General features: G+C 27.4%; 11 pseudogenes; 3 read left to right on the top strand and 8 right to left on the bottom strand.

The window, feature by feature from the left end:
• Window positions 1–7,307: 7,307 nt before the first annotated feature.
• Window positions 7,308–8,260, bottom strand: LOC123685690 (annotated as a pseudogene).
• Window positions 8,261–12,603: 4,343 nt separating this feature from the next.
• LOC123685688 lies at window positions 12,604–17,023 on the bottom strand (annotated as a pseudogene).
• Window positions 17,024–27,153: 10,130 nt separating this feature from the next.
• Window positions 27,154–28,126, bottom strand: LOC123685739 (annotated as a pseudogene).
• A 2,367-nt stretch (window positions 28,127–30,493) lies between these two features.
• LOC123685944 lies at window positions 30,494–32,082 on the top strand (annotated as a pseudogene).
• A 367-nt stretch (window positions 32,083–32,449) lies between these two features.
• Window positions 32,450–36,868, bottom strand: LOC123685945 (annotated as a pseudogene).
• Window positions 36,869–46,908: 10,040 nt separating this feature from the next.
• Window positions 46,909–47,898, bottom strand: LOC123685943 (annotated as a pseudogene).
• Window positions 47,899–50,284: 2,386 nt separating this feature from the next.
• On the top strand, window positions 50,285–51,873 carry LOC123685942 (annotated as a pseudogene).
• A 2,425-nt stretch (window positions 51,874–54,298) lies between these two features.
• LOC123685941 lies at window positions 54,299–56,660 on the bottom strand (annotated as a pseudogene).
• Window positions 56,661–65,137: 8,477 nt separating this feature from the next.
• LOC123685967 lies at window positions 65,138–66,292 on the bottom strand (annotated as a pseudogene).
• A 2,388-nt stretch (window positions 66,293–68,680) lies between these two features.
• On the top strand, window positions 68,681–70,269 carry LOC123685964 (annotated as a pseudogene).
• Window positions 70,270–70,636: 367 nt separating this feature from the next.
• Window positions 70,637–73,453, bottom strand: LOC123685965 (annotated as a pseudogene).
• Window positions 73,454–124,397: the final 50,944 nt, after the last annotated feature.

The raw sequence follows: 124,397 nt of genomic DNA, 5'->3' as shown, positions 1-124,397 counted from the left end.
CATTCTAAACCAATCCTGAGGCTAAGTCCAACAATCAACACCAAATCCGATAAATTTGAGTTGATTTTGGTGCCCTACTTCAGGATCAATTTCAACATTCTAAACTAATCCTGAGGCTAAGTCCAACAATCAACACCAAACCCGATAAATTTGAGTTGATTTTGGTCGTCCTTCTTCAGGATCAATTTCAACATTCTAAATTAATCCTGAGGCTAAGTCCAACAATCAACACCAAACCCGATAAATTTGAGTTGATTTTGGTCGTCCTTCTTCAGGATCAATTTCGACATTCTAAACTAATCCTGAGGCTAAGTCCAACAATCAGCACCAAATCCGATAAATTTGAGTTGATTTTGGTCGTCCTACTTCAGGATCAATTTCAATATTCTAAACCAATCCTGAGGCTAAGCCCAACAATCAACACCAAACCCGATAAATTTGAGTTGATTTTGGTGCCCTCCTTCAGGATCAATTTCAACATTCTAAACCAATCCTGAGGCTAAGTCCAACAATCAACACCAAATCCGATAAATTTGAGTTGATTTTGGTCGTCCTACTTCAGGATCAATTTCAATATTCTAAACCAATCCTGAGGCTAAGTCCAACAATCAACGTTTAAGTTTTTAAAATTATTAGTTTTTGATTTTGAATAACTAAGAAACTGACTTTTAAATTTTTAAAATTTTTAAATATCACCTTATTAATAAATTTGTATAAGAATTCTATGGGGGGGGATCAATAGAATTCAATTTACAAAAATTTGAATAAATGGATTTATATTTAAAAATCAAAAAATTTTGTAATTAAAAATTATTCTTTCAATTTTATTTTCACAGAAAAGGTTTAAATTTTCTATAAAATAAATTTTCTGTTAGACTAGAAGAAGAATTTTTTCTAAAAGTTGATTTTTCTAACAAAATAGTTTGGAAAAAGAGATTTTATGATAAATCCTTTTTTCACATAAAAAATAATCAATCCCTGTAAAATTTTGTAATCCGAAGATTTTTTCCAAATTTCATCAAATTTCACGAAATTTGGCATTTTTTTCAAAAATTTCGGGGATGGAACTAGGGGTGGGTTGCACATGTTTCATCTCATCAAAATGACCCTTTCTTCAGGCGCCCTAATAGGAATTTCCTCATACATCGGTTTTTATATCCAAGTGTTATAATTGTTTTTTAGACAATAATGTCAATTTTAAAGATCAAATTTTTTGAAAAATTTCAAAAAAAAACGAAAAAAATGCAAAATTTTGCAATTTTTTGCATTTTTTGGGTCAAAATTTGGGCAAAAAAAAATGGCCTAAAATCGATACTTTATTAGCAGTATTAATTTAAATTTTGTCTTTTAATAGGGTTTTTCTCTTGGACCCTATGCCTTTTTAATTAAAGAATTTATTTATATATATCTATAATATTTAATAATTAATAATTACTTATTAATATATAATTATTTATATATAAGGGCGAAATATATCTTACATTGGATAGTACCATTAGTAATATTCTAGGTGCTAATTTTAATTAAATAGTTAAAATAAACATTTTTAAATATATAAAAACCGATTTAATATTGGTATCTTAAGGGATATATAATAGTACTCCCGAAAAAAAGAGAAAGAATATATAAAGTAAATCAGTATATAAAAACGACGGTGAATTTCGAGAATTTCTATATTAATAAATATTTTATATATTAATAATATTTATAATATATATATAAAGAGTATAAATTATTAATAATTAATTTAACATTAAAATATTAACATTTTATTTATATAAGAATTAAATTATAATTAATCTATAATTATTAATAATATATTAAAAATTATTAGTTATTAATAAAGTTAATTTTTAATGAAAAATTCAAAATTAATGAAAAAAAAAAAAAAAACCTAAGTATTAATGAATTAAATTATCATTAAGAAATATTATTTCTAAAGTATTATGGTATTTATCATGAAAATGAAGTTATTCTTATTTTAACTAAATCTATTAAAAATTACGTGAAAAATAGATTTAGAAAAATAAAATTAATAAAAATTTCATAAAAAATTTAAATTAAAATATCTAACAAAAAAATGTAATTTTTAAATATTTGGTTAAATTTGTCTATTTTTTAGTTGTCTCGAATAATTTTTAATTTATTGGATAAAAAGTGATCTTAAAGGGTAAAAAAATGATTTGTTAGTAAAGTAAAGTTATTATGTCAATATTTTGATTTAAATTATAATTATTTTAAGTTTAATTATTACATAGTTAAAAAAATTATGTATAAAAATTTAGGATTTTCATAAAATTCGAGTAATTTTTGAAAATTTTATATAAATGCTTAAAAGGAAATCGCTCATAAAAAAAAAATCTATATTTTTTTGTTAGAAATTTAAATTTAAATAATTTTTAAAAATTGTGATATGGAAATTATCTAATAATTTTTTTTGAAAAAATTATTTGTTAGTGTAATAAAGTTATTACGTTTAAAAATTTTGTGAAAAATTGTTAAAAATTTATCAAAATTTATGGATTTTTGAAAATTTTGATGATTAGGGGAGGAATTTTTTTTTTCATTTTTCATAAATTTGATTTTTATATAATTTTGAAAATTTTTAGAATAGGTTAATTTAAATATTTTAATAAAAATAGAAAATGTTTAGTTTCGGGGGGAACTAAATTAATAAATTTAAATTTAAATTTATTTTGAATTTTAAAAAATTTAATTTTTGATTATTTTATTTTATAATAAAATTATAATTTATTTTTTTAAAATTATTGTATTTATCAAGAATTTTTTAAATCCGATAATTTAAAATATTTTTGATATTTGGTAGGCTTCAGTTTATTACAAAATTTATTTTATTAAAATTAAATTTGAATAAAGCTATAACAGTCGGCAATAAGAATTGTTACAATTTATATTGTTTAGTATTGGATTTAGTGAGTAGGGTAGCACTAAATTTAAGGGTATAACTTGTAAATCCTTGGGGGAAAATTTTTTAATTTAGAGTTAAAAAGTTTAAGGTTTGGTTATTATCTAAGGGGACGTTTTTGACGGGAGGAAGTTACAAAGATTTGTTAACATAAAGTTTTTATAATTATAATTTATTTTTTAAAAATTATTGTATTTATTAAGAATTTTTTAAATCCGATAATTTAAAATATTTTTGATATTTGGTAGGCTTCAGTTTATTACAAAATTTATTTTATTAAAATTAAATTTGAATAAAGCTATAACAGTCGGCAATAAGAATTGTTACAATTTAAATTGTTTAGTATTGGATTTAGTGAGTAGGGTAGCACTAAATTTAAGGGTATAACTTTTAAATCCTTGGGGGAAAATTTTTTAATTTAGAGTTAAAAAGTTTAAGGTTTGGTTATTATCTAAGGGGACGCTTTTGACGGGAGGAAGTTACAAAGATTTGTTAACATAAAGTTTTTATAATTATAATTTATTTTTTAAAAATTATTGTATTTATTAAGAATTTTTTAAATCCGATAATTTAAAATATTTTTGATATTTGGTAGGTTTCAGTTTATTACAAAATTTATTTTATTAAAATTAAATTTGAATAAAGCTATAACAGTCGGCAATAAGAATTGTTACAATTTAAATTGTTTAGTATTGGATTTAGTGAGTAGGGTAGCACTAAATTTAAGGGTATAACTTTTAAATCCTTGGGGGAAAATTTTTTAATTTAGAGTTAAAAAGTTTAAGGTTTGGTTATTATCTAAGGGGACGCTTTTGACGGGAGGAAGTTACAAAGATTTGTTAACATAAAGTTTTTAAAATTATTAGTTTTAATAATTTAATTTTTTAAATTTAATTTAATTATTATTATTTCTAAATAAAGTTAATTTTTTTTTGTTTGAAATAAATTTTAACTAAATGTAGTCTTTTTTGGGTTTTAGTTAATTAGATATTTGATTATGGTATTAGATATATATATTCATTCAAGATTTATATGAATATTGTTTTAAATTTAATAAATTAGTAGTGTATATTTTTAATTATTAAAAAAATTTAGAATTAGTGATAAGATTTAGTATTTGCAATTTTTGTGCCAGCAGCAGCGGTTATACAAAAAATATAATATATATTTATTAGCTTTAATTAATAGAATTAAAAATTAAAAAAGAAATTTTAAGTTTTAAGGTGAAATTTTAATTTATTAATATTTTTAATTATGTTTTTATGAGGTTAAGAAATTATTATAATAAACTAGGATTAGATACCCTATTATTAATTAAGTAAATTATAAAGTTAAGTGATTAATAGTTAAGTTCTTTAAAGCTAAATGATTTGGCGGTATTTTTACTTTTCAGAGGAACCTGTTCTATAAACGATAATCCACGATTAAAATTACTTTAGTTAGAAACTTTTATATCGTCGTTGTTAAATATTTTTTTAGAAATTAATATTTAGATATTTTTTAAAAATTTAAATCAGATCAAGGTGAAGTTTATATTAAAGTAGAAATGGGTTACATTAAATTATATTTATGGATTTATATATTTTAAAAGTTTTATGAAATTGGATTTGATTGTAGTTAAATATTTTTATTTTTAATGATTTAGTACTAAAATATGCACATATTGCCCGTCGCTTTCATCTAATATGGAATAAGTCGTAACATAGTAGATTTACTGGAAAGTGATTCTAGAATGTCAGTTTAGAGCTTGAATAAGCATCTTATTTACATTAAGAAGATAATTAATAATTTAAATTGAATTTTAAAATTTATTTAATTAATATATATATATATATATATATATATAATTTTATTAAATAATTAGTATTTTTATTAGATTAAGAAAAATTTTATTTTATGATAGATTAATAGTACTGAAAAGGAAAATTATATAAATTTATAAAAGAAACAATATTGTGTACCTTGTGTATCAGGGTTTATTAAAAATTTAATATTTATATATTTATCTCGAATTTAAAAGAGCTATATAGTTATAAATATTATTGTTTAATAAATATTTATAATAATTATATAGTAATGAAACGTTATTCGTTTTTAAATATATCTAGTTTTTTAAGAAAAGAATTTAATTCATTATAAAAATTATAAAAATTTAATTTTTAATTTTTTGAATTTTTATTTTAATAGTTTTAGGGATAAGCTTAAAATTAAATTATTATAATTAAATATTATAAATTAATAATTTATAGAATTAGAAATTTTTACTATTTGAAGTTTGTTAAAATTTGTTATTTAATTAAAAATATTTATATATTAATTTAATTTTTTTATTAAAGTAAATTTAATAATAAAAATTATATTGAAATAATGATAAAATTAGTATTAATCATTTTGTAAAAATATAAGTAATTACGAAAGGTATAATTAAGTAATTAGGCAAAAATATCTTTCACCTGTTTAATAAAAACATCTCTTTTTGATTATAATTTAAAGTAGGACCTGCCCACTGAATAAAATTTGAAGGGCCGCAGTATTTTGACTGTGCAAAGGTAGCATAATCATTAGTTTTTTAATTGAAAGCTTGTATGAATGGTTTGATGAGAAGATAACTTTCTAAATTTTATTATTTAAAAATTTTATTTTTAAGTTAAAAAGCTTAAATTTTTTTAAAAGACGAGAAGACCCTATAGAGTTTAATTTATAAAAGATTTTTAATTTAAAGAATTATAAAATTTAAAATTTTTGTTAAATTTGATTGGGGTGATAAAAAAATTAGATTAACTTTTTTAATTTTAACCATTAATTTATGAAAAATTGATCCATTTTTATGATTAAAAGAATAAATTACCTTAGGGATAACAGCGTTATTTTTTTTTAGAGTTCAAATCGAAAGAAAAGATTGCGACCTCGATGTTGGATTAAAGTTAAATTTAGGTGTAGAAGCTTAAATATTTGGTCTGTTCGACCATTAAAACTTTACATGATCTGAGTTTAAACCGGTGTAAGCCAGGTTGGTTTCTATCTTTAATAATTTAATAAATTTTAGTACGAAAGGACCAAGTTTATGATTTAAAATTTTATAAATGGATAAAATTATTATTTTGGCAGATTAGTGCGTTAGATTTAGAATCTTTATAAGTATTTTATACAAATAATAATTGATATAATTTTAATTTTGATAATTTTTATTTTAATAATTATTTGTATTTTAGTTAGAGTAGCTTTTTTAACTTTATTAGAACGTAAGTTATTAGGGTATATTCAAATTCGAAAAGGCCCTAATAAAGTAGGTTTTTTAGGAATTTTACAGCCTTTTAGTGATGCAATTAAATTATTTAGAAAAGAAATAATTTTTCCTTATATGGCTAATATTTTAATTTATATTATATCACCAGTTTTTAATTTAATTTTAGCATTAATATTATGAATTAGAATACCTTTTTATTGTTATTTATTTAAGTTTAATTTTTCTGTATTGTTTTTTTTTGTAATTTCTAGTTTTAGTGTGTATACAATTATATTATCAGGTTGATCTTCAAATTCGATTTATTCTTTATTAGGAAGGCTTCGTTCTGTTGCTCAAGTAATTTCTTATGAAGTAAGAATATTTTTAATTTTATTATCATTTTTAGTGTTAATTATATCTTTAAATTTAATAGATTTTATTTTTTATCAAAAATATGTTTGATTTGTTATATTTAATTTTCCTCTAAGAATAATATGATTTATTTCAAGATTAGCTGAAACTAATCGAACTCCTTTTGATTTTTCTGAGGGTGAATCAGAGTTAGTTTCAGGATTTAACGTTGAATATAGAAGTTTTGGATTTGCTTTTATTTTTATGGCTGAATATTCTAATATTATTTTTATAAGAATAATAAGAAGGTTGATTTTTATAGGAGGAGATTTTTATTCTATTATATTTTTTTTAAAATTATTATTTTTTTCTTTTATATGAATTTGGGTTCGAGGGACTTTACCTCGTTATCGATATGATAAATTAATATATTTATCTTGAAAGGTTTTTTTGCCTGTTTCTTTGAATATACTTATATTAAATTTTAGATTAAGATTATTATTTATAGTATTAATTATATAGTTAATTAAATTTTGTATAAATCAATAGAAATTTAAATTCTTTCTTATATTTTCAAAATATATGCTTTTCAAGCTCATTGATTAATTAAATATTCATCAGTCTCAAATTTTGTAAATAATTGAGTTTAATATAAAGTATATGAAATAGATTAAGGTAAAAATTTGTCCTATGAAAATAAAAGGATTTTCAACTGGTTTAGCTCCGATTCATGTTAAAATTATAACTGTAACGATAAAATTTCAAAATATAATTTTATTAATATAATAAAAGCTGTTTCTTTTCATTATTTTGAAATTAATAAAAGGTATAAAATAAAGAATAGCAATTGATATTACTAAAGCAATTACACCTCCAAGTTTATTGGGAATAGAGCGAAGAATTGCATAAGCAAATAAAAAATATCATTCTGGTTGAATATGAGGAGGGGTGGAAAGAGGATTAGCTGGGATAAAATTATCAGGATCTCTTAATATATAAGGATATAGAATAATAATATTTAAAATAAAAAATATTATAATGAGAAAACCTAAAATATCTTTAAAGGAGAAATATGGATGAAAACTAATTTTATCTAGATTAGAATTAGATCCTAAAGGATTACTAGAGCCAGAGTTATGTAAAAATAGTAAATGAATTATAATTAAAGCTGAAATAATGAAAGGTAAAATAAAATGAAATGAATAAAATCGGTTTAATGTAGCATTGTCAACAGCAAAACCTCCTCATAGTCAAATAACGATAGAATTTCCTAGGTAAGGGATTGCAGAAACTAAATTTGTAATTACAGTTGCTCCTCAAAAAGATATTTGCCCTCAGGGAAGAACATAACCTAAAAAGGCTGTAGCTATAGATATAAATAAAATAGTAGTTCCTGTCATTCAAGTTTCTGTAAGTTTGTAAGAACCAAAATATAAGCCTCGCCTAATATGTAAATATAAACATATAAAAAATAAAGAGGCTCCATTTGCATGAATAGTTCGTATTAACCATCCTATATTTACGTCTCGACAAATATGAGTCACTCTATTAAAAGCTAAATCTACGTTTGCACAATAATGTATAGATAAAAATAATCCTGTAATAATTTGTATTATTAAACACAAGCCTAATAAAGATCCAAAATTTCATAAATATGAAATATTTCTTGGTGTAGGTAGATCGATTAAAGAGTTGTTAATAATTTTCGTTAAAGAATTAATTTTTCGTATTGGTATTTTCATATTTAAATTGACGTAACGGTCCAAATTTTACTTTAGTAATTTTTACAACTGCAATTATTGAAATTAATAAATAAAAAATCAAAATTAAAAATATGTTAGAATTTGGGTAATTTAAAAATTTATTTAAATTTAAATAAAAATTTCTAATTAAATCTATTTTATGTAAAATTTCATTATTAATATTTTGATTTATTAAATATAGATTTATATTATTTATAAATATAGTAATTATAAATAAACTAATTATAATAAATATAATATATTTATTAAATTTAAATTTTTCATTAGAGGCAGTTCTTGTTATATAAATAAATAAAATTAGTAAACCTCCAATTATAATTAATATTAAAATATATGAAAATCAAAAGTTTGATCTTATTAATCCTATAATGATACAAGTTATAATTGTATAAGTTAAAATAAGTAGTCCTAAGGATAGGGGGTGGGTAAGAAAAATTGCCAAAAAATTTAAAAATGTTAAAATTAAGATTTCAGAGGGTAGTTTAATAAAAAATATTAATTTTGGAGATTAAAGATATATTTGTTTTCCTCTGATATTTTGAAAGATTAAATCTTAAAGCTGGTTTACAAGACCAGTATTTTTTTTAAATTATTAAAATATGGAAATAATTTTTTTAAGTATGTTTATTTTTAGAATTTTAAATTTTTTTTTTAATCGAAAACATTTATTAATAACATTACTTAGATTAGAATTAGTAATTTTAACTTTATTTATAATAATATATTTTTATTTATCTTATTTTAGTTATGAATTTTATTTTGTAGTAGTTTTTTTAACTATAAGTGTTTGTGAAAGAGTTTTGGGATTATCTTTATTAGTGTCAATAATTCGTTCTTATGGAAATGATTATTTTAATTCATTAAATATTTTATGATAATATTAATAATATTAGTATTTATGATTCCTTTATGTTTTATAAATAAATTTTGATTAATTAAAAATTATTTAATTTTAATAAGAATTTGATTTTTTTCAAAAATTTCTTTTTTATTTTTTAGTTCATTAAATTTTTTTATAGGTATAGATTTTTTATCATATTTTTTGTTATTATTAAGGTTTTGAATTTCTTTTTTAATATTTATAGCTAGAGAAAAACTTTTCAATTTAAAAGATTTCAGTGAGTTATTTAGTATTTTATTATTATTATTATTGCTTTTTTTATTATTAACTTTTTCTTCTATAAATATATTTTTATTTTATATATTTTTTGAGGCTAGGTTAATTCCAATTTTGATTTTGATTTTAGGTTGAGGATATCAGCCTGAACGTATTCAAGCTGGAATATATATATTTTTTTATACAATTATAGCTTCTTTACCAATAATATTGTTTATTTTTATTTATTATTCAAAGTTTAAAACATTAGATTTGACTTATATTAATGTAAATTTATTTAGTTTTATTTTATATTTTATAATAATAATAGTATTTTTAGTTAAAATGCCGATATTTTTATTTCATTTATGATTGCCTAAAGCACATGTAGAAGCTTCAGTTGCTGGGTCTATAATATTAGCAGGAGTGATATTAAAGTTAGGAAGATATGGACTTATTCGATTTTTAACTATATTTATATATCTAGGAGTTAAGGTTAATTTTTTTTTAATTAATTTATCTTTAATAGGAGGGATTTTAGTTTCTTTAAGTTGTTTACGTCAAAGAGATATAAAATCTTTAATTGCTTATTCTTCAGTTGTTCATATAGGACTTTTATTGTCAGGTTTATTAACATTTAATTCTTGAGGAATTACTGGATCTTTAATAATAATATTAGCTCATGGCTGTTGTTCTTCAGGATTATTTGTTTTAGTAAATATAAATTATGAACGTATTGTTAGTCGAAGTATTTTTATTAATAAAGGTTTAATTAATATTGTACCTTTTTTATCTTTATGGTGATTTTTGTTAGTAATTAGAAATATAGCTGCACCACCTTCTTTAAATTTGTTAAGAGAAATTTTGTTAATTAATAGTTTAATTAATTATTCTCATATTTGTATATTTATATTAATAATTATAACTTTTTTGAGAGCTTCTTATAGTTTGTATTTATATTCTTTTAGTCAACATGGAAAATTTTACAGAAGATTATATTTTTTTGAATTAATTTCTTATCGAGAATTAATTTTATTACTCATACATTGGGTTCCTTTAAATTTAATTTTATTAAAAAGAGATTTATTTTTCTTTTACTTAAATAGTTTATATAAAATATTGATTTGTGGAGTCAATGAAGTTACTTTAACTTTAAGTAATATCTTTTTGTGTAATTTTTTCTAGATTAATACTTAGGTTTTTTTTTTTTTTTTTTTGTTTTAGATTATTTTTACTTAATACAGGAAAGGTTTATTTTATTGAGTGAAGAATTTTTAATTTAAATTCAATAGAAGTAGAAATATTAATTCTTTTAGATTGAATATCTTTATTATTTGTTTCTTTTGTTTTATTTATTTCTACCATAGTAATTTTTTATAGAAAATCTTATATATCTAAGGATTTATCTATTAATCGTTTTATTATACTAGTTTTTATATTTGTTCTATCTATATTATTAATAATTTTAAGTCCAAATTTAATTTCAATTTTATTGGGTTGAGATGGGTTAGGATTAGTTTCTTATTGTTTAGTAATTTATTATCAAAATGTAAAATCTTATTCAGCTGGTATATTAACAGCTTTATCTAATCGAGTAGGAGATGCAATATTAATAATTTCTATTGCTTGGATAATAAATTTTGGAAGATGAAATTTTATATTATATATTGATTATTATTATAGAGATAAAAGAATAATAATTGTAGGTTTGTTAATTATTATTGCTGCTTTAACTAAAAGTGCACAAATTCCTTTTTCAGCTTGATTACCAGCAGCTATAGCTGCTCCTACTCCTGTTTCAGCATTAGTACATTCTTCAACTTTAGTAACAGCAGGGGTTTATTTATTAATTCGATTTCATTTATTATTGGAAAATTATTCTTTTGTGTTAATATTCATTGGATTGATAACAATATTAATCTCAGGTTTAGCAGCTAATTTTGAATATGATTTAAAAAAAATTATTGCTTTATCAACTTTAAGTCAGTTAGGTTTAATAGTTACTATTTTAAGATTAGGTTTATATGAATTAGCTTTTTTTCATTTATTAATTCATGCTTTATTTAAAGCCTTATTATTTATATGCGCAGGTAATTTTATTCATTTAATAGGAGAATGTCAAGATATTCGTTTTATAGGAGGTTTAGTTTATAAAACTCCTATAACTGTAATATATTTTAATGTAAGAAATTTATCATTATGTGGTATTCCCTTTTTTTCTGGATTTTACTCAAAAGATTTAATTATAGAGGTTTATTCTATGATAAGATTAAATATTGTAATTTATTTAATCATATTAATTTCTTTAACATTAACAGTTTCTTATACAGTGCGTTTATTAAATTATTTAATATTTACAGATTATTGTGGGTTTAGAATAAATAGAACTGAAGAATTAAGAGATGAAATAGTTTATAGAATAGGATTTATATTTATTATTGTATTATTTTCAGGAACGGTTCTTATATGATTTATATTTAAGGATATCAATTTAGTTGTATTACCTTTTTTTATGAAAATTTTAATTTTAATTATAGTAATAATTGGGGTAATTATAGGTTTTGAGATTTTTTTATTAAAATTAAATTATAATTTAATTTTTTCTAATTTAATAAAAATTTTAATTTTTTTAGTATTAATATGGAATTTGCCTTATATTTCAACTTTTGGAATAAATTATTTTTTTATTAATTTAGGAATACTAAATTATAAATTTTTAGATCAGGGTTGATCAGAGTTCTTAGGAAGTCAGGGTTTATTTAAATTTTTTAAAAAAATTTCTGTTTTATTTCAGTATATTTTTAAAAATAGTTTAAAGATTTATATAATCATATTTTTAATTTGAATTATTTTGTTATTGATTTATATATTCTACTTAAATAGCTTAATAGAGCGCAATATTGAAGATATTGAGGTAAATTAAAATATTTTTTAAGTATTTATAAGAATTAATCTTTTTTTATAATGAAAATATAATGTTTTAGATAAACTATATAAATAGAAATATTAACAAATTGCTATATATTAAGTTAGAAGCTTAAATTTTTATATTTCTTTAATTGGAGAGTTTCTCATTGGAATCATTAACAGTGACTTACCTCTAGTTTGGTTTCAATTAAATAAGGAATTTAAATTCAAATTTTTAGGTCGAAACTAAAAGCAATATTTTGCTTCTTATTTAAGATAAACTGAAAAACAGTATTTTTTAAATGCAAATTAAATGTTAATTTAACTATTATCCTATAAAGATCAGTTTAAGGCTCCTTGTTTTCATTCATGGTATAAACCTAAAATTAAGATTGCTATGAATATAAAAAATATAATGCTAATAATTATAATATTAGAATATTTTATTCTATAAATAAAAGGGATAATAAGGGTAATTTCTACATCAAAAATTAAAAAAATTAAAGCGATTAAAAAAAAGTGAATTGAGAATGGTAGGCGTGCAGAATTTTTAGGGTCAAATCCGCATTCAAAGGGAGAACTTTTTTCTCGATCTTTAAATGTTTTTATTGAGATATAATTTGCAGTAATTATTAAAATTATTATAATTCTAAGAATTATTAAAATTAAAGATGAAATTAAGAATATTATCTATACTTTTAAAAGATTTTTTGATTGGAAATCAAATGTAATATTTATACTATATAGATATCTACCTCATCAATAAATAGATATATATAGGAATAGTCATACTACGTCTACAAAATGTCAATATCATGCTGCTGCTTCAAATCCAAAATGGTGATTGTTTCTAAAATGATTAAAGTTTAATCGAGTTAAACAAACTAAAAGAAAAATAGAACCAATAATAACATGTAAACCGTGGAATCCTGTAGCTATAAAGAATGTTCTTCCATAAACTGAATCGGCTATAGAAAATGGGGCTTCTAAATATTCAATTCCTTGTAGTAAAGAAAAATATATTCCTAGAAAAACAGTAATAATTAATCTTTGAAATGTTTGATTAAAATTATTTTCTATTAATCTATGGTGGGCTCAAGTTACTCTTAGGCCTGATCTTAATAGAATAATAGTGTTTAATAATGGGATTTCATTAGGATTAAAGGTATTAATTCCTTTTGGAGGTCAAGCTATTCCTAGTTCGATAGAAGGAGATAATCTTATATGATAAAATCTTCAAAAAAAACTAACAAAGAAAAAAATCTCTGAGGTAATAAATAAAATTATTCCTCATCGTAAACCAAAAGATACTAAAAGAGTGTGGTTTCCTTGAAAGGTTCTTTCTCGAATTACATCTCGTCATCATTGAAATATAATTAGTAAAAGAATTATATTTCTTAAAATAAATAAATTAGAGTTAAAAAGATGGAATCATTTAATTATTCCTATTATTGCAGTTATAGCTCTAAAAGCTCCTAAAATTGGTCAAGGACTATAATCTACTAAATGAAATGGGTGATTTTTTATCATAATTATTTTCTCTAGAATAAAGAGTTCTAAGGATAGCAAAAACATAAGATTGAATTAAAGCTACTGCTGATTCTAATAAAATTAGTATAAATTGAATTATAATAATTAATAAAATAAGCAAATTTACTATAGGACCAGTGTTTCCTAAAAGAGTTAATAAAAGGTGTCCTGCAATTATATTAGCTGATAAACGAATAGCGAGAGTTCCAGGACGAATAATATTTCTAATTGTTTCAATACATACTATAAAAGGTATTAAAATAGAAGGAGTTCCTTGAGGCATTAGATGGGCAAATGAGTGATAAGTGTGACTAATTCAACTATTTAATATAAATCTTAACCATAAAGGTAAAGCTAGGGATAGAGTAAAAATTATATGACTTGAGGCTGTAAAAATGTAAGGAAATAACCCTATTAAGTTATTAATTATAATGAAGTAAAATAATACAATAAATATTAAAGTATTATTTTTTTTTGTAATGATTTTGAATTCTTTATGTAGAGTAATTAATATATTTTGAATTAAAAAGTTAAATCGATTAGGAATTAGTCAGAATATAGAAGGAATAAATAAAAAACTAATAATTATTCTTAGTCAATTTAAAGGTAATATAAAATAAGATGAAGGATCAAAAGAAGAAAAAAGATTTATTATCATTTTCAAGAAAGTTTTTTATTTAATAATTTAAAATTTTTTAAAGGAGATTTTTTATGAGAATAAAATATTTTAATGTTTAAAATAATAAATAAAAGTGTTATAAAAATATATAAGGAAAACCAATCCATAGGTATAGTTTGAGGAATTAAAAATTATTCTGAGAATGATTTTAGTTTGACAAACTAATGTTATAGGTTAACTAAATTTTTCATTAGAAGTAGTCGTTAATTACTATAAAGTGGTTTAAGAGACCAATACTTATCTTTCAGTCATCTAATGAAAAATTTTCTACCCATTTAATGAAATTTTGGGGAGAAATTCTTTCAATAGAAATAGGTATAAATCTATGGTTTGCTCCACAAATTTCTGAACATTGACCAAAAAAAATTCCAGTTCGATTTAAATTAAATCTAAGTTGATTTAATCGCCCTGGGGAGGCATCGACTTTTACTCCTGTTGAAGGAACTGTTCAAGAATGAATTACGTCAGAAGATGAAGTTAGAATTCGAATATGAGAAAGATATGGTAAAATAGTTCGATTATCAACTTCTAGTAATCGAAAATTAAAAAGTTGATTATTATTAATTAAATATGAATCAAATTCAAGATTTTTAAAATCTGTATATTCATAGGTTCAATATCATTGATGACCAATAGTTTTAATAGTAACTAAAGGGTTACGGATTTCATCAATTAAGTAAATTAATTTTAAAGAAGGAAAAGCAATAAAAATTAAAGTTAATGCTGGTATGATAGTTCAAATTGTTTCAATATTGTGTCCTTCTAATATAAAACGATGGTTATAATTATTTAATGTTAGTCTCATTATGGTATATGTTACAATACAAGTGATTATTATTAAGATCAAAAGGGCGTGATCATGAAAAAATCTTAATTGTTCCAGTAAATATGAAGCTCTGTCTAAAAATATATATGATTTTCAAGTCGCTATTTCTAAAAAAAGGTAAATCTTTATAATTGGGGTTTAAATCCAATGCACTAATCTGCCATATTAGAATTTTTGAGCTAAGATTGGTACTTCTGAATAAGAATGTTCATTAGGGGGAGAAAGTTGGAGTCATTCAATTAAAGAGGGTACATTAGAATTAAACTTTCTTAAACGTATTGAATAAAATCTTTCTCAAATAATTAAGATTATAAAGATTATTCTAAGAGAGGAAATTATAGATCCAATAGAAGAAATTTTATTTCATTTGTAATAAGCATCAGGATAATCAGAGTATCGTCGAGGTATTCCTCTTAGTCCTAAGAAGTGTTGAGGAAAAAATGTTAAGTTTACCCCAATAAATATAATTAAAAATTGGATTTGTAATAATTTATTGTTAAGATTGAATCCTGTAATTAAAGGGAATCAATGGATAAATCCTGCTATAATGGCAAATACAGCTCCTATAGATAAAACGTAATGGAAATGAGCTACAACATAATAGGTATCATGTAAAATAATATCTATGGAAGAGTTAGCTAAAATTACTCCTGTTAATCCACCAATTGTAAATAAAAATAAAAATCCCAGGGTTCATAAAATTGAAGGTGTATAGTAAAATTGTATTCCATGTAAAGTTGCTAATCAAGAAAAAATTTTAATTCCAGTGGGTACTGCAATAATTATAGTAGCTGAAGTAAAATAAGCTCGAGTATCAACATCTATTCCCACTGTAAATATGTGATGAGCTCATACTACAAATCCTAGAAGTCCAATAGCTAATATAGCATAAATTATTCCTAAAGAACCAAAGGCAATTTTTTTCCCTCTTTCTTGTGTAATAATATGGGAAATTATACCAAATCCTGGGAGAATTAAAATATAAACTTCAGGATGGCCAAAAAATCAAAATAAATGTTGGTATAAAATTGGGTCTCCTCCACCGGTTGGATCAAAAAAAGAAGAATTTAAGTTTCGGTCAGTTAATAGTATAGTAATTGCTCCTGCAAGAACTGGTAGTGATAGTAATAAAAGAATTGCTGTAATAAGAACAGATCATACAAATAAAGGAGTTTTATCAAGTATTATACCAAATGGACGTATATTTATAATAGTTGAAATGAAATTTACTGCACCTAAAATTGAGGAAATTCCTGCTAAATGTAAACTAAAAATCACTAAATCTACTGAAGGCCCGTTATGTGTTAAATTAGAAGAAAGAGGAGGGTAAACAGTTCATCCTGTTCCTGCCCCTATTTCTACGATTGTTCTTAAAATTAAAAGAGTTAAAGCAGGGGGTAAAAGTCAAAATCTTATGTTATTTAATCGTGGAAATGCTATATCAGGAGCTCCAATTATTAAAGGAACTAATCAATTTCCAAAACCCCCAATTATAATAGGTATTACTATAAAGAAAATTATAATGAAAGCATGAGCTGTAACAATTATATTATAAATTTGGTCGTTTCCAATTAATCTTCCTCTAGTTCCTAATTCTAACCGAATTAAAATACTTAACGATGTTCCTACTATTCCTGCCCATATTCCAAATAAAAAGTATAATGTTCCAATATCTTTATGATTAGTAGAAAATAATCATTTATTCGATAAAGTGGCTGAATTAAAGCGTTAAATTGTAAATTTAATTATGAGTTTTCTCCTTTATTAAGCCTTATATTCAATTATGATTATAAATTGCAAATTTATAGGTGAATATTATTCTAAGGCTTAGAATAATTCTATTTTTAACTTTGAAGGTTACTAGTTTATTTAACTTAAATCCTTAATAAATTCTAAAAATTACAGTAAAAATGATTAATCCGTAAATATTCACTCAATTTAAAAAAATTACATAGTAAGAGTTAATATAATTAAATTTTTTATTTTCATTTAATTTTATTATTAAAGATTGAAGTATTAAGCGTATATAAATATATATACAAATTAAAGTAATAAAAATTATTATAAAAGATAGAAAATAAAAGTGATTTTCAATTAAAGTTTTTAGAATTAGTCACTTAGGAAAAAATCCTAAAAAGGGGGGGATTCCTCCTAGAGAAAAGAAATTTAAAAAAAAATAGAATTTTAAAGTTTTATTGTAATTCATATTATTTATAAGATCTTTAATGTTAAAGATTTTATATTTATTAAAAATTAAGATTATATTTAAAGAAATAAAAGTATAAATTAAAAAGTATAATATTCATAAGGATTGATTTAATATTATTATTCTTAATATTCAACCAATATGGTTAATGGAAGATAAGGCAAGAATTTTTTTTAATCTGGTTTGGTTCCATGTTTTTACACTCCCTAAGGTTATACATATCAAAATAATCAAAATAAAGAATAGGTTTAATTTAAAATTATATATAATTAAAATTATTGGGGCAATTTTTTGTCAAGTTATTAATAATAATGCATTAGCTCATCTTAGTCCTTCTAGGACTTCTGGGTATCAAAAGTGAAAAGGGGCTGCTCCTATTTTTATAAGGATAGCTCTGTTAAACAAAAATATAGAAGTAGGTATTAATTGCTCGATAGAATTGATTAAAATAAATGAATTTAAAAAAGAAAATAAAACTAGAATTGATGCAGAAACTTGAACTAAAAAATATTTCAAGGAGGATTCAGAAGAATACTTAAAATTATCTAAATTTATAATAGGAATAAAAGCTAAGAGGTTTAATTCTAAACCAATCCAGATATTAATTCATGAATAAGCAGAAATAGAAATAAGAGTTCCTCTTATTATTAAAATTAAAAATATTAATTTTATAGTTTTAATTATAAAGAAAAGGGGTATACCTTTATAAATGGGGTATGAACCCATCAGCTTCTTTAGCTTATCTTTATATTCTAGTATAAGATGTACAAGAGTTTTTGAAACTCTAAGAAATAATTTAATTTTATTGAATATAATTACAAAAAAAAATTAACAATTAAAAATTTAACTTATTAAGTTAAATTTAAAATTTAATATTTTAACCTTAAATAAAAACTATTAAATTTTCATTAATTTAAGTGTACAAAAATTAATTCACAAAGTAAAAAATCCTATAAAATAGGATTATTTATATAAATATATTCGATAAATTTGAGTTGATTTTGGTCGTCCTACTTCAGGATCAATTTCAACATTCTAAACCAATCCTGAGGCTAAGTCCAACAATCAACACCAAATCCGATAAATTTGAGTTGATTTTGGTCGTCCTACTTCAGGATCAATTCCAATATTCTAAACCAATCCTGAGACTAAGCCCAACAATCAATACCAAATCCGATAAATTTGAGTTGATTTTGGTCGTCCTACTTCAGGATCAATTTCAATATTCTAAACTAATCCTGAGGCTAAGTCCAACAAACACCAAACCCGATAAATTTGAGTTGATTTTGGTGCCCTACTTCAGGATCAATTTCAACATTCTAAACTAATCCTGAGGCTAAGTCCAACAATCAGCACCAAATCCGATAAATTTGAGTTGATTTTGGTCGTCCTACTTCAGGATCAATTTCAACATTCTAAACCAATCCTGAGACTAAGTCCAACAATCAACACCAAACCCGATAAATTTGAGTTGATTTTGGTGCCCTACTTCAGGGTCAATTTCAACATTCTAAACCAATCCTGAGGCTAAGTCCAACAATCAACACCAAATCCGATAAATTTGAGTTGATTTTGGTCGTCCTACTTCAGGATCAATTTCAATATTCTAAACCAATCCTGAGACTAAGTCCAACAATCAACACCAAATCCGATAAATTTGAGTTGATTTTGGTCGTCCTACTTCAGGATCAATTTCAATATTCTAAACCAATCCTGAGGCTAAGTCCAACAATCAGCACCAAATCCGATAAATTTGAGTTGATTTTGGTCGTCCTACTTCAGGATCAATTTCAACATTCTAAACTAATCCTGAGGCTAAGTCCAACAATCAGCACCAAATCCGATAAATTTGAGTTGATTTTGGTCGTCCTTCTTCAGGATCAATTTCAACATTCTAAACTAACCCTGAGGCTAAGTCCAACAATCAGCACCAAATCCGATAAATTTGAGTTGATTTTGGTGCCCTACTTCAGGATCAATTTCAACATTCTAAACCAATCCTGAGACTAAGTCCAACAATCAATACCAAATCCGATAAATTTGAGTTGATTTTGGTGCCCTACTTCAGGATCAATTTCAACATTCTAAACCAATCCTGAGACTAAGTCCAACAATCAACACCAAACCCGATAAATTTGAGTTGATTTTGGTCGTCCTACTTCAGGATCAATTTCAACATTCTAAACTAATCCTGAGGCTAAGTCCAACAATCAACACCAAATCCGATAAATTTGAATTGATTTTGGTGCCCTACTTCAGGATCAATTTCAACATTCTAAACCAATCCTGAGGCTAAGCCCAACAATCAACACCAAACCCGATAAATTTGAGTTGATTTTGGTCGTCCTACTTCAGGATCAATTTCAACATTCTAAACCAATCCTGAGACTAAGTCCAACAATCAACACCAAATCCGATAAATTTGAATTGATTTTGGTCGTCCTACTTCAGGATCAATTTCAACATTCTAAACCAATCCTGAGACTAAGTCCAACAATCAACACCAAATCCGATAAATTTGAGTTGATTTTGGTGCCCTACTTCAGGATCAATTTCAACATTCTAAACTAATCCTGAGGCTAAGTCCAACAATCAACACCAAACCCGATAAATTTGAGTTGATTTTGGTCGTCCTTCTTCAGGATCAATTTCAACATTCTAAACTAATCCTGAGGCTAAGTCCAACAATCAACACCAAACCCGATAAATTTGAGTTGATTTTGGTCGTCCTTCTTCAGGATCAATTTCGACATTCTAAACTAATCCTGAGGCTAAGTCCAACAATCAGCACCAAATCCGATAAATTTGAATTGATTTTGGTCGTCCTACTTCAGGATCAATTTCAACATTCTAAACCAATCCTGAGACTAAGTCCAACAATCAACACCAAATCCGATAAATTTGAGTTGATTTTGGTCGTCCTACTTCAGGATCAATTTCAATATTCTAAACCAATCCTGAGGCTAAGTCCAACAATCAACACCAAATCCGATAAATTTGAGTTGATTTTGGTCGTCCTACTTCAGGATCAATTTCAATATTCTAAACCAATCCTGAGGCTAAGTCCAACAATCAACGTTTAAGTTTTTAAAATTATTAGTTTTTGATTTTGAATAACTAAGAAACTGACTTTTAAATTTTTAAAATTTTTAAATATCACCTTATTAATAAATTTGTATAAGAATTCTATGGGGGGGGATCAATAGAATTCAATTTACAAAAATTTGAATAAATGGATTTATATTTAAAAATCAAAAAATTTTGTAATTAAAAATTATTCTTTCAATTTTATTTTCACAGAAAAGGTTTAAATTTTCTATAAAATAAATTTTCTGTTAGACTAGAAGAAGAATTTTTTCTAAAAGTTGATTTTTCTAACAAAATAGTTTGGAAAAAGAGATTTTATGATAAATCCTTTTTTCACATAAAAAATAATCAATCCCTGTAAAATTTTGTAATCCGAAGATTTTTTCCAAATTTCATCAAATTTCACGAAATTTGGCATTTTTTTCAAAAATTTCGGGGATGGAACTAGGGGTGGGTTGCACATGTTTCATCTCATCAAAATGACCCTTTCTTCAGGCGCCCTAATAGGAATTTCCTCATACATCGGTTTTTATATCCAAGTGTTATAATTGTTTTTTAGACAATAATGTCAATTTTAAAGATCAAATTTTTTGAAAAATTTCAAAAAAAAACGAAAAAAATGCAAAATTTTGCAATTTTTTGCATTTTTTGGGTCAAAATTTGGGCAAAAAAAAATGGCCTAAAATCGATACTTTATTAGCAGTATTAATTTAAATTTTGTCTTTTAATAAGGTTTTTCTCTTGGACCCTATGCCTTTTTAATTAAAGAATTTATTTATATATATCTATAATATTTAATAATTAATAATTACTTATTAATATATAATTATTTATATATTAAAATATATCTTACATTGGATAGTACCATTAGTAATATTCTAGGTGCTAATTTTAATTAAATAGTTAAAATAAACATTTTTAAATATATAAAAACCGATTTAATATTGGTATCTTAAGGGATATATAATAGTACTCCCGAAAAAAAGAGAAAGAATATATAAAGTAAATCAGTATATAAAAACGACGGTGAATTTCGAGAATTTCTATATTAATAAATATTTTATATATTAATAATATTTATAATATATATATAAAGAGTATAAATTATTAATAATTAATTTAACATTAAAATATTAACATTTTATTTATATAAGAATTAAATTATAATTAATCTATAATTATTAATAATATATTAAAAATTATTAGTTATTAATAAAGTTAATTTTTAATGAAAAATTCAAAATTAATGAAAAAAAAAAAAAAAACCTAAGTATTAATGAATTAAATTATCATTAAGAAATATTATTTCTAAAGTATTATGGTATTTATCATGAAAATGAAGTTATTCTTATTTTAACTAAATCTATTAAAAATTACGTGAAAAATAGATTTAGAAAAATAAAATTAATAAAAATTTCATAAAAAATTTAAATTAAAATATCTAACAAAAAAATGTAATTTTTAAATATTTGGTTAAATTTGTCTATTTTTTAGTTGTCTTGAATAATTTTTAATTTATTGGATAAAAAGTGATCTTAAAGGGTAAAAAAATGATTTGTTAGTAAAGTAAAGTTATTATGTCAATATTTTGATTTAAATTATAATTATTTTAAGTTTAATTATTACATAGTTAAAAAAATTATGTATAAAAATTTAGGATTTTCATAAAATTCGAGTAATTTTTGAAAATTTTATATAAATGCTTAAAAGGAAATCGCTCATAAAAAAAAAATCTATATTTTTTTGTTAGAAATTTAAATTTAAATAATTTTTAAAAATTGTGATATGGAAATTATCTAATAATTTTTTTTGAAAAAATTATTTGTTAGTGTAATAAAGTTATTACGTTTAAAAATTTTGTGAAAAATTGTTAAAAATTTATCAAAATTTATGGATTTTTGAAAATTTTGATGATTAGGGGAGGAATTTTTTTTTTCATTTTTCATAAATTTGATTTTTATATAATTTTGAAAATTTTTAGAATAGGTTAATTTAAATATTTTAATAAAAATAGAAAATGTTTAGTTTCGGGGGGAACTAAATTAATAAATTTAAATTTAAATTTATTTTGAATTTTAAAAAATTTAATTTTTGATTATTTTATTTTATAATAAAATTATAATTTATTTTTTTAAAATTATTGTATTTATCAAGAATTTTTTAAATCCGATAATTTAAAATATTTTTGATATTTGGTAGGCTTCAGTTTATTACAAAATTTATTTTATTAAAATTAAATTTGAATAAAGCTATAACAGTCGGCAATAAGAATTGTTACAATTTATATTGTTTAGTATTGGATTTAGTGAGTAGGGTAGCACTAAATTTAAGGGTATAACTTGTAAATCCTTGGGGGAAAATTTTTTAATTTAGAGTTAAAAAGTTTAAGGTTTGGTTATTATCTAAGGGGACGTTTTTGACGGGAGGAAGTTACAAAGATTTGTTAACATAAAGTTTTTATAATTATAATTTATTTTTTAAAAATTATTGTATTTATTAAGAATTTTTTAAATCCGATAATTTAAAATATTTTTGATATTTGGTAGGCTTCAGTTTATTACAAAATTTATTTTATTAAAATTAAATTTGAATAAAGCTATAACAGTCGGCAATAAGAATTGTTACAATTTAAATTGTTTAGTATTGGATTTAGTGAGTAGGGTAGCACTAAATTTAAGGGTATAACTTTTAAATCCTTGGGGGAAAATTTTTTAATTTAGAGTTAAAAAGTTTAAGGTTTGGTTATTATCTAAGGGGACGCTTTTGACGGGAGGAAGTTACAAAGATTTGTTAACATAAAGTTTTTATAATTATAATTTATTTTTTAAAAATTATTGTATTTATTAAGAATTTTTTAAATCCGATAATTTAAAATATCTAAATTTAAGGGTATAACTTGTAAATCCTTGGGGGAAAATTTTTTAATTTAGAGTTAAAAAGTTTAAGGTTTGGTTATTATCTAAGGGGACGCTTTTGACGGGAGGAAGTTACAAAGATTTGTTAACATAAAGTTTTTAAAATTATTAGTTTTAATAATTTAATTTTTTAAATTTAATTTAATTATTATTATTTCTAAATAAAGTTAATTTTTTTTTGTTTGAAATAAATTTTAACTAAATGTAGTCTTTTTTGGGTTTTAGTTAATTAGATATTTGATTATGGTATTAGATATATATATTCATTCAAGATTTATATGAATATTGTTTTAAATTTAATAAATTAGTAGTGTATATTTTTAATTATTAAAAAAATTTAGAATTAGTGATAAGATTTAGTATTTGCAATTTTTGTGCCAGCAGCAGCGGTTATACAAAAAATATAATATATATTTATTAGCTTTAATTAATAGAATTAAAAATTAAAAAAGAAATTTTAAGTTTTAAGGTGAAATTTTAATTTATTAATATTTTTAATTATGTTTTTATGAGGTTAAGAAATTATTATAATAAACTAGGATTAGATACCCTATTATTAATTAAGTAAATTATAAAGTTAAGTGATTAATAGTTAAGTTCTTTAAAGCTAAATGATTTGGCGGTATTTTTACTTTTCAGAGGAACCTGTTCTATAAACGATAATCCACGATTAAAATTACTTTAGTTAGAAACTTTTATATCGTCGTTGTTAAATATTTTTTTAGAAATTAATATTTAGATATTTTTTAAAAATTTAAATCAGATCAAGGTGAAGTTTATATTAAAGTAGAAATGGGTTACATTAAATTATATTTATGGATTTATATATTTTAAAAGTTTTATGAAATTGGATTTGATTGTAATTAAATATTTTTATTTTTAATGATTTAGTACTAAAATATGCACATATTGCCCGTCGCTTTCATCTAATATGGAATAAGTCGTAACATAGTAGATTTACTGGAAAGTGATTCTAGAATGTCAGTTTAGAGCTTGAATAAGCATCTTATTTACATTAAGAAGATAATTAATAATTTAAATTGAATTTTAAAATTTATTTAATTAATATATATATATATATATATATATATATATATATATATATAATTTTATTAAATAATTAGTATTTTTATTAGATTAAGAAAAATTTTATTTTATGATAGATTAATAGTACTGAAAAGGAAAATTATATAAATTTATAAAAGAAACAATATTGTGTACCTTGTGTATCAGGGTTTATTAAAAATTTAATATTTATATATTTATCTCGAATTTAAAAGAGCTATATAGTTATAAATATTATTGTTTAATAAATATTTATAATAATTATATAGTAATGAAACGTTATTCGTTTTTAAATATATCTAGTTTTTTAAGAAAAGAATTTAATTCATTATAAAAATTATAAAAATTTAATTTTTAATTTTTTGAATTTTTATTTTAATAGTTTTAGGGATAAGCTTAAAATTAAATTATTATAATTAAATATTATAAATTAATAATTTATAGAATTAGAAATTTTTACTATTTGAAGTTTGTTAAAATTTGTTATTTAATTAAAAATATTTATATATTAATTTAATTTTTTTATTAAAGTAAATTTAATAATAAAAATTATATTGAAATAATGATAAAATTAGTATTAATTATTTTGTAAAAATATAAGTAATTACGAAAGGTATAATTAAGTAATTAGGCAAAAATATCTTTCACCTGTTTAATAAAAACATCTCTTTTTGATTATAATTTAAAGTAGGACCTGCCCACTGAATAAAATTTGAAGGGCCGCAGTATTTTGACTGTGCAAAGGTAGCATAATCATTAGTTTTTTAATTGAAAGCTTGTATGAATGGTTTGATGAGAAGATAACTTTCTAAATTTTATTATTTAAAAATTTTATTTTTAAGTTAAAAAGCTTAAATTTTTTTAAAAGACGAGAAGACCCTATAGAGTTTAATTTATAAAAGATTTTTAATTTAAAGAATTATAAAATTTAAAATTTTTGTTAAATTTGATTGGGGTGATAAAAAAATTAGATTAACTTTTTTAATTTTAACCATTAATTTATGAAAAATTGATCCATTTTTATGATTAAAAGAATAAATTACCTTAGGGATAACAGCGTTATTTTTTTTTAGAGTTCAAATCGAAAGAAAAGATTGCGACCTCGATGTTGGATTAAAGTTAAATTTAGGTGTAGAAGCTTAAATATTTGGTCTGTTCGACCATTAAAACTTTACATGATCTGAGTTTAAACCGGTGTAAGCCAGGTTGGTTTCTATCTTTAATAATTTAATAAATTTTAGTACGAAAGGACCAAGTTTATGATTTAAAATTTTATAAATGAATAAAATTATTATTTTGGCAGATTAGTGCGTTAGATTTAGAATCTTTATAAGTATTTTATACAAATAATAATTGATATAATTTTAATTTTGATAATTTTTATTTTAATAATTATTTGTATTTTAGTTAGAGTAGCTTTTTTAACTTTATTAGAACGTAAGTTATTAGGGTATATTCAAATTCGAAAAGGCCCTAATAAAGTAGGTTTTTTAGGAATTTTACAGCCTTTTAGTGATGCAATTAAATTATTTAGAAAAGAAATAATTTTTCCTTATATGGCTAATATTTTAATTTATATTATATCACCAGTTTTTAATTTAATTTTAGCATTAATATTATGAATTAGAATACCTTTTTATTGTTATTTATTTAAGTTTAATTTTTCTGTATTGTTTTTTTTTGTAATTTCTAGTTTTAGTGTGTATACAATTATATTATCAGGTTGATCTTCAAATTCGATTTATTCTTTATTAGGAAGGCTTCGTTCTGTTGCTCAAGTAATTTCTTATGAAGTAAGAATATTTTTAATTTTATTATCATTTTTAGTGTTAATTATATCTTTAAATTTAATAGATTTTATTTTTGATAAAAAATATGTTTGATTTGTTATATTTAATTTTCCTCTAAGAATAATATGATTTATTTCAAGATTAGCTGAAACTAATCGAACTCCTTTTGATTTTTCTGAGGGTGAATCAGAGTTAGTTTCAGGATTTAACGTTGAATATAGAAGTTTTGGATTTGCTTTTATTTTTATGGCTGAATATTCTAATATTATTTTTATAAGAATAATAAGAAGGTTGATTTTTATAGGAGGAGATTTTTATTCTATTATATTTTTTTTAAAATTATTATTTTTTTCTTTTATATGAATTTGGGTTCGAGGGACTTTACCTCGTTATCGATATGATAAATTAATATATTTATCTTGAAAGGTTTTTTTGCCTGTTTCTTTGAATATACTTATATTAAATTTTAGATTAAGATTATTATTTATAGTATTAATTATATAGTTAATTAAATTTTGTATAAATCAATAGAAATTTAAATTCTTTCTTATATTTTCAAAATATATGCTTTTCAAGCTCATTGATTAATTAAATATTCATCAGTCTCAAATTTTGTAAATAATTGAGTTTAATATAAAGTATATGAAATAGATTAAGGTAAAAATTTGTCCTATGAAAATAAAAGGATTTTCAACTGGTTTAGCTCCGATTCATGTTAAAATTATAACTGTAACGATAAAATTTCAAAATATAATTTTATTAATATAATAAAAGCTGTTTCTTTTCATTATTTTGAAATTAATAAAAGGTATAAAATAAAGAATAGCAATTGATATTACTAAAGCAATTACACCTCCAAGTTTATTGGGAATAGAGCGAAGAATTGCATAAGCAAATAAAAAATATCATTCTGGTTGAATATGAGGAGGGGTGGAAAGAGGATTAGCTGGGATAAAATTATCAGGATCTCTTAATATATAAGGATATAGAATAATAATATTTAAAATAAAAAATATTATAATGAGAAAACCTAAAATATCTTTAAAGGAGAAATATGGATGAAAACTAATTTTATCTAGATTAGAATTAGATCCTAAAGGATTACTAGAGCCAGAGTTATGTAAAAATAGTAAATGAATTATAATTAAAGCTGAAATAATGAAAGGTAAAATAAAATGAAATGAATAAAATCGGTTTAATGTAGCATTGTCAACAGCAAAACCTCCTCATAGTCAAATAACGATAGAATTTCCTAGGTAAGGGATTGCAGAAACTAAATTTGTAATTACAGTTGCTCCTCAAAAAGATATTTGCCCTCAGGGAAGAACATAACCTAAAAAGGCTGTAGCTATAGATATAAATAAAATAGTAGTTCCTGTCATTCAAGTTTCTGTAAGTTTGTAAGAACCAAAATATAAGCCTCGCCTAATATGTAAATATAAACATATAAAAAATAAAGAGGCTCCATTTGCATGAATAGTTCGTATTAACCATCCTATATTTACGTCTCGACAAATATGAGTCACTCTATTAAAAGCTAAATCTACGTTTGCACAATAATGTATGGATAAAAATAATCCTGTAATAATTTGTATTATTAAACACAAGCCTAATAAAGATCCAAAATTTCATAAATATGAAATATTTCTTGGTGTAGGTAGATCGATTAAAGAGTTGTTAATAATTTTCGTTAAAGAATTAATTTTTCGTATTGGTATTTTCATATTTAAATTGACGTAACGGTCCAAATTTTACTTTAGTAATTTTTACAACTGCAATTATTGAAATTGATAAATAAAAAATCAAAATTAAAAATATGTTAGAATTTGGGTAATTTAAAAATTTATTTAAATTTAAATAAAAATTTCTAATTAAATCTATTTTATGTAAAATTTCATTATTAATATTTTGATTTATTAAATATAGATTTATATTATTTATAAATATAGTAATTATAAATAAACTAATTATAATAAATATAATATATTTATTAAATTTAAATTTTTCATTAGAGGCAGTTCTTGTTATATAAATAAATAAAATTAGTAAACCTCCAATTATAATTAATATTAAAATATATGAAAATCAAAAGTTTGATCTTATTAATCCTATAATGATACAAGTTATAATTGTATAAGTTAAAATAAGTAGTCCTAAGGATAGGGGGTGGGTAAGAAAAATTGCCAAAAAATTTAAAAATGTTAAAATTAAGATTTCAGAGGGTAGTTTAATAAAAAATATTAATTTTGGAGATTAAAGATATATTTGTTTTCCTCTGATATTTTAAAAGATTAAATCTTAAAGCTGGTTTACAAGACCAGTATTTTTTTTAAATTATTAAAATATGGAAATAATTTTTTTAAGTATGTTTATTTTTAGAATTTTAAATTTTTTTATTAATCGAAAACATTTATTAATAACATTACTTAGATTAGAATTAGTAATTTTAACTTTATTTATAATAATATATTTTTATTTATCTTATTTTAGTTATGAATTTTATTTTGTAGTAGTTTTTTTAACTATAAGTGTTTGTGAAAGAGTTTTGGGGTTATCTTTATTAGTGTCAATAATTCGTTCTTATGGAAATGATTATTTTAATTCATTAAATATTTTATGATAATATTAATAATATTAGTATTTATGATTCCTTTATGTTTTATAAATAAATTTTGATTAATTAAAAATTATTTAATTTTAATAAGAATTTGATTTTTTTCAAAAATTTCTTTTTTATTTTTTAGTTCATTAAATTTTTTTATAGGTATAGATTTTTTATCATATTTTTTGTTATTATTAAGGTTTTGAATTTCTTTTTTAATATTTATAGCTAGAGAAAAACTTTTCAATTTAAAAGATTTCAGTGAGTTATTTAGTATTTTATTATTATTATTATTGCTTTTTTTATTATTAACTTTTTCTTCTATAAATATATTTTTATTTTATATATTTTTTGAGGCTAGGTTAATTCCAATTTTGATTTTGATTTTAGGTTGAGGATATCAGCCTGAACGTATTCAAGCTGGAATATATATATTTTTTTATACAATTATAGCTTCTTTACCAATAATATTGTTTATTTTTATTTATTTTTCAAAGTTTAAAACATTAGATTTGACTTATATTAATGTAAATTTATTTAGTTTTATTTTATATTTTATAATAATAATAGTATTTTTAGTTAAAATGCCGATATTTTTATTTCATTTATGATTGCCTAAAGCACATGTAGAAGCTTCAGTTGCTGGGTCTATAATATTAGCAGGAGTGATATTAAAGTTAGGAAGATATGGACTTATTCGATTTTTAACTATATTTATATATCTAGGAGTTAAGGTTAATTTTTTTTTAATTAATTTATCTTTAATAGGAGGGATTTTAGTTTCTTTAAGTTGTTTACGTCAAAGAGATATAAAATCTTTAATTGCTTATTCTTCAGTTGTTCATATAGGACTTTTATTGTCAGGTTTATTAACATTTAATTCTTGAGGAATTACTGGATCTTTAATAATAATATTAGCTCATGGCTGTTGTTCTTCAGGATTATTTGTTTTAGTAAATATAAATTATGAACGTATTGTTAGTCGAAGTATTTTTATTAATAAAGGTTTAATTAATATTGTACCTTTTTTATCTTTATGGTGATTTTTGTTAGTAATTAGAAATATAGCTGCACCACCTTCTTTAAATTTGTTAAGAGAAATTTTGTTAATTAATAGTTTAATTAATTATTCTCATATTTGTATATTTATATTAATAATTATAACTTTTTTGAGAGCTTCTTATAGTTTGTATTTATATTCTTTTAGTCAACATGGAAAATTTTACAGAAGATTATATTTTTTTGAATTAATTTCTTATCGAGAATTAATTTTATTACTCATACATTGGGTTCCTTTAAATTTAATTTTATTAAAAAGAGATTTATTTTTCTTTTACTTAAATAGTTTATATAAAATATTGATTTGTGGAGTCAATGAAGTTACTTTAACTTTAAGTAATATCTTTTTGTGTAATTTTTTCTAGATTAATACTTAGGTTTTTTTTTTTTTTTTTTTGTTTTAGATTATTTTTACTTAATACAGGAAAGGTTTATTTTATTGAGTGAAGAATTTTTAATTTAAATTCAATAGAAGTAGAAATATTAATTCTTTTAGATTGAATATCTTTATTATTTGTTTCTTTTGTTTTATTTATTTCTACCATAGTAATTTTTTATAGAAAATCTTATATATCTAAGGATTTATCTATTAATCGTTTTATTATACTAGTTTTTATATTTGTTCTATCTATATTATTAATAATTTTAAGTCCAAATTTAATTTCAATTTTATTGGGTTGAGATGGGTTAGGATTAGTTTCTTATTGTTTAGTAATTTATTATCAAAATGTAAAATCTTATTCAGCTGGTATATTAACAGCTTTATCTAATCGAGTAGGAGATGCAATATTAATAATTTCTATTGCTTGGATAATAAATTTTGGAAGATGAAATTTTATATTATATATTGATTATTATTATAGAGATAAAAGAATAATAATTGTAGGTTTGTTAATTATTATTGCTGCTTTAACTAAAAGTGCACAAATTCCTTTTTCAGCTTGATTACCAGCAGCTATAGCTGCTCCTACTCCTGTTTCAGCATTAGTACATTCTTCAACTTTAGTAACAGCAGGGGTTTATTTATTAATTCGATTTCATTTATTATTGGAAAATTATTCTTTTGTGTTAATATTCATTGGATTGATAACAATATTAATCTCAGGTTTAGCAGCTAATTTTGAATATGATTTAAAAAAAATTATTGCTTTATCAACTTTAAGTCAGTTAGGTTTAATAGTTACTATTTTAAGATTAGGTTTATATGAATTAGCTTTTTTTCATTTATTAATTCATGCTTTATTTAAAGCCTTATTATTTATATGCGCAGGTAATTTTATTCATTTAATAGGAGAATGTCAAGATATTCGTTTTATAGGAGGTTTAGTTTATAAAACTCCTATAACTGTAATATATTTTAATGTAAGAAATTTATCATTATGTGGTATTCCCTTTTTTTCTGGATTTTACTCAAAAGATTTAATTATAGAGGTTTATTCTATGATAAGATTAAATATTGTAAATTATTTAATTATATTAATTTCTTTAACATTAACAGTTTCTTATACAGTGCGTTTATTAAATTATTTAATATTTACAGATTATTGTGGGTTTAGAATAAATAGAACTGAAGAATTAAGAGATGAAATAGTTTATAGAATAGGATTTATATTTATTATTGTATTATTTTCAGGAACGGTTCTTATATGATTTATATTTAAGGATATCAATTTAGTTGTATTACCTTTTTTTATGAAAATTTTAATTTTAATTATAGTAATAATTGGGGTAATTATAGGTTTTGAGATTTCTTTATTAAAATTAAATTATAATTTAATTTTTTCTAATTTAATAAAAATTTTAATTTTTTTAGTATTAATATGGAATTTGCCTTATATTTCAACTTTTGGAATAAATTATTTTTTTATTAATTTAGGAATACTAAATTATAAATTTTTAGATCAGGGTTGATCAGAGTTCTTAGGAAGTCAGGGTTTATTTAAATTTTTTAAAAAAATTTCTGTTTTATTTCAGTATATTTTTAAAAATAGTTTAAAGATTTATATAATCATATTTTTAATTTGAATTATTTTGTTATTGATTTATATATTCTACTTAAATAGCTTAATAGAGCGCAATATTGAAGATATTGAGGTAAATTAAAATATTTTTTAAGTATTTATAAGAATTAATCTTTTTTTATAATGAAAATATAATGTTTTAGATAAACTATATAAATAGAAATATTAACAAATTGCTATATATTAAGTTAGAAGCTTAAATTTTTATATTTCTTTAATTGGAGAGTTTCTCATTGGAATCATTAACAGTGACTTACCTCTAGTTTGGTTTCAATTAAATAAGGAATTTAAATTCAAATTTTTAGGTCGAAACTAAAAGCAATATTTTGCTTCTTATTTAAGATAAACTGAAAAACAGTATTTTTTAAATGCAAATTAAATGTTAATTTAACTATTATCCTATAAAGATCAGTTTAAGGCTCCTTGTTTTCATTCATGGTATAAACCTAAAATTAAGATTGCTATGAATATAAAAAATATAATGCTAATAATTATAATATTAGAATATTTTATTCTATAAATAAAAGGGATAATAAGGGTAATTTCTACATCAAAAATTAAAAAAATTAAAGCGATTAAAAAAAAGTGAATTGAGAATGGTAGGCGTGCAGAATTTTTAGGGTCAAATCCGCATTCAAAGGGAGAACTTTTTTCTCGATCTTTAAATGTTTTTATTGAGATATAATTTGCAGTAATTATTAAAATTATTATAATTCTAAGAATTATTAAAATTAAAGATGAAATTAAGAATATTATCTATACTTTTAAAAGATTTTTTGATTGGAAATCAAATGTAATATTTATACTATATAGATATCTACCTCATCAATAAATAGATATATATAGGAATAGTCATACTACGTCTACAAAATGTCAATATCATGCTGCTGCTTCAAATCCAAAATGGTGATTGTTTCTAAAATGATTAAAGTTTAATCGAGTTAAACAAACTAAAAGAAAAATAGAACCAATAATAACATGTAAACCGTGGAATCCTGTAGCTATAAAGAATGTTCTTCCATAAACTGAATCGGCTATAGAAAATGGGGCTTCTAAATATTCAATTCCTTGTAGTAAAGAAAAATATATTCCTAGAAAAACAGTAATAATTAATCTTTGAAATGTTTGATTAAAATTATTTTCTATTAATCTATGGTGGGCTCAAGTTACTCTTAGGCCTGATCTTAATAGAATAATAGTGTTTAATAATGGGATTTCATTAGGATTAAAGGTATTAATTCCTTTTGGAGGTCAAGCTATTCCTAGTTCGATAGAAGGAGATAATCTTATATGATAAAATCTTCAAAAAAAACTAACAAAGAAAAAATCTCTGAGGTAATAAATAAAATTATTCCTCATCGTAAACCAAAAGATACTAAAAGAGTGTGGTTTCCTTGAAAGGTTCTTTCTCGAATTACATCTCGTCATCATTGAAATATAATTAGTAAAAGAATTATATTTCTTAAAATAAATAAATTAGAGTTAAAAAGATGGAATCATTTAATTATTCCTATTATTGCAGTTATAGCTCTAAAAGCTCCTAAAATTGGTCAAGGACTATAATCTACTAAATGAAATGGGTGATTTTTTATCATAATTATTTTCTCTAGAATAAAGAGTTCTAAGGATAGCAAAAACATAAGATTGAATTAAAGCTACTGCTGATTCTAATAAAATTAGTATAAATTGAATTATAATAATTAATAAAATAAGCAAATTTACTATAGGACCAGTGTTTCCTAAAAGAGTTAATAAAAGGTGTCCTGCAATTATATTAGCTGATAAACGAATAGCGAGAGTTCCAGGACGAATAATATTTCTAATTGTTTCAATACATACTATAAAAGGTATTAAAATAGAAGGAGTTCCTTGAGGCATTAGATGGGCAAATGAGTGATAAGTGTGACTAATTCAACTATTTAATATAAATCTTAACCATAAAGGTAAAGCTAGGGATAGAGTAAAAATTATATGACTTGAGGCTGTAAAAATGTAAGGAAATAACCCTATTAAGTTATTAATTATAATGAAGTAAAATAATACAATAAATATTAAAGTATTATTTTTTTTTGTAATGATTTTGAATTCTTTATGTAGAGTAATTAATATATTTTGAATTAAAAAGTTAAATCGATTAGGAATTAGTCAGAATATAGAAGGAATAAATAAAAAACTAATAATTATTCTTAGTCAATTTAAAGGTAATATAAAATAAGATGAAGGATCAAAAGAAGAAAAAAGATTTATTATCATTTTCAAGAAAGTTTTTTATTTAATAATTTAAAATTTTTTAAAGGAGATTTTTTATGAGAATAAAATATTTTAATGTTTAAAATAATAAATAAAAGTGTTATAAAAATATATAAGGAAAACCAATCCATAGGTATAGTTTGAGGAATTAAAAATTATTCTGAGAATGATTTTAGTTTGACAAACTAATGTTATAGGTTAACTAAATTTTTCATTAGAAGTAGTCGTTAATTACTATAAAGTGGTTTAAGAGACCAATACTTATCTTTCAGTCATCTAATGAAAAATTTTCTACCCATTTAATGAAATTTTGGGGAGAAATTCTTTCAATAGAAATAGGTATAAATCTATGGTTTGCTCCACAAATTTCTGAACATTGACCAAAAAAAATTCCAGTTCGATTTAAATTAAATCTAAGTTGATTTAATCGCCCTGGGGAGGCATCGACTTTTACTCCTGTTGAAGGAACTGTTCAAGAATGAATTACGTCAGAAGATGAAGTTAGAATTCGAATATGAGAAAGATATGGTAAAATAGTTCGATTATCAACTTCTAGTAATCGAAAATTAAAAAGTTGATTATTATTAATTAAATATGAATCAAATTCAAGATTTTTAAAATCTGTATATTCATAGGTTCAATATCATTGATGACCAATAGTTTTAATAGTAACTAAAGGGTTACGGATTTCATCAATTAAGTAAATTAATTTTAAAGAAGGAAAAGCAATAAAAATTAAAGTTAATGCTGGTATGATAGTTCAAATTGTTTCAATATTGTGTCCTTCTAATATAAAACGATGGTTATAATTATTTAATGTTAGTCTCATTATGGTATATGTTACAATACAAGTGATTATTATTAAGATCAAAAGGGCGTGATCATGAAAAAATCTTAATTGTTCCAGTAAATATGAAGCTCTGTCTAAAAATATATATGATTTTCAAGTCGCTATTTCTAAAAAAAGGTAAATCTTTATAATTGGGGTTTAAATCCAATGCACTAATCTGCCATATTAGAATTTTTGAGCTAAGATTGGTACTTCTGAATAAGAATGTTCATTAGGGGGAGAAAGTTGGAGTCATTCAATTAAAGAGGGTACATTAGAATTAAACTTTCTTAAACGTATTGAATAAAATCTTTCTCAAATAATTAAGATTATAAAGATTATTCTAAGAGAGGAAATTATAGATCCAATAGAAGAAATTTTATTTCATTTGTAATAAGCATCAGGATAATCAGAGTATCGTCGAGGTATTCCTCTTAGTCCTAAGAAGTGTTGAGGAAAAAATGTTAAGTTTACCCCAATAAATATAATTAAAAATTGGATTTGTAATAATTTATTGTTAAGATTGAATCCTGTAATTAAAGGGAATCAATGGATAAATCCTGCTATAATGGCAAATACAGCTCCTATAGATAAAACGTAATGGAAATGAGCTACAACATAATAGGTATCATGTAAAATAATATCTATGGAAGAGTTAGCTAAAATTACTCCTGTTAATCCACCAATTGTAAATAAAAATAAAAATCCCAGGGTTCATAAAATTGAAGGTGTATAGTAAAATTGTATTCCATGTAAAGTTGCTAATCAAGAAAAAATTTTAATTCCAGTGGGTACTGCAATAATTATAGTAGCTGAAGTAAAATAAGCTCGAGTATCAACATCTATTCCCACTGTAAATATGTGATGAGCTCATACTACAAATCCTAGAAGTCCAATAGCTAATATAGCATAAATTATTCCTAAAGAACCAAAGGCAATTTTTTTCCCTCTTTCTTGTGTAATAATATGGGAAATTATACCAAATCCTGGGAGAATTAAAATATAAACTTCAGGATGGCCAAAAAATCAAAATAAATGTTGGTATAAAATTGGGTCTCCCCCACCGGTTGGATCAAAAAAAGAAGAATTTAAGTTTCGGTCAGTTAATAGTATAGTAATTGCTCCTGCAAGAACTGGTAGTGATAGTAATAAAAGAATTGCTGTAATAAGAACAGATCATACAAATAAAGGAGTTTTATCAAGTATTATACCAAATGGACGTATATTTATAATAGTTGAAATGAAATTTACTGCACCTAAAATTGAGGAAATTCCTGCTAAATGTAAACTAAAAATCACTAAATCTACTGAAGGCCCGTTATGTGTTAAATTAGAAGAAAGAGGAGGGTAAACAGTTCATCCTGTTCCTGCCCCTATTTCTACGATTGTTCTTAAAATTAAAAGAGTTAAAGCAGGGGGTAAAAGTCAAAATCTTATGTTATTTAATCGTGGAAATGCTATATCAGGAGCTCCAATTATTAAAGGAACTAATCAATTTCCAAAACCCCCAATTATAATAGGTATTACTATAAAGAAAATTATAATGAAAGCATGAGCTGTAACAATTATATTATAAATTTGGTCGTTTCCAATTAATCTTCCTCTAGTTCCTAATTCTAACCGAATTAAAATACTTAACGATGTTCCTACTATTCCTGCCCATATTCCAAATAAAAAGTATAATGTTCCAATATCTTTATGATTAGTAGAAAATAATCATTTATTCGATAAAGTGGCTGAATTAAAGCGTTAAATTGTAAATTTAATTATGAGTTTTCTCCTTTATTAAGCCTTATATTCAATTATGATTATAAATTGCAAATTTATAGGTGAATATTATTCTAAGGCTTAGAATAATTCTATTTTTAACTTTGAAGGTTACTAGTTTATTTAACTTAAATCCTTAATAAATTCTAAAAATTACAGTAAAAAAGATTAATCCGTAAATATTCACTCAATTTAAAAAAATTACATAGTAAGAGTTAATATAATTAAATTTTTTATTTTCATTTAATTTTATTATTAAAGATTGAAGTATTAAGCGTATATAAATATATATACAAATTAAAGTAATAAAAATTATTATAAAAGATAGAAAATAAAAGTGATTTTCAATTAAAGTTTTTAGAATTAGTCACTTAGGAAAAAATCCTAAAAAAGGGGGGATTCCTCCTAGAGAAAAGAAATTTAAAAAAAAATAGAATTTTAAAGTTTTATTGTAATTCATATTATTTATAAGATCTTTAATGTTAAAGATTTTATATTTATTAAAAATTAAGATTATATTTAAAGAAATAAAAGTATAAATTAAAAAGTATAATATTCATAAGGATTGATTTAATATTATTATTCTTAATATTCAACCAATATGGTTAATGGAAGATAAGGCAAGAATTTTTTTTAATCTGGTTTGGTTCCATGTTTTTACACTCCCTAAGGTTATACATATCAAAATAATCAAAATAAAGAATAGGTTTAATTTAAAATTATATATAATTAAAATTATTGGGGCAATTTTTTGTCAAGTTATTAATAATAATGCATTAGCTCATCTTAGTCCTTCTAGGACTTCTGGGTATCAAAAGTGAAAAGGGGCTGCTCCTATTTTTATAAGGATAGCTCTGTTAAACAAAAATATAGAAGTAGGTATTAATTGCTCGATAGAATTGATTAAAATAAATGAATTTAAAAAAGAAAATAAAACTAGAATTGATGCAGAAACTTGAACTAAAAAATATTTCAAGGAGGATTCAGAAGAATACTTAAAATTATCTAAATTTATAATAGGAATAAAAGCTAAGAGGTTTAATTCTAAACCAATCCAGATATTAATTCATGAATAAGCAGAAATAGAAATAAGAGTTCCTCTTATTATTAAAATTAAAAATATTAATTTTATAGTTTTAATTATAAAGAAAAGGGGTATACCTTTATAAATGGGGTATGAACCCATCAGCTTCTTTAGCTTATCTTTATATTCTAGTATAAGATGTACAAGAGTTTTTGAAACTCTAAGAAATAATTTAATTTTATTGAATATAATTACAAAAAAAAATTAACAATTAAAAATTTAACTTATTAAGTTAAATTTAAAATTTAATATTTTAACCTTAAATAAAAACTATTAAATTTTCATTAATTTAAGTGTACAAAAATTAATTCACAAAGTAAAAAATCCTATAAAATAGGATTATTTATATAAATATATTCGATAAATTTGAGTTGATTTTGGTCGTCCTACTTCAGGATCAATTTCAACATTCTAAACTAATCCTGAGGCTAAGTCCAACAATCAACACCAAATCCGATAAATTTGAGTTGATTTTGGTCGTCCTACTTCAGGATCAATTCCAATATTCTAAACCAATCCTGAGACTAAGCCCAACAATCAATACCAAATCCGATAAATTTGAGTTGATTTTGGTCGTCCTACTTCAGGATCAATTTCAATATTCTAAACTAATCCTGAGGCTAAGTCCAACAATCAATACCAAACCCGATAAATTTGAGTTGATTTTGGTCGTCCTACTTCAGGATCAATTTCAATATTCTAAACTAATCCTGAGGCTAAGCCCAACAATCAGCACCAAATCCGATAAATTTGAGTTGATTTTGGTCGTCCTTCTTCAGGATCAATTTCAACATTCTAAACCAATCCTGAGGCTAAGCCCAACAATCAACACCAAACCCGATAAATTTGAGTTGATTTTGGTCGTCCTACTTCAGGATCAATTTCAACATTCTAAACCAATCCTGAGACTAAGTCCAACAATCAACACCAAATCCGATAAATTTGAGTTGATTTTGGTCGTCCTACTTCAGGATCAATTTCAACATTCTAAACTAACCCTGAGGCTAAGTCCAACAATTAGCACCAAATCCGATAAATTTGAGTTGATTTTGGTGCCCTACTTCAGGATCAATTTCAACATTCTAAACCAATCCTGAGGCTAAGTCCAACAATCAATATCAAATCCGATAAATTTGAGTTGATTTTGGTGCCCTACTTCAGGATCAATTTCAACATTCTAAACCAATCCTGAGGCTAAGTCCAACAATCAACACCAAACCCGATAAATTTGAGTTGATTTTGGTCGTCCTACTTCAGGATCAATTTCAACATTCTAAACCAATCCTGAGACTAAGTCCAACAATCAACACCAAATCCGATAAATTTGAGTTGATTTTGGTGCCCTACTTCAGGATCAATTTCAACATTCTAAACCAATCCTGAGGCTAAGCCCAACAATCAACACCAAACCCGATAAATTTGAGTTGATTTTGGTCGTCCTACTTCAGGATCAATTTCAACATTCTAAACCAATCCTGAGACTAAGTCCAACAATCAACACCAAATCCGATAAATTTGAGTTGATTTTGGTCGTCCTACTTCAGGATCAATTTCAACATTCTAAACCAATCCTGAGGCTAAGTCCAACAATCAACACCAAATCCGATAAATTTGAGTTGATTTTGGTCGTCCTACTTCAGGATCAATTTCAACATTCTAAACCAATCCTGAGGCTAAGTCCAACAATCAACACCAAATCCGATAAATTTGAGTTGATTTTGGTGCCCTACTTCAGGATCAATTTCAACATTCTAAACTAATCCTGAGGCTAAGTCCAACAATCAACACCAAATCCGATAAATTTGAGTTGATTTTGGTCGTCCTTCTTCAGGATCAATTTCAACATTCTAAATTAATCCTGAGGCTAAGTCCAACAATCAACACCAAACCCGATAAATTTGAGTTGATTTTGGTCGTCCTTCTTCAGGATCAATTTCGACATTCTAAACTAATCCTGAGGCTAAGTCCAACAATCAGCACCAAATCCGATAAATTTGAGTTGATTTTGGTCGTCCTACTTCAGGATCAATTTCAATATTCTAAACCAATCCTGAGGCTAAGTCCAACAATCAACACCAAACCCGATAAATTTGAGTTGATTTTGGTGCCCTCCTTCAGGATCAATTTCAACATTCTAAACCAATCCTGAGGCTAAGTCCAACAATCAACACCAAATCCGATAAATTTGAGTTGATTTTGGTCGTCCTACTTCAGGATCAATTTCAATATTCTAAACCAATCCTGAGGCTAAGTCCAACAATCAACGTTTAAGTTTTTAAAATTATTAGTTTTTGATTTTGAATAACTAAGAAACTGACTTTTAAATTTTTAAAATTTTTAAATATCACCTTATTAATAAATTTGTATAAGAATTCTATGGGGGGGGATCAATAGAATTCAATTTACAAAAATTTGAATAAATGGATTTATATTTAAAAATCAAAAAATTTTGTAATTAAAAATTATTCTTTCAATTTTATTTTCACAGAAAAGGTTTAAATTTTCTATAAAATAAATTTTCTGTTAGACTAGAAGAAGAATTTTTTCTAAAAGTTGATTTTTCTAACAAAATAGTTTGGAAAAAGAGATTTTATGATAAATCCTTTTTTCACATAAAAAATAATCAATCCCTGTAAAATTTTGTAATCCGAAGATTTTTTCCAAATTTCATCAAATTTCACGAAATTTGGCATTTTTTTCAAAAATTTCGGGGATGGAACTAGGGGTGGGTTGCACATGTTTCATCTCATCAAAATGACCCTTTCTTCAGGCGCCCTAATAGGAATTTCCTCATACATCGGTTTTTATATCCAAGTGTTATAATTGTTTTTTAGACAATAATGTCAATTTTAAAGATCAAATTTTTTGAAAAATTTCAAAAAAAAACGAAAAAAATGCAAAATTTTGCAATTTTTTGCATTTTTTGGGTCAAAATTTGGGCAAAAAAAAATGGCCTAAAATCGATACTTTATTAGCAGTATTAATTTAAATTTTGTCTTTTAATAGGGTTTTTCTCTTGGACCCTATGCCTTTTTAATTAAAGAATTTATTTATATATATCTATAATATTTAATAATTAATAATTACTTATTAATATATAATTATTTATATATAAGGGCGAAATATATCTTACATTGGATAGTACCATTAGTAATATTCTAGGTGCTAATTTTAATTAAATAGTTAAAATAAACATTTTTAAATATATAAAAACCGATTTAATATTGGTATCTTAAGGGATATATAATAGTACTCCCGAAAAAAAGAGAAAGAATATATAAAGTAAATCAGTATATAAAAACGACGGTGAATTTCGAGAATTTCTATATTAATAAATATTTTATATATTAATAATATTTATAATATATATACAAAGAGTATAAATTATTAATAATTAATTTAACATTAAAATATTAACATTTTATTTATATAAGAATTAAATTATAATTAATCTATAATTATTAATAATATATTAAAAATTATTAGTTATTAATAAAGTTAATTTTTAATGAAAAATTCAAAATTAATGAAAAAAAAAAAAAAAAACCTAAGTATTAATGAATTAAATTATCATTAAGAAATATTATTTCTAAAGTATTATGGTATTTATCATGAAAATGAAGTTATTCTTATTTTAACTAAATCTATTAAAAATTACGTGAAAAATAGATTTAGAAAAATAAAATTAATAAAAATTTCATAAAAAATTTAAATTAAAATATCTAACAAAAAAATGTAATTTTTAAAATTTGGTTAAATTTGTCTATTTTTTAGTTGTCTCGAATAATTTTTAATTTATTGGATAAAAAGTGATCTTAAAGGGTAAAAAAATGATTTGTTAGTAAAGTAAAGTTATTATGTCAATATTTTGATTTAAATTATAATTATTTTAAGTTTAATTATTACATAGTTAAAAAAATTATGTATAAAAATTTAGGATTTTCATAAAATTCGAGTAATTTTTGAAAATTTTATATAAATGCTTAAAAGGAAATCGCTCATAAAAAAAAAATCTATATTTTTTTGTTAGAAATTTAAATTTAAATAATTTTTAAAAATTGTGATATGGAAATTATCTAATAATTTTTTTTGAAAAAATTATTTGTTAGTGTAATAAAGTTATTACGTTTAAAAATTTTGTGAAAAATTGTTAAAAATTTATCAAAATTTATGGATTTTTGAAAATTTTGATGATTAGGGGAGGAATTTTTTTTTCATTTTTCATAAATTTGATTTTTATATAATTTTGAAAATTTTTAGAATAGGTTAATTTAAATATTTTAATAAAAATAGAAAATGTTTAGTTTCGGGGGGAACTAAATTAATAAATTTAAATTTAAATTTATTTTGAATTTTAAAAAATTTAATTTTTGATTATTTTATTTTATAATAAAATTATAATTTATTTTTTTAAAATTATTGTATTTATCAAGAATTTTTTAAATCCGATAATTTAAAATATTTTTGATATTTGGTAGGCTTCAGTTTATTACAAAATTTATTTTATTAAAATTAAATTTGAATAAAGCTATAACAGTCGGCAATAAGAATTGTTACAATTTATATTGTTTAGTATTGGATTTAGTGAGTAGGGTAGCACTAAATTTAAGGGTATAACTTGTAAATCCTTGGGGGAAAATTTTTTAATTTAGAGTTAAAAAGTTTAAGGTTTGGTTATTATCTAAGGGGACGTTTTTGACGGGAGGAAGTTACAAAGATTTGTTAACATAAAGTTTTTATAATTATAATTTATTTTTTAAAAATTATTGTATTTATTAAGAATTTTTTAAATCCGATAATTTAAAATATTTTTGATATTTGGTAGGCTTCAGTTTATTACAAAATTTATTTTATTAAAATTAAATTTGAATAAAGCTATAACAGTCGGCAATAAGAATTGTTACAATTTAAATTGTTTAGTATTGGATTTAGTGAGTAGGGTAGCACTAAATTTAAGGGTATAACTTTTAAATCCTTGGGGGAAAATTTTTTAATTTAGAGTTAAAAAGTTTAAGGTTTGGTTATTATCTAAGGGGACGCTTTTGACGGGAGGAAGTTACAAAGATTTGTTAACATAAAGTTTTTATAATTATAATTTATTTTTTAAAAATTATTGTATTTATTAAGAATTTTTTAAATCCGATAATTTAAAATATTTTTGATATTTGGTAGGTTTCAGTTTATTACAAAATTTATTTTATTAAAATTAAATTTGAATAAAGCTATAACAGTCGGCAATAAGAATTGTTACAATTTAAATTGTTTAGTATTGGATTTAGTGAGTAGGGTAGCACTAAATTTAAGGGTATAACTTTTAAATCCTTGGGGGAAAATTTTTTAATTTAGAGTTAAAAAGTTTAAGGTTTGGTTATTATCTAAGGGGACGCTTTTGACGGGAGGAAGTTACAAAGATTTGTTAACATAAAGTTTTTAAAATTATTAGTTTTAATAATTTAATTTTTTAAATTTAATTTAATTATTATTATTTCTAAATAAAGTTAATTTTTTTTTGTTTGAAATAAATTTTAACTAAATGTAGTCTTTTTTGGGTTTTAGTTAATTAGATATTTGATTATGGTATTAGATATATATATTCATTCAAGATTTATATGAATATTGTTTTAAATTTAATAAATTAGTAGTGTATATTTTTAATTATTAAAAAAATTTAGAATTAGTGATAAGATTTAGTATTTGCAATTTTTGTGCCAGCAGCAGCGGTTATACAAAAAATATAATATATATTTATTAGCTTTAATTAATAGAATTAAAAATTAAAAAAGAAATTTTAAGTTTTAAGGTGAAATTTTAATTTATTAATATTTTTAATTATGTTTTTATGAGGTTAAGAAATTATTATAATAAACTAGGATTAGATACCCTATTATTAATTAAGTAAATTATAAAGTTAAGTGATTAATAGTTAAGTTCTTTAAAGCTAAATGATTTGGCGGTATTTTTACTTTTCAGAGGAACCTGTTCTATAAACGATAATCCACGATTAAAATTACTTTAGTTAGAAACTTTTATATCGTCGTTGTTAAATATTTTTTTAGAAATTAATATTTAGATATTTTTTAAAAATTTAAATCAGATCAAGGTGAAGTTTATATTAAAGTAGAAATGGGTTACATTAAATTATATTTATGGATTTATATATTTTAAAAGTTTTATGAAATTGGATTTGATTGTAATTAAATATTTTTATTTTTAATGATTTAGTACTAAAATATGCACATATTGCCCGTCGCTTTCATCTAATATGGAATAAGTCGTAACATAGTAGATTTACTGGAAAGTGATTCTAGAATGTCAGTTTAGAGCTTGAATAAGCATCTTATTTACATTAAGAAGATAATTAATAATTTAAATTGAATTTTAAAATTTATTTAATTAATATATATATATATATATATATATATATATATATAATTTTATTAAATAATTAGTATTTTTATTAGATTAAGAAAAATTTTATTTTATGATAGATTAATAGTACTGAAAAGGAAAATTATATAAATTTATAAAAGAAACAATATTGTGTACCTTGTGTATCAGGGTTTATTAAAAATTTAATATTTATATATTTATCTCGAATTTAAAAGAGCTATATAGTTATAAATATTATTGTTTAATAAATATTTATAATAATTATATAGTAATGAAACGTTATTCGTTTTTAAATATATCTAGTTTTTTAAGAAAAGAATTTAATTCATTATAAAAATTATAAAAATTTAATTTTTAATTTTTTGAATTTTTATTTTAATAGTTTTAGGGATAAGCTTGAAATTAAATTATTATAATTAAATATTATAAATTAATAATTTATAGAATTAGAAATTTTTACTATTTGAAGTTTGTTAAAATTTGTTATTTAATTAAAAATATTTATATATTAATTTAATTTTTTTATTAAAGTAAATTTAATAATAAAAATTATATTGAAATAATGATAAAATTAGTATTAATTATTTTGTAAAAATATAAGTAATTACGAAAGGTATAATTAAGTAATTAGGCAAAAATATCTTTCACCTGTTTAATAAAAACATCTCTTTTTGATTATAATTTAAAGTAGGACCTGCCCACTGAATAAAATTTGAAGGGCCGCAGTATTTTGACTGTGCAAAGGTAGCATAATCATTAGTTTTTTAATTGAAAGCTTGTATGAATGGTTTGATGAGAAGATAACTTTCTAAATTTTATTATTTAAAAATTTTATTTTTAAGTTAAAAAGCTTAAATTTTTTTAAAAGACGAGAAGACCCTATAGAGTTTAATTTATAAAAGATTTTTAATTTAAAGAATTATAAAATTTAAAATTTTTATTAAATTTGATTGGGGTAATAAAAAAATTAGATTAACTTTTTTAACTTTAACCATTAATTTATGAAAAATTGATCCATTTTTATGATTAAAAGAATAAATTACCTTAGGGATAACAGCGTTATTTTTTTTTAGAGTTCAAATCGAAAGAAAAGATTGCGACCTCGATGTTGGATTAAAGTTAAATTTAGGTGTAGAAGCTTAAATATTTGGTCTGTTCGACCATTAAAACTTTACATGATCTGAGTTTAAACCGGTGTAAGCCAGGTTGGTTTCTATCTTTAATAATTTAATAAATTTTAGTACGAAAGGACCAAGTTTATGATTTAAAATTTTATAAATGAATAAAATTATTATTTTGGCAGATTAGTGCGTTAGATTTAGAATCTTTATAAGTATTTTATACAAATAATAATTGATATAATTTTAATTTTGATAATTTTTATTTTAATAATTATTTGTATTTTAGTTAGAGTAGCTTTTTTAACTTTGTTAGAACGTAAGTTATTAGGGTATATTCAAATTCGAAAAGGTCCTAATAAAGTAGGTTTTTTAGGAATTTTACAGCCTTTTAGTGATGCAATTAAATTATTTAGAAAAGAAATAATTTTTCCTTATATGGCTAATATTTTAATTTATACTATATCACCAGTTTTTAATCTAATTTTAGCATTAATATTATGAATTAGAATACCTTTTTATTGTTATTTATTTAAGTTTAATTTTTCTGTATTGTTTTTTTTTGTAATTTCTAGTTTTAGTGTGTATACAATTATATTATCAGGTTGATCTTCAAATTCGATTTATTCTTTATTAGGAAGGCTTCGTTCTGTTGCTCAAGTAATTTCTTATGAAGTAAGAATATTTTTAATTTTATTATCATTTTTAGTGTTAATTATATCTTTAAATTTAATAGATTTTATTTTTTATCAAAAATATGTTTGATTTGTTATATTTAATTTTCCTCTAAGAATAATATGATTTATTTCAAGATTAGCTGAAACTAATCGAACTCCTTTTGATTTTTCTGAGGGTGAATCAGAGTTAGTTTCAGGATTTAACGTTGAATATAGAAGTTTTGGATTTGCTTTTATTTTTATGGCTGAATATTCTAATATTATTTTTATAAGAATAATAAGAAGGTTGATTTTTATAGGAGGAGATTTTTATTCTATTATATTTTTTTTAAAATTATTATTTTTTTCTTTTATATGAATTTGGGTTCGAGGGACTTTACCTCGTTATCGATATGATAAATTAATATATTTATCTTGAAAGGTTTTTTTGCCTGTTTCTTTGAATATACTTATATTAAATTTTAGATTAAGATTATTATTTATAGTATTAATTATATAGTTAATTAAATTTTGTATAAATCAATAGAAATTTAAATTCTTTCTTATATTTTCAAAATATATGCTTTTCAAGCTCATTGATTAATTAAATATTCATCAGTCTCAAATTTTGTAAATAATTGAGTTTAATATAAAGTATATGAAATAGATTAAGGTAAAAATTTGTCCTATGAAAATAAAAGGATCTTCAACTGGTTTAGCTCCGATTCATGTTAAAATTATAACTGTAACGATAAAATTTCAAAATATAATTTTATTAATATAATAAAAGCTGTTTCTTTTTATTATTTTGAAATTAATAAAAGGTATAAAATAAAGAATAGCAATTGATATTACTAAAGCAATTACACCTCCAAGTTTATTGGGAATAGAGCGAAGAATTGCATAAGCAAATAAAAAATATCATTCTGGTTGAATATGAGGAGGGGTGGAAAGAGGATTAGCTGGGATAAAATTATCAGGATCTCTTAATATATAAGGATATAGAATAATAATATTTAAAATAAAAAATATTATAATGAGAAAACCTAAAATATCTTTAAAGGAGAAATATGGATGAAAACTAATTTTATCTAGATTAGAATTAGATCCTAAAGGATTACTAGAGCCAGAGTTATGTAAAAATAGTAAATGAATTATAATTAAAGCTGAAATAATGAAAGGTAAAATAAAATGAAATGAATAAAATCGGTTTAATGTAGCATTGTCAACAGCAAAACCTCCTCATAGTCAAATAACGATAGAATTTCCTAGGTAAGGGATTGCAGAAACTAAATTTGTAATTACAGTTGCTCCTCAAAAAGATATTTGCCCTCAGGGAAGAACATAACCTAAAAAGGCTGTAGCTATAGATATAAATAAAATAGTAGTTCCTGTCATTCAAGTTTCTGTAAGTTTGTAAGAACCAAAATATAAGCCTCGCCTAATATGTAAATATAAACATATAAAAAATAAAGAGGCTCCATTTGCATGAATAGTTCGTATTAACCATCCTATATTTACGTCTCGACAAATATGAGTCACTCTATTAAAAGCTAAATCTACGTTTGCACAATAATGTATAGATAAAAATAATCCTGTAATAATTTGTATTATTAAACACAAGCCTAATAAAGATCCAAAATTTCATAAATATGAAATATTTCTTGGTGTAGGTAGATCGATTAAAGAGTTGTTAATAATTTTCGTTAAAGAATTAATTTTTCGTATTGGTATTTTCATATTTAAATTGACGTAACGGTCCAAATTTTACTTTAGTAATTTTTACAACTGCAATTATTGAAATTAATAAATAAAAAATCAAAATTAAAAATATGTTAGAATTTGGGTAATTTAAAAATTTATTTAAATTTAAATAAAAATTTCTAATTAAATCTATTTTATGTAAAATTTCATTATTAATATTTTGATTTATTAAATATAGATTTATATTATTTATAAATATAGTAATTATAAATAAACTAATTATAATAAATATAATATATTTATTAAATTTAAATTTTTCATTAGAGGCAGTTCTTGTTATATAAATAAATAAAATTAGTAAACCTCCAATTATAATTAATATTAAAATATATGAAAATCAAAAGTTTGATCTTATTAATCCTATAATGATACAAGTTATAATTGTATAAGTTAAAATAAGTAGTCCTAAGGATAGGGGGTGGGTAAGAAAAATTGCCAAAAAATTTAAAAATGTTAAAATTAAGATTTCAGAGGGTAGTTTAATAAAAAATATTAATTTTGGAGATTAAAGATATATTTGTTTTCCTCTGATATTTTAAAAGATTAAATCTTAAAGCTGGTTTACAAGACCAGTATTTTTTTTAAATTATTAAAATATGGAAATAATTTTTTTAAGTATGTTTATTTTTAGAATTTTAAATTTTTTTATTAATCGAAAACATTTATTAATAACATTACTTAGATTAGAATTAGTAATTTTAACTTTATTTATAATAATATATTTTTATTTATCTTATTTTAGTTATGAATTTTATTTTGTAGTAGTTTTTTTAACTATAAGTGTTTGTGAAAGAGTTTTGGGATTATCTTTATTAGTGTCAATAATTCGTTCTTATGGAAATGATTATTTTAATTCATTAAATATTTTATGATAATATTAATAATATTAGTATTTATGATTCCTTTATGTTTTATAAATAAATTTTGATTAATTAAAAATTATTTAATTTTAATAAGAATTTGATTTTTTTCAAAAATTTCTTTTTTATTTTTTAGTTCATTAAATTTTTTTATAGGTATAGATTTTTTATCATATTTTTTGTTATTATTAAGGTTTTGAATTTCTTTTTTAATATTTATAGCTAGAGAAAAACTTTTCAATTTAAAAGATTTCAGTGAGTTATTTAGTATTTTATTATTATTATTATTGCTTTTTTTATTATTAACTTTTTCTTCTATAAATATATTTTTATTTTATATATTTTTTGAGGCTAGGTTAATTCCAATTTTGATTTTGATTTTAGGTTGAGGATATCAGCCTGAACGTATTCAAGCTGGAATATATATATTTTTTTATACAATTATAGCTTCTTTACCAATAATATTGTTTATTTTTATTTATTATTCAAAGTTTAAAACATTAGATTTGACTTATATTAATGTAAATTTATTTAGTTTTATTTTATATTTTATAATAATAATAGTATTTTTAGTTAAAATGCCGATATTTTTATTTCATTTATGATTGCCTAAAGCACATGTAGAAGCTTCAGTTGCTGGGTCTATAATATTAGCAGGAGTGATATTAAAGTTAGGAAGATATGGACTTATTCGATTTTTAACTATATTTTTATATTTAGGAGTTAAGGTTAATTTTTTTTTAATTAATTTATCTTTAATAGGAGGGATTTTAGTTTCTTTAAGTTGTTTACGTCAAAGAGATATAAAATCTTTAATTGCTTATTCTTCAGTTGTTCATATAGGACTTTTATTGTCAGGTTTATTAACATTTAATTCTTGAGGAATTACTGGATCTTTAATAATAATATTAGCTCATGGCTGTTGTTCTTCAGGATTATTTGTTTTAGTAAATATAAATTATGAACGTATTGTTAGTCGAAGTATTTTTATTAATAAAGGTTTAATTAATATTGTACCTTTTTTATCTTTATGGTGATTTTTGTTAGTAATTAGAAATATAGCTGCACCACCTTCTTTAAATTTGTTAAGAGAAATTTTGTTAATTAATAGTTTAATTAATTATTCTCATATTTGTATATTTATATTAATAATTATAACTTTTTTGAGAGCTTCTTATAGTTTGTATTTATATTCTTTTAGTCAACATGGAAAATTTTACAGAAGATTATATTTTTTTGAATTAATTTCTTATCGAGAATTAATTTTATTACTCATACATTGGGTTCCTTTAAATTTAATTTTATTGAAAAGAGATTTATTTTTCTTTTACTTAAATAGTTTATATAAAATATTGATTTGTGGAGTCAATGAAGTTACTTTAACTTTAAGTAATATCTTTTTGTGTAATTTTTTCTAGATTAATACTTAGGTTTTTTTTTTTTTTTTTTGTTTTAGATTATTTTTACTTAATACAGGAAAGGTTTATTTTATTGAGTGAAGAATTTTTAATTTAAATTCAATAGAAGTAGAAATATTAATTCTTTTAGATTGAATATCTTTATTATTTGTTTCTTTTGTTTTATTTATTTCTACCATAGTAATTTTTTATAGAAAATCTTATATATCTAAGGATTTATCTATTAATCGTTTTATTATACTAGTTTTTATATTTGTTCTATCTATATTATTAATAATTTTAAGTCCAAATTTAATTTCAATTTTATTGGGTTGAGATGGGTTAGGATTAGTTTCTTATTGTTTAGTAATTTATTATCAAAATGTAAAATCTTATTCAGCTGGTATATTAACAGCTTTATCTAATCGAGTAGGAGATGCAATATTAATAATTTCTATTGCTTGGATAATAAATTTTGGAAGATGAAATTTTATATTATATATTGATTATTATTATAGAGATAAAAGAATAATAATTGTAGGTTTGTTAATTATTATTGCTGCTTTAACTAAAAGTGCACAAATTCCTTTTTCAGCTTGATTACCAGCAGCTATAGCTGCTCCTACTCCTGTTTCAGCATTAGTACATTCTTCAACTTTAGTAACAGCAGGGGTTTATTTATTAATTCGATTTCATTTATTATTGGAAAATTATTCTTTTGTGTTAATATTCATTGGATTGATAACAATATTAATCTCAGGTTTAGCAGCTAATTTTGAATATGATTTAAAAAAAATTATTGCTTTATCAACTTTAAGTCAGTTAGGTTTAATAGTTACTATTTTAAGATTAGGTTTATATGAATTAGCTTTTTTTCATTTATTAATTCATGCTTTATTTAAAGCCTTATTATTTATATGCGCAGGTAATTTTATTCATTTAATAGGAGAATGTCAAGATATTCGTTTTATAGGAGGTTTAGTTTATAAAACTCCTATAACTGTAATATATTTTAATGTAAGAAATTTATCATTATGTGGTATTCCCTTTTTTTCTGGATTTTACTCAAAAGATTTAATTATAGAGGTTTATTCTATGATAAGATTAAATATTGTAATTTATTTAATTATATTAATTTCTTTAACATCAACAGTTTCTTATACAGTGCGTTTATTAAATTATTTAATATTTACAGATTATTGTGGGTTTAGAATAAATAGAACTGAAGAATTAAGAGATGAAATAGTTTATAGAATAGGATTTATATTTATTATTGTATTATTTTCAGGAACGGTTCTTATATGATTTATATTTAAGGATATCAATTTAGTTGTATTACCTTTTTTTATGAAAATTTTAATTTTAATTATAGTAATAATTGGGGTAATTATAGGTTTTGAGATTTCTTTATTAAAATTAAATTATAATTTAATTTTTTCTAATTTAATAAAAATTTTAATTTTTTTAGTATTAATATGGAATTTGCCTTATATTTCAACTTTTGGAATAAATTATTTTTTTATTAATTTAGGAATACTAAATTATAAATTTTTAGATCAGGGTTGATCAGAGTTCTTAGGAAGTCAGGGTTTATTTAAATTTTTTAAAAAAATTTCTGTTTTATTTCAGTATATTTTTAAAAATAGTTTAAAGATTTATATAATCATATTTTTAATTTGAATTATTTTGTTATTGATTTATATATTCTACTTAAATAGCTTAATAGAGCGCAATATTGAAGATATTGAGGTAAATTAAAATATTTTTTAAGTATTTATAAGAATTAATCTTTTTTTATAATGAAAATATAATGTTTTAGATAAACTATATAAATAGAAATATTAACAAATTGCTATATATTAAGTTAGAAGCTTAAATTTTTATATTTCTTTAATTGGAGAGTTTCTCATTGGAATCATTAACAGTGACTTACCTCTAGTTTGGTTTCAATTAAATAAGGAATTTAAATTCAAATTTTTAGGTCGAAACTAAAAGCAATATTTTGCTTCTTATGTAAGATAAACTGAAAAACAGTATTTTTTAAATGCAAATTAAATGTTAATTTAACTATTATCCTATAAAGATCAGTTTAAGGCTCCTTGTTTTCATTCATGGTATAAACCTAAAATTAAGATTGCTATGAATATAAAAAATATAATGCTAATAATTATAATATTAGAATATTTTATTCTATAAATAAAAGGGATAATAAGGGTAATTTCTACATCAAAAATTAAAAAAATTAAAGCGATTAAAAAAAAGTGAATTGAGAATGGTAGGCGTGCAGAATTTTTAGGGTCAAATCCGCATTCAAAGGGAGAACTTTTTTCTCGATCTTTAAATGTTTTTATTGAGATATAATTTGCAGTAATTATTAAAATTATTATAATTCTAAGAATTATTAAAATTAAAGATGAAATTAAGAATATTATCTATACTTTTAAAAGATTTTTTGATTGGAAATCAAATGTAATATTTATACTATATAGATATCTACCTCATCAATAAATAGATATATATAGGAATAGTCATACTACGTCTACAAAATGTCAATATCATGCTGCTGCTTCAAATCCAAAATGGTGATTGTTTCTAAAATGATTAAAGTTTAATCGAGTTAAACAAACTAAAAGAAAAATAGAACCAATAATAACATGTAAACCGTGGAATCCTGTAGCTATAAAGAATGTTCTTCCATAAACTGAATCGGCTATAGAAAATGGGGCTTCTAAATACTCAATTCCTTGCAGTAAAGAAAAATATATTCCTAGAAAAACAGTAATAATTAATCTTTGAAATGTTTGATTAAAATTATTTTCTATTAATCTATGGTGGGCTCAAGTTACTCTTAGGCCTGATCTTAATAGAATAATAGTGTTTAATAATGGGATTTCATTAGGATTAAAGGTATTAACTCCTTTTGGAGGTCAAGCTATTCCTAGTTCGATAGAAGGAGATAATCTTATATGATAAAATCTTCAAAAAAAACTAACAAAGAAAAAAATCTCTGATGTAATAAATAAAATTATTCCTCATCGCAAACCAAAAGATACTAAAAGAGTGTGGTTTCCTTGAAAGGTTCTTTCTCGAATTACATCTCGTCATCATTGAAATATAATTAGTAAAAGAATTATATTTCTTAAAATAAATAAATTAGAGTTAAAAAGATGGAATCATTTAATTATTCCTATTATTGCAGTTATAGCTCTAAAAGCTCCTAAAATTGGTCAAGGACTATAATCTACTAAATGAAATGGGTGATTTTTTATCATAATTATTTTCTCTAGAATAAAGAGTTCTAAGGATAGCAAAAACATAAGATTGAATTAAAGCTACTGCTGATTCTAATAAAATTAGTATAAATTGAATTATAATAATTAATAAAATAAGCAAATTTACTATAGGACCAGTGTTTCCTAAAAGAGTTAATAAAAGGTGTCCTGCAATTATATTAGCTGATAAACGAATAGCGAGAGTTCCAGGACGAATAATATTTCTAATTGTTTCAATACATACTATAAAAGGTATTAAAATAGAAGGAGTTCCTTGAGGCATTAGATGGGCAAATGAGTGATAAGTGTGACTAATTCAACTATTTAATATAAATCTTAACCATAAAGGTAAAGCTAGGGATAGAGTAAAAATTATATGACTTGAGGCTGTAAAAATGTAAGGAAATAACCCTATTGAGTTATTAATTATAATGAAGTAAAATAATACAATAAATATTAAAGTATTATTTTTTTTTGTAATGATTTTGAATTCTTTATGTAGAGTAATTAATATATTTTGAATTAAAAAGTTAAATCGATTAGGAATTAGTCAGAATATAGAAGGAATAAATAAAAAACTAATAATTATTCTTAGTCAATTTAAAGGTAATATAAAATAAGATGAAGGATCAAAAGAAGAAAAAAGATTTATTATCATTTTCAAGAAAGTTTTTTATTTAATAATTTAAAATTTTTTAAAGGAGATTTTTTATGAGAATAAAATATTTTAATGTTTAAAATAATAAATAAAAGTGTTATAAAAATATATAAGGAAAACCAATCCATAGGTATAGTTTGAGGAATTAAAAATTATTCTGAGAATGATTTTAGTTTGACAAACTAATGTTATAGGTTAACTAAATTTTTCATTAGAAGTAGTCGTTAATTACTATAAAGTGGTTTAAGAGACCAATACTTATCTTTCAGTCATCTAATGAAAAATTTTCTACCCATTTAATGAAATTTTGGGGAGAAATTCTTTCAATAGAAATAGGTATAAATCTATGGTTTGCTCCACAAATTTCTGAACATTGACCAAAAAAAATTCCAGTTCGATTTAAATTAAATCTAAGTTGATTTAATCGCCCTGGGGAGGCATCGACTTTTACTCCTGTTGAAGGAACTGTTCAAGAATGAATTACGTCAGAAGATGAAGTTAGAATTCGAATATGAGAAAGATATGGTAAAATAGTTCGATTATCAACTTCTAGTAATCGAAAATTAAAAAGTTGATTATTATTAATTAAATATGAATCAAATTCAAGATTTTTAAAATCTGTATATTCATAGGTTCAATATCATTGATGACCAATAGTTTTAATAGTAACTAAAGGGTTACGGATTTCATCAATTAAGTAAATTAATTTTAAAGAAGGAAAAGCAATAAAAATTAAAGTTAATGCTGGTATGATAGTTCAAATTGTTTCAATATTGTGTCCTTCTAATATAAAACGATGGTTATAATTATTTAATGTTAGTCTCATTATGGTATATGTTACAATACAAGTGATTATTATTAAGATCAAAAGGGCGTGATCATGAAAAAATCTTAATTGTTCCAGTAAATATGAAGCTCTGTCTAAAAATATATATGATTTTCAAGTCGCTATTTCTAAAAAAAGGTAAATCTTTATAATTGGGGTTTAAATCCAATGCACTAATCTGCCATATTAGAATTTTTGAGCTAAGATTGGTACTTCTGAATAAGAATGTTCATTAGGGGGAGAAAGTTGGAGTCATTCAATTAAAGAGGGTACATTAGAATTAAACTTTCTTAAACGTATTGAATAAAATCTTTCTCAAATAATTAAGATTATAAAGATTATTCTAAGAGAGGAAATTATAGATCCAATAGAAGAAATTTTATTTCATTTGTAATAAGCATCAGGATAATCAGAGTATCGTCGAGGTATTCCTCTTAGTCCTAAGAAGTGTTGAGGAAAAAATGTTAAGTTTACCCCAATAAATATAATTAAAAATTGGATTTGTAATAATTTATTGTTAAGATTGAATCCTGTAATTAAAGGGAATCAATGGATAAATCCTGCTATAATGGCAAATACAGCTCCTATAGATAAAACGTAATGGAAATGAGCTACAACATAATAGGTATCATGTAAAATAATATCTATGGAAGAGTTAGCTAAAATTACTCCTGTTAATCCACCAATTGTAAATAAAAATAAAAATCCCAGGGTTCATAAAATTGAAGGTGTATAGTAAAATTGTATTCCATGTAAAGTTGCTAATCAAGAAAAAATTTTAATTCCAGTGGGTACTGCAATAATTATAGTAGCTGAAGTAAAATAAGCTCGAGTATCAACATCTATTCCCACTGTAAATATGTGATGAGCTCATACTACAAATCCTAGAAGTCCAATAGCTAATATAGCATAAATTATTCCTAAAGAACCAAAGGCAATTTTTTTCCCTCTTTCTTGTGTAATAATATGGGAAATTATACCAAATCCTGGGAGAATTAAAATATAAACTTCAGGATGGCCAAAAAATCAAAATAAATGTTGGTATAAAATTGGGTCTCCCCCACCGGTTGGATCAAAAAAAGAAGAATTTAAGTTTCGGTCAGTTAATAGTATAGTAATTGCTCCTGCAAGAACTGGTAGTGATAGTAATAAAAGAATTGCTGTAATAAGAACAGATCATACAAATAAAGGAGTTTTATCAAGTATTATACCAAATGGACGTATATTTATAATAGTTGAAATGAAATTTACTGCACCTAAAATTGAGGAAATTCCTGCTAAATGTAAACTAAAAATCACTTAATCTACTGAAGGCCCGTTATGTGTTAAATTAGAAGAAAGAGGAGGGTAAACAGTTCATCCTGTTCCTGCCCCTATTTCTACGATTGTTCTTAAAATTAAAAGAGTTAAAGCAGGGGGTAAAAGTCAAAATCTTATGTTATTTAATCGTGGAAATGCTATATCAGGAGCTCCAATTATTAAAGGAACTAATCAATTTCCAAAACCCCCAATTATAATAGGTATTACTATAAAGAAAATTATAATGAAAGCATGAGCTGTAACAATTATATTATAAATTTGGTCGTTTCCAATTAATCTTCCTCTAGTTCCTAATTCTAACCGAATTAAAATACTTAACGATGTTCCTACTATTCCTGCCCATATTCCAAATAAAAAGTATAATGTTCCAATATCTTTATGATTAGTAGAAAATAATCATTTATTCGATAAAGTGGCTGAATTAAAGCGTTAAATTGTAAATTTAATTATGAGTTTTCTCCTTTATTAAGCCTTATATTCAATTATGATTATAAATTGCAAATTTATAGGTGAATATTATTCTAAGGCTTAGAATAATTCTATTTTTAACTTTGAAGGTTACTAGTTTATTTAACTTAAATCCTTAATAAATTCTAAAAATTACAGTAAAAATGATTAATCCGTAAATATTCACTCAATTTAAAAAAATTACATAGTAAGAGTTAATATAATTAAATTTTTTATTTTCATTTAATTTTATTATTAAAGATTGAAGTATTAAGCGTATATAAATATATATACAAATTAAAGTAATAAAAATTATTATAAAAGATAGAAAATAAAAGTGATTTTCAATTAAAGTTTTTAGAATTAGTCACTTAGGAAAAAATCCTAAAAAAGGGGGGATTCCTCCTAGAGAAAAGAAATTTAAAAAAAAATAGAATTTTAAAGTTTTATTGTAATTCATATTATTTATAAGATCTTTAATGTTAAAGATTTTATATTTATTAAAAATTAAGATTATATTTAAAGAAATAAAAGTATAAATTAAAAAGTATAATATTCATAAGGATTGATTTAATATTATTATTCTTAATATTCAACCAATATGGTTAATGGAAGATAAGGCAAGAATTTTATTTAATCTGGTTTGGTTCCATGTTTTTACACTCCCTAAGGTTATACATATCAAAATAATCAAAATAAAGAATAGGTTTAATTTAAAATTATATATAATTAAAATTATTGGGGCAATTTTTTGTCAAGTTATTAATAATAATGCATTAGCTCATCTTAGTCCTTCTAGGACTTCTGGGTATCAAAAGTGAAAAGGGGCTGCTCCTATTTTTATAAGGATAGCTCTGTTAAACAAAAATATAGAAGTAGGTATTAATTGCTCGATAGAATTGATTAAAATAAATGAATTTAAAAAAGAAAATAAAACTAGAATTGATGCAGAAACTTGAACTAAAAAATATTTCAAGGAGGATTCAGAAGAATACTTAAAATTATCTAAATTTATAATAGGAATAAAAGCTAAGAGGTTTAATTCTAAACCAATCCAGATATTAATTCATGAATAAGCAGAAATAGAAATAAGAGTTCCTCTTATTATTAAAATTAAAAATATTAATTTTATAGTTTTAATTATAAAGAAAAGGGGTATACCTTTATAAATGGGGTATGAACCCATCAGCTTCTTTAGCTTATCTTTATATTCTAGTATAAGATGTACAAGAGTTTTTGAAACTCTAAGAAATAATTTAATTTTATTGAATATAATTACAAAAAAAAATTAACAATTAAAAATTTAACTTATTAAGTTAAATTTAAAATTTAATATTTTAACCTTAAATAAAAACTATTAAATTTTCATTAATTTAAGTGTACAAAAATTAATTCACAAAGTAAAAAATCCTATAAAATAGGATTATTTATATAAATATATTCGATAAATTTGAGTTGATTTTGGTCGTCCTACTTCAGGATCAATTTCAACATTCTAAACTAATCCTGAGGCTAAGTCCAACAATCAACACCAAATCCGATAAATTTGAGTTGATTTTGGTCGTCCTACTTCAGGATCAATTCCAATATTCTAAACCAATCCTGAGACTAAGCCCAACAATCAATACCAAATCCGATAAATTTGAGTTGATTTTGGTGCCCTACTTCAGGATCAATTTCAACATTCTAAACCAATCCTGAGGCTAAGTCCAACAATCAACACCAAACCCGATAAATTTGAGTTGATTTTAGTCGTCCTACTTCAGGATCAATTTCAACATTCTAAACCAATCCTGAGACTAAGTCCAACAATCAACACCAAATCCGATAAATTTGAGTTGATTTTGGTGCCCTACTTCAGGATCAATTTCAACATTCTAAACCAATCCTGAGGCTAAGTCCAACAATCAACACCAAACCCGATAAATTTGAGTTGATTTTGGTCGTCCTACTTCAGGATCAATTCCAATATTCTAAACCAATCCTGAGGCTAAGTCCAACAATCAACACCAAATCCGATAAATTTGAGTTGATTTTGGTGTCCTACTTCAGGATCAATTTCAACATTCTAAACTAATCCTGAGGCTAAGTCCAACAATCAGCACCAAATCCGATAAATTTGAGTTGATTTTGGTCGTCCTACTTCAGGATCAATTTCAATATTCTAAACCAATCCTGAGGCTAAGTCCAACAATCAACACCAAACCCGATAAATTTGAGTTGATTTTGATCGTCCTACTTCAGGATCAATTTCAATATTCTAAACCAATCCTGAGGCTAAGTCCAACAATCAACGTTTAAGTTTTTAAAATTATTAGTTTTTGATTTTGAATAACTAAGAAACTGACTTTTAAATTTTTAAAATTTTTAAATATCACCTTATTAATAAATTTGTATAAGAATTCTATGGGGGGGGATCAATAGAATTCAATTTACAAAAATTTGAATAAATGGATTTATATTTAAAAATCAAAAAATTTTGTAATTAAAAATTATTCTTTCAATTTTATTTTCACAGAAAAGGTTTAAATTTTCTATAAAATAAATTTTCTGTTAGACTAGAAGAAGAATTTTTTCTAAAAGTTGATTTTTCTAACAAAATAGTTTGGAAAAAGAGATTTTATGATAAATCCTTTTTTCACATAAAAAATAATCGATCCCTGTAAAATTTTGTAATCCGAAGATTTTTTCCAAATTTCATCAAATTTCACGAAATTTGGCATTTTTTTCAAAAATTTCGGGGATGGAACTAGGGGTGGGTTGCACATGTTTCATCTCATCAAAATGATCCTTTCTTCAGGCGCCCTAATAGGAATTTCCTCATACATCGGCTTTTATATCCAAGTGTTATAATTGTTTTTTAGACAATAATGTCAATTTTAAAGATCAAATTTTTCGAAAAATTTCAAAAAAAAACGAAAAAAATGCAAAATTTTGCAATTTTTTGCATTTTTTGGGTCAAAATTTGGGCAAAAAAAAATGGCCTAAAATCGATACTTTATTAGCAGTATTAATTTAAATTTTGTCTTTTAATAGGGTTTTTCTCTTGGACCCTATGCCTTTTTAATTAAAGAATTTATTTATATATATCTATAATATTTAATAATTAATAATTACTTATTAATATATAATTATTTATATATAAGGGCGAAATATATCTTACATTGGATAGTACCATTAGTAATATTCTAGGTGCTAATTTTAATTAAATAGTTAAAATAAACATTTTTAAATATATAAAAACCGATTTAATATTGGTATCTTAAGGGATATATAATAGTACTCCCGAAAAAAAGAGAAAGAATATATAAAGTAAATCAGTATATAAAAACGACGGTGAATTTCGAGAATTTCTATATTAATAAATATTTTATATATTAATAATATTTATAATATATATATAAAGAGTATAAATTATTTATAATTAATTTAACATCAAAATATTAACATTTTATTTATATAAGAATTAAATTATAATTAATCTATAATTATTAATAATATATTAAAAATTATTAGTTATTAATAAAGTTAATTTTTAATGAAAAATTCAAAATTAATGAAAAAAAAAAAAAAAACCTAAGTATTAATGAATTAAATTATCATTAAGAAATATTATTTCTAAAGTATTATGGTATTTATCATGAAAATGAAGTTATTCTTATTTTAACTAAATCTATTAAAAATTACGTGAAAAATAGATTTAGAAAAATAAAATTAATAAAGATTTCATAAAAAATTTAAATTAAAATATCTAACAAAAAAATGTAATTTTTAAATATTTGGTTAAATTTGTCTATTTTTTGGTTGTCTCGAATAATTTTTAATTTATTGGATAAAAAGTGATCTTAAAGGGTAAAAAAAAGATTTGTTAGTAAAGTAAAGTTATTATGTCAATATTTTGATTTAAATTATAATTATTTTAAGTTTAATTATTACATAGTTAAAAAAATTATGTATAAAAATTTAGGATTTTCATAAAATTCGAGTAATTTTTGAAAATTTTATATAAATGCTTAAAAGGAAATCGCTCATAAAAAAAAAATCTATATTTTTTTGTTAGAAATTTAAATTTAAATAATTTTTAAAAATTGTGATATGGAAATTATCTAATAATTTTTTTTGAAAAAATTATTTGTTAGTGTAATAAAGTTATTTCGTTTAAAAATTTTGTGAAAAATTGTTAAAAATTTATCAAAATTTATGGATTTTTGAAAATTTTGATGATTAGGGGAGGAATTTTTTTTTTCATTTTTCATAAATTTGATTTTTATATAATTTTGAAAATTTTTATAATAGGTTAATTTAAATATTTTAATAAAAATAGAAAATGTTTAGTTTCGGGGGGAACTAAATTAATAAATTTAAAATTAAATTTATTTTGAATTTTAAAAAATTTAATTTTTGATTATTTTATTTTATAATAAAACTATAATTTATTTTTTAAAAATTATTGTATTTATTAAGAATTTTTTAAATCCGATAATTTAAAATATTTTTGATATTTGGTAGGCTTCAGTTTATTACAAAATTTATTTTATTAAAATTAAATTTGAATAAAGCTATAACAGTCGGCAATAAGAATTGTTACAATTTAAATTGTTTAGTATTGGATTTAGTGAGTAGGGTAGCACTAAATTTAAGGGTATAACTTGTAAATCCTTGGGGGAAAATTTTTTAATTTAGAGTTAAAAAGTTTAAGGTTTGGTTATTATCTAAGGGGACGTTTTTGACGGGAGGAAGTTACAAAGATTTGTTAACATAAAGTTTTTATAATTATAATTTATTTTTTAAAAATTATTGTATTTATTAAGAATTTTTTAAATCCGATAATTTAAAATATTTTTGATATTTGGTAGGCTTCAGTTTATTACAAAATTTATTTTATTAAAATTAAATTTGAATAAAGCTATAACAGTCGGCAATAAGAATTGTTACAATTTAAATTGTTTAGTATTGGATTTAGTGAGTAGGGTAGCACTAAATTTAAGGGTATAACTTGTAAATCCTTGGGGGAAAATTTTTTAATTTAGAGTTAAAAAGTTTAAGGTTTGGTTATTATCTAAGGGGACGTTTTTGACGGGAGGAAGTTACAAAGATTTGTTAACATAAAGTTTTTAAAATTATTAGTTTTAATAATTTAATTTTTTAAATTTAATTTAATTATTATTATTTCTAAATAAAGTTAATTTTTTTTTGTTTGAAATGAATTTTAACTAAATGTAGTCTTTTTTGGGTTTTAGTTAATTAGATATTTGATTATGGTATTAGATATATATATTCATTCAAGATTTATATGAATATTGTTTTAAATTTAATAAATTAGTAGTGTATATTTTTAATTATTAAAAAAATTTAGAATTAGTGATAAGATTTAGTATTTGCAATTTTTGTGCCAGCAGCAGCGGTTATACAAAAAATATAATATATATTTATTAGCTTTAATTAATAGAATTAAAAATTAAAAAAGAAATTTTAAGTTTTAAGGTGAAATTTTAATTTATTAATATTTTTAATTATGTTTTTATGAGGTTAAGAAATTATTATAATAAACTAGGATTAGATACCCTATTATTAATTAAGTAAATTATAAAGTTAAGTGATTAATAGTTAAGTTCTTTAAAGCTAAATGATTTGGCGGTATTTTTACTTTTCAGAGGAACCTGTTCTATAAACGATAATCCACGATTAAAATTACTTTAGTTAGAAACTTTTATATCGTCGTTGTTGAATATTTTTTTAGAAATTAATATTTAGATATTTTTTAAAAATTTAAATCAGATCAAGGTGAAGTTTATATTAAAGTAGAAATGGGTTACATTAAATTATATTTATGGATTTATATATTTTAAAAGTTTTATGAAATTGGATTTGATTGTAATTAAATATTTTTATTTTTAATGATTTAGTACTAAAATATGCACATATTGCCCGTCGCTTTCATCTAATATGGAATAAGTCGTAACATAGTAGATTTACTGGAAAGTGATTCTAGAATGTCAGTTTAGAGCTTGAATAAGCATCTTATTTACATTAAGAAGATAATTAATAATTTAAATTGAATTTTAAAATTTATTTAATTAATATATATATATATATATATATATATATATATATATAATTTTATTAAATAATTAGTATTTTTATTAGATTAAGAAAAATTTTATTTTATGATAGATTAATAGTACTGAAAAGGAAAATTATATAAATTTATAAAAGAAACAATATTGTGTACCTTGTGTATCAGGGTTTATTAAAAATTTAATATTTATATATTTATCTCGAATTTAAAAGAGCTATATAGTTATAAATATTATTGTTTAATAAATATTTATAATAATTATATAGTAATGAAACGTTATTCGTTTTTAAATATATCTAGTTTTTTAAGAAAAGAATTTAATTCATTATAAAAATTATAAAAATTTAATTTTTAATTTTTTGAATTTTTATTTTAATAGTTTTAGGGATAAGCTTAAAATTAAATTATTATAATTAAATATTATAAATTAATAATTTATAGAATTAGAAATTTTTACTATTTGAAGTTTGTTAAAATTTGTTATTTAATTAAAAATATTTATATATTAATTTAATTTTTTTATTAAAGTAAATTTAATAATAAAAATTATATTGAAATAATGATAAAATTAGTATTAATTATTTTGTAAAAATATAAGTAATTACGAAAGGTTTAATTAAGTAATTAGGCAAAAATATCTTTCACCTGTTTAATAAAAACATCTCTTTTTGATTATAATTTAAAGTAGGACCTGCCCACTGAATAAAATTTGAAGGGCCGCAGTATTTTGACTGTGCAAAGGTAGCATAATCATTAGTTTTTTAATTGAAAGCTTGTATGAATGGTTTGATGAGAAGATAACTTTCTAAATTTTATTATTTAAAAATTTTATTTTTAAGTTAAAAAGCTTAAATTTTTTTTAAAGACGAGAAGACCCTATAGAGTTTAATTTATAAAAGATTTTTAATTTAAAGAATTATAAAATTTAAAATTTTTGTTAAATTTGATTGGGGTGATAAAAAAATTAGATTAACTTTTTTAATTTTAACCATTAATTTATGAAAAATTGATCCATTTTTATGATTAAAAGAATAAATTACCTTAGGGATAACAGCGTTATTTTTTTTTAGAGTTCAAATCGAAAGAAAAGATTGCGACCTCGATGTTGGATTAAAGTTAAATTTAGGTGTAGAAGCTTAAATATTTGGTCTGTTCGACCATTAAAACTTTACATGATCTGAGTTTAAACCGGTGTAAGCCAGGTTGGTTTCTATCTTTAATAATTTAATAAATTTTAGTACGAAAGGACCAAGTTTATGATTTAAAATTTTATAAATGAATAAAATTATTATTTTGGCAGATTAGTGCGTTAGATTTAGAATCTTTATAAGTATTTTATACAAATAATAATTGATATAATTTTAATTTTGATAATTTTTATTTTAATAATTATTTGTATTTTAGTTAGAGTAGCTTTTTTAACTTTATTAGAACGTAAGTTATTAGGGTATATTCAAATTCGAAAAGGCCCTGATAAAGTAGGTTTTTTAGGAATTTTACAGCCTTTTAGTGATGCAATTAAATTATTTAGAAAAGAAATAATTTTTCCTTATATGGCTAATATTTTAATTTATATTATATCACCAGTTTTTAATTTAATTTTAGCATTAATATTATGAATTAGAATACCTTTTTATTGTTATTTATTTAAGTTTAATTTTTCTGTATCGTTTTTTTTTGTAATTTCTAGTTTTAGTGTGTATACAATTATATTATCGGGTTGATCTTCAAATTCGATTTATTCTTTATTAGGAAGGCTTCGTTCTGTTGCTCAAGTAATTTCTTATGAAGTAAGAATATTTTTAATTTTATTATCATTTTTAGTGTTAATTATATCTTTAAATTTAATAGATTTTATTTTTTATCAAAAATATGTTTGATTTGTTATATTTAATTTTCCTCTAAGAATAATATGATTTATTTCAAGATTAGCTGAAACTAATCGAACTCCTTTTGATTTTTCTGAGGGTGAATCAGAGTTAGTTTCAGGATTTAACGTTGAATATAGAAGTTTTGGATTTGCTTTTATTTTTATGGCTGAATATTCTAATATTATTTTTATAAGAATAATAAGAAGGTTGATTTTTATAGGAGGAGATTTTTATTCTATTATATTTTTTTTAAAATTATTATTTTTTTCTTTTATATGAATTTGGGTTCGAGGGACTTTACCTCGTTATCGATATGATAAATTAATATATTTATCTTGAAAGGTTTTTTTGCCTGTTTCTTTGAATATACTTATATTAAATTTTAGATTAAGATTATTATTTATAGTATTAATTATATAGTTAATTAAATTTTGTATAAATCAATAGAAATTTAAATTCTTTCTTATATTTTCAAAATATATGCTTTTCAAGCTCATTGATTAATTAAATATTCATCAGTCTCAAATTTTATAAATAATTGAGTTTAATATAAAGTATATGAAATAGATTAAGGTAAAAATTTGTCCTATGAAAATAAAAGGATCTTCAACTGGTTTAGCTCCGATTCATGTTAAAATTATAACTGTAACGATAAAATTTCAAAATATAATTTTATTAATATAATAAAAGCTGTTTCTTTTCATTATTTTGAAATTAATAAAAGGTATAAAATAAAGAATAGCAATTGATATTACTAAAGCAATTACACCTCCAAGTTTATTGGGAATAGAGCGAAGAATTGCATAAGCAAATAAAAAATATCATTCTGGTTGAATATGAGGAGGGGTGGAAAGAGGATTAGCTGGGATAAAATTATCAGGATCTCTTAATATATAAGGATATAGAATAATAATATTTAAAATAAAAAATATTATAATGAGAAAACCTAAAATATCTTTAAAGGATAAATATGGATGAAAACTAATTTTATCTAGATTAGAATTAGATCCTAAAGGATTACTAGAGCCAGAGTTATGTAAAAATAGTAAATGAATTATAATTAAAGCTGAAATAATGAAAGGTAAAATAAAATGAAATGAATAAAATCGGTTTAATGTAGCATTGTCAACAGCAAAACCTCCTCATAGTCAAATAACGATAGAATTTCCTAGGTAAGGGATTGCAGAAACTAAATTTGTAATTACAGTTGCTCCTCAAAAAGATATTTGCCCTCAGGGAAGAACATAACCTAAAAAGGCTGTAGCTATAGATATAAATAAAATAGTAGTTCCTGTCATTCAAGTTTCTGTAAGTTTGTAAGAACCAAAATATAAGCCTCGCCTAATATGTAAATATAAACATATAAAAAATAAAGAGGCTCCATTTGCATGAATAGTTCGTATTAACCATCCTATATTTACGTCTCGACAAATATGAGTTACTCTATTAAAAGCTAAATCTACGTTTGCACAATAATGTATAGATAAAAATAATCCTGTAATAATTTGTATTATTAAACACAAGCCTAATAAAGATCCAAAATTTCATAAATATGAAATATTTCTTGGTGTAGGTAGATCGATTAAAGAGTTATTAATAATTTTCGTTAAAGAATTAATTTTTCGTATTGGTATTTTCATATTTAAATTGACGTAACGGTCCAAATTTTACTTTAGTAATTTTTACAACTGCAATTATTGAAATTAATAAATAAAAAACCAAAATTAAAAATATGTTAGAATTTGGGTAATTTAAAAATTTATTTAAATTTAAATAAAAATTTCTAATTAAATCTATTTTATGTAAAATTTCATTATTAATATTTTGATTTATTAAATATAGATTTATATTATTTATAAATATAGTAATTATAAATAAACTAATTATAATAAATATAATATATTTATTAAATTTAAATTTTTCATTAGAGGCAGTTCTTGTTATATAAATAAATAAAATTAGTAAACCTCCAATTATAATTAATATTAAAATATATGAAAATCAAAAGTTTGATCTTATTAATCCTATAATGATACAAGTTATAATTGTATAAGTTAAAATAAGTAGTCCTAAGGATAGGGGGTGGGTAAGAAAAATTGCCAAAAAATTTAAAAATGTTAAAATTAAGATTTCAGAGGGTAGTTTAATAAAAAATATTAATTTTGGAGATTAAAGATATATTTGTTTTCCTCTGATATTTTAAAAGATTAAATCTTAAAGCTGGTTTACAAGACCAGTATTTTTTTTAAATTATTAAAATATGGAAATAATTTTTTTAAGTATGTTTATTTTTAGAATTTTAAATTTTTTTATTAATCGAAAACATTTATTAATAACATTACTTAGATTAGAATTAGTAATTTTAACTTTATTTATAATAATATATTTTTATTTATCTTATTTTAGTTATGAATTTTATTTTGTAGTAGTTTTTTTAACTATAAGTGTTTGTGAAAGAGTTTTGGGATTATCTTTATTAGTGTCAATAATTCGTTCTTATGGAAATGATTATTTTAATTCATTAAATATTTTATGATAATATTAATAATATTAGTATTTATGATTCCTTTATGTTTTATAAATAAATTTTGATTAATTAAAAATTATTTAATTTTAATAAGAATTTGATTTTTTTCAAAAATTTCTTTTTTATTTTTTAGTTCATTAAATTTTTTTATAGGTATAGATTTTTTATCATATTTTTTGTTATTATTAAGGTTTTGAATTTCTTTTTTAATATTTATAGCTAGAGAAAAACTTTTTAATTTAAAAGATTTCAGTGAGTTATTTAGTATTTTATTATTATTATTATTGCTTTTTTTATTATTAACTTTTTCTTCTATAAATATATTTTTATTTTATATATTTTTTGAGGCTAGGTTAATTCCAATTTTGATTTTGATTTTAGGTTGAGGATATCAGCCTGAACGTATTCAAGCTGGAATATATATATTTTTTTATACAATTATAGCTTCTTTACCAATAATATTGTTTATTTTTATTTATTATTCAAAGTTTAAAACATTAGATTTGACTTATATTAATGTAAATTTATTTAGTTTCATTTTATATTTTATAATAATAATAGTATTTTTAGTTAAAATGCCGATATTTTTATTTCATTTATGATTGCCTAAAGCACATGTAGAAGCTTCAGTTGCTGGGTCTATAATATTAGCAGGAGTGATATTAAAGTTAGGAAGATATGGACTTATTCGATTTTTAACTATATTTATATATCTAGGAGTTGAGGTTAATTTTTTTTTAATTAATTTATCTTTAATAGGAGGGATTTTAGTTTCTTTAAGTTGTTTACGTCAAAGAGATATAAAATCTTTAATTGCTTATTCTTCAGTTGTTCATATAGGACTTTTATTGTCAGGTTTATTAACATTTAATTCTTGAGGAATTACTGGATCTTTAATAATAATATTAGCTCATGGCTGTTGTTCTTCAGGATTATTTGTTTTAGTAAATATAAATTATGAACGTATTGTTAGTCGAAGTATTTTTATTAATAAAGGTTTAATTAATATTGTACCTTTTTTATCTTTATGGTGATTTTTGTTAGTAATTAGAAATATAGCTGCACCACCTTCTTTAAATTTGTTAAGAGAAATTTTGTTAATTAATAGTTTAATTAATTATTCTCATATTTGTATATTTATATTAATAATTATAACTTTTTTGAGAGCTTCTTATAGTTTGTATTTATATTCTTTTAGTCAACATGGAAAATTTTACAGAAGATTATATTTTTTTGAATTAATTTCTTATCGAGAATTAATTTTATTACTCATACATTGGGTTCCTTTAAATTTAATTTTATTAAAAAGAGATTTATTTTTCTTTTACTTAAATAGTTTATATAAAATATTGATTTGTGGAGTCAATGAAGTTACTTTAACTTTAAGTAATATCTTTTTGTGTAATTTTTTCTAGATTAATACTTAGGTTTTTTTTTTTTTTTTTTTTGTTTTAGATTATTTTTACTTAATACAGGAAAGGTTTATTTTATTGAGTGAAGAATTTTTAATTTAAATTCAATAGAAGTAGAAATATTAATTCTTTTAGATTGAATATCTTTATTATTTGTTTCTTTTGTTTTATTTATTTCTACCATAGTAATTTTTTATAGAAAATCTTATATATCTAAGGATTTATCTATTAATCGTTTTATTATACTAGTTTTTATATTTGTTCTATCTATATTATTAATAATTTTAAGTCCAAATTTAATTTCAATTTTATTGGGTTGAGATGGGTTAGGATTAGTTTCTTATTGTTTAGTAATTTATTATCAAAATGTAAAATCTTATTCAGCTGGTATATTAACAGCTTTATCTAATCGAGTAGGAGATGCAATATTAATAATTTCTATTGCTTGGATAATAAATTTTGGAAGATGAAATTTTATATTATATATTGATTATTATTATAGAGATAAAAGAATAATAATTGTAGGTTTGTTAATTATTATTGCTGCTTTAACTAAAAGTGCACAAATTCCTTTTTCAGCTTGATTACCAGCAGCTATAGCTGCTCCTACTCCTGTTTCAGCATTAGTACATTCTTCAACTTTAGTAACAGCAGGGGTTTATTTATTAATTCGATTTCATTTATTATTGGAAAATTATTCTTTTGTGTTAATATTCATTGGATTGATAACAATATTAATCTCAGGTTTAGCAGCTAATTTTGAATATGATTTAAAAAAAATTATTGCTTTATCAACTTTAAGTCAGTTAGGTTTAATAGTTACTATTTTAAGATTAGGTTTATATGAATTAGCTTTTTTTCATTTATTAATTCATGCTTTATTTAAAGCCTTATTATTTATATGTGCAGGTAATTTTATTCATTTAATAGGAGAATCTCAAGATATTCGTTTTATAGGAGGTTTAGTTTATAAAACTCCTATAACTGTAATATATTTTAATGTAAGAAATTTATCATTATGTGGTATTCCCTTTTTTTCTGGATTTTACTCAAAAGATTTAATTATAGAGGTTTATTCTATGACAAGATTAAATATTGTAATTTATTTAATTATATTAATTTCTTTAACATTAACAGTTTCTTATACAGTGCGTTTATTAAATTATTTAATATTTACAGATTATTGTGGGTTTAGAATAAATAGAACTGAAGAATTAAGAGATGAAATAGTTTATAGAATAGGATTTATATTTATTATTGTATTATTTTCAGGAACAGTTCTTATATGATTTATATTTAAGGATATCAATTTAGTTGTATTACCTTTTTTTATGAAAATTTTAATTTTAATTATAGTAATAATTGGGGTAATTATAGGTTTTGAGATTTCTTTATTAAAATTAAATTATAATTTAATTTTTTCTAATTTAATAAAAATTTTAATTTTTTTAGTATTAATATGGAATTTGCCTTATATTTCAACTTTTGGAATAAATTATTTTTTTATTAATTTAGGAATACTAAATTATAAATTTTTAGATCAAGGTTGATCAGAGTCCTTAGGAAGTCAGGGTTTATTTAAATTTTTTAAAAAAATTTCTGTTTTATTTCAGTATATTTTTAAAAATAGTTTAAAGATTTATATAATCATATTTTTAATTTGAATTATTTTGTTATTGATTTATATATTCTACTTAAATAGCTTAATAGAGCGCAATATTGAAGATATTGAGGTAAATTAAAATATTTTTTAAGTATTTATAAGAATTAATCTTTTTTTATAATGAAAATATAATGTTTTAGATAAACTATATAAATAGAAATATTAACAAATTGCTATATATTAAGTTAGAAGCTTAAATTTTTATATTTCTTTAATTGGAGAGTTTCTCATTGGAATCATTAACAGTGACTTACCTCTAGTTTGGTTTCAATTAAATAAGGAATTTAAATTCAAATTTTTAGGTCGAAACTAAATGCAATATTTTGCTTCTTATTTAAGATAAACTGAAAAACAGTATTTTTTAAATGCAAATTAAATGTTAATTTAACTATTATCCTATAAAGATCAGTTTAAGGCTCCTTGTTTTCATTCATGGTATAAACCTAAAATTAAGATTGCTATGAATATAAAAAATATAATGCTAATAATTATAATATTAGAATATTTTATTCTATAAATAAAAGGGATAATAAGGGTAATTTCTACATCAAAAATTAAAAAAATTAAAGCGATTAAAAAAAAGTGAATTGAGAATGGTAGGCGTGCAGAATTTTTAGGGTCAAATCCGCATTCAAAGGGAGAACTTTTTTCTCGATCTTTAAATGTTTTTATTGAAATATAATTTGCAATAATTATTAAAATTATTATAATTCTAAGAATTATTAAAATTAAAGATGAAATTAAGAATATTATCTATACTTTTAAAAGATTTTTTGATTGGAAATCAAATGTAATATTTATACTATATAGATATCTACCTCATCAATAAATAGATATATATAGGAATAGTCATACTACGTCTACAAAATGTCAATATCATGCTGCTGCTTCAAATCCAAAATGGTGATTGTTTCTAAAATGATTAAAGTTTAATCGAGTTAAACATACTAAAAGAAAAATAGAACCAATAATAACATGTAAACCATGGAATCCTGTAGCTATAAAGAATGTTCTTCCATAAACTGAATCGGCTATAGAAAATGGGGCTTCTAAATATTCAATTCCTTGTAGTAAAGAAAAATATATTCCTAGTAAAACAGTAATAATTAATCTTTGAAATGTTTGATTAAAATTATTTTCTATTAATCTATGGTGGGCTCAAGTTACACTTAGGCCTGATCTTAATAGAATAATAGTGTTTAATAATGGGATTTCATTAGGATTAAAGGTATTAATTCCTTTTGGAGGTCAAGTTATTCCTAGTTCGATAGAAGGAGATAATCTTATATGATAAAATCTTCAAAAAAAACTAACAAAGAAAAAAATCTCTGAGGTAATAAATAAAATTATTCCTCATCGTAAACCAAAAGATACTAAAAGAGTGTGGTTTCCTTGAAAGGTTCTTTCTCGAATTACATCTCGTCATCATTGAAATATAATTAGTAAAAGAATTATATTTCTTAAAATAAATAAATTAGAGTTAAAAAGATGGAATCATTTAATTATTCCTATTATTGCAGTTATAGCTCTAAAAGCTCCTAAAATTGGTCAAGGACTATAATCTACTAAATGAAATGGGTGATTTTTTATCATAATTATTTTCTCTAGAATAAAGAGTTCTAAGGATAGCAAAAACATAAGATTGAATTAAAGCTACTGCTGATTCTAATAAAATTAGTATAAATTGAATTATAATAATTAATAAAATAAGCAAATTTACTATAGGACCAGTGTTTCCTAAAAGAGTTAATAAAAGGTGTCCTGCAATTATATTAGCTGATAAACGAATAGCGAGAGTTCCAGGACGAATAATATTTCTAATTGTTTCAATACATACTATAAAAGGTATTAAAATAGAAGGAGTTCCTTGAGGCATTAGATGGGCAAATGAGTGATAAGTGTGGCTAATTCAACTATTTAATATAAATCTTAACCATAAAGGTAAAGCTAGGGATAGAGTAAAAATTATATGACTTGAGGCTGTAAAAATGTAAGGAAATAACCCTATTAAGTTATTAATTATAATGAAGTAAAATAATACAATAAATATTAAAGTATTATTTTTTTTTGTAATGATTTTGAATTCTTTATGTAGAGTAATTAATATATTTTGAATTAAAAAGTTAAATCGATTAGGAATTAGTCAGAATATAGAAGGAATAAATAAAAAACTAATAATTATTCTTAGTCAATTTAAAGGTAATATAAAATAAGATGAAGGATCAAAAGAAGAAAAAAGATTTATTATCATTTTCAAGAAAGTTTTTTATTTAATAATTTAAATTTTTTTAAAGGAGATTTTTTATGAGAATAAAATATTTTAATGTTTAAAATAATAAATAAAAGTGTTATAAAAATATATAAGGAAAACCAATCCATAGGTATAGTTTGAGGAATTAAAAATTATTCTGAGAATGATTTTAGTTTGACAAACTAATGTTATAGGTTAACTAAATTTTTCATTAGAAGTAGTCGTTAATTACTATAAAGTGGTTTAAGAGACCAATACTTATCTTTCAGTCATCTAATGAAAAATTTTCTACCCATTTAATGAAATTTTGGGGAGAAATTCTTTCAATAGAAATAGGTATAAATCTATGGTTTGCTCCACAAATTTCTGAACATTGACCAAAAAAAATTCCAGTTCGATTTAAATTAAATCTAAGTTGATTTAATCGCCCTGGGGAGGCATCGACTTTTACTCCTGTTGAAGGAACTGTTCAAGAATGAATTACGTCAGAAGATGAAGTTAGAATTCGAATATGAGAAAGATATGGTAAAATAGTTCGATTATCAACTTCTAGTAATCGAAAATTAAAAAGTTGATTATTATTAATTAAATATGAATCAAATTCAAGATTTTTAAAATCTGTATATTCATAGGTTCAATATCATTGATGACCAATAGTTTTAATAGTAACTAAAGGGTTACGGATTTCATCAATTAAGTAAATTAATTTTAAAGAAGGAAAAGCAATAAAAATTAAAGTTAATGCTGGTATGATAGTTCAAATTGTTTCAATATTGTGTCCTTCTAATATAAAACGATGGTTATAATTATTTAATGTTAGTCTCATTATGGTATATGTTACAATACAAGTGATTATTATTAAGATCAAAAGGGCGTGATCATGAAAAAATCTTAATTGTTCCAGTAAATATGAAGCTCTGTCTAAAAATATATATGATTTTCAAGTCGCTATTTCTAAAAAAAGGTAAATCTTTATAATTGGGGTTTAAATCCAATGCACTAATCTGCCATATTAGAATTTTTGAGCTAAGATTGGTACTTCTGAATAAGAATGTTCATTAGGGGGAGAAAGTTGAAGTCATTCAATTAAAGAGGGTACATTAGAATTAAATTTTCTTAAACGTATTGAATAAAATCTTTCTCAAATAATTAAGATTATAAAGATTATTCTAAGAGAGGAAATTATAGATCCAATAGAAGAAATTTTATTTCATTTGTAATAAGCATCAGGATAATCAGAGTATCGTCGAGGTATTCCTCTTAATCCTAAGAAGTGTTGAGGAAAAAATGTTAAGTTTACCCCAATAAATATAATTAAAAATTGGATTTGTAATAATTTATTGTTAAGATTGAATCCTGTAATTAAAGGGAATCAATGGATAAATCCTGCTATAATGGCAAATACAGCTCCTATAGATAAAACGTAATGGAAATGAGCTACAACATAATAGGTATCATGTAGAATAATATCTATGGAAGAGTTAGCTAAAATTACTCCTGTTAATCCACCAATTGTAAATAAAAATAAAAATCCCAGGGTTCATAAAATTGAAGGTGTATAGTAAAATTGTATTCCATGTAAAGTTGCTAATCAAGAAAAAATTTTAATTCCAGTGGGTACTGCAATAATTATAGTAGCTGAAGTAAAATAAGCTCGAGTATCAACATCTATTCCCACTGTAAATATGTGATGAGCTCATACTACAAATCCTAGAAGTCCAATAGCTAATATAGCATAAATTATTCCTAAAGAACCAAAGGCAATTTTTTTCCCTCTTTCTTGTGTAATAATATGGGAAATTATACCAAATCCTGGGAGAATTAAAATATAAACTTCAGGATGGCCAAAAAATCAAAATAAATGTTGGTATAAAATTGGGTCTCCCCCACCGGTTGGATCAAAAAAAGAAGAATTTAAGTTTCGGTCAGTTAATAGTATAGTAATTGCTCCTGCAAGAACTGGTAGTGATAGTAATAAAAGAATTGCTGTAATAAGAACAGATCATACAAATAAAGGAGTTTTATCAAGTATTATACCAAATGGACGTATATTTATAATAGTTGAAATGAAATTTACTGCACCTAAAATTGAGGAAATTCCTGCTAAATGTAAACTAAAAATCACTAAATCTACTGAAGGCCCATTATGTGTTAAATTAGAAGAAAGAGGAGGGTAAACAGTTCATCCTGTTCCTGCCCCTATTTCTACGATTGTTCTTAAAATTAAAAGAGTTAAAGCAGGGGGTAAAAGTCAAAATCTTATGTTATTTAATCGTGGAAATGCTATATCAGGAGCTCCAATTATTAAAGGAACTAATCAATTTCCAAAACCCCCAATTATAATAGGTATTACTATAAAGAAAATTATAATGAAAGCATGAGCTGTAACAATTATATTATAAATTTGGTCGTTTCCAATTAATCTTCCTCTAGTTCCTAATTCTAACCGAATTAAAATACTTAACGATGTTCCTACTATTCCTGCCCATATTCCAAATAAAAAGTATAATGTTCCAATATCTTTATGATTAGTAGAAAATAATCATTTATTCGATAAAGTGGCTGAATTAAAGCGTTAAATTGTAAATTCAATTATGAGTTTTCTCCTTTATTAAGCCTTATATTCAATTATGATTATAAATTGCAAATTTATAGGTGAATATTATTCTAAGGCTTAGAATAATTCTATTTTTAACTTTGAAGGTTACTAGTTTATTTAACTTAAATCCTTAATAAATTCTAAAAATTACAGTAAAAATGATAAATCCGTAAATATTCACTCAATTTAAAAAAATTACATAGTAAGAGTTAATATAATTAAATTTTTTATTTTCATTTAATTTTATTATTAAAGATTGAAGTATTAAGCGTATATAAATATATATACAAATTAAAGTAATAAAAATTATTATAAAAGATAGAAAATAAAAGTGATTTTCAATTAAAGTTTTTAGAATTAGTCACTTAGGAAAAAATCCTAAAAAGGGGGGGATTCCTCCTAGAGAAAAGAAATTTAAAAAAAAATAGAATTTTAAAGTTTTATTGTAATTCATATTATTTATAAGATCTTTAATGTTAAAGATTTTATATTTATTAAAAATTAAGATTATATTTAAAGAAATAAAAGTATAAATTAAAAAGTATAATATTCATAAGGATTGATTTAATATTATTATTCTTAATATTCAACCAATATGGTTGATGGAAGATAAGGCAAGAATTTTTTTTAATCTGGTTTGGTTTCATGTTTTTACACTCCCTAAGGTTATACATATCAAAATAATCAAAATAAAGAATAGGTTTAATTTAAAATTATATATAATTAAAATTATTGGGGCAATTTTTTGTCAAGTTATTAATAATAATGCATTAGCTCATCTTAGTCCTTCTAGGACTTCTGGGTATCAAAAGTGAAAAGGGGCTGCTCCTATTTTTATAAGGATAGCTCTGTTAAACAAAAATATAGAAGTAGGTATTAATTGCTCGATAGAATTGATTAAAATAAATGAATTTAAAAAAGAAAATAAAACTAGAATTGATGCAGAAACTTGAACTAAAAAATATTTCAAGGAGGATTCAGAAGAATACTTAAAATTATCTAAATTTATAAAAGGAATAAAAGCTAAGAGGTTTAATTCTAAACCAATCCAGATATAAATTCATGAATAAGCAGAAATAGAAATAAGAGTTCCTCTTATTATTAAAATTAAAAATATTAATTTTATAGTTTTAATTATAAAGAAAAGGGGTATACCTTTATAAATGGGATATGAACCCATCAGCTTCTTTAGCTTATCTTTATATTCTAGTATAAGATGTACAAGAGTTTTTGAAACTTTAAGAAATAATTTAATTTTATTGAATATAATTACAAAAAAAAATAAACAATTAAAAATTTAACTTATTAAGTTAAATTTAAAATTTAATATTTTAACCTTTAATAAAAACTATTAAATTTTCATTAATTTAAGTGTACAAAAATTAATTCACAAAGTAAAAAATCCTATAAAATAGGATTATTTATATAAATATATTCGATAAATTTGAGTTGATTTTGGTCGTCCTTCTTCAGATCAATTTCAACATTCTAAACTAATCCTGAGGCTAAGTCCAACAATCAACACCAAATCCGATAAATTTGAGTTGATTTTGGTCGTCCTTCTTCAGGATCAATTTCAACATTCTAAACCAATCCTGAGGCTAAGTCCAACCATCAACACCAAATCCGATAAATTTGAGTTGATTTTGGTGTCCTACTTCAGGATCAATTTCAACATTCTAAACTAATCCTGAGGCTAAGTCCAACAATCAACACCAAATCCGATAAATTTGAGTTGATTTTGGTCGTCCTTCTTCAGGATCAATTTCAACATTCTAAACCAATCCTGAGGCTAAGTCCAACAATCAACTCCAAACCCGATAAATTTGAGTTGATTTTGGTCGTCCTACTTCAGGATCAATTTCAACATTCTAAACTAATCCTGAGGCTAAGTCCAACAATCAACACCAAATCCGATAAATTTGAGTTGATTTTGGTCGTCCTACTTCAGGATCAATTTCAACATTCTAAACCAATCCTGAGGCTCAGTCCAACAATCAACACCAAACCCGATAAATTTGAGTTGATTTTGGTCGTCCTTCTTCAGATCAATTTCAACATTCTAAACCAATCCTGAGGCTAAGCCCAACAATCAACACCAAACCCGATAAATTTGAGTTGATTTTGGTCGTCCTTCTTCAGGATCAATTTCAACATTCTAAACCAATCCTGAGGCTAAGTCCAACAATTAATACCAAATCCGATAAATTTGAGTTGATTTTGGTGTCCTACTTCAGGATCAATTCCAACATTCTAAACTAATCCTGAGGCTAAGTCCAACAATCAACACCAAATCCGATAAATTTGAGTTGATTTTGGTCGTCCTACTTCAGGATAAATTTCAACATTCTAAACTAATCCTGAGGCTAAGTCCAACAATCAACACCAAATCCGATAAATTTGAGTTGATTTTGGTCGTCCTTCTTCAGGATCAATTTCAACATTCTAAACCAATCCTGAGGCTAAGTCCAACAATCAACACCAAATCCGATAAATTTGAGTTGATTTTGGTTGGTTGGTTGATTTTCTTGGACTCGGATGTCACGCAGGTAGCTATAATCTCCCACGTGGTAAGGTCAATTGCTGCTGTAACCACAAATGCACGACTGACTTCTAATGTTGATTTCATTTGTTTGTTATTTCCTTCTATGTTTCTCATTCTTACACTTTTCATCGTATTGCACAGGGACGAAAGCTTGACACGCGTGTCTAAGAAAACCACTTTGGTATAAGGGACTGTTCTTATTCCCTTCGTTTTGTTCAATCAACAATTATCCAAGTAAGCCATTCCACATTGTTGATTTTCTTGGACTCGGATGTCACGCAGGTAGCTATAATCTCCCACGTGGTAAGGTCAATTGCTGCTGTAACCACAAATGCACGACTGACTTCTGTTGTTGATTTCATTTGTTTGTTATTTCCTTCTATGTTTCTCATTCTAACACTTTTCATCGTATTGCACAGGAACGAAAGCTTGACACAGGTGTCTAAGGAAACCACTTTGGTATAAGGGACTGTTCTCATTCCCTTCTTTTTGTTTAATGAACAATTATCGAAGTAAGCCATTCCACATTGTTGATTTTCTTGGACTCGGATGACACGCAGGTGGCTATAATCTGTAACGTGGTAAGGTCAATTGCTGCTGTAACCACAAATGCTCGACTGACTTCTGTTGTTGATTTCATTTGTTTGTTATTTCCTTCTATGTTTCTCATTCTAACACTTCTCATCGTATTGCACAGGGACGAAAGCTTGACACACGTGTCTATGGAAACCACAGTGGTATAAGGGACTGTTCTTATTCCCTTCTTTCTGTATGATGATCAATTATCCAAGTAAGCCATTCCACATTGTTGATTTTCTTGGACTCGGATGACACGCAGGTGGCTATAATCTGTAACGTGGTAAGGTCAATTGCTGCTGTAACCACAAATGCTCGACTGACTTCTGTTGTTGATTTGATTTGTTTGTTATTTCCTTCAATGTTTCTCATTCTAACACTTTTCATCGTATTGCACAGGGACGAAAGCTTGACACACGTGTCTAAGGATACCACTTTGGTATAAGGGACTGTTCTTATTCAATTCTTTTTGTTAAATGAACAATTATCCAAGTAAGCCGTTACACATTGTTGATTTTTTTGGACTCGGATGTCACGCAGGTAGCTATAATCTCCCACGTGGTAAGGTCAATTGCTGCTGTAACCACAAATGCACGACTGACTTCTGTTGTTGATTTCATTCGTTTGTTATTTTCTTCAATGTTTCTCATTCTAACACTTTTCATCGTAATGCACAGGGACGAAAGCTTGACACACGTGTCTATGGAAACCACATTGGTATAAGGGACTGTTCTTACTTCATTCTTTCTGTATAATGATCAATTATCCAAGTAAGCCATTCCACTTTGTTGATTTTCTTGGACTCGGATGTCACGCAGGTAGCTATAATCTCCCACGTGGTAAGGTCAATTGCTGCTGTAATCACAAATGCACGACTGACTTCTGTTGTTGATTTGATTTGTTTGTTAATTCCTTCAATGTTTCTCATTCTAACACTTCTCATCGTATTGCACAGGGACGAAAGCTTGACACACGTGTCTATGGAAACCACATTGGTATAAGGGACTGTTCTTATTCCCTTCTTTCTGTATAATGATCAATTATCCAAGTAAGCCATTCCACATTGTTGATTTTCTTGGACTCGGATGACACGCGGGTAGCTATAATCTCCCACGTGGTAAGGTCAATTGCTGCTGTAATCACAAATGCACGACTGACTTCTGTTGTTGATTTGATTTGTTTGTTAATTCCTTCAATGTTTCTCATTCTAACACTTCTCATCGTATTGCACAGGGACGAAAGCTTGACACACGTGTCTATGGAAACCACATTGGTATAAGGGACTGTTCTTATTCCCTTCTTTCTGTATGATGATCAATTATCCAAGTAAGCCATTCCACATTGTTGATTTTCTTGGACTCGGATGACACGCAGGTGGCTATAATCTGTAACGTGGTAAGGTCAATTGCTGCTGTAACCACAAATGCTCGACTAACTTCTGTTGTTGATTTGATTTGTTTGTTATTTCCTTCAATGTTTCTCATTCTTACACTTTTCATCGTATTGCACAGGGACGAAAGCTTGACACACGTGTCTAAGGATACCACTTTGGTATAAGGGACTGTTCTTATTCAATTCTTTTTGTTTAATGAACAATTATCCAAGTAAGCCGTTACACATTGTTGATTTTTTTGGACTCGGATGTCACGCAGGTAGCTATAATCTCCCACGTGGTAAGGTCAATTGCTGCTGTAACCACAAATGCACGACTGACTTCTGTTGTTGATTTCATTCGTTTGTTATTTTCTTCAATGTTTCTCATTCTAACACTTTTCATCGTAATGCACAGGGACGAAAGCTTGACACACGTGTCTATGGGAACCACATTGGTATAAGGGACTGTTCTTACTTCATTCTTTCTGTATAATGATCAATTATCCAAGTAAGCCATTCCACTTTGTTGATTTTCTTGGACTCGGATGTCACGCAGGTAGCTATAATCTCCCACGTGGTAAGGTCAATTGCTGCTGTAATCACAAATGCACGACTGACTTCTGTTGTTGATTTGATTTGTTTGTTAATTCCTTCAATGTTTCTCATTCTAACACTTCTCATCGTATTGCACAGGGACGAAAGCTTGACACACGTGTCTATGGAAACCACATTGGTATAAGGGACTGTTCTTATTCCCTTCTTTCTGTATAATGATCAATTATCCAAGTAAGCCATTCCACATTGTTGATTTTCTTGGACTCGGATGACACGCAGGTAGCTATTATCTTTTACGTGGTAAGGTCAATTGCTGCTGTAACCACAAATGCACGACTGACTTCTGTTGTTGATTTCATTTGTTTGTTATTTCCTTTAATGTTTCTCATTCTAACATTTCTCATCGTATTGCACAGGGACGAAAGCTTGACACACGTGTCTAAGGAAACCACTTTGGTATAAGGGACTGTTCTTATTCCCTTCTTTTTGTTTAATGAACAATTATCCAAGTAAGCCGTTCCACATTGTTGATTTTCTTGGGCTCGGATGTCACGCAGGTAGCAGTAATCTCCGACGTGGTAAGGTCAATTGCTGCTGTAACCACGAATGCACGACTGACTTCTGTTGTTGATTTCATTCGTTTGTTATTTTCTTCAATGTTTCTCATTCTAACACTTTTCATCGTATTGCACAGGGACGAAAGCTTGACACACATGTCTGAGAAAACCACTTTGGTATGAGGGACACATACATAGATACATACATACATACATAGGCTGATATTTTAAATTGCATCGTTATATTTTCATGAAATAAATAAATCAGAAATTATTCCAAATGAAAATTTTTGAATTGGACGAAAAAAAAACCTTCACTGCTCTCAATTAAAATTTTATTTTCACCTACTCAGATGACTGGTAGAATATGATGGAATTCTAAACCTGGGGCAAATTATACTGGGTGATTCTAATAAAATAATTATTGAATTCTAAACCTGGGTAAATTATACCAGGTGATTCTAATAAAATAATTATTGAATTCTAAACCTGGGTAAATTATACCAGGTGATTCTAATAAAATAATTACTGAATTCTTAACCTGGGCTAAATTATACCGGGTGATTCTAGTAACGAAATTCACTTCGTTACAGTGGTTACAGCAGCAATTGACCTCACCACGTGGGAGATTATACCTGCGTGTCATCCGAGTCCAAGAAAATCAACAATGTGGAATGGCTTACTTGGATAATTGATCATTATACAGAAAGAAGGGAATAAGAACAGTCCCTTATACCAAAGTGGTTTCCTTAGACACGTGTGTCAAGCTTTCGTCCCTGTGTAATACGATGAAAAGAGTTAGAATGAGAAACATTGAAGGAAATAACAAACAAATGAAATCAACAACAGAAGTCAGTCGTGCATTTGTGGTTACAGCAGCAATTGACCTTACCACGTGGGAGATTATAACTGCGTGTCATCCGAGTCCAAGAAAATCAACAATGTGGAATGGCTTACTTGGATAATTGTTCATTAAACAAAAAAAAGGGAATAAGAACAGTCCCTTATACCGAAGTGGTTTCCTTAGACAGGTGTGTCAAGCTTTCGTCACTGTGCAATACGATGAAAAGAGTTAGGATGAGAAATATTGAAGGAAATAACAAACAAATGAAATCAACAACAGAAGTCAGTCGTGCATTTGTGGTTACAGCAGCAATTGACCTCACCACGTGGGAGATTATACCTGCGTGTCATCCGAGTCCAAGAAAATCAACAATGTGGAATGTCTTACTTGGATAATTGATCATTATACAGAAAGAAGGGAATGAGAACAGTCCCTTATACCTATGTGGTTTCCATAGACACGTGTGTCAAGCTTTCGTCCCTGTGCAATACGATGAGAAGTTTAAGAATGAGAAACATTGAAGGAAATAACAAACGAATGAAATCAACAACAGAAGTCAGTCGTGCATTCGTGGTTACAGCAGCAATTGACCTTACCACGTGGGAGATTAGAGCTACCTGCGTGACATCCGAGTCCGAGAAAATCAACAATGTGGAATGGCTTACTTGGATAATTGTTCATTAAAAAGCAAAAAGGAAATAAGAACAGTCCCTTATACCGAAGTGGTTTCCTTAGACACGTGTGTCAAGCTTTCGTCCCTGTGCAATAAGATGAAAAGTGTTAGAATGAGAAACATAGGAGGAAATAACTAACAAATGAAATCAACAACAGAAGTCAGTCGTGCATTTGTGGTTACAGCAGCAATTGACCTTACCACGTGGAAGATTATAGCTACCTGCGTGACATCCGAGTCCGAGAAAATCAACAATGTGGAATGGCTTACTTGGATAATTGTTCATTAAACAAAAAGAAGGGAATAAGAACAGTCCCTTATACCAAAGTGGTTTCCTTAGACACGTGTGTCAAGCTTTCGTCCCTGTGTAATACGATGAAAAGAGTTAGAATGGGAAACATTGAAGGAAATAACAAACAAATGAAATCAACAACAGAAGTCAGTCGTGCATTTGTGGTTACAGCAGCAATTGACCTCACTACGTGGGAGATTATACCTGCGTGTCATCCGAGTCCAAGAAAATCAACAATGCGGAATGGCTTACTTGGATGATTGATCATTATACAGTAAGAAGGGAATAAGAACTGTCCCTTATACCAATGTGGTTTCCATAGACACGTGTGTCAAGCTTTCGTCCCTGTGCAATACGATGAGAAGTGTTAGAATGAGAAACATTGAAGGAAATAACAAACAAATGAAATCAACAACAGAAGTCAGCCGTCCAATTGTGGTTACAGCAGCAATTGACCTTACTACGTTGGAGATTATAGCTACCCGCGTGTCATCCGAGTACAAGAAACTCAACAATGTGGAATGGCTTACTTGGATAATTGTTTATTAAACAAAAAGAAGGGAATAAGAACAGTCCCTTTCACCAATGTGATTTCCTTAGACACGTGTGTCAAGCTTTCGTCCCTGTGCAATACGATGAAAAGAGTTAGAATGAGAAACATTGAAGGATATAACAAACAAATGAAATCAAAAATAGAAGTCAGTCGTGCATTTGTGGTTACAGCAGCAATTAACCTTACCACGTGGGCGATTATAGCTATCTGCGTGACATCAGAGTCTAAGAAAATCAACAATGTGGAATGGCTTACTTGGATAATGGTTCATTAAACAAAAAGAAGGGAAGAACAGTCCCTTATACCAAAGTGGTTTCCTCAGACACGTATGTCAATCTTTCTTCCCTGTGCAATACGATGAAAAGTGTTTGAATGAGAAACATAGATGGAAATAACAAACAAATGAAATCAACAACAGAAGTCAGTCGTGCATTTGTGGTTACAGCAGCAATTGACCTTACCACGTGGTAGATTATAGCTACCTGCGTGACATCCAAGTCCAAGAAACTCAACAATGTGGAATGGCTTACTTGGATAATTGTTTATTAAACAAAAAGAAGGGAATAAGAACAGTCCCTTATACCAAAGTGGTTTCCTTAGACACGTGTGTCAAGCTTTCGTCCCTGTGCAATACGATGAAAAGAGTTAGGATGAGAAACATTGAAGGAAATAACAAACAAATGAAATCAACAACAGAAGTCAGTCGTGCATTTGTGGTTACAGCAGCAATTGACCTCACCACGTGGGAGATTATACCTGCGTGTCATCCTCGTCCAAGAAAATCAACAATGTGGAATGGCTTACTTGGATAATTGATCATTATACAGAAAGAAGGGAATGAGAACAGTCCCTTATACCAAAGTGGTTTCCTTAGACACGTGTGTCAAGCTTTCGTCCCTGTGTAATACGATGAAAAGAGTTAGAATGAGAAACATTGAAGGAAATAACAAACAAATGAAATCAACAACAGAAGTCAGTCGTGCATTTGTGGTTACAGCAGCAATTGACCTTACCACGTGGAAGATTATAGCTACCTGCGTGACATCCGAGTCCAAGAAAATCAACAATGTGGAATGGCTTACTTGGATAATTCTTCATTAAACAAAAAGAAGGGAATAAGAACAGTCCCTTATACCAAAGTGGTTTCCTTAGACACGTGTGTCAAGCTTTCGTCCCTGTGTAATACGATGAAAAGAGTTAGAATGAGAAACATTGAAGGAAATAACAAACAAATGAAATCAACAACAGAAGTCAGTCGTGCATTTGTGGTTACAGCAGCAATTGACCTCACTACGTGGGAGATTATACCTGCGTGTCATCCGAGTCCAAGAAAATCAACAATGCGGAATGGCTTACTTGGATGATTGATCATTATACAGTAAGAAGGGAATGAGAACTGTCCCTTATACCAATGTGGTTTCCATAGACACGTGTGTCAAGCTTTCGTCCCTGTGTAATACGATGAAAAGAGTTAGAATGAGAAACATTGAAGGAAATAACAAACAAATGAAATCAACAACAGAAGTCAGTCGTGCATTTGTGGTTACAGCAGCAATTGACCTCACCACGTGGGAGATTATACCTGCGTGTCATCCGAGTCCAAGAAAATCAACAATGTGGAATGGCTTACTTGGATAATTGATCATTATACAGAAAGAAGGGAATAAGAACAGTCCCTTATACCAAAATGGTTTCCTTAGACACGTGTGTCAAGCTTTCGTCCCTGTGTAATACGATGAAAAGAGTTAGAATGAGAAACATTGAAGGAAATAACAAACAAATGAAGTCAACAACAGAAGTCAGTCGTGCATTCGTGGTTACAGCAGCAATTGACCTTACCACGTGGGAGATTATACCTGCGTGTCATTCGAGTCCAAGAAAATCAACAATGTGGAATGACTTACTTGGATAATTGTTCATTAAACAAAAAGAAGGGCATAAGAACAGTCCCTTATGCCAAAGTGGTTTCCTTAGACACGTGTGTCAAGCTTTCGTCCCTGTGTAATACGATGAAAAGTGTTAGAATGAGAAACATAGAAGGAAATAACAAACAAATGAAATCAACAACAGAAGTCAGTCGTGCATTTGTGGTTACAGCAGCAATTGACCTTACCACGTGGAAGATTAAAGCTACCTGCGTGACATCCGAGTCCAAGAAAATCAACAATGTGGAATGGCTCACTTGGATAATTCTTCATTAAACAAAAAGAAGGGAATAAGAACAGTCCCTTATGCCAAAGTGGTTTCCTTAGACACGTGTGTCAAGCTTTCGTCCCTGTGTAATACGATGAAAAGAGTTAGAATGAGAAACATTGAAGGAAATAACAAACAAATGAAATCAACAACAGAAGTCAGTCGTGCATTTGTGGTTACAGCAGCAATTGACCTCACTACGTGGGAGATTATACCTGCGTGTCATCCGAGTCCAAGAAAATCAACAATGTGGAATGGCTTACTTGGATAATTGTTCATTAAACAAAAAAAAGGGAATAAGAACAGTCCCTTATACCGAAGTGGTTTCCTTAGACAGGTGTGTCAAGCTTTCGTCACTGTGCAATACGATGAAAAGAGTTAGGATGAGAAATATTGAAGGAAATAACAAACAAATGAAATCAACAACAGAAGTCAGTCGTGCATTTGTGGTTACAGCAGCAATTGACCTCACCACGTGGGAGATTATACCTGCGTGTCATCCGAGTCCAAGAAAATCAACAATGTGGAATGTCTTACTTGGATAATTGATCATTATACAGAAAGAAGGGAATGAGAACAGTCCCTTATACCTATGTGGTTTCCATAGACACGTGTGTCAAGCTTTCGTCCCTGTGCAATACGATGAGAAGTGTAAGAATGAGAAACATTGAAGGAAATAACAAACGAATGAAATCAACAACAGAAGTCAGTCGTGCATTCGTGGTTACAGCAGCAATTGACCTTACCACGTGGGAGATTAGAGCTACCTGCGTGACATCCGAGTCCGAGAAAATCAACAATGTGGAATGGCTTACTTGGATAATTGTTCATTAAAAAGCAAAAAGGAAATAAGAACAGTCCCTTATACCGAAGTGGTTTCCTTAGACACGTGTGTCAAGCTTTCGTCCCTGTGCAATAAGATGAAAAGTGTTAGAATGAGAAACATAGGAGGAAATAACTAACAAATGAAATCAACAACAGAAGTCAGTCGTGCATTTGTGGTTACAGCAGCAATTGACCTTACCACGTGGAAGATTATAGCTACCTGCGTGACATCCGAGTCCGAGAAAATCAACAATGTGGAATGGCTTACTTGGATAATTGTTCATTAAACAAAAAGAAGGGAATAAGAACAGTCCCTTATACCAAAGTGGTTTCCTTAGACACGTGTGTCAAGCTTTCGTCCCTGTGTAATACGATGAAAAGAGTTAGAATGGGAAACATTGAAGGAAATAACAAACAAATGAAATCAACAACTGAAGTCAGTCGTGCATTTGTGGTTACAGCAGCAATTGACCTCACTACGTGGGAGATTATACCTGCGTGTCATCCGAGTCCAAGAAAATCAACAATGCGGAATGGCTTACTTGGATGATTGATCATTATACAGTAAGAAGGGAATAAGAACAGTCCCTTATACCAAAGTGGTTTCCTTAGACACGTGTGTCAAGCTTTCGTCCCTGTGTAATACGATGAAGAGAGTAAGAATGAGAAACATTGAAGGAAATAACAAACAAATGAAATCAACAACAGATGTCAGTCGTGCATTTGTGGTTACAGCAGCAATTGACCTTACCACGTGGGAGATTATACCTGCGTGTCATCCGAGTCCAAGAAAATCAACAATGTGGAATGGCTCACTTGGATAATTGTTCATTAAACAAAAAGAAGGGAATAAGAACAGTCCCTTATACCCAAGTGGTTTCCTTAGACAAGTGTGTCAAGCTTTCGTCCCTGTGCAATACGATGAAAAGAGTTAGGATGAGAAACATTGAAGGAAATAACAAACAAATGAAATCAACAACAGAAGTCAGTCGTGCATTTGTGGTTACAGCAGCAATTGACCTCACCACGTGGGAGATTATACCTGCGTGTCATCCGAGTCCAAGAAAATCAACAATGTGGAATGGCTTACTTGGATAATTGATCATTATACAGAAAGAAGGGAATAAGAACAGTCCCTTATACCAAAGTGGTTTCCTTAGACACGTGTGTCAAGCTTTCGTCCCTGTGTAATACGATGAAAAGAGTTAGAATGAGAAACATTGAAGGAAATAACAAACAAATGAAATCAACAACAGAAGTCAGTCGTGCATTTGTGGTTACAGCAGCAATTGACCTTACCACGTGGGAGATTATAACTGCGTGTCATCCGAGTCCAAGAAAATCAACAATGTGGAATGGCTTACTTGGATAATTGTTCATTAAACAAAAAAAAGGGAATAAGAACAGTCCCTTATACCGAAGTGGTTTCCTTAGACAGGTGTGTCAAGCTTTCGTCACTGTGCAATACGATGAAAAGAGTTAGGATGAGAAATATTGAAGGAAATAACAAACAAATGAAATCAACAACAGAAGTCAGTCGTGCATTTGTGGTTACAGCAGCAATTGACCTCACCACGTGGGAGATTATACCTGCGTGTCATCCGAGTCCAAGAAAATCAACAATGTGGAATGTCTTACTTGGATAATTGATCATTATACAGAAAGAAGGGAATGAGAACAGTCCCTTATACCTATGTGGTTTCCATAGACACGTGTGTCAAGCTTTCGTCCCTGTGCAATACGATGAGAAGTGTAAGAATGAGAAACATTGAAGGAAATAACAAACGAATGAAATCAACAACAGAAGTCAGTCGTGCATTCGTGGTTACAGCAGCAATTGACCTTACCACGTGGGAGATTAGAGCTACCTGCGTGACATCCGAGTCCGAGAAAATCAACAATGTGGAATGGCTTACTTGGATAATTGTTCATTAAAAAGCAAAAAGGAAATAAGAACAGTCCCTTATACCAAAGTGGTTTCCTTAGACACGTGTGTCAAGCTTTCGTCCCTGTGCAATAAGATGAAAAGTGTTAGAATGAGAAACATAGGAGGAAATAACTAACAAATGAAATCAACAACAGAAGTCAGTCGTGCATTTGTGGTTACAGCAGCAATTGACCTTACCACGTGGAAGATTATAGCTACCTGCGTGACATCCGAGTCCGAGAAAATCAACAATGTGGAATGGCTTACTTGGATAATTGTTCATTAAACAAAAAGAAGGGAATAAGAACAGTCCCTTATACCAAAGTGGTTTCCTTAGACACGTGTGTCAAGCTTTCGTCCCTGTGTAATACGATGAAAAGAGTTAGAATGGGAAACATTGAAGGAAATAACAAACAAATGAAATCAACAACTGAAGTCAGTCGTGCATTTGTGGTTACAGCAGCAATTGACCTCACTACGTGGGAGATTATACCTGCGTGTCAACCGAGTCCAAGAAAATCAACAATGCGGAATGGCTTACTTGGATGATTGATCATTATACAGTAAGAAGGGAATAAGAACTGTCCCTTATACCAATGTGGTTTCCATAGACACGTGTGTCAAGCTTTCGTCCCTGTGCAATACGATGAGAAGTGTTAGAATGAGAAACATTGAAGGAAATAACAAACAAATGAAATCAACAACAGAAGTCAGCCGTCCAATTGTGGTTACAGCAGCAATTGACCTTACTACGTGGGAGATTATAGCTACCCGCGTGTCATCCGAGTACAAGAAACTCAACAATGTGGAATGGCTTACTTGGATAATTGTTTATTAAACAAAAAGAAGGGAATAAGAACAGTCCCTTTCACCAATGTGATTTCCTTAGACACGTGTGTCAAGCTTTCGTCCCTGTGCAATACGATGAAAAGAGTTAGAATGAGAAACATTGAAGGATATAACAAACAAATGAAATCAAAAATAGAAGTCAGTCGTGCATTTGTGGTTACAGCAGCAATTAACCTTACCACGTGGGCGATTATAGCTATCTGCGTGACATCAGAGTCTAAGAAAATCAACAATGTGGAATGGCTTACTTGGATAATGGTTCATTAAACAAAAAGAAGGGAAGAACAGTCCCTTATACCAAAGTGGTTTCCTCAGACACGTATGTCAATCTTTCTTCCCTGTGCAATACGATGAAAAGTGTTTGAATGAGAAACATAGATGGAAATAACAAACAAATGAAATCAACAACAGAAGTCAGCCGTCCAATTGTGGTTACAGCAGCAATTGACCTTACCACGTGGGAGATTATAGCAACCCGCGTGTCATCCGAGTCCAAGAAAATCAACAATGTGGAATGGCTTACTTGGATAATTGTTAATTAAACAAAAAGAAGGGAATAAGAACAGTCCCTTCTACCTATGTGATTTCCTTAGACACGTGTGTCAAGCTTTCTTCCCTGTGCAATACGATGAAAAGTGTTAGAATGAGAAACATAGAAGGAAATTACAAACGAATGAAATCAACAACAGAAGTCAGTCGTGCATTTGTGGTTACAGCAGCAATTGACCTTACCACGTGGGAGATTATAGCAACCCGCGTGTCATCCGAGTCCAAGAAAATCAACAATGTGGAATGGCCTACTTGGATAATTGTTGATTAAACAGAAAAAAAGAATAAGAACAGTCCCTTATACCAATGTGGTTTCCTTAGACACGTGTGTCAAGCTTTCGTCCCTGTGCAATACGATGAAAAGTGTTAGAATGAGAAACATAGAAGGAAATTACAAACGAATGAAATCAACAACAGAAGTCAGTCGTGCATTTGTGGTTACAGCAGCAATTGACCTTACCACGTGGGAGATTATAGCTACCTGCGTGACATCCGAGTCCAAGAAAATCAACAATGTGGAATGGCCTACTTGGATAATTGTTGATTAAACAAAAAAAAAAGAATAAGAACAGTCCCTTATACCAAAGTGGTTTCCTTAGACACGTGTGTCAAGCTTTCGTCCCTGTGCAATACGATGAAAAGTGTTAGGATGAGAAACATAGAAGGAAATAACAGACAAATGAAATCAACAACAGAAGTCAGCCGTCCAATTGTGGTTACAGCAGCAATTGACCTTACCACGTGGGAAATTATAGCAACCCGCGTGTCATCCGAGTCCAAGAAAATCAACAATGTGGAATGGCTTACTTGGATAATTGTTAATTAAACAAAAAGAAGGGAATAAGAACAGTCCCTTCTACCTATGTGATTTCCTTAGACACGTGTGTCAAGCTTTCTTCCCTGAGCAATACGATGAGAAGTGTTAGAATGAGAAACATTGAAGGAAATAACAAACAAATGAAATCAACAACAGAAGTCAGTCGTGAATTTGTGGTTCCAGCAGCAATTTACCTTAACACGTGGGAGATTATAGCTACCTGCGTGACATCCGAGTCCAAGAAAATCAACAATGTGGAATGGCCTACTTGGATAATTGTTGATTAAACAGAAAAAAAAGAATAAGAACAGTCCCTTATACCAATGTGGTTTCCTTAGACACGTGTGTCAAGCTTTCGTCCCTGTGCAATACGATGAAAAGTGTTAGAATGAGAAACATAGAAGGAAATTACAAACGAATGAAATCAACAACAGAAGTCAGTCGTGCATTTGTGGTTACAGCAGCAATTGACCTTACCACGTGGGAGATTATAGCTACCTGCGTGACATCCGAGTCCAAGAAAATCAACAATGTGGAATGGCCTACTTGGATAATTGTTGATTAAACAGAAAAAAAAGAATAAGAACAGTCCCTTATACAATCCTTGTAATAAACTGAAGCCTACCAAATATCAAAAATATTTTAAATTATCGGATTTAAAAAATTCTTAATAAATACAATAATTTTTAAAAAATAAATTATAATTATAAAAACTTTATGTTAACAAATCTTTGTAACTTCCTCCCGTCAAAAACGTCCCCTTAGATAATAACCAAACCTTAAACTTTTTAACTCTAAATTAAAAAATTTTCCCCCAAGGATTTACAAGTTATACCCTTAAATTTAGTGCTACCCTACTCACTAAATCCAATACTAAACAATATAAATTGTAACAATTCTTATTGCCGACTGTTATAGCTTTATTCAAATTTAATTTTAATAAAATAAATTTTGTAATAAACTGAAGCCTACCAAATATCAAAAATATTTTAAATTATCGGATTTAAAAAATTCTTAATAAATACAATAATTTTTAAAAAATAAATTATAATTATAAAAACTTTATGTTAACAAATCTTTGTAACTTCCTCCCGTCAAATACGTCCCCTTAGATAATAACCAAACCTTAAACTTTTTAACTCTAAATTAAAAAATTTTCCCCCAAGGATTTACAAGTTATACCCTTAAATTTAGTGCTACCCTACTCACTAAATCCAATACTAAACAATATAAATTGTAACAATTCTTATTGCCGACTGTTATAGCTTTATTCAAATTTAATTTTAATAAAATAAATTTTGTAATAAACTGAAGCCTACCAAATATCAAAAATATTTTAAATTATCGGATTTAAAAAATTCTTGATAAATACAATAATTTTAAAAAAATAAATTATAATTTTATTATAAAATAAAATAATCAAAAATTAAATTTTTTAAAATTCAAAATAAATTTAAATTTAAATTTATTAATTTAGTTCCCCCCGAAACTAAACATTTTCTATTTTTATTAAAATATTTAAATTAACCTATTCTAAAAATTTTCAAAATTATATAAAAATCAAATTTTTGAAAAATGAAAAAAAAATTCCTCCCCTAATCATCAAAATTTTCAAAAATCCATAAATTTTGATAAATTTTTAACAATTTTTCACAAAATTTTTAAACGAAATAACTTTATTACACTAACAAATAATTTTTTCAAAAAAAATTATTAGATAATTTCCATATCACAATTTTTAAAAATTATTTAAATTTAAATTTCTAACAAAAAAATATAGATTTTTTTTTTATGAGCGATTTCCTTTTAAGCATTTATATAAAATTTTCAAAAATTACTCGAATTTTATGAAAATCCTAAATTTTTATACATAATTTTTTTAACTATGTAATAATTAAACTTAAAATAATTATAATTTAAATCAAAATATTGACATAATAACTTTACTTTACTAACAAATCATTTTTTTACCCTTTAAGATCACTTTTTATCCAATAAATTAAAAATTATTCGAGACAACCAAAAAATAGACAAATTTAACCATATATTTAAAAATTACATTTTTTTGTTAGATATTTTAATTTAAATTTTTTATGAAATCTTTATTAATTTTATTTTTCTAAATCTATTTTTCACGTAATTTTTAATAGATTTAGTTAAAATAAGAATGACTTCATTTTCATGATAAATACCATAATACTTTAGAAATAATATTTCTTAATGATAATTTAATTCATTAATACTTAGGTTTTTTTTTTTTTTTTCATTAATTTTGAATTTTTCATTAAAAATTAACTTTATTAATAACTAATAATTTTTAATATATTATTAATAATTATAGATTAATTATAATTTAATTCTTATATAAATAAAATGTTAATATTTTAATGTTAAATTAATTATTAATAATTTATACTCTTTATATATATATTATAAATATTATTAATATATAAAATATTTATTAATATAGAAATTCTCGAAATTCACCGTCGTTTTTATATACTGATTTACTTTATATATTCTTTCTCTTTTTTTCGGGAGTACTATTATATATCCCTTAAGATACCAATATTAAATCGGTTTTTATATATTTAAAAATGTTTATTTTAACTATTTAATTAAAATTAGCACCTAGAATATTACTAATGGTACTATCCAATGTAAGATATATTTCGCCCTTATATATAAATAATTATATATTAATAAGTAATTATTAATTATTAAATATTATAGATATATATAAATAAATTCTTTAATTAAAAAGGCATAGGGTCCAAGAGAAAAACCCTATTAAAAGACAAAATTTAAATTAATACTGCTAATAAAGTATCGATTTTAGGCCATTTTTTTTTGCCCAAATTTTGACCCAAAAAATGCAAAAAATTGCAAAATTTTGCATTTTTTTTCGTTTTTTTTTGAAATTTTTCAAAAAATTTGATCTTTAAAATTGACATTATTGTCTAAAAAACAATTATAACACTTGGATATAAAAACCGATGTATGAGGAAATTCCTATTAGGGCGCCTGAAGAAAGGATCATTTTGATGAGATGAAACATGTGCAACCCACCCCTAGTTCCATCCCCGAAATTTTTGAAAAAAATGCCAAATTTCGTGAAATTTGATGAAATTTGGAAAAAATCTTCGGATTACAAAATTTTACAGGGATCGATTATTTTTTATGTGAAAAAAGGATTTATCATAAAATCTCTTTTTCCAAACTATTTTGTTAGAAAAATCAACTTTTAGAAAAAATTCTTCTTCTAGTCTAACAGAAAATTTATTTTATAGAAAATTTAAACCTTTTCTGTGAAAATAAAATTGAAAGAATAATTTTTAATTACAAAATTTTTTGATTTTTAAATATAAATCCATTTATTCAAATTTTTGTAAATTGAATTCTATTGATCCCCCCCCATAGAATTCTTATACAAATTTATTAATAAGGTGATATTTAAAAATTTTAAAAATTTAAAAGTCAGTTTCTTAGTTATACAAAATCAAAAACTAATAATTTTAAAAACTTAAACGTTGATTGTTGGACTTAGCCTCAGGATTGGTTTAGAATATTGAAATTGATCCTGAAGTAGGACGATCAAAATCAACTCAAATTTATCGGGTTTGGTGTTGATTGTTGGACTTAGCCTCAGGATTGGTTTAGAATATTGAAATTGATCCTGAAGTAGGACGACCAAAATCAACTCAAATTTATCGGATTTGGTGCTGATTGTTGGACTTAGCCTCAGGATTAGTTTAGAATGTTGAAATTGATCCTGAAGTAGGACACCAAAATCAACTCAAATTTATCGGATTTGGTGTTGATTGTTGGACTTAGCCTCAGGATTGGTTTAGAATATTGGAATTGATCCTGAAGTAGGACGACCAAAATCAACTCAAATTTATCGGGTTTGGTGTTGATTGTTGGACTTAGCCTCAGGATTGGTTTAGAATGTTGAAATTGATCCTGAAGTAGGGCACCAAAATCAACTCAAATTTATCGGATTTGGTGTTGATTGTTGGACTTAGTCTCAGGATTGGTTTAGAATGTTGAAATTGATCCTGAAGTAGGACGACTAAAATCAACTCAAATTTATCGGGTTTGGTGTTGATTGTTGGACTTAGCCTCAGGATTGGTTTAGAATGTTGAAATTGATCCTGAAGTAGGGCACCAAAATCAACTCAAATTTATCGGATTTGGTATTGATTGTTGGGCTTAGCCTCAGGATTGGTTTAGAATGTTGAAATTGATCCTAAAGTAGGGCACCAAAATCAACTCAAATTTATCGGATTTGGTGCTGATTGTTGGACTTAGCCTCAGGGTTAGTTTAGAATGTTGAAATTGATCCTGAAGTAGGACGACCAAAATCAACTCAAATTTATCGGGTTTGGTGTTGATTGTTGGGCTTAGCCTCAGGATTGGTTTAGAATATTGAAATTGATCCTGAAGTAGGGCACCAAAATCAACTCAAATTTATCGGATTTGGTGTTGATTGTTGGACTTAGCCTCAGGATTGGTTTAGAATATTGAAATTGATCCTGAAATAGGACGACCAAAATCAACTCAAATTTATCGGATTTGGTGTTGATTGTTGGACTTAGCCTCAGGATTGGTTTAGAATGTTGAAATTGACCCTGAAGTAGGGCACCAAAATCAACTCAAATTTATCGGATTTGGTGTTAATTGTTGGGCTTAGTCTCAGGATTGGTTTAGAATGTTGAAATTGATCCTGAAGTAGGGCACCAAAATCAACTCAAATTTATCGGATTTGGTGCTGATTGTTGGACTTAGCCTCAGGATTGGTTTAGAATGTTGAAATTGATCCTGAAGTAGGACACCAAAATCAACTCAAATTTATCGGATTTGGTGCTGATTGTTGGACTTAGCCTCAGGATTAGTTTAGAATGTTGAAATTGATCCTGAAGTAGGACGACCAAAATCAACTCAAATTTATCGGATTTGGTGTTGATTGTTGGGCTTAGCCTCAGGATTGGTTTAGAATATTGAAATTGATCCTGAAGTAGGGCACCAAAATCAACTCAAATTTATCGGGTTTGGTGTTGATTGTTGGACTTAGCCTCAGGATTAGTTTAGAATGTTGAAATTGATCCTGAAGTAGGGCACCAAAATCAACTCAAATTTATCGGATTTGGTATTGATTGTTGGGCTTAGTCTCAGGATTGGTTTAGAATGTTGAAATTGATCCTGAAGTAGGACGATCAAAATCAACTCAAATTTATCGGATTTGGTGTTGATTGTTGGACTTAGCCTCAGGATTGGTTTAGAATGTTGAAATTGATCCTGAAGTAGGACGACCAAAATCAACTCAAATTTATCGAATATATTTATATAAATAATCCTATTTTATAGGATTTTTTACTTTGTGAATTAATTTTTGTACACTTAAATTAATGAAAATTTAATAGTTTTTATTTAAGGTTAAAATATTAAATTTTAAATTTAACTTAATAAGTTAAATTTTTAATTGTTAATTTTTTTTTGTAATTATATTCAATAAAATTAAATTATTTCTTAGAGTTTCAAAAACTCTTGTACATCTTATACTAGAATATAAAGATAAGCTAAAGAAGCTGATGGGTTCATACCCCATTTATAAAGGTATACCCCTTTTCTTTATAATTAAAACTATAAAATTAATATTTTTAATTTTAATAATAAGAGGAACTCTTATTTCTATTTCTGCTTATTCATGAATTAATATCTGGATTGGTTTAGAATTAAACCTCTTAGCTTTTATTCCTATTATAAATTTAGATAATTTCAAGTATTCTTCTGAATCCTCCTTGAAATATTTTTTAGTCCAAGTTTCTGCATCAATTCTAGTTTTATGTTCTTTTTTAAATTCATTTATTTTAATCAATTCTATCGAGCAATTAATACCTACTTCTATATTTTTGTTTAACAGAGCTATCCTTATAAAAATAGGAGCAGCCCCTTTTCACTTTTGATACCCAGAAGTCCTAGAAGGACTAAGGTGAGCTAATGCATTATTATTAATAACTTGACAAAAAATTGCCCCAATAATTTTAATTATATATAATTTTAAATTAAACCTATTCTTTATTTTGATTATTTTGATATGTATAACCTTAGGGAGTGTAAAAACATGGAACCAAACCAGATTAAAAAAAATTCTTGCCTTATCTTCCATTAACCATATTGGTTGAATATTAAGAATAATAATATTAAATCAATCCTTATGAATATTATACTTTTTAATTTATACTTTTATTTCTTTAAATATAATCTTAATTTTTAATAAATATAAAATCTTTAACATTAAAGATCTTATAAATAATATGAATTACAATAAAACTTTAAAATTCTATTTTTTTTTAAATTTCTTTTCTCTAGGAGGAATCCCCCCTTTTTTAGGATTTTTTCCTAAGTGACTAATTCTAAAAACTTTAATTGAAAATCACTTTTATTTTCTATCTTTTATAATAATTTTTATTACTTTAATTTGTATATATATTTATATACGCTTAATACTTCAATCTTTAATAATAAAATTAAATGAAAATAAAAAATTTGATTATATTAACTCTTACTATGTAATTTTTTTAAATTGAGTGAATATTTACGGATTAATCATTTTTACTGTAATTTTTAGAATTTATTAAGGATTTAAGTTAAATAAACTAGTAACCTTCAAAGTTAAAAATAGAATTATTCTAAGCCTTAGAATAATATTCACCTATAAATTTGCAATTTATAATCATAATTGAATATAAGGCTTAATAAAGGAGAAAACTCATAATTAAATTTACAATTTAACGCTTTAATTCAGCCACTTTATCGAATAAATGATTATTTTCTACTAATCATAAAGATATTGGAACATTATACTTTTTATTTGGAATATGGGCAGGAATAGTAGGAACATCGTTAAGTATTTTAATTCGGTTAGAATTAGGAACTAGAGGAAGATTAATTGGAAACGACCAAATTTATAATATAATTGTTACAGCTCATGCTTTCATTATAATTTTCTTTATAGTAATACCTATTATAATTGGGGGTTTTGGAAATTGATTAGTTCCTTTAATAATTGGAGCTCCTGATATAGCATTTCCACGATTAAATAACATAAGATTTTGACTTTTACCCCCTGCTTTAACTCTTTTAATTTTAAGAACAATTGTAGAAATAGGGGCAGGAACAGAATGAACTGTTTACCCTCCTCTTTCTTCTAATTTAACACATAACGGGCCTTCAGTAGATTTAGTGATTTTTAGTTTACATTTAGCAGGAATTTCCTCAATTTTAGGTGCAGTAAATTTCATTTCAACTATTATAAATATACGTCCATTTGGTATAATACTTGATAAAACTCCTTTATTTGTATGATCTGTTCTTATTACAGCAATTCTTTTATTACTATCACTACCAGTTCTTGCAGGAGCAATTACTATACTATTAACTGACGAAACTTAAATTCTTCTTTTTTTGATCCAACCGGTGGGGGAGACCCAATTTTATACCAACATTTATTTTGATTTTTTGGCCATCCTGAAGTTTATATTTTAATTCTCCCAGGATTTGGTATAATTTCCCATATTATTACACAAGAAAGAGGGAAAAAAATTGCCTTTGGTTCTTTAGGAATAATTTATGCTATATTAGCTATTGGACTTCTAGGATTTGTAGTATGAGCTCATCACATATTTACAGTGGGAATAGATGTTGATACTCGAGCTTATTTTACTTCAGCTACTATAATTATTGCAGTACCCACTGGAATTAAAATTTTTTCTTGATTAGCAACTTTACATGGAATACAATTTTACTATACACCTTCAATTTTATGAACCCTGGGATTTTTATTTTTATTTACAATTGGTGGATTAACAGGAGTAATTTTAGCTAACTCTTCCATAGATATTATTTTACATGGATAATTCTTCATTAAACAAAAAGAAGGGAATAAGAACAGTCCCTTATACCAAAGTGGTTTCCTTAGACACGTGTGTCAAGCTTTCGTCCCTGTGTAATACGATGAAAAGAGTTAGAATGAGAAACATTGAAGGAAATAACAAACAAATGAAATCAACAACAGAAGTCAGTCGTGCATTTGTGGTTACAGCAGCAATTGACCTCACTACGTGGGAGATTATACCTGCGTGTCATCCGAGTCCAAGAAAATCAACAATGCGGAATGGCTTACTTGGATAATTGATCATTATACAGTAAGAAGGGAATAAGAACTGTCCCTTATACCAATGTGGTTTCCATAGACACGTGTGTCAAGCTTTCGTCCCTGTGTAATACGATGAAAAGAGTTAGAATGAGAAACATTGAAGGAAATAACAAACAAATGAAATCAACAACAGAAGTCAGTCGTGCATTTGTGGTTACAGCAGCAATTGACCTCACCACGTGGGAGATTATACCTGCGTGTCATCCGAGTCCAAGAAAATCAACAATGTGGAATGGCTTACTTGGATAATTGATCATTATACAGAAAGAAGGGAATAAGAACAGTCCCTTATACCAAAGTGGTTTCCTTAGACACGTGTGTCAAGCTTTCGTCCCTGTGTAATACGATGAAAAGAGTTAGAATGAGAAACATTGAAGGAAATAACAAACAAATGAAATCAACAACAGAAGTCAGTCGTGCATTTGTGGTTACAGCAGCAATTAACCTTACCACGTGGGCGATTATAGCTACCTGCGTGACATCAAAGTCTAAGAAAATCAACAATGTGGAATGGCTTACTTGGATAATTGTTCATTAAACAAAAAGAAGGGAATAAGAACAGTCCCTTATACCAAAGTGGTTTCCTCAGACACGTATGTCAATCTTTCTTCCCTGTGCAATACGATGAAAATTGTTAGAATGAGAAACATAGATGGAAATAACAAACAAATGAAATCAACAACAGAAGTCAGTCGTGCATTTGTGGTTACAGCAGCAATTGACCTTACCACGTGGTAGATTATAGCTACCTGCGTGACATCCGAGTCCAAGAAAATCAACAATGTGGAATGGCTTACTTGGATAATTGTTCATTGAACAAAAAGAAGGGAATAAGAACAGTCCCTTATACCAAAGTGGTTTCCTTAGACACGTGTGTCAAGCTTTCGTCCCTGTGCAATACGATGAAAAGAGTTAGGATGAGAAACATTGAAGGAAATAACAAACAAATGAAATCAACAACAGAAGTCAGTCGTGCATTTGTGGTTACAGCAGCAATTGACCTCACCACGTGGGAGATTATACCTGCGTGTCATCCGAGTCCAAGAAAATCAACAATGTGGAATGGCTTACTTGGATAATTGATCATTATACAGAAAGAAGGGAATAAGAACAGTCCCTTATACCAAAGTGGTTTCCTTAGACACGTGTGTCAAGCTTTCGTCCCTGTGTAATACGATGAAAAGAGTTAGAATGGGAAACATTGAAGGAAATAACAAACAAATGAAATCAACAACAGAAGTCAGTCGTGCATTTGTGGTTACAGCAGCAATTGACCTCACTACGTGGGAGATTATACCTGCGTGTCATCCGAGTCCAAGAAAATCAACAATGCGGAATGGCTTACTTGGATGATTGATCATTATACAGTAAGAAGGGAATAAGAACTGTCCCTTATACCAATGTGGTTTCCATAGACACGTGTGTCAAGCTTTCGTCCCTGTGCAATACGATGAGAAGTGTTAGAATGAGAAACATTGAAGGAAATAACAAACAAATGAAATCAACAACAGAAGTCAGCCGTCCAATTGTGGTTACAGCAGCAATTGACCTTACCACGTGGGAGATTATACCTGCGTGTCATCCTCGTCCAAGAAAATCAACAATGTGGAATGGCTTACTTGGATAATTGTTTATTAAACAAAAAGAAGGGAATAAGAACAGTCCCTTTCACCAATGTGATTTCCTTAGACACGTGTGTCAAGCTTTCGTCCCTGTGCAATACGATGAAAAGAGTTAGAATGAGAAACATTGAAGGATATAACAAACAAATGAAATCAAAAATAGAAGTCAGTCGTGCTTTTGTGGTTACAGCAGCAATTAACCTTACCACGTGGGCGATTATAGCTACCTGCGTGACATCAGAGTCTAAGAAAATCAACAATGTGGAATGGCTTACTTGGATAATGGTTCATTAAACAAAAAGAAGGGAATAAGAACAGTCCCTTATACCAAAGTGGTTTCCTCAGACACGTATGTCAATCTTTCTTCCCTGTGCAATACGATGAAAAGTGTTTGAATGAGAAACATAGATGGAAATAACAAACAAATGAAATCAACAACAGAAGTCAGTCGTGCATTTGTGGTTACAGCAGCAATTGACCTTACCACGTGGTAGATTATAGCTACCTGCGTGACATCCAAGTCCAAGAAAATCAACAATGTGGAATGGCTTACTTGGATAATTGTTCATTGAACAAAAAGAAGGGAATAAGAACAGTCCCTTATACCAAAGTGGTTTCCTTAGACACGTGTGTCAAGCTTTCGTCCCTGTGCAATACGATGAAAAGAGTTAGGATGAGAAACATTGAAGGAAATAACAAACAAATGAAATCAACAACAGAAGTCAGTCGTGCATTTGTGGTTACAGCAGCAATTGACCTCACCACGTGGGAGATTATACCTGCGTGTCATCCTCGTCCAAGAAAATCAACTATGTGGAATGGCTTACTTGGATAATTGATCATTATACAGAAAGAAGGGAATAAGAACAGTCCCTTATACCAAAGTGATTTCCTTAGACACGTGTGTCAAGCTTTCGTCCCTGTGTAATACGATGAAAAGAGTTAGAATGAGAAACATTGAAGGAAATAACAAACAAATGAAATCAACAACAGAAGTCAGTCGTGCATTTGTGGTTACAGCAGCAATTGACCTTACCACGTGGAAGATTATAGCTACCTGCGTGACATCCGAGTCCAAGAAAATCAACAATGTGGAATGGCTTACTTGGATAATTCTTCATTAAACAAAAAGAAGGGAATAAGAACAGTCCCTTATACCAAAGTGGTTTCCTTAGACACGTGTGTCAAGCTTTCGTCCCTGTGTAATACGATGAAAAGAGTTAGAATGAGAAACATTGAAGGAAATAACAAACAAATGAAATCAACAACAGAAGTCAGTCGTGCATTTGTGGTTACAGCAGCAATTGACCTCACTACGTGGGAGATTATACCTGCGTGTCATCCGAGTCCAAGAAAATCAACAATGCGGAATGGCTTACTTGGATAATTGATCATTATACAGTAAGAAGGGAATGAGAACTGTCCCTTATACCAATGTGGTTTCCATAGACACGTGTGTCAAGCTTTCGTCACTTTCCAGTAAATCTACTATGTTACGACTTATTCCATATTAGATGAAAGCGACGGGCAATATGTGCATATTTTAGTACTAAATCATTAAAAATAAAAATATTTAATTACAATCAAATCCAATTTCATAAAACTTTTAAAATATATAAATCCATAAATATAATTTAATGTAACCCATTTCTACTTTAATATAAACTTCACCTTGATCTGATTTAAATTTTTAAAAAATATCTAAATATTAATTTCTAAAAAAATATTTAACAACGACGATATAAAAGTTTCTAACTAAAGTAATTTTAATCGTGGATTATCGTTTATAGAACAGGTTCCTCTGAAAAGTAAAAATACCGCCAAATCATTTAGCTTTAAAGAACTTAACTATTAATCACTTAACTTTATAATTTACTTAATTAATAATAGGGTATCTAATCCTAGTTTATTATAATAATTTCTTAACCTCATAAAAACATAATTAAAAATATTAATAAATTAAAATTTCACCTTAAAACTTAAAATTTCTTTTTTAATTTTTAATTCTATTAATTAAAGCTAATAAATATATATTATATTTTTTGTATAACCGCTGCTGCTGGCACAAAAATTGCAAATACTAAATCTTATCACTAATTCTAAATTTTTTTAATAATTAAAAATATACACTACTAATTTATTAAATTTAAAACAATATTCATATAAATCTTGAATGAATATATATATCTAATACCATAATCAAATATCTAATTAACTAAAACCCAAAAAAGACTACATTTAGTTAAAATTTATTTCAAACAAAAAAAAATTAACTTTATTTAGAAATAATAATAATTAAATTAAATTTAAAAAATTAAATTATTAAAACTAATAATTTTAAAAACTTTATGTTAACAAATCTTTGTAACTTCCTCCCGTCAAAAACGTCCCATTAGATAATAACCAAACCTTAAACTTTTTAATTCTAAATTAAAAATTTTCCCCCAAGGATTTACAAGTTATACCCTTAAATTTAGTGCTACCCTACTCACTAAATCCAATACTAAACAATATAAATTGTAACAATTCTTATTGCCGACTGTTATAGCTTTATTCAAATTTAATTTTAATAAAATAAATTTTGTAATAAACTGAAGCCTACCAAATATCAAAAATATTTTAAATTATCGGATTTAAAAAATTCTTAATAAATACAATAATTTTTAAAAAATAAATTATAATTATAAAAACTTTATGTTAACAAATCTTTGTAACTTCCTCCCGTCAAAAACGTCCCCTTAGATAATAACCAAACCTTAAACTTTTTAACTCTAAATTAAAAAATTTTCCCCCAAGGATTTACAAGTTATACCCTTAAATTTAGTGCTACCCTACTCACTAAATCCAATACTAAACAATATAAATTGTAACAATTCTTATTGCCGACTGTTATAGCTTTATTCAAATTTAATTTTAATAAAATAAATTTTGTAATAAACTGAAGCCTACCAAATATCAAAAATATTTTAAATTATCGGATTTAAAAAATTCTTAATAAATACAATAAATTTTAAAAAATAAATTATAATTATAAAAACTTTATGTTAACAAATCTTTGTAACTTCCTCCCGTCAAAAACGTCCCCTTAGATAATAACCAAACCTTAAACTTTTTAACTCTAAATTAAAAAATTTTCCCCCAAGGATTTACAAGTTATACCCTTAAATTTAGTGCTACCCTACTCACTAAATCCAATACTAAACAATATAAATTGTAACAATTCTTATTGCCGACTGTTATAGCTTTATTCAAATTTAATTTTAATAAAATAAATTTTGTAATAAACTGAAGCCTACCAAATATCAAAAAAATTTTAAATTATCGGATTTAAAAAATTCTTGATAAATACAATAATTTTAAAAAAATAAATTATAATTTTATTATAAAATAAAATAATCAAAAATTAAATTTTTTAAAATTCAAAATAAATTTAAATTTAAATTTATTAATTTAGTTCCCCCCGAAACTAAACATTTTCTATTTTTATTAAAATATTTAAATTAACCTATTCTAAAAATTTTCAAAATTATATAAAAATCAAATTTTTGAAAAATGAAAAAAAAATTCCTCCCCTAATCATCGAAATTTTCAAAAATCCATAAATTTTGATAAATTTTTAACAATTTTTCACAAAATTTTTAAACGAAATAACTTTATTACACTAACAAATAATTTTTTCAAAAAAAATTATTAGATAATTTCCATATCACAATTTTTAAAAATTATTTAAATTTAAATTTCTAACAAAAAAATATAGATTTTTTTTTTATGAGCGATTTCCTTTTAAGCATTTATATAAAATTTTCAAAAATTACTCGAATTTTATGAAAATCCTAAATTTTTATACATAATTTTTTTAACTATGTAATAATTAAACTTAAAATAATTATAATTTAAATCAAAATATTGACATAATAACTTTACTTTACTAACAAATCATTTTTTTACCCTTTAAGATCACTTTTTATCCAATAAATTAAAAATTATTCGAGACAACCAAAAAATAGACAAATTTAACCAAATATTTTAAAATTACATTTTTTTGTTAGATATTTTAATTTAAATTTTTTATGAAATCTTTATTAATTTTATTTTTTTAAATCTATTTTTCACGTAATTTTTAATAGATTTAGTTAAAATAAGAATGACTTCATTTTCATGATAAATACCATAATACTTTAGAAATAATATTTCTTAATGATAATTTAATTCATTAATACTTAGGTTTTTTTTTTTTTTTTCATTAATTTTGAATTTTTCATTAAAAATTAACTTTATTAATAACTAATAATTTTTAATATATTATTAATAATTATAGATTAATTATAATTTAATTCTTATATAAATAAAATGTTAATATTTTAATGTTAAATTAATTATTAATAATTTATACTCTTTATATATATATTATAAATATTATTAATATATAAAATATTTATTAATATAGAAATTCTCGAAATTCACCGTCGTTTTTATATACTGATTTACTTTATATATTCTTTCTCTTTTTTTCGGGAGTACTATTATATATCCCTTAAGATACCAATATTAAATCGGTTTTTATATATTTAGAAATGTTTATTTTAACTATTTAATTAAAATTAGCACCTAGAATACTACTAATGGTACTATCCAATGTAAGATATATTTCGCCCTTATATATAAATAATTATATATTAATAAGTAATTATTAATTATTAAATATTATAGATATATATAAATAAATTCTTTAATTAAAAAGGCATAGGGTCCAAGAGAAAAACCCTATTAAAAGACAAAATTTAAATTAATACTGCTAATAAAGTATCGATTTTAGGCCATTTTTTTTTGCCCAAATTTTGACCCAAAAAATGCAAAAAATTGCAAAATTTTGCATTTTTTTCGTTTTTTTTTGAAATTTTTCAAAAAATTTGATCTTTAAAATTGACATTATTGTCTAAAAAACAATTATAACACTTGGATATAAAAACCAATGTATGAGGAAATTCCTATTAGGGCGCCTGAAGAAAGGATCATTTTGATGAGATGAAACATGTGCAACCCACCCCTAGTTCCATCCCCGAAATTTTTGAAAAAAATGCCAAATTTCGTGAAATTTGATGAAATTTGGAAAAAATCTTCGGATTACAAAATTTTACAGGGATCGATTATTTTTTATGTGAAAAAAGGATTTATCATAAAATTTCTTTTTCCAAACTATTTTGTTAGAAAAATCAACTTTTAGAAAAAATTCTTCTTCTAGTCTAACAGAAAATTTATTTTATAGAAAATTTAAACCTTTTCTGTGAAAATAAAATTGAAAGAATAATTTTTAATTACAAAATTTTTTGATTTTTAAATATAAATCCATTTATTCAAATTTTTGTAAATTGAATTCTATTGATCCCCCCCCATAGAATTCTTATACAAATTTATTAATAAGGTGATATTTAAAAATTTTAAAAATTTAAAAGTCAGTTTCTTAGTTATTCAAAATCAAAAACTAATAATTTTAAAAACTTAAACGTTGATTGTTGGACTTAGCCTCAGGATTGGTTTAGAATATTGAAATTGATCCTGAAGTAGGACGATCAAAATCAACTCAAATTTATCGGGTTTGGTGTTGATTGTTGGACTTAGCCTCAGGATTGGTTTAGAATATTGAAATTGATCCTGAAGTAGGACGACCAAAATCAACTCAAATTTATCGGATTTGGTGCTGATTGTTGGACTTAGCCTCAGGATTAGTTTAGAATGTTGAAATTGATCCTGAAGTAGGACACCAAAATCAACTCAAATTTATCGGATTTGGTGTTGATTGTTGGACTTAGCCTCAGGATTGGTTTAGAATATTGGAATTGATCCTGAAGTAGGACGACCAAAATCAACTCAAATTTATCGGGTTTGGTGTTGATTGTTGGACTTAGCCTCAGGATTGGTTTAGAATGTTGAAATTGATCCTGAAGTAGGGCACCAAAATCAACTCAAATTTATCGGATTTGGTGTTGATTGTTGGACTTAGTCTCAGGATTGGTTTAGAATGTTGAAATTGATCCTGAAGTAGGACGACCAAAATCAACTCAAATTTATCGGGTTTGGTGTTGATTGTTGGACTTAGCCTCAGGATTGGTTTAGAATGTTGAAATTGATCCTGAAGTAGGGCACCAAAATCAACTCAAATTTATCGGATTTGGTATTGATTGTTGGGCTTAGCCTCAGGATTGGTTTAGAATGTTGAAATTGATCCTGAAGTAGGGCACCAAAATCAACTCAAATTTATCGGATTTGGTGCTGATTGTTGGACTTAGCCTCAGGGTTAGTTTAGAATGTTGAAATTGATCCTGAAGTAGGACGACCAAAATCAACTCAAATTTATCGGGTTTGGTGTTGATTGTTGGGCTTAGCCTCAGGATTGGTTTAGAATATTGAAATTGATCCTGAAGTAGGGCACCAAAATCAACTCAAATTTATCGGATTTGGTGTTGATTGTTGGACTTAGCCTCAGGATTGGTTTAGAATATTGAAATTGATCCTGAAGTAGGACGACCAAAATCAACTCAAATTTATCGGATTTGGTGTTGATTGTTGGACTTAGCCTCAGGATTGGTTTAGAATGTTGAAATTGACCCTGAAGTAGGGCACCAAAATCAACTCAAATTTATCGGATTTGGTGTTAATTGTTGGGCTTAGTCTCAGGATTGGTTTAGAATGTTGAAATTGATCCTGAAGTAGGGCACCAAAATCAACTCAAATTTATCGGATTTGGTGCTGATTGTTGGACTTAGCCTCAGGATTGGTTTAGAATGTTGAAATTGATCCTGAAGTAGGACACCAAAATCAACTCAAATTTATCGGATTTGGTGCTGATTGTTGGACTTAGCCTCAGGATTAGTTTAGAATGTTGAAATTGATCCTGAAGTAGGACGACCAAAATCAACTCAAATTTATCGGATTTGGTGTTGATTGTTGGGCTTAGCCTCAGGATTGGTTTAGAATATTGAAATTGATCCTGAAGTAGGGCACCAAAATCAACTCAAATTTATCGGGTTTGGTGTTGATTGTTGGACTTAGCCTCAGGATTAGTTTAGAATGTTGAAATTGATCCTGAAGTAGGGCACCAAAATCAACTCAAATTTATCGGATTTGGTATTGATTGTTGGGCTTAGCCTCAGGATTGGTTTAGAATGTTGAAATTGATCCTGAAGTAGGACGATCAAAATCAACTCAAATTTATCGGATTTGGTGTTGATTGTTGGACTTAGCCTCAGGATTGGTTTAGAATGTTGAAATTGATCCTGAAGTAGGGCACCAAAATCAACTCAAATTTATCGAATATATTTATATAAATAATCCTATTTTATAGGATTTTTTACTTTGTGAATTAATTTTTGTACACTTAAATTAATGAAAATTTAATAGTTTTTATTTAAGGTTAAAATATTAAATTTTAAATTTAACTTAATAAGTTAAATTTTTAATTGTTAATTTTTTTTTGTAATTATATTCAATAAAATTAAATTATTTCTTAGAGTTTCAAAAACTCTTGTACATCTTATACTAGAATATAAAGATAAGCTAAAGAAGCTGATGGGTTCATACCCCATTTATAAAGGTATACCCCTTTTCTTTATAATTAAAACTATAAAATTAATATTTTTAATTTTAATAATAAGAGGAACTCTTATTTCTATTTCTGCTTATTCATGAATTAATATCTGGATTGGTTTAGAAGTAAACCTCTTAGCTTTTATTCCTATTATAAATTTAGATAATTTTAAGTATTCTTCTGAATCCTCCTTGAAATATTTTTTAGTTCAAGTTTCTGCATCAATTCTAGTTTTATTTTCTTTTTTAAATTCATTTATTTTAATCAATTCTATCGAGCAATTAATACCTACTTCTATATTTTTGTTTAACAGAGCTATCCTTATAAAAATAGGAGCAGCCCCTTTTCACTTTTGATACCCAGAAGTCCTAGAAGGACTAAGATGAGCTAATGCATTATTATTAATAACTTGACAAAAAATTGCCCCAATAATTTTAATTATATATAATTTTAAATTAAACCTATTCTTTATTTTGATTATTTTGATATGTATAACCTTAGGGAGTGTAAAAACATGGAACCAAACCAGATTAAAAAAAATTCTTGCCTTATCTTCCATTAACCATATTGGTTGAATATTAAGAATAATAATATTAAATCAATCCTTATGAATATTATACTTTTTAATTTATACTTTTATTTCTTTAAATATAATCTTAATTTTTAATAAATATAAAATCTTTAACATTAAAGATCTTATAAATAATATGAATTACAATAAAACTTTAAAATTCTATTTTTTTTTAAATTTCTTTTCTCTAGGAGGAATCCCCCCTTTTTTAGGATTTTTTCCTAAGTGACTAATTCTAAAAACTTTAATTGAAAATCACTTTTATTTTCTATCTTTTATAATAATTTTTATTACTTTAATTTGTATATATATTTATATACGCTTAATACTTCAATCTTTAATAATAAAATTAAATGAAAATAAAAAATTTAATTATATTAACTCTTACTATGTAATTTTTTTAAATTGAGTGAATATTTACGGATTAATCATTTTTACTGTAATTTTTAGAATTTATTAAGGATTTAAGTTAAATAAACTAGTAACCTTCAAAGTTAAAAATAGAATTATTCTAAGCCTTAGAATAATATTCACCTATAAATTTGCAATTTATAATCATAATTGAATATAAGGCTTAATAAAGGAGAAAACTCATAATTAAATTTACAATTTAACGCTTTAATTCAGCCACTTTATCGAATAAATGATTATTTTCTACTAATCATAAAGATATTGGAACATTATACTTTTTATTTGGAATATGGGCAGGAATAGTAGGAACATCGTTAAGTATTTTAATTCGGTTAGAATTAGGAACTAGAGGAAGATTAATTGGAAACGACCAAATTTATAATATAATTGTTACAGCTCATGCTTTCATTATAATTTTCTTTATAGTAATACCTATTATAATTGGGGGTTTTGGAAATTGATTAGTTCCTTTAATAATTGGAGCTCCTGATATAGCATTTCCACGATTAAATAACATAAGATTTTGACTTTTACCCCCTGCTTTAACTCTTTTAATTTTAAGAACAATTGTAGAAATAGGGGCAGGAACAGAATGAACTGTTAACCCTCCTCTTTCTTCTAATTTAACACATAACGGGCCTTCAGTAGATTTAGTGATTTTTAGTTTACATTTAGCAGGAATTTCCTCAATTTTAGGTGCAGTAAATTTCATTTCAACTATTATAAATATACGTCCATTTGGTATAATACTTGATAAAACTCCTTTATTTGTATGATCTGTTCTTATTACAGCAATTCTTTTATTACTATCACTACCAGTTCTTGCAGGAGCAATTACTATACTATTAACTGACCGAAACTTAAATTCTTCTTTTTTTCATCCAACCGATGGGGGAGACCCAATTTTATACCAACATTTATTTTGATTTTTTGGCCATCCTGAAGTTTATATTTTAATTCTCCCAGGATTTGGTATAATTTCCCATATTATTACACAAGAAAGAGGGAAAAAAATTGCCTTTGGTTCTTTTGGAATAATTTATGCTATATTAGCTATTGGACTTCTAGGATTTGTAGTATGAGCTCATCACATATTTACAGTGGGAATAGATGTTGATACTCGAGCTTATTTTACTTCAGCTACTATAATTATTGCAGTACCCACTGGAATTAAAATTTTTTCTTGATTAGCAACTTTACATGGAATACAATTTTACTATACACCTTCAATTTTATGAACCCTGGGATTTTTATTTTTATTTACAATTGGTGGATTAACAGGAGTAATTTTAGCTAACTCTTCCATAGATATTATTTTACATGGATAATTCTTCATTAAACGAAAAGAAGGGAATAAGAACAGTCCCTTATACCAAAGTGGTTTCCTTAGACACGTGTGTCAAGCTTTCGTCCCTGTGTAATACGATGAAAAGAGTTAGAATGAGAAACATTGAAGGAAATAACAAACAAATGAAATCAACAACAGAAGTCAGTCGTGCATTTGTGGTTACAGCAGCAATTGACCTCACTACGTGGGAGATTATACCTGCGTGTCATCCGAGTCCAAGAAAATCAACAATGCGGAATGGCTTACTTGGATAATTGATCATTATACAGTAAGAAGGGAATATGAACTGTCCCTTATACCAATGTGGTTTCCATAGACACGTGTGTCAAGCTTTCGTCCCTGTGTAATACGATGAAAAGAGTTAGAATGAGAAACATTGAAGGAAATAACAAACAAATGAAATCAACAACAGAAGTCAGTCGTGCATTTGTGGTTACAGCAGCAATTGACCTCACCACGTGGGAGATTATACCTGCGTGTCATCCGAGTCCAAGAAAATCAACAATGTGGAATGGCTTACTTGGATAATTGATCATTATACAGAAAGAAGGGAATAAGAACAGTCCCTTATACCAAAGTGGTTTCCTTAGACACGTGTGTCAAGCTTTCGTCCCTGTGTAATACGATGAAAAGAGTTAGGATGAGAAACATTGAAGGAAATAACAAACAAATGAAATCAACAACAGAAGTCAGTCGTGCATTTGTGGTTACAGCAGCAATTAACCTTACCACGTGGGCGATTATAGCTACCTGCGTGACATCAAAGTCTAAGAAAATCAACAATGTGGAATGGCTTACTTGGATAATTGTTCATTAAACAAAAAGAAGGGAATAAGAACAGTCCCTTATACCAAAGTGGTTTCCTCAGACACGTATGTCAATCTTTCTTCCCTGTGCAATACGATGAAAATTGTTAGAATGAGAAACATAGATGGAAATAACAAACAAATGAAATCAACAACAGAAGTCAGTCGTGCATTTGTGGTTACAGCAGCAATTGACCTTACCACGTGGTAGATTATAGCTACCTGCGTGACATCCGAGTCCAAGAAAATCAACAATGTGGAATGGCTTACTTGGATAATTGTTCATTGAACAAAAAGAAGGGAATAAGAACAGTCCCTTATACCAAAGTGGTTTCCTTAGACACGTGTGTCAAGCTTTCGTCCCAGTGCAATACGATGAAAAGAGTTAGGATGAGAAACATTGAAGGAAATAACAAACAAATGAAATCAACAACAGAAGTCAGTCGTGCATTTGTGGTTACAGCAGCAATTGACCTCACCACGTGGGAGATTATACCTGCGTGTCATCCGAGTCCAAGAAAATCAACAATGTGGAATGGCTTACTTGGATAATTGATCATTATACAGAAAGAAGGGAATAAGAACAGTCCCTTATACCAAAGTGGTTTCCTTAGACACGTGTGTCAAGCTTTCGTCCCTGTGTAATACGATGAAAAGAGTTAGAATGGGAAACATTGAAGGAAATAACAAACAAATGAAATCAACAACAGAAGTCAGTCGTGCATTTGTGGTTACAGCAGCAATTGACCTCACTACGTGGGAGATTATACCTGCGTGTCATCCGAGTCCAAGAAAATCAACAATGCGGAATGGCTTACTTGGATGATTGATCATTATACAGTAAGAAGGGAATAAGAACTGTCCCTTATACCAATGTGGTTTCCATAGACACGTGTGTCAAGCTTTCGTCCCTGTGCAATACGATGAGAAGTGTTAGAATGAGAAACATTGAAGGAAATAACAAACAAATGAAATCAACAACAGAAGTCAGCCGTCCAATTGTGGTTACAGCAGCAATTGACCTTACCACGTGGGAGATTATAGCTACCCGCGTGTCATCCGAGTCCAAGAAACTCAACAATGTGGAATGGCTTACTTGGATAATTGTTTATTAAACAAAAAGAAGGGAATAAGAACAGTCCCTTTCACCAATGTGATTTCCTTAGACACGTGTGTCAAGCTTTCGTCCCTGTGCAATACGATGAAAAGAGTTAGAATGAGAAACATTGAAGGATATAACAAACAAATGAAATCAAAAATAGAAGTCAGTCGTGCTTTTGTGGTTACAGCAGCAATTAACCTTACCACGTGGGCGATTATAGCTACCTGCGTGACATCAGAGTCTAAGAAAATCAACAATGTGGAATGGCTTACTTGGATAATGGTTCATTAAACAAAAAGAAGGGAATAAGAACAGTCCCTTATACCAAAGTGGTTTCCTCAGACACGTATGTCAATCTTTCTTCCCTGTGCAATACGATGAAAAGTGTTTGAATGAGAAACATAGATGGAAATAACAAACAAATGAAATCAACAACAGAAGTCAGTCGTGCATTTGTGGTTACAGCAGCAATTGACCTTACCACGTGGTAGATTATAGCTACCTGCGTGACATCCAAGTCCAAGAAAATCAACAATGTGGAATGGCTTACTTGGATAATTGTTCATTGAACAAAAACAAGGGAATAAGAACAGTCCCTTATACCAAAGTGGTTTCCTTAGACACGTGTGTCAAGCTTTTGTCCCTGTGCAATACGATGAAAAGAGTTAGGATGAGAAACATTGAAGGAAATAACAAACAAATGAAATCAACAACAGAAGTCAGTCGTGCATTTGTGGTTACAGCAGCAATTGACCTCACCACGTGGGAGATTATACCTGCGTGTCATCCTCGTCCAAGAAAATCAACTATGTGGAATGGCTTACTTGGATAATTGATCATTATACAGAAAGAAGGGAATAAGAACAGTCCCTTATACCAAAGTGATTTCCTTAGACACGTGTGTCAAGCTTTCGTCCCTGTGTAATACGATGAAAAGAGTTAGAATGAGAAACATTGAAGGAAATAACAAACAAATGAAATCAACAACAGAAGTCAGTCGTGCATTTGTGGTTACAGCAGCAATTGACCTTACCACGTGGAAGATTATAGCTACCTGCGTGACATCCGAGTCCAAGAAAATCAACAATGTGGAATGGCTTACTTGGATAATTCTTCATTAAACAAAAAGAAGGGAATAAGAACAGTCCCTTATACCAAAGTGGTTTCCTTAGACACGTGTGTCAAGCTTTCGTCCCTGTGTAATACGATGAAAAGAGTTAGAATGAGAAACATTGAAGGAAATAACAAACAAATGAAATCAACAACAGAAGTCAGTCGTGCATTTGTGGTTACAGCAGCAATTGACCTCACTACGTGGGAGATTATACCTGCGTGTCATCCGAGTCCAAGAAAATCAACAATGCGGAATGGCTTACTTGGATAATTGATCATTATACAGTAAGAAGGGAATGAGAACTGTCCCTTATACCAATGTGGTTTCCATAGACACGTGTGTCAAGCTTTCGTCCCTGTGTAATACGATGAAAAGAGTTAGAATGAGAAACATTGAAGGAAATAACAAACAAATGAAATCAACAACAGAAGTCAGTCGTGCATTTGTGGTTACAGCAGCAATTGACCTCACCACGTGGGAGATTATACCTGCGTGTCATCCGAGTCCAAGAAAATCAACAATGTGGAATGGCTTACTTGGATAATTGATCATTATACAGAAAGAAGGGAATAAGAACAGTCCCTTATACCAAAGTGGTTTCCTTAGACACGTGTGTCAAGCTTTCGTCCCTGTGTGATACGATGAAAAGAGTTAGAATGAGAAACATTGAAGGAAATAACAAACAAATGAAATCAACAACAGAAGTCAGTCGTGCATTTGTGGTTACAGCAGCAATTAACCTTACCACGTGGGCGATTATAGCTACCTGCGTGACATCAAAGTCTAAGAAAATCAACAATGTGGAATGGCTTACTTGGATAATTGTTCATTAAACAAAAAGAAGGGAATAAGAACAGTCCCTTATACCAAAGTGGTTTCCTCAGACACGTATGTCAATCTTTCTTCCCTGTGCAATACGATGAAAATTGTTAGAATGAGAAACATAGATGGAAATAACAAACAAATGAAATCAACAACAGAAGTCAGTCGTGCATTTGTGGTTACAGCAGCAATTGACCATACCACGTGGGAGATTATAGCTACCTGCGTGACATCCGAGTCCAAGAAAATCAACAATGTGGAATGGCTTACTTGGATAATTGTTCATTAAACAAAAAGTGGGGAATAAGAACAGTCCCTTATACCAAAGTGGTTTCCTTAGACACGTGTGTCAAGCTTTCGTCCCTGTGCAATACGATGAAAAGAGTTAGGATGAGAAACATTGAAGGAAATAACAAACAAATGAAATCAACAACAGAAGTCAGTCGTGCATTTGTGGTTACAGCAGCAATTGACCTCACCACGTGGGAGATTATACCTGCGTGTCATCCGAGTCCAAGAAAATCAACAATGTGGAATGGCTTACTTGGATAATTGATCATTATACAGAAAGAAGGGAATAAGAACAGTCCCTTATACCAAAGTGGTTTCCTTAGACACGTGTGTCAAGCTTTCGTCCCTGTGTAATACGATGAAGAGAGTAAGAATGAGAAACATTGAAGGAAATAACAAACAAATGAAATCAACAACAGATGTCAGTCGTGCATTTGTGGTTACAGCAGCAATTGACCTTACCACGTGGGAGATTATAACAACAATGTGGAATGGCTTACTTGGATAATTGTTCATTAAACAAAAAGTGGGGAATAAGAACAGTCCCTTATACCAAAGTGGTTTCCTTAGACACGTGTGTCAAGCTTTCGTCCCTGTGCAATACGATGAAAAGAGTTAGGATGAGAAACATTGAAGGAAATAACAAACAAATGAAATCAACAACAGAAGTCAGTCGTGCATTTGTGGTTACAGCAGCAATTGACCTCACCACGTGGGAGATTATACCTGCGTGTCATCCGAGTCCAAGAAAATCAACAATGTGGAATGGCTTACTTGGATAATTGATCATTATACAGAAAGAAGGGAATAAGAACAGTCCCTTATACCAAAGTGGTTTCCTTAGACACGTGTGTCAAGCTTTCGTCCCTGTGTAATACGATGAAGAGAGTAAGAATGAGAAACATTGAAGGAAATAACAAACAAATGAAATCAACAACAGATGTCAGTCGTGCATTTGTGGTTACAGCAGCAATTGACCTTACCACGTGGGAGATTATACCTGCGTGTCATCCGAGTCCAAGAAAATCAACAATGTGGAATGGCTCACTTGGATAATGGTTCATTAAACAAAAAGAAGGGAATAAGAACAGTCCCTTATACCCAAGTGGTTTCCTTAGACAAGTGTGTCAAGCTTTCGTCCCTGTGCAATACGATGAAAAGAGTTAGGATGAGAAACATTGAAGGAAATAACAAACAAATGAAATCAACAACAGAAGTCAGTCGTGCATTTGTGGTGTGACGGCGACTTTCTTCGGATTGATGATTGTTTACTATTTCTCTCCTATATTACCTCGGGCGCCAATTGCGATAGGTTTTATAAGGTCGCAATTCCTTACGTCGCTCACTATTATCGACCCTGGGTAGCTTTTAAACAGTTGGAGAAGGGTTCGATTCAATCTAAGGTAAGAGCGATTGACCAGTGGTGATTTATTTCGCTAAACGGCAGTAAATGTCTATGAGATAAATAAAAGACACCCTGACGAAACACACTATATTTAACAATATCCGTTCCCTTATGTACAACACCAAATTATATACAATACTATCCTATATATACAATAATGCAAAAGGCTACTAAACACCAAAAGCAAATATTTACAATGCAACACGGTACGGAACGAGAACTAAGCGAGGTGAGCAGGTGGCGTATATCAAGCAGCAGAAATGAGTAAGCAGTGAGCAAGCAAATTGAGCGATGATAAAAATGGTTAAGTGCGGACAAGCGTGGAAAGCATGCAGATTGGCGTGTGAAATGCAGTCTAATAAGTCAGATGTGACTACCTATCCTGTGTTCCGTACGGTCCGGTTCGATACCTCTTTATAAGAAACAGCAAGCCTGAACAATATCTTCGAATCAGGTCTTGTATCGGCGCATCCACCAAAATGGATATTAAGTCAGACTGGGCAGGGTGACTCACCGAAATGACCACGGTGATCAGTGAATCGGAAATACGCGACCCCTCTCCACAAGATAAGGAATTCCGTCTGGTGGTCCCAAATAAGAGTTGCTCGCAATAAGGGACCCGACACACGGATTCCACTTGAGAAAGTTGGGTCTTAGAAACAGATTTCAATCAGGGTACTCGTCGGCGCATCCACCAAAATAAATCTCAAGTCAGACTGGGCAGGGTGTCTCACCGAAATGACCACGGTGATCCGTGAATCGGAAATAAGCGACCCCGCTCCACAGGATAAGGAATTCTGTCTGGTGGTCCCAAATAAGAGTTGCTCGCAATAAGGGACCCGACACACAGATTCCACCTGAGAAAGTTGGGTCTTAGAAACAGATTTCAATCAGGGTATTTGTCGGCGCATCCACCAACATAAATCTAAGAAATAAATTTCGTTCGGGGTATACACTGACGCATCCACCAATTCCAGACTCGAGTCAGACCGGACAGGGTAATTCGCCGAAAAGGCTGCTGTGATCCGGAGATCGGAATTTAGCGACCCCTCTCCCCAAGATAAGGAGTTATGCCTGGTAGTTCCAAATAAGAGTTGCTCGCAATAAGGAACCGGACAGACAAACTCCACTCGAGAAAGAAAGATCTAAGAAATAAATTTCACTCAGGGTATACTTCGGCGCATCCACCAATTCACGACTCGAGTAAGACCGGACAGGGTAATTAGCCCAAAACACCGCGGTGATCCGGAGATCGGAAATTAGCGACCCCTCTCCTCAAGATAAGGAGCTCTGCCTGGTAGTTCCAAATAAGAGTTGCTCGCAATAAGGAACCGGACAGACAAACTCCACTTGAGAAAGAAAGATCTAAGAAATAAATTTCGTTCAGGGTATACTGTGGCGCATCCACCAATTCACGACTCGAGTCAGACCGGACAGGGTAATTAGCCCAAAACACTGCTGTGATCCGGAGATCGGAAATTAGTGACCCCTCTCCTCAAGATAAGGAGTTCTGCCTGGTAGTTCCAAATAAGAGTTGCTCGCAATAAGGAACCGGACAGACAAACTCCACTTGAGAAAGAAAGATCTAAGAAATGAATTTCGTTCAGGGTATACTTTGGCGCTTCCACCAATTCTAGACTCGAGTCAGACCGGACAGGGTAATTAGCCCAAAACACTGCTGTGATCCGGAGATCGGAAATTAGCGACCCCTCTCCTCAAGATAAGGGACTTTGCCTGGTAGTTCCAAATAAGAGTTGCTCGCAATAAGGAACCGAACAGACAAACTCCACTTGAGAAAGAAAGATCAAAGAAATAAATCTCACTTACGGTATACCTCGGCGCATCCACCAATTAACGACTCGAGTCGGACCGGACAGGATAATTAACCTTAAAGACCGCAGTGATCCGGAGATCGGAAATAAACGACCCCTCTCCCCAAGATAAGGAGTTCTGCCTGGTAGTTCCAAATAAGAGTTGCTCGCAATAAGGAACCGAACAGACAAACTCCACTTGAGAAAGAAAGATCTTAGAAATAAAATAAATTACAAATAAATCACACTCGGAAAGTATCGATGGAACACAGGAAAGTCACCGATAATACAGACAGGAATAAAACGGTTCTTACCAATCCTAAGAATTTCCCACTTCACTACATGAACTCAAATTCTTTTCGTGTACGGGCTAAGTGTCAAATTCACGAATATAAAATACGGCACTAAAACGTCCAACGTTCAAAAGAAAAATTGCAAACTAAAAATTAAACTCTAAATTGTTACTCAAGAAAATCCGCTCAATAATTATGAAAATATATAGCTCGAAGACGCCGACAGGAGTAAATCGGAAAATATCTTAATACTTCGAAGACACCGGCAAGAATAATCCTCCTTTTCCGAAATATTTCACTTGTAATCTCGGTTGGAAGGGGAAAATTTCGAGTCTTGAAATCGGCGGTGTACCTATGAAAAACGAACGACAACATGTAAAAAAGAACATATTGAAGAGATAACGTCTATCGCGTTGTCGCTCGAAAGTTTTTATACATAGGCTGATATTTTAAATTGCATCGTTATATTTTCATGAAATAAATAAATCAGAAATTATTCCAAATGAAAATTTTTGAATTGGACGAAAAAAAAACCTTCACTGCTCTCAATTAAAATTTTATTTTCACCTACTCAGATGACTGGTAGAATATGATGGAATTCTAAACCTGGGGCAAATTATACTGGGTGATTCTAATAAAATAATTATTGAATTCTAAACCTGGGTAAATTATACCAGGTGATTCTAATAAAATAATTATTGAATTCTAAACCTGGGTAAATTATACCAGGTGATTCTAATAAAATAATTACTGAATTCTTAACCTGGGCTAAATTATACCGGGTGATTCTAGTAACGAAATTCACTTCGTTACACACCCCCCTTACTTCCCCAAAAAAAAACGAAAGTTTTTTTTTTGTCACCACCTGCTACCCCGCTGTTCAGAAATCTATTGGCAGACGGCCAATATAACCCCTGGATGAATCTTCAATGACCAGCGATGGAGGTTCGTCGCGGGTCGCAGCAGCTCGCATTGGATTCCAATGGACTCGGGGTTCGGCTGGTCTGATCTCGCTTGCTGATTGCGGTTTTCATCAGCGCGCGATGGCTCCACTTGTCGTCTCGTTTGGACTCGACTATCTTGGGGGAACTCTTTCGGGCACAAGTATTCCCTGGACATTACCCCTCGCAGTCTTGGCCAGTTGTCGAATGCTTCCACCACCAGCTCGTCTAGGAGTGCTAACATGGAATCCACCAACCTGACATTGAATAGGTCCTACTACTTTCTAGACATGTCTATTCTGAAACATAAAAGGATTAGTGACCATTCTTATGGATTCCCCCACGACCTACGACGACCCACTTCGGACTCCAACATAAGGACGTCTTGATGGACGGCCTCACACTCTGGGAGTCGAAATTCGCATTGTGGTCCCATCTACAGAAGAGGCGGATGATTTGACCGCCAAAGATCGGGGCTTCTCAGAAAACGAGCGGCTAACACGGTTACACCTTATTGGCATGCTCTCCACCTAGCTCATCCTCGTGGAACGGTTTCAAATCTTTCACGTGGATATGACGGAGGCATTTACCCGACTCGCTTTTCAAGTCGTAAACCACTGGAGATATGACCTTAGTAACGGTATACGGACCAGAATATTTGGGCGCTAATTTAGATGCAAAGCCTTCTGCCGCCGACGACAACGGATGTTCTCGACGCAAAACTTTGTCACCTACCCGGCACGACCACGCTCTCCTTCGGAGATTATAATACCGACTCTGTTGGTTGAATGCACGAGCCAGCTGGAGTCTAACAAACTCCCGGGTCTCTTGGAGTCGCTTGATGCGATTTGCGTATTGGCCTACCCCTTGGACCTGTGGTTCTTCCGTTGATTTCTCTGCATCAACTTTGGTTCCTGATGTCCGACGGTTCGTTTCTGGGGAGTGAACCTCCCGACCGAAATTCAGGAACGCCGGTGTGAATCCGGTGGACTCATGTTTGGCAGAATTCAACGCGAAAGTCAGTTCTCCCACTCGCTCATCCCAGGAGCGATGATCCTGCTCGCAGAATTGTGCTATCATGGTTTTGATGGTCCGGTTAGCTCTTTCCACGGGATTGCACTGCGGCGAATAGACCGGAGCAAATCTATGTTGGATACCCAAACTCTTCAGGTTTTCCCTAAATAGACGTCCGTCGTATTGAGAACCATTGTCGCTAATTACGGTCTTTGGACATCCAAATTTCAGCAACACTAGATCGTAAAACGCCTGGAACACACCTTTACCCGTGGCTGCCCGGAGTGGTTTGCATTCGATCCACTTCGAGAAACGGTCCTGGAACATCACGAGGAAAGTATTACCCCTTTTGGAACGAGGTAATGGGCCTATTAGATCCGTGCAGACTGTATGCCATGGTTCGGTGATGTGGTACGGTTGCATTTTCCCTGGGGGTTTCTGTTGGCAAACCTTGTACCTCTGGCATTGCTTGCACCTTCGAACGTATTGGGCTGCTTCACGGAACATCCCAGGCCAATAGTAGCTTTGGGCCACTCGAGATATGGTCTTTGCGATTCCCAAGTGACCAGCCACCGGCTCATCATGGTTCTCCCGCAGTATCGACTGCCGACCCTCGGTTGGGATGCACAGTTTCCACGGCGTTCCCATCTCTGTTTCCGTGAAGTCGTCAGCGCTCCAAAAATATTTATATAACCTTCCCTCCTGTATCAGGTAATCTGGAAATTCCGCAGGATTCTTCACAACCTCCTGGTATTTCTTGGTGTACCACGGACATCGAGTCGTGTTCTTGGCCACACAGACCTGTTCCTCGATTTTCTGCATCTTGGGCTTACTCGGACTGTATCTAGGCTTTTTCGGTTTAACCTTTAGTTGGGCCATTCTCGTTCCTTCGGAACCTCCAAGTTCCTTCTCCGGGAACTTCTGAACGACTCGTATTTCCTGTCGGTGCAAGGAACTGATCGACGAGTTGTACGGCATGGAGATCGGCGAAACGGCTCTCTTCAGCAACTTGCCCTTGAGGAAGCACTGCGAGGTACGGAAATCAATCTTGAAATCGTGCGAAGCCAGCAGGTCCATTCCTAGAACCAGATCCATCGGTAGATGGGGCACCAAATGGAGTCGAGATTTGATCTCCTCCTCCCCAAACCGTATTATGGGCTCGTACATCTCTTTCACGGTGATTGAACTTCCGTCGGCCACTGTGGCCACCATATCTGCGATCTCCGACGGAAAAACTCTCATCCTCCTGCATGCCTCTGCTGCCTTTTTGCTCAAAAAGGACTTAGACGCACCAGTGTCTAGCAGAGCTGCCACGGACTGTTTTCCGATGTGGACAGCGACTATTGGCCGGTTATCCTGCGTGTACGCTGACTGCTTGATTGGGGATGCTATGGAGCGGAACTGTCTCTTCCCCGCGGGGCAGCTCCGCTCTAGTTTTCCGAACATCGGCAATCCCTGGACATCACGCCTTGCTTCCCACATCGGGAACAAAACAGCCTCGGCGTTGATTGACACTCCCTTCTCAAGTGTCCGACCTTACCACAACGCCAGCATTGAAGTTCTCGGAGCCTGGTGTCTTCGAACCGAACGACCTTCGCATCACGGGGTGGTGGGCCTCCAGGTTTGACTCCAACGGATGTAGACTCCCTCTTTGGTGTTTCATTCCGGGCCTTAGGCGTCGACTCTGGTACATTTTCCGGTGGCTTCATTTCTTCCGGCCTCTTGGACGGTGGAAACTCGACGGTCAAGGTCTGTGGAGGTCTTCGGCGAGGTCTTTCATATACCAGATGTGGATCATCGATTAGACCTTTATGGGCTGGAGGTGGAGTGTATTGGTCCGCATGCCACTGAACCAACTCAAACACCTTTCCTTTGGACAACAGCTGGGCATAATTGTTGATCTCTTGAAAAGCCAGTGCCTTCTGCAGATTCGGCAACAGACGCTTCCTGATCATATTCACCTGTTCTTCTTCAGGAGGTCGCTTTGTAGACAACTTCAAGAACAGGTTCTGCATCCTTGTGACGAACATCAACAGCTTTTCGTCCTCCCCCTGAGTTCGTTTCCTTATTTCCTCTAGAAGCGTTTCCTCGTAGTCGAGGGGGAGTAAAGCCTCACGCAGTTGCTCCTTGAAGTCTTCCCAACCTCTGAATGTACCTCTCCTGGGAATATACCAATCCCTGGCATCCTTCCGCAGTAATTCGAAGATAGATTCGAAGAGGTACTGTCGAGTAACCTTGCGAGTTTCGGCTAGATGTTCGACCTCCTGCAGGAATGCGTTAACGCTGGTTGATCCATCGAATTGTATATTCCACTTATAAACAGGTACGGCTGGCTGATTAAATGATCTATCCATTCCAGTCCTGTTGTCCTGTCCTGTTCTGCCTCGCTCCAAACTATCTGATCTGCCTAGATCAGTTTGACCTCCCGTAGCCGTCGTGTGGGCTACGTCCTCTTTGGTATCTCTTGAATCCTCGGGTACCAAAAATGGGAACGAAATTCTCCGAGTCGACTCAGCCACCACCGGCCTATTCCCTCGCATGAGCGGTCCAGAAGTTTCATCTGTTCTCCAGGGACTAGTGAAGTTTAATCGTCGACGGACAGCTTCACAAGCCCTGTTGTGTAACCGCCGGAAGAAATTCAACGAGAAACCTCCCTCGCTATTTTCCTGCTGCAAAATCTGCGTTTGGTCTCCCTCGAAGGTGCCTCCGTTATCAGCACCGGTGGTTTGTTGGTCTTCCATTGGAGGATCCTCGAAGGAGATAAGACTAACTTCTCTCTCCGGTTGAGATGCTTCACCCAGCTCAGGGTTTTCCGAAATATCCCTCAACCCATTCCGGGCAACTTTTGCTTTGGCCAAGACCACGGCATCCACCAGCATCTCGTCTGTTTGTTTCCATAACTCAGACAGTTCGTCGGCCTTGGCCTGTTCCTCCATCGTAGTCGGTCTCACCAGGCTGAGACGGTTCTGTAGGTGTATGAGTCTACTCCTGATACGTGGCTCCTCATTCGCGGTGTTCTCCTCGTCAAAAGCTTGAACATGTTCCACCAAGCTTCTCAGGATTTCACTGGCATCGTTCAGTTCTTCCTCGGTGTCTCTTTCCATGGGACAGAACTGTACATCCTGTGCCAACACCTTCCTCAGTTCCTTCCGGTTTTCTTGTACGGTTCTGCCGGCTCTACGGCCACGAGCCTCCAGCTCCCATCTTAACTCTTCCGCTCTCAATCTGTTCACCTCCATTATCCTCTGAAAAATATTCTACACAAAAAATACTCTAAAGGGCTCTTCTGTCAGTCCTATAGCAAAAAAAAATCAGGTCCCTGCTCGGGCGCCAATTTGTGACGGCGACTTTCTTCGGATTGATGATTGTTTACTATTTCTCTCCTATATTACCTCGGGCGCCAATTGCGATAGGTTTTATAAGGTCGCAATTCCTTACGTCGCTCACTATTATCGACCCTGGGTAGCTTTTAAACAGTTGGAGAAGGGTTCGATTCAATCTAAGGTAAGAGCGATTGACCAGTGGTGATTTATTTCGCTAAACGGCAGTAAATGTCTATGAGATAAATAAAAGACACCCTGACGAAACACACTATATTTAACAATATCCGTTCCCTTATGTACAACACCAAATTATATACAATACTATCCTATATATACAATAATGCAAAAGGCTACTAAACACCAAAAGCAAATATTTACAATGCAACACGGTACGGAACGAGAACTAAGCGAGGTGAGCAGGTGGCGTATATCAAGCAGCAGAAATGAGTAAGCAGTGAGCAAGCAAATTGAGCGATGATAAAAATGGTTAAGTGCGGACAAGCGTGGAAAGCATGCAGATTGGCGTGTGAAATGCAGTCTAATAAGTCAGATGTGACTACCTATCCTGTGTTCCCTACGGTCCGGTTCGATACCTCTTTATAAGAAACAGCAAGCCTGAACAATATCTTCGAATCAGGTCTTGTATCGGCGCATCCACCAAAATGGATATTAAGTCAGACTGGGCAGGGTGACTCACCGAAATGACCACGGTGATCAGTGAATCGGAAATACGCGACCCCTCTCCACAAGATAAGGAATTCCGTCTGGTGGTCCCAAATAAGAGTTGCTCGCAATAAGGGACCCGACACACGGATTCCACTTGAGAAAGTTGGGTCTTAGAAACAGATTTCAATCAGGGTACTCGTCGGCGCATCCACCAAAATAAATCTCAAGTCAGACTGGGCAGGGTGTCTCACCGAAATGACCACGGTGATCCGTGAATCGGAAATAAGCGACCCCGCTCCACAGGATAAGGAATTCTGTCTGGTGGTCCCAAATAAGAGTTGCTCGCAATAAGGGACCCGACACACAGATTCCACCTGAGAAAGTTGGGTCTTAGAAACAGATTTCAATCAGGGTATTTGTCGGCGCATCCACCAACATAAATCTAAGAAATAAATTTCGTTCGGGGTATACACTGACGCATCCACCAATTCCAGACTCGAGTCAGACCGGACAGGGTAATTCGCCGAAAAGGCTGCTGTGATCCGGAGATCGGAATTTAGCGACCCCTCTCCCCAAGATAAGGAGTTATGCCTGGTAGTTCCAAATAAGAGTTGCTCGCAATAAGGAACCGGACAGACAAACTCCACTTGAGAAAGAAAGATCTAAGAAATAAATTTCGTTCAGGGTATACTGTGGCGCATCCACCAATTCACGACTCGAGTCAGACCGGACAGGGTAATTAGCCCAAAACACTGCTGTGATCCGGAGATCGGAAATTAGTGACCCCTCTCCTCAAGATAAGGAGTTCTGCCTGGTAGTTCCAAATAAGAGTTGCT

The sequence above is a fragment of the Harmonia axyridis genome, chromosome X (assembly GCF_914767665.1).
Source record: "Harmonia axyridis chromosome X, icHarAxyr1.1, whole genome shotgun sequence".
NCBI classification, from domain to species: Eukaryota; Metazoa; Arthropoda; class Insecta; order Coleoptera; family Coccinellidae; genus Harmonia; species Harmonia axyridis.
This window is presented reverse-complemented; position numbering and strand designations above follow the sequence as displayed.